At 36.8% G+C, this 144,179-nt stretch overlaps 2 long non-coding RNA genes across 2 annotated transcripts; both read right to left on the bottom strand.

Moving 5' to 3' along the window:
• Positions 1-53,633: 53,633 nt before the first annotated feature.
• Positions 53,634-68,142, bottom strand: LOC139600831 (uncharacterized). The gene is made up of 2 exons (XR_011682681.1): positions 68,084-68,142; positions 53,634-53,905 (listed from the first exon to the last, which is right to left on the bottom strand). It is a non-coding gene; the product is annotated as an uncharacterized lncRNA (long non-coding RNA).
• Positions 68,143-97,202: 29,060 nt separating this feature from the next.
• LOC139587263 (uncharacterized) lies at positions 97,203-119,751 on the bottom strand. The gene is made up of 2 exons (XR_011678355.1): positions 119,081-119,751; positions 97,203-100,891 (listed from the first exon to the last, which is right to left on the bottom strand). It is a non-coding gene; the product is annotated as an uncharacterized lncRNA (long non-coding RNA).
• Positions 119,752-144,179: the final 24,428 nt, after the last annotated feature.

Here is a 144,179-nt window from a genome sequence, read left to right as displayed (position 1 = left end):
CAGAAGAGAGTCAGGGTCACTCCAGGTCTTGTACCATTTTCTGAAACAAGCAGAGCCAGATGCCTGTGTAGGTACAGGAAAGGCATGAGTGCCCATGATGGTGAAGGCAGTGATAGAAGGTAAATGAGGAAGGACATTGTGGAATAAGCAGAGCCACAAGGTACCCCTCTACAACTGAGAATATCAGTTTTAAACCAGAAATATCCTCTACTTTGGCTATCAGAACTTGCAAGGTGTTTTTTGTGTAAGTGAATGTGCATTGTATGCAAGATACTTGTAAATTAAATATCATATTTGCAGTATGGAACACTATTTCTTTTGTGCCTCTGTCTATCTGATAACACACTCACTCAATTTTCACAGTATATAAAAATATAGAAGACACAGGGGAGATATCATTGATATCTATAAAAAAATCATGGATGCCAAGGATTTAAGACGACAGAGAAAGCCTCTTCTAAGCAGTACCCCGTAACAGGGCAAGTGGCAACAGACACAAATAGAATTATGGGAAATTCCACTTTAAGGGGGGGTTTCACTGTGATGGTGGTCAAACGCTGCAAGAAGTTTCTCAGTTCAAAAGTAGACTATCCATCCTTGGAAATATTCCATCCTTGGAAAAACCCTAGCTGGCCAACGTGCTCTAGCTGACCCTGCTCTGAACAGAGGCTGGACAAGATGATCCCCTGAGGTGCCATTCCACCTCAGTTACTCAGTGACTCCACAGTGTGTCAAACATTTACACCCTGCACTGACAACAACAGATACTACTGATTTTCATTCCTAGACCAGACATGCCTTAGCTAATTGAGCACATAAATAGATTATGAATCAGGGGAGTCCTGAATAGTTTATTACCCTTCATCTTAGATTGAATTTGCTGCAATTTTTTTTTCATGTTTTGAATTAGGCTATAGGGCTAAGAAAAAAAAAAGACAGCAGGAAATACTTCTTAATAAAAAGGGTATTTTACTGCAATCATTTAAGGCTAATGCCGAGAAATATACTAATTAGGTAACAGAGCTGATTTGGGATCCTAGGAATAGGACATCAACAGGGAGTACCAGTAATTGATCTACATGTTTGATTTTGAGTTTCAACTTAAATAAAAAATGTAAGAAAATAAAAGGACATAATATAGGATAAAACAACATATGTAATTACATCCTGAGCTCCACTGATCAGCATATGCTGTTGTAGTAAAGTGCATAGTTGGCAATCCCTCCTACCTTGTTTTAAAGAGAACAATCTGGCCTTAGAGAAAACACCAGAAGAACTGGTTTCTTACCACATGCCTGGGGAAACATGATCAAATAAGGAACAGATATGATTTTACATGATAAATATAGATTTTATAAAAATACCAAAGGTTAAAAAAGTAGCATTTTGGGGTAGCATATAAGGATTTCTAGATAAGAGCTTCTACTGATTACAGTAGCACTTTTCTAGAAATTGGATCCATTAAAGTATTGCTGCAATGAATTCTTCATTTTACTTTACTTGCTGCACTTACACCTATCCTACATCCAAGGCATAAATTTACTTCTTTTACAGATATTTCTTCTCTTTGATAGATGCCTTAAGTTAATAAAGCAAAAGGTCTGGTCTCCATCTCGAGTGTCTTCCTAATTTTGTAAATCAACACCAGGAGCCTGCAGCAATGGCCTGTTTTTTGGTCTCATAGTCCAAAAAGCCAACTGCATCCTGGGATGCAGCAAAGGAAATGTGTCCAGCAGGTCAAGGCACCTGCATTTTCTGCCCCTGCACCATTCTCATGAGACTCCACCTAGAGTACTGCATCCAGCTTTGGAGTCTTCAGTGATCCATGGAAAGATGTGGACCTGTTGATGAAGATCTAAAGGAGATCCACAAAAAAGATCAGAGGGATAAAGCACGTGTCCTATAAGGCTGAGAGAGCTGGGTTTGCTCAGCCTGGAGGAGAAGGCTCTGTGGAGACATAGCAGCATTTCAATACCTAAAGGGGGCTTTAATGGAATGATTTATTTAGTAGGGTCTGTGGCAACAGGACAAGAGGTAATGTTTTTAAAGTAGAAGAGGGTAGATTCAAACTAAATATAAAGAACACATTTTTTACAATGAGGGTGCTGAAATACTGCCACAGGTTGACCAGAGAGGTGATGGATTCCTTATTCCTGAAAACATTCAAGGTCAGGTTGCCTGAGGTTCTGGACAACCTGATCTATTGAAGATGTTCCTGCTCATTCCCAGGGTGTTGGACTAAGTGATTTTGAAAGGTCCCTTCCGACCCAAACCATTTTATGAGTGTTTGAAGAGTGACAGCAGTGGCCTTGGTCTGGGAAATCTCTCTGCTTTTCACACTGTTATTCAGCTCAGAAAACCTCTTAATTATCCATTCAATGTGAAAATACCTTGAGATATTTGATAGTGGAAACCCTATTTCTTACCACCAAGGACTAGTGAATTTGCAAGAGGCTAAGAGGATGTTCATAAACTTTAGGCATCAGACACAGTAAGCTACAAAACACATGAAAAAAGGTACTGTTTTGGGAAACAGAAGCCACTATCTTAACTACTCTGGAGATAACTTGGTTGCTGCTGGACTGGAAGTGAAAATGGTAATTATTACAGCTGAAAGAGATCACAAACAATGTTACTTATTTGCTATATGTGGGTTTTCTATACTTCCACTGATGATCTAGAAATGAGATAGAGTGCACCCTCAGAAAATTTGATACCAGATTTTAAGGAGTGGTTTTCATGCCAGGTGACAGAGCCAAGATGAGTTTGAATTAGCAGTTCTCACCTATTGCAAGATAAGTGTCAGATATTGAGTTTGACCAAAGTTTAGACAGAAGTCTGAAAGGAATTTTAAGTCTACTCTGTTTAGCATTGGTGAGGCTGAACCTGGAATGTCATGAGGTCTAATTACAGTAGCAGTCACAAAATCCAACTTGGGAGCTTTTGTACAGACATTAATGAACCTGTTTGGAGTTTGAGGTTTGGCTAGACAAAACCACTGCTAAACTGTTCTAAAGTGTGTGACAATCCTAGTTAAAATAGGAGGCGGAATAAGTGACCCACATAAGTCCTTTCCAACTCACTCTTTGATGACTCTGTAAAATACTGATTCAGAATATACCATTTTGTTCTCCTTGATTTTTCTTGGCTGAGCAACTGAACAGAGAAGACAGGAGAGCTGGATCCTATATGTAATGTAACATATTGCACATGTCTAATGTAGTAAACTGGGTGAAAAAAGAAGTAGCTGTGTACTCAGAATGTCAGAATTTTTATTTGCTTTTTCTTTTAACTTTAGTTCTCCAGTAGAAAAGAGAGTAATTACTAAGCATAATGAAACTAAGAAAAGAAAGCCGGACCAAAAGTGATCAGATATACTGCAAGATGTTTCTTAGCTGTGTTATAATAAAATGGACTGAATCAACCAATCTTTACTATTATCATTAAAAAATCCTGGCTTTAATGATCAAACAGGTAACACAAACTAAATTCTTCTGTATTAGTTTCAATTAAAAAAATATGTAGAATTTTTTTAAAGAAACCCAAAGAATGAGATTAAATAGATTAATGCTTCCTAGACATTACAAAACCTGAAAAAAGTTAATTTTCATGTCTTTGCAGACAAAAAAATGAAGAGAATTTTCAGGTAAACTTGCAAATTACATTGATTTATGTCAATATTTTAAATTACTTCTATTTAACACATCTACCAAAACTTAAAATAGAAGTTCATTTTATGACATTTAACCCAAAGAAAACACTATGCATATTTTCAATTAATATGAAATATGTTCATGTATACATTCAAATAAAATTATTTTTATTATTATCATTATCATTATTATCAATATTATTATTATCATTATCATCCTGTAGTTCATATGCTAGACAGTACAAGCCTAAGAGTCGAAGAGAGTCTTCTCTTGCTTCAGCTGTGGTCATATGAAGGAATAAAAAATGTCTGATACTTCTGATACAGCAAAATCTTCAGCATGATTGGTTCACTCAGAAATTTATATTCTTGAACCCAGCAACCCTCAGAAAAAACCAACGCTAAAGTGTGTTGCCATTGCCACAATCCATAACTCCAGCTCTATTCAATTGCAGAGTTCAGGATTATGAATATCTCCACTCCTCTGGCATATAGCTTGTCTGAGCTGTAAAATACTGCTGTACCTATTCATTATGCCTCTCACTCAAATTTTTCATCTGTGCTGATGAAATTCCATGGTATGAGTAATTTTACTCCCCTGAAATGACTGCAAAACAGGTATCAAAGTTAGGATCATTTCAGAAATAAATTTTGTAGTTAAAATGGAGAAGGGTGGTTTTTCTAAAACTATTTTTCAGTTAGAAAACAGTGACTTGTCAGAACTAAAATTGTCAGCCAAAACAAAGTAGTTAGAAGGATTTTTTATGAACAATAATATCTCTCAGGTTTGCAGTAGAACGTTTCAAAGAAAAAATGAAGAGTCATCCTAGCTCAGTCCAAAGGCTGAGACTTCACGCTGAACCTATGACCTTAGACTGCATCTCTTAACTCTCGCAGCCAGTACACTATGAGGCCAGGGTGCTTCTGTCTCTCCTCTGGCTAAAATGAATTTTTAATTATTTGTGCAAAATTTAGGTAGGTGCCACATTAGAAAAAGAGAAACCAATCTATGCCAAACCTACTGACTAGTACCTTGTGAACCCTTTTCTCAAACAAGCAGAGACATTTACCTTTTCTTACTTAACCTTCCCTTATCTATATCACAGAGGAGTTTTTCAACCCCTATTTTGTCTTCTTTTTTTCTTTTATCTTGTGGCATTCTCATCCCTTCTTTTCCATAATTTTTCAGAAGTTGTGTGTTTCTCTGAAGTTAGCAGGGAGATGAGGAATTATATCTGATTTCCTCATTGTTGGCATTACTTCTTTTTCCTCTTCAACTGATCATTGGTGGATTCACAGTTCATTGTTTCTAGCACGTGCATAGCAACTGGGCATAACTCAGTTTCTTCAAGATAGCAAATATCTGCTTTCACATTAACTGTGTGTCCTAAGGATCCTATTAGACAGTACTTGAAATGAAGTTTCTTTAAAAGGATAGTGACCACTTTAAGGTCCTGCTCACATGGAATCTGACCCAAAAATTTTGAATTTTGATTCCAGAACCCTAAAGTTCTCATGTCTTACAGAACACCTGGAATCTAAATATAACTCTTTTACAGAAGCAAGGAAATTGAGAGTTTTGAGAACTACTTCAAAACTTTGCAAAATGAATTCCATTGCAATCACTAAGTGACCCATTCTGCAATATACTGTTGGTATCTAGGCATGTACAGATGTACTTACAATAAAAGAATTAGACAACACTCTCACTGGGACAAATTTTAGTTTGGAAATAAATTTAGAAGCTGAATTACTTTGGATAGTGTCATAATTTAATCCTACCTGGCAACTAAGCAGGCCTCTTACTCACTCCCCTCACAGTGGAATGGGGGAGTGAAGAAGAGAAAAAAATGAGAAAACTCATGGGTTGAGGTAAGGACAATTTAATAAGTAAAGTGTAGATATAGAAGTAAATATATATAAATATATATTGCTCCCATGGCAAGCAGGTGTTCATCCATCCCTAGGAAAGCTGGGCTCCATCACACATCGCTGTGACCTGGGAAGACACATTCCATCACTCCAAACATCTCCCCTTTCTTCTGCCACCAGCTTTATACGCCAAACATGACACCACATGATGTGGGATATCCCTTTGGAAGTTAGGATCACCTGTCTCAGCCTCACTGAGGATGGCTGGGTATGCACAAGGAGTTGGAAGGAGACTTGGCTGGGACATCTGAACCCAAATTTCCAAAGGGATATCCTCACAGTGGTGGGGTGGTGTGAGGAGCAAAAAAGGCTCTAACTTTCTGTAGGTGCTGCTCAGCAATAACTAAAACATCTCAGTGTTATCAACAGTCTCCAGCACAAATGCAAAAGCCCCATAAAAGCTACTGTGAAGAAAATTAACTCTATCTCAACCAAAACCAGTACAGATGGATGGCGTGGGTTCGCCATTATCATTGTTGAAAAGAAGCAAAATAATGCCATTATGTGCAAAAGTACATGTAAAGCGAAAAAGAGAGAAAGTATTAATAACAATACGAACAGAAATAAAACAAAGTATTATTTCCTTCTGTCTGCATTTATCAATCTGCATTTAGAGCACTCTCTCCAGTTTGGAGCCATTGCAACACAAAGCAGACAAACAGGAGATTGCCCTATGGAGTGCCACCAGGTTGGCCAGTGTGCTGGAGCACAGGATGTAAGAGAAGACACTTAAGGTAGCTGGGTTTGTTTAGTTGTAAGAAAAGGTCAAAAATTTTACTGATGTGTTCAACTACATATTGGATACTTATGGAGACAACCCAAACTCCATTTGGAGAAGTATCATAAAATGAATTCCTACTAAATATTAAGAAGTAAAAGGCACCATGAGAGCAGCTATATATTAAGGCATATTGCCCAAAGAGATGTCAGAACCTTAGTTGATGGAGTTGTTGGAAAGGCAGCAACCTGAGCAACCTGACAAACACTGCAGTTCCTCTGCTTTGAGCCAAGGGTGGGACCAGCTGATATAAGGAATCCCTTTCAACCAAATGATTCTTTGGTTCTGTCACTCATCCCTTTACTGGGGAATGTGTCCTCCTGGTATGTCTCAATATTCTTGGTCTACAACTCGACTCCTGCCTTGAGTCTGTATTTGTGTACCCAGGAAGATCTGCATCTATATGTTTTTCTACCAGCATTCACAAACATTTGGCTCAGCTAATAAAAAGCAATATTTGCTCTCTTTGAGAAATGTATCCCTTATTTCAGTGTGACCCAGTGTAATGACTGCACAGGAAACAATAATCCACAAACAATTAGGTTGGTCATTTATCTCTCTCTAGTGTATGTTGTTGATCAATAAAAATTACCAACGATGCCATTACTTCTAATAACAATGTGCTCACTTTAATTACAAAAAAACTGATAGTGAACAGGGTTCATTTAAAGCTGACAAATTAGGATAGGCATTCACTGTATATGTTTATTCCCATACATTTTATCACAATGAAGAGTTGTCAGAGGAGATAAGTAGACACTGTGTAACTGAAAATATTGAATGATTCAGCAACCTTTGACCATAAAATCTTTTTACAGACTATAACATATTTTATAAAATCTGTAGAGACATAATATTTGAAAAAATGAAGCAGACAAAGGGCCCTGAAATTGAAATCATTACTGTAATTTCCTCACAGTAGAACAGTATTAAGTCTTTCTGTTAAAAAAAATACTCTCCTTTGGTCTGTCTGTAAGACAGCAATTTTCAAGATCACTAACTGTCATTGTTGAATCACAAGAGATTTCATGTGTGGTCACCAAATAAAAATTAGTTGCTATTACTCACTTTTTCTGAATTACACTGGCAGTACTCTGGCCAACATTAATGTTCTGCTATGACATCTTAAAAAAGCCCCAAATAAATAAGCTTTTCATAGAAATCATACATTTCCATACTTCAGTGTACATTCCATACCTGAAGATGTCCCAGAAAATATCTTTATACATTTGATTAAAATGGAATAAGAATTCTGTTGCTTCTTTGAAACATTCCCTTGAAAAGAAAATGTTTTGAATATGGCTGTGAATAATCTCGCATGCCATGAATTAGGGAAGAATAAATAAAACTAATTCAAATTTCTAGAAAATAGTCATATTTGCGGGAAAGTGCAAAAACCATATGTGAATTCTGCATATGGACTTTATTTTGATGGGCATGTATAGAGAGGGTGTTTCTCTCAAGGTGGATCTCCCCAAGAGACTGGTGAGAAACAAGAAGTTTATGGCACAGATTGAGGCTCAATAATATAGTACTTTAAAAAAAGTTACCCATTCTGCAGTCTTTATATGGCCATCTAACAAAGAGATTGACCTTATAAAATACGCCTTTGAGTACCTAGAACAATGATTTATTTACAAGTACTTTTTAGTCAATTAATGTTTAATAGGAAAGTCAGCTAGGAATAGTGCATTTAATTTTAGCTCAAAATAGTTGGCTTTTTTCTGAAACAAACTCTTTACCACACTTTGTTACCTGATTTCCTCTTTACAAACAAAATAATGATGTGATTGCAGGACTCAGCATGGCACCGGATAGATTGGAGGTTAAAAGACTGAGTCAGGAAAGCAGAGACTTTGTATGACTGATGATTAGTCAGTGATTACTCTTGCCAGACTAATTGGCTAGACTTGTGAATTTCTCACATTCCTCAGCTCAGATCCAGGACTGACTTTTGCAATGCAGGAGCCTTGACCCTGGGAAGCATTCAGTTTGTATTTGAACTGGAGCTGAAGGAAGACTTCATTACACATTCTAATTATAAATTACTATAAAAGGCCTTTTCTTTGATCTAACCAAATACTGTGGTGATCAGCATGCCACCTTTTGATGGGGAAAGGAAGGTATCTTTGTGCAGAAGGTCAATTGGAATTGAATGCTTTTACACTATTCCAAGCAAGCTCAGCTAAGAAAATTACCAGTTGGGAAACTTCATAATTTTGGAAAGCAGCTAACAGCAAGCGTGGTTCTAATTTGTCTTAGAAACAGAAACGTGGAAACAATACATAATGTATTGATCTAACAATCAAGAAAAAAAGTAATTAATGGGAAGAAAAATTTGACATAGGTTACTGCTTTTTTTCTCAGGATGTAATTGACTTTCACTTACAGAGCATCTTTACAAAAGTCAGGTATGGATAACAGGTTTGACTTTTATGTAGAAAAGTTCCAAATAACAAATGTTTTGCTCACAGAAATAATACTGGTTTACCAGAGTAAGGTAAGTAAGTAGTTCTGCAGGCTTTAAAATAAGGCTGAAATAAAGTTAGGAAATTTACTGGAAACAAGTATTCAGCTGTCTAAAATACTTATAATGGCACTAATAGTAAATAAGGTACATATGCTTGCTCCCCTGCTCCCCCTGCCCCAGACCCTCCATTAGTGTGGACTTGAGTGAACTACCCCATAAAATTCTTAGCATACCAAATAATCCATATGAATATACAGGACTGACGGGTAAATAAACACCATCCAACCTTAAATATATTTCTTATTCTACTTGCTACAGGTTCATGCCATTTGTATTGATTTTTTTCCAGACAAAGTAATAACCACAGCATAATATCACTCTCCAGTGTGCTACCTTCTTTCATTTACAAGTCTGAAATATTTTCCCTAGTGATTTAAATATTTAGACAAACTTAGTTCATTTTGACAGATGCTTAGTAACACATAATTTTGGATGCACAGGGGTGGCCATAAGGGATTTTTTTGTTCATAAAATTCTTCAAACTAGTTCAGTCAGTACTGGGTAAATATTGGGTAAAACAAACTGGTTTGGAATATCTTACAAAGACAAACTTGTTACAGATTGCAGAACTGAGTAGCCCATTCTGTATCTATTTTCTATCTTCTAAACCTAGCTAACATGTCCTCCTGAATGATCACAATTGATATGATTGGAAAAGCATCTCAACAAGAACTTTTTAAAAATCTTTAAAATAATTGGGTTTTTTAAAAGTTTGGAAAAATGTAAAAAATTTATAATATTTTAAATTAATTTTTAAATGGACAGAAATGGCCTATTTAACTTAATGGCCCATTAAAATAGTTTAAAGATTTATGTCCCTATAGGGGCCAAAATAGTTTTACATTATATCCAGCATTAATATACTGATGGTCATGGGTCTGCATACAACCATTCCTACTGCAACAAACTCAGTTGGTTAGTTACCTAAGTATCTTTTCCTGCATATTCCTCTTTTTCAATGAACATGTATTTGTATATGTAATGCAGATATATAGAGAATCTGAAGTTTCTTCCTCTACTAAATCCTCTAAAGCAACTGAGCTGTAGCAAAAGAGGTGTAAACAAATCTTCTGTGACCTCCAGCAGCCAGAGATGCTGCATATAAATATGTCTCAAAGTCCAGAAATCATAGAGAAAGGATATTGATTTCATGCTACCTTTGTAGGCATACAGACACGCAAAGATGAGATACAAGGTCTGAATTCCCCTCTCTTTCAGGGGTTTAGACTTTCATAGAAAATAGAACTGTTAATCACTTACAGCTTCAACCACTTAATGGTAGATACTCCTAAAAAATTTACATCTTTAATTTACATCTTTACATCTTTAATTCCTAATCTTGTCAGATTCTCCAATTATTTCAGTTTATGGAATTTTTCTTGTTTGTATAAAACAAGGCACAAAAGAAAATTATATGCAACTACTGAATTAAAAAATGCATTGACACCATGACACATGAATTTGTCTTGCATGGCAGGCATCACCTCAAAGATGCCTAGGAGAACTTAACTTCAGGATCTTGGTTTGTTTTTTGGGTTTTTTTAAAAGAACATCTGATTCAACATTATCTCATTAATGTCGAAAATGCCCTGAAGAGCTCAAATCCCAGTAGAAGTTCTCTGGAAGCAGACCCACCCTTGTGCCTGCATTGCTGCTGCTAAGCAACAAGAATGAAAAACACAACACAAGTCAATTCTCATTTAAAGAACTGATGCTAATTTCATTCTTGCTTTGGAAAGAGAAAGGAAATTAATACAAAGTGAACAAAAAACCCACAAGACTTTTTCATACTACCTTTCTGATAAGAAAGGTTTTTTTATTAACAACTTTCCTGAGCAAAAGGCAATAAAGATTTGCTGTTATAATTAGCCACATGGATCAGCAGTTCACATGATGATTAATACAATGAAGTGTAAATCAGTGATCAGACTGAAATATTGCTCTGTCTGCTCTCTGCAGAAAAGCAAGTGTGAACTTCCGCCAAAGAATTTACTCACTCTTTCAAGAAAATAAAAGTTGATGTAGAAGTTTAAATGCAAAGAAAAAGAAAAAACAAATTCCTAATATAAAATATAAGACTGTAAATACCACATTGCTCTTAGGCTGTTTTCTCCCATACTCCATTTACAATATAACACAATAGTTGTTTTTTTCTGAGACTCAGTCATAAACTGTCTAAGCATAAATATCCCTGCTCTAGAATAATGCCTGCTTTGCCTTACGACCTTTTTGCCCTGTGAATTTTTGAAGGCAATTGTTACAGATTAAGTGTTTGGAATTCTATTATCTGTGTGAGTTCAGTCTTAAAACATAACTTGTAAAACAAATGCGTACACTATACTGTAGCACTGGCTGGGCACACAAAGGCTGTGAAAGCTGTTTTGAAGTTAGGCTGCAGGAAAAGATATGTAACAAAATTCTACCTTCCTTGAAGATAAATGCCTGTTTCAACTCATGGTAAGTACCCCTGCAGAGCAGACAGCAAAATAACAAAGACCTGTCAATTCTTTGGGTATCAAAACTAATGGATACCCTGTGGTTTCTGATAAACTCAGATGGATTGGACTCTGGCTGGCTGCTTCTACATGAATGATGTGAAAGAAACTCTTCTGAGATAGATTATTCCAAAATATTTTGTCATGGAATTGATTTTAGACAAGGTAATTGTAGCAGTGTGGTCACTGCTCAGACACCAACTTGCATTTGAAGTCTCTTTCTGGAGAAGAATATGTAAACCACTACATTAAAGTAATCTGATCTGGGGCAAGAAAAGGCCTAAAGAAATTTACTTCCAAAACTGGAGGTAAAACCAGTGGTAAGCTACACCAGGCCCCTTTGCAACGGATGGAACCAGGTCAAATTTGTTTCTTGTCTTGCTTTCATTGTCAGGACCTAAAAGAGATGTTTAGCCACTATATTCCATTAGAGGCATTAAAGGAAATATCCTTGAAGCAACTTGCAGCAGCACTTAATGGAGAGACTCATGTGGACTATACCTTACTGGCCTAGTGACCTTTATATCCTACTTGGGTGATATCCAAAAGACCTGAAGTAGGAAAAAAGCACAAACAGTACTGAAAAGTGTCGGGGGTAGGGAAGAGGAAGTCACTGGTTTTTGTGCTAGGATGAAAAAAATTCAAGAAAACAAAAACACCAAGTAAAAATGTACCTAGCAACTTATTATTAGTTAGTCTGAATTATTTTCAGAAATGAAGGAAGAAAAGACACTTCTCACAATTTGGACAAGAGAGGAAGAGGCAAACGTTAAGCCCAAATTCCCTTTACTAATCTCTCAGTTACAGTTCTTTTTATGGAATTAATTAGACAGGCTCATATATCTTTAAATTTTACTGTTATTTAGTGAAACTAGTGATGGGTAAGTGTGTTCTTAGAAACTGAAGATGTGTTTTACTTCTGTGGTGCCCTAAAGGCACAATGTCACATGTATAATTCAGTAAGACTTCCAAATGACATTGTCAATGTATACTTGATTTTCTATAGCATGATACATCTACTTTTTCCTAGTGTAAAAGAGGACTAGGTCAATTTAAAGTGTATGCTATAATGCATGCAACCTCCAAAACAAGCATTTTATTGATTTTTAAGATCTTCTATTGTGGTCTTCCTGGTAGGAGATATTGGGTTTTTTTCAGTATAGCAAATTCATTACTTTATTTACATATATAATAGCTTCCATTACCAATTTGAAAACATCCTAAAATTTCAGTGTCACTGACTTTATCAACTCCTCTGTGTGAGAAAGCAATGTCTTCTCAACACTTAACAGATGGAAGACTGAGATTCAAATCAGTGGAGATAAAGGAAGTTTAATTCCTGTTAAAACTAGAGAAATACTGCCTTGATAGTTTGAAAATCTTCACCAGGAGTCAAGAAAGACCTGGGAGAAGAGGACAATCTGACAAGAAGACAAACAAGATTCACAAAGGTTTATATACATGATGACATTCAACATCCACAGTAAGTGTTAATTACCTGGCTAAAGAGGCACCTGGAATAATAAAGATTCCAATAGCATTTTCTCCCAGGGTTTGTTGTTTGATATTTGTGAAGTTCAGGCCAAAAAATAAAATAACCTATATGTCAAGATTTTTGTTTTTCTCCAAAGAAGTAGATATCTTAAAATCCTTTGAGTATCATTGGAATCCTTTTGTCAAACATCCTTTTGTAAAGTCACAGCGAGGGTGCTGTACTGGCAGCATATGCAGTTAGCAAGATAACTGGTCTGACAAATTCAAATTAATAAAAGGCAGACTGTCATGACATCTGAGATGACCTGAGACACTCTAAAATTTTCTATTTATAAAATTATCTTCTTTTCAATGATTTGTGATAGTGAAGGAAAATAAGTTATTATCAAAGTATTTTTTCAAACCTCAGTGGAGAAAAATCTACCTTTATAGACTTATTTGCAATTACTCCATCAGTTCTTTTCAAAAAATCTGTTTTAGATCCATGAGCTAAACAAATCCAAGGAAAATGTAAGACCCCTTTTTTATCCTTATCATCAATACTGAGAAAGAAACATAAGGTAATCTGCTCTGGGGATTTTTCCTACCTGATTTCATTGAGAACCTAAAGTACAGGTGACCTTTCAATGTTCTGAAAGGAAACAAGTATGAGTAATACAAGGAGGTGTCTCACAGGCCACAGTTTAAAAGAGCCTAATGGTCTGACCCATGTAGACTTCCTCCTGAGATACCTGCCAAATAGGCCAAGTGTGGATGAAGTAAATAGGGAAGGAACAGAAGACGAAAGAGCTGAAGAAGGCTGGTGTTGACTCAAGGGAAGACTCTGCTATGCCTAGGAGAAATGTCCTTTAGTACTTTGAGAACTACTGGGCTTCTAAAAGAGAGAGAAGGCTCATCAAAAGTCCTCATCAGGATGGAAATCTCAGTCACAAGTTCACCACCTCATAAGTTCCATTCCAAATCTCTTTGTCAAAGAGACTGCTCAGAAGTCATGCTAAAGGACTCAAAAATGGCCTGGTGATGAATCCATCCTCCCCTTGGATGTGCAACCTTTTCAGTGATAAAGAACTAGGGAATGGTTTGCCAGTTTCTTTGAAGAATAAGAAAGGTGCTGAAGAGGATTAGATATGTATGTCTTTGTTCCTTTAGATCTGATTGATTTCAGATCACAGGTTCCATAAGCCAGGTGCCTCACCAGGGTTGCTGACCAGAAAAAAGTCATAGCTGGCACTGTGAGGACAGACAGAGGCAGACACAACACTTCAAAGTTCAAGCAGCAAAAGCCACATTTTAATGTTCATAGCCCATATTTATATGGTTATCAGAAGGCACTGAGTTTGATTCCAATTGGTCAGTAACCTTTCTCCACTCAGTTCATTGGTTAGTAGCTGTTTGTGTGCATACGTGCCAAGGACTTTCCTCTTTAGAGATGTTTACATTTTTGTCCCCTGGGAAGAAGATGTTTCACACAGGCAGAATCTTTTCTCCTCACAGGTGCAAATTGTTTTCCACCAAGAATAGATTGATATGCAAGCTGATTCTCACTGTTACCATTCCTTTCTCACGGGAACTTAGCTAAAGTAACAAGGCCTGAACTATGATTTTACAAGGCCTTTCTTTTGTAAGGCTTTAACTATATGTGACAACAGCTGGTTATTAAAAAATTCCTTTCATTTTACTATTGTGTAGACAAATAAATATTCTTTTCCTACTTTGTTTCCTGCTTCTACTAGTTTTTTTCTCTGTGGACACAACTCCCACAGTGGTATACACTGAAAAATACTTTTCTAAGATTTACAAGCAGTCCTATGCCAGTAATATTAACCCTTATGGACAGACTCTGTCATGAAAGAAAATGAATGGGGACAGTAAACACTACAGAATAGTCTACCAAATGTCAGTTTCATTAAGAGCTGCAATATCAACAAAAGTTCATAATCTAAATGCATAATCAATGCATCAACTAATTGCATAATTATTTTATATTCCTATGAAACGGACACTCAGAAATATATTCCTTTCTTTTCAAACTGTGGTGACAATAGTGATGCAAAGCAAACAAATATACATCAGCCACTGCATGTGATGGACAAAGCTTTCTTTTGGTTCCATACTTCAAGCAGCAACACATGTACAGAAGAATACGATAATTTTGTGTAATCCCCCAGAACTGCTTATTTAGAGTCATGGGTAGTACACAGTGCTTTGACAATACCTTTTACGTAAGAAAGAGAAGGAAATATCTGTGCCTTTACCTTATATGAGTTTTTGTCTCAGTATCTATGTAGTATCTGGTGTTGTGGCTTGCATGTGTAATTGTATACTTGTTAAAACTATTTGTCTGCTGCATGTTGTGTTTATACACTCCTGTTTCCTGTACAGTGCAGCCCCAGTAACTGATTTAATGAAATATGCTTCACATCATTCTGAGGATTAGAAGGGTTGATTGAACTAACAGAAATGCAAAAGTATAGTATCAAAAAATATTTCCATTAATATGTCATGGCACAATGTGAGGGGATAGAATGTAAGGGAAAAAAAAAAGATAGTGCAGAAGGTAATCTCACCCCTGAGGAGTTGCAGCTGTACTGATCACCAAAGATTAGGAACAGGCCTGCACTTAACAGCTGTTTCCAATGAGGATGAGTGCTATAAAAGAGTGGGTTAGCTGAGTGAGAAGGATGTTGGTGTTTGTTGGCTGTGCTGTGAAGAAGAAAGAGTTAGTGCTGTGAGGAGGTGCCCATGGGAAATTGCTGAAAGGGTATGGGAGCTTTGCAATAAGATGACAACAGCACAATACATCTGTTTCTGTTGTATAAAAATTCTTTTACTTATATACTTGTCTTTATATTACTCTATAAGGAGAAGCTCTGGGAAGATTTAACTTTGTTTAGAAAAAATTGTGTGCCCTTAAAAGCTTTGTTTAATAGGAAAAATACATATGGAGACAGGAAAACAAACGTGTCTCCGCAGTTATACCTATCTGCCCTTTTTTCTTATTTACAGTATTTTCACAGACTGGAAACTTTGAGAAGTGGATTTAATACATTTTATGGGAAGTCCAATTTTCATTCTGAGGAATTTCAAAAAAATTTGTTATTCTTTCTTTCTGAAGCAGAAATAAGGACTTAACTGAAAATTCAGTGGAGATATTTTAAATGCCTGGAATTATTGAGAGAGCTCAATTTGGCAGTATAGGTTCAATTGATATTTTCAACATAAATCAGCAATGTGTTCCTGCAGCAAAGAACCTCAACTGTGGTTTGGGAAGACTTTGAACATCAGACCAAGGAAATTGTTCATTCCTCTCTACTTAACTCTCATGAAACCTCATTAAACACTGTGTCTGTTCTTTGGCTCCACAGTACAAGGGAGCATGGATAGATTGGAGAAAGTCTAGAAGTGGGGCATTAATATGGTTAGAGAGCTGGAACTTGTGGAATACAACTAAAAGACAGCAAGGTCTTTTCAGTCCAGTCTTAAAAACAAGAGAATCAGGGTATATTCATGCTTTTTAATGATGGAAGATATAGGTCTGAAACCAAAAACAGAGGCCAGAAATGTACTGCAGAAGTATGTGAGACAACAGGCACAGCTTGGAATATGGGAAACTGACTTCATAAGGAAACAAAGCATTCACTGTGAGCATATGACACTGGACTAGTTCAGAAAGCTGTGGAATATCCATCCTTGAAGAAAGAAAACATTTCAATGTACAGGGCCCAGAGCAACTTGCCCTACCTAGAATTTCTCTGATCAGGAGGTTGAAGTGGGTGACCTCTGTAAGTACCTTTCAAAATACTTGATTCAACTGCCCTAGGATTATATGGAATACACTGTAGAAATTGTTGTAGTAGACTATTGTTAATACTTTAACAAAGCTGGTGGTTAAACAAGCAACATCTTCCTGAAAAATAAGGCCTTTAATATTATCATTCAGGTTTCTCACCTTGTATTATCAGTATTTTGGATACCAAAATTCCTCCTCAAAACAACACAGTAGGATAGACACTTTTGAGTCATCAAAAAAACTGTGTTTTTTTTAAAGGACAGTTTTGCAATAGTCACTGGGAATGAGCTTTTGTCACGCGTCTGTAACACTGGAGGGTTGTTTTAGCTTCTGGGACATGACCTTGAACCTGGGCAGTGCAGAATCTCTCTATTCCTGGAGGAATGCCAGCTCAACCAGCCAGGTCTGCTGGCCAGCATATGGGCAAGGTCAAAGCACTGTCCCCTTTGAAGCCTCCTGGGTGCAGGAGCAGAGACAGAGCAGCTCCTCTGTAGCCTCATTGTGCAGCCAGGGACTTGCCACAGGTTTAAGCACAGCTGACCACACCATCCTTTTTGAAGAGTGAATTGCTGTTGAGGAAGGTTAATCCTCTGGCTCATCAAGGGAGGTATGGAAAAGAGAGAGGAACTACCCTAGCATTATAAAATTGTTGTTTAGTCTCTGTTTAAAAGCACAGCTTTAAAGAAAATTCTTCTAAATCATACGCTTGGATTTAGGTTCTAGAAATATGGGTTATATAATTTAGGTAAATTTGCTGCAGTTATTATAAAATTCTCTCCTGTTAAAGATAACCAAGACAGCTGTAAATTAATTTTTCCATGAATCTAACAGTAGGTAGTTTTCCCCTCCCAAATTATATTTCAATAAAGACATATATATTTTTTAGAAATGTATTTCCTGCTGCATAAGGAAAGACTCAGAGTGTGATGGAGCAAAGAAAAGTCCATGAATTTTACCACAGAAGGGTATAGTTCTGTGCTGGGACTGGTGGCAGAGAGTTCACATCTGCCTTAATTTTATATTTATTCCTGAAAAAATGTTCAAACTTACCTGAATAAAGTTTATACAGCAGAAAATTTTAGAAGTCCAGGATGAGAAGAAGCATTCTGTTGAGACACATACAATAAATTTTCAGAGCAGCAGTTCTTCCAGGTGTGACAGCTCAGCTTTGTATACTCTGTAATTTTGAACAAATTTCAAAACAAGAGTTGCACAGGCATCCATAACCAGGCTGGAACTGGGAACCAGTCCATGTTGTATGACAGCATGCCAGCATTTCCAGTCAGCCTGATGTTGGTTGGATTGGTTGTAGTGAGACAACCAAGAGTGTAAATATGTTCCTAGCTTTTTCCATTGTGTGAACTCACTAGAGAAGATTTTTTCAGGATGTTTTAGGGGAAAAAATAATTTAAATATTTAATTGCCTTTGACATTTTCACATATCTGGGTGCCTAAACTTGGCCTCTTACATTAGGGTATGATAATTCTTTCCTGTTGGTGACAAAATCTCTCTCAAGCAAGGTGCCTTTAAGGCTTAATATGTTGTTTTGTTTACATTCATTTTTTCTAAGAAATTCTCCAAATTTCTACCCTTGACAGAAGCTCACCAATGTTATTTTGTTGTTGTTTAAGTCATAACACATTTGGTGTTTTCAGAAGTATTTTAAAACTGTTTTGGTAGCCAAGCTGCTGTGCAGATAAATCAGTAGTTGCAGTGCATGGGTCATAGCACTTTTCTTGAACCGTAAAAATGGGATTTTAACCAGGAGTGCTAAACATCACAACCCATTTATTCTGTGTTCACAGCACAGTGGAAAGAAACGTGACTATGTTACCTAATAGCTAAATTACAAAGAGCAAATTTAATTCTAGAATGTTGAAAATAGAATCATGGCTTGATTATGCTGGTTTTAAAGGCCATTAAAGCACTTTTGAGGGGGCAAAAGGAAAAGGGCAATATCATAATATGTCTTAAATTTCATCATGCTAAGACAATGTCAGACAATGAAAAATAATTGCTAGATCCAGGTTTTTAAAGAGCATTTTCATTTAAAGGTATCGCAAACTTGATTTTGGGTTTGTCCTGTTTAAACAATGGTCTGCACTCAGAATTTTGACTACCTTGGGCAGACAGATGTCATATGTTCATTTTATTACTGAAGGGATGTTGCAATGATGTCTAAATTAAATGCTTACCTCTAGAGGACTTAGTAGTTTAAGGACTGTGATTACTTGCCTCTGACTGTCCAGGACACCAAGATGTGCTTTCCTTACATTGTAGGCTGCTGGTCATGAATAGCTGGATGCCTGAATACCCTATATAGTCTAATAGTGCTGTCCCAAGACCAAAATCAGGTGTACAGATCATCTGCTTTCCAGAGTGGTCCAACCTTCCTGTGTTAGAGTTTTGGAAACAGCCTGGTGACTGGTCTCTGCATCAGACAATGCAAGAAAGATGAGTTAGAGTCAAGCTGACTCTTCCCTCTGGCTTGACCTTACAGACAACAGGACAGATGTTGTCCATGTAGTGCAGTGGTGAGAGCAGGATAGCACTAAAACCCAACATCTGCTAAGGCTTACACTGAGACTGGCTGCCACTGCCACCTTGTTTAATCAGCACAGCAATTCCTGCCTCTGTCTCATCCATCTGTCTGCTCTTCAAGAGCATTAATAAAGCCTGTGGGAAGAGCCTGGCCATGACTACAGGTTCAGGCCTAGGATTAACATGGCAGTTCTGCTTCTCCCAGGGGCAGTGTGGAAATATACTCTACTACAAAGTTTTCTACTGAATTCTGTCCATATGTCAAGTTGAGCAAACACAGTAACTTCCCTAAGTTCATAAAACTGAACTATGATTTAGCCACTGTGATCCTAATAATTTGCTTGGACCTGAAGATCAGAGAATCACAGTCTGATAATGTTGGAAGGGATCACAGTGGGTCATCAGGCCTAAGCTCCCTGCCCAAGCAGGGTCATCCCAGAGCACATGGCACAGGATTGCATCCAAACAATTCTTGAGTATTCCCAATGAAGGAGACTCTACAACCTCTCTGGGCAACCTATTCCAGGCCCAGGCCCCTGCACAGTAAATAGGGGAAGGAGGAAAGATTGGTGGGCAGCTGAATAACTGCACTTGTCACACTGAACTTCAGTACTGGAAGTTTTCCTACTTCAGTATGAAAAAATAAGAAGTTGCCAATTGCAGTTATTAATGTAAAAGGATTGAAGAGGAGAAATTAATCACTTTTTATCCTTTGCAGAAAAATTTCCCCCAGTTTGTGTGTCTGAAGTGGCTGTGTTCACACACATGATTACATTGTAGACCTGTGCTGAAGTTAAAGAGCCATGAACACAGTGTGGATGCACATCATCTGTGTAAGAGGCACTCAGGTGTGGGGTTTCAAAAATGAGGGGACGTGAGTGACAGAAAAATAGGGAGCAGCTGAGGAGGAAGGGAAATTTTCGTTTCTTGGGGATGAAGATCAGTGTCAAGCCAATCTACACAATAGAGCTATCTTTGAACTCCATATGACCCTGCTTCACCCTCTTCTGTTCTCTGGCTTATGACCACTTTTTCAATTCCTTTTTGAGAATTCTTTTTCACATCCTTCATTAACCTGAAACTCTTGAAATTTTTTTTCTATACAGGTTTTTAAATGCTATGCTATAGTTGGAGGTTTTATGGGGGGCTGGGAGTGTCAGAAAAATAATTCAAAAATTATTCTCAAAATAAACATGTGTATCTGTGCAAATTTATCTGTGTTAATGATAGGCAGAGGGATGAATTCAGGGTCCTGGCACCAGATGAGGAAAAGATTTCACTTCAGAAGAATAACTCTCCTTTAGAGATCAGCCTGAAAAAATTCAGTTTTCTAAGCCCCCCCATGAATCTACATGCTCTGTTAAACAGTGGAATGGTAGATTTCTTTGGAGATCCAAACGAGTAATTGAACTATGCAAAAAAATCAAATATTGAGAAAAAGAGTTAAAAAGTTAATTATGGCTATTGATATACAACTACCCTCCCCATATAAGCAGTGATGACCCATTAATTATAAAGGAAAGTTGCAGCAATGGTCTTGGTTGAGATAAACATTGTTAGGCCAGATCATCCAGTTCACCAAAACCTTATTCTTATCCCAAGTCTTCATTTCAGCATATTTTAGGCAATTATGAATTACAGAAGAGATTCAACATATTTCAATCTTCTTTTATCTCTCTGATCTGTGTCAGTAAAGAACTTAATTTTTCTTTAATCTGCTCCTTCATCCCTTATATCCTCAAGTTAGGATAGGAGAAAATGGCCCCAAGCTGGGTGAGGGGAGGTTTAGACTGGAGGAGTTGTGAGGAAAAAATTCTTCACCAAAGGGGTTATCAAGCACTGGAACAGGCTAGCCAGAGAAGTGGTTGAATCACACCAGCCACAGAGGAATTTAGAAGACATGTAGATATGATGCTTAGGAAATGGTTTAGTGGTGGACTTGGCACTACCAGGTTAATGCTTGGTGTCTTATAGGTTTTTTCTAACTTAAATGTTTCTGTGATTTTAAGTTCTTCTCTGTGCCACAAAGTCTTTGATCTGGATTTGTATCAGTGCAACTCCATTGCAAAAGCCTGGACCTCTCTGTCTTTTAAAAAGAAGTGGAATAAGGTGCAGAATGTGGTTACATGGATATGTGCAGACTCACATCCATGTGCATATGCCTACACACACAAAACTTGAAGCACCAGCTCTCAATTGCTGAAAATTAAGCTAAATTGACTGGGTGATTAACCAATTTTTTTCTCCACAACACCTGGAAAATAATTAGTCACCTGTGGTACCACAGAAGAAGAATAAACACCAGATGTTTACACCATTGAATACCTTAGTATTGTTATGAAATGTTTAATAAAATAAGTAAGAGTGCAATTTTCCTTAAAACATTCAGTTAATTGCATTTTCCATTGTTTAGGAAAAACAGGTTTTTGTTTTCATAACTGTAGGATTGCTTGGAATTAATATGCACAGATGCACTGGCTGATTTGCATCATTAAGTCTTGAAAAGACTATTAAAATTTTATATCTTCCTATCTATTCTTATTATCTTTCTCAATAAGAAAAAATTCCTATTAATGGATGAAGTATTTCAGCAAGACTATGGAAGCAATTTTGAAACTTTAGAATAAAATTAAATTATAATAGTTAACAGAAAATCACAAAATAATTCCAGAGAGGTTGCCATATAACATATGAAAACAAATTTTACAGGTGAAAACTGTGGGGTGCATACCCTTGCAACTGTACATATGAAGACATTTAGTATAACTTCCAACTGACCAGTAAATATATAGATTGACTCACCATAATGGAGTGGTCTTTTCACAGTATTAATAAAATTAACAATTCAGTCCTGAATCCAAAGCTAGATTCAGGTTTTTTCTTGAATTCCTTGCAATGGGTCAGTGAAGAGAATCACATTCACCATACTGTGAGCATAGTCTCTCCACATCCTCCGTTACTGCATGAGGTAGGAAGAAGAAAAAAGCACCATATGCCAAGGTCAGTACTAAAATTAGTATATTCTACTGGAAATGTTTAAAAATGGTCATCATGTTTTCTCAATAATAGAATTAAGAAAATACTATTTAAAAAGAAAATGTATTTTGTGAACACCTTCACATTGTTTAGGAGATCCTCAAGTTTTAAAAAAATTTAATCATAATAAGATTTTTCCTGGTATTCATGAATATATGTCTCTGTAGATTTTCTACTACAGAGGTTGCACCCCTCCAGGTAAATTCACATGTTAGAAACAGATCCCAAAAGATGGTATGACATCTCAGGCCACAGACAAGTACTGAGGAAGCAGTAAATATGCTTCTACAGGGTTTTAATTTAAAGATCCTACTACTTTAATCTTTTGGAAGACATTGGCTTTACTTTACATTTTCTACTGTAGTGGTGGACAAATATACTCAGGGAGTAAATTTTTGATCACCTTGCTGAATAATCTCATTTTGTAAAGACTGCATTTCCCTGTTTCACAGAAAATGCTGGTTTAGAACAATATAACTGTAAATGATTCCCAAAATGCAGCATCTCAGTGTTAAGAAACTGGTTTTCATTACTACTGCAATAACATAGAAATAACTACATTATAGAAATGACTATATTATAAAAATAGAATAACACTCTACTGCTTGCTTTTGCTTTATGGACAGCAATTCAGTCACTGCATAAGTTCATTTTGTGACTGTTCAGCACAGCAGGTGAGATGAGGTATTAGCAGTTTAAAATAGACAAGTATACTTTCCATTTCAGTGCAGCCCAAAGACTTTTCCTGCCTTGCCGGCTGGCATCATTATGCAATCAAAACAACGCTCTCAACATTAACCTCCTTCTAAGTTTTGTTTTGGCTCAAGGACATGTTGAGTGGCCAAACCTTGATCCTGTGCCCAATAAAATCAAAGTTTCCTTTGCTTTCAATGGCATAGGCAGATATCTTAGTGAAACAGCAGGATCTGCCAAGTAAATTACATCAATAACAAGGAGAGACACGTTTTTGAGACTACAAATGTCTACTATGCTATACTCTGAATGTTCTGAAGGTATTCTGCTCACAAAATATAATGACCTTACACAGACAAATTGACCCACTGTTTTGTTTGAACAGTAGAAAAATGCTTTTTGAGTAGCTCTAAATATATTGATCACTCATTCAGTAGTTTGAATTCACTGCTTGTCTGTATTCAATCTACAAACAGAAGCAGTCATTTCACCTTTCATAAACATTGCCTTCCCACTGCAAATAAGAACATAATGATTAATACTAATTATCTTTTATTCTGAATGTCTTGGAGAATAAGGACTTAGAAATTTTCACAGCCATTTTGAAGAACTAAAAAGCTAAAGCTCTTGTTTTGTAGATTTTGAATATTCACAATTTGCACAGTCATAGTTAGACTGCATAATTTTTTTTTCTCTCCACTGATTAAAGAAACTCACACAGCATGAGCTCTACACTGTGCAATCAAATACCCCATTTAAAAAAAAAATTAAAATATTATAATAATTATACAGGCTTTTAAGTTTTCGATCTCTTTTCCAGGGACTATTCAGGAAAGCAAAACATGATTGTGCTAATGTTCATGGTTAAAGACAAAATAGAAAGAACATGAATACGGACAAGTAAGGAAAGAGGAAGGAAGAAGAAACATCACTTGCCTCACAAAAATTTTTTAAAAGGTGATCATTTTGGAAATTGTTCTGTTTAGTCAGAATAGTACTCATTGTTCACTCCAGGGTACCCCTTTTCCTTTCTCTTAAACTTTCAGCTCAACTGGTGCCCTGTTCTTGCTGTGCTGCTTTCACTCCCTGCAGGAGTAAAACAAGCTGGAGTTCCCTTTCTCTTCACCAGTCATCAGTTACTGTTTGCCATGGCCTGAAAAAGAGATGAGAAGTGGAAATGTGGTCTTTTCACTACAACAACAGCCCAAAATTCAGGAATCAACCAAAGAGAATGTTCACTTCACTTTTTGGAAAGCACCTGTAAATCTGTCCCTGCAAACAGTGCCCTAGAGGATGGCTCTAGCTGCTGGCAGTATCATCCTAATTCTCTGCAACCTGAACTTCACCTTCAGTTTGGTACCCAGGCTCCCTTAGGTTTCAAAAAAGCATGATTCATTTCCTCAGGCTGCTTGGTGTTCTGAAGATTGGGCCCTCAGTAAACGTAAGGTTATTGTAATTATAATAAAATGAATGCGATGTATGTTGCTATAATACAGTGTTAAGTGACAGATAATTGCTGAGTACCATAGATACACTTTTGCCTTTAATTAGAGAGAAGCAACCGTCTCATTTATTCTAGTTAAATCGGCGATGTAATCTTTGAAGTTAGCATCAAAGACCTCATGATTTAACCTTATCAAGTACACTACTAATAATAATTTTAAGTGTACTTACCTAAAGCAATAATAGTGGCTTTTCATTTTATACAGGGTAATAATTTGGTCTTAGGGTAGATTAACTAGTGAAAGGAAGGCCAAAGAAGTGAACTCCAGAGTAACACATTATTATTAACTCTCTGCTATAGCAACCATCATGGAAACTGATGCTATTGAGCAAACAAAAAGCTGTACCAGAAGAGTTTTAAAACAAATATTTTTGAGGCTTAAGAGCCTGGGCATTGAGGTCTTGGGGAAGATTTCATTAAGCAGCACTAAATCATCCTGATCCTTTGAAACAAGGCACTGCTACTGTAATCCAGAGGTACTAAAATGAATGGAATCATTTCCTGGTCAGAGCAAGTTTCTAAGCAAATAAACTAAACATTGCTTAATTCAGTTTTTCTGGGGTACAAAAAGGAGAATGTGCACTTTCCCCTTTATTAAATGGTATTTTGGAAATAATGGTATTGTTTCCTTCCTTACTTGTTAGAAAAAGCAGTGGAGATATAAAAATCTTTGTAATATTAGCTGGAATTTGCTAACATTTTGTTATAGTATAACATTGCTTCTTCTGGTAAATCTGATTGGAAACCACTGAACCAATGGAGGCTCCATTAGGTAAAACATGTCACAATGTATGAGACCTCACTCCTCTCCATTAGTAATGATGAGTATCCATTTGTTTCATACAGTATTCCTCTTTTTGGAAATACACTTATTAGCACTCTGTTGTCACAGCACACTGAAAATATTTATTTTAATTATATCAGTCTTGTTCTTGCGCCTATCTTTTCATTAAAGTAAAACTGAAGTAAAACTTTACAATTAATTATGATTGTTGCCAACGTCACTGCAGATGATTAAGAACATTAGATGTGCATTTAACAATTTTCTTCTTGAAGAGTTTCATAGCACAGTACTTGGATTCATGCTCCTTTGGGGTATTCTGATCACAAGCTTAAATGAGTCCAAAAAGAAAGTCCAAAACTTTTCCAGAAGACAGCAGTCACTTGAAAAGGATCACCAAAATTGAAATCCATTATCATTTTGTGACTTGGATGCCAAAGGTCCAAATGGCTGAAATAATGAGATCCAGAACTCCCACCCAAATTTCTGGAAGAGAATGGAAAAATTTATCATGTAATGCTTTTATTTTGATTGCTTTTCCTTCAAAGTAAATGTTTCAATCTGGTAAACATCCTTCATTCCACCTTGAAAACAGAACATTATTTTTAGGAAGTTCCATTTTTTTCTATGAACTAAAGGTGCAGTAGGAAAAAAGAACTTCCCAGTATTAGAACCCTAGGAAATAATGAACCTGTCTGGGAAAGACAGAAAGATTTCTATAGAAACTTTTATAGATTTCTTTAGATTTCTACAGAAACTCCTTTAGATTTTTTAGAAGTGCAACCTTATCTCAGCACATCTAGTTTCCAGAAGCACAGAACCAAAAAAAATGGTGCAAGACAGAGGTCAACCAAGCCTGACTCTTTTCTCCCCTGACAGAATGGAAATGGCTCATACCTCTGCTATCACAAAATCATAAAAATCATTTAGGTTGGGAAAGGCCTTTAAAATCACTGAGTCTGGCCAAAAAATCCCGAAATACAAACCTGCACAAAGACACAGCCAGCTCAGCTGAGCTGGCCACGCAGTCATGCAGAGCCCCAAGGATTGTTGCAAGGTGCTTCTTTGTAGTTGCTTATCAATAGCCTCTGCCTATCAATATTCCTTCATACACTCTGTAAAAACACTTTACCTAGTTTTAAATGCAGAGGGAGTCTTCCCATGCTTTATATTTCTTCTGAAACAGTACATAAGGAACTACATTACTTTTGTGGACTGATGCCATCTACCCTAGTGTGCAGGATTTTGAAATTCAAGCATCAGAAACCAGCAAAATACAGTTTTCATGCTATTTATATTCCTTTTAAAAGATACAATATATTGAATTCCACTCTGCAACTTTGAAGGCAGTGAGTCTATGAAGTCTGCACTGGTGAACTGGTAAATTAGAAAATCAGAACACAACTCTTTTTTTTCCTCATATTCTTACTGCATTCAATGAACATGAGGATTGAAAAGCGAAAATAGCAAGAATGGCTGAAATAATGAGATCCAGCACTGCCATACAAATTCTCAGGTGTTGAAGGACTTTGTTTTTTTATTTTAAACTATAAGCGTCATTAATTTTCTGTTTAATTTTGTAGTAAAATACAACTCACAAATATATGGAGGAAAAAGGTAGTTTTTTTATCAAAATCACAAGTTACGAGTAGAAATAGCATTTAAAATCAATAGCACTGCAACTTAAATCTTTGCATGACTCAGACAACTTTGAAACTATGCAAAATTCCCATTTGGAATGGGACAAAAGGATGAATTGCTAAGACCTAAAAGTAATGTGAAGTTTGAAGATAAAATCTGCAATGTATATTTACATATATTTCAAATACTATATATCGTTATTTCCAGTCCAGTATAGGGATTTCTATGTTTCCACTCTACAAATAATAATCTAATAATTTAATAAGCAAAATAGTGAATAAAATGGACTATGATGCTCTTTCTGTGGGCAGTGTGAGAGAGATAAATTGTTGCTACTGTGCCTCTCAAATGTTGCTAAGGAAGGATTCAGACATAATCTTCCAGGAACACAATGAAGTAAAAATTTCTTCTGGCAGAAATAAATTAACTATCTCTTGTTTAGATAACATTAACAGAGCACATCTAAGAGAGTGAGTTTATAATAGTTGTTTTCTGTTCAAATGAATACACAATTAGGTCAAAATTCATTAAGTGCAATTTAGTATAGCTATAGGTGAAATATGAAGGGTTTTTCTAAATTTGGTCTCCCTCATGTTCTCTTTGTCTCATATATTTTTTGTCTTGCCTCATAACATATCTATCACCTTCTTCTGAACACTTCTTCCTACTACATCTGAGATTTCATTTTTGTTTGTTTCTGAACACTAAGACTGGCCTAAAGTTACTTTTCTGTACCAGAAAACTATTTTTTTCAATTCAGGTGTAATTTGTACAATAAATAATTTTATCAAGGGAAAAATTTTGAAACCTACATTTAAAGAAGAAACAAATAAGTGGTGGTAACTGCTTGTATCAGTGTTTTAGCAATGGGCTGTTAACTTGGACTTGTACAAAATTCCAGCCTCACTATGAGTATATATATATATGCTTTCAGCTTTCTAGAAACTGAAAGGGTGCCAATGGAAAAAATAGCAAGTATCCCAGTTCTAGAAATGGGATAGTTTGTTGAATAGCAATTCACATGGAAAAAAAGTTCAAAGCCTCCATTTGGTACAGGACCAAAATTTGAACTTATACACTTTACTTTTTGCATGAATGTCTTGATCTCTAGCTATTTAGATGTTCTGATGCAGATCTTTCACAGTCATTGCTTGTATGTTTCCCCTTTGTATAAAAAATACTTAAATAGTCATTATCCCAGACTGCAAAAATTATTCCAGCCTGGCAGTTAGGCTGTTTGCCTTGTTGATGAATTCCAGCTAATGCACTAGCAAATATCTATCAATTTATCTGAAGTGTGACAGACTCTGTAGGAGGGACTGAAAGCACTTTCCTAGGATGTCCCCACAGCTTAAAAAACTGGTGTTTTATGTTGTGTCAGATGAAACATTTCAGGAAAAAAAATTGATTCCATTTTGCAGTGCAGAAAATAAAAATGCATTTTCATTTTTTTTGGATATATACTTAGAGCTATTTTCTGCATGCAGTTCAGACAAAGGAAGAAGGGACTTGCACAGCCATGCCCAGCACCCTGGCATCCGAGCCCCCATCCACAAGGAATATAAATAAGTGGGGAAAGGGCAGAGAGACACTCTTACTAGATAAAATGTCTGCACAGCAGAGAGTTGATTTCGCACAGAAAATTTGGAAAGTCTATACTCATTTTGTGAAAGAGGAAAAAAAACAAAAGACTAATTAAGTGCCTTGGTTGAAGATCTTAGAAACATGTAACATTTTCCTGAATTAATGTTTTAAGAGTCTGAAAAGCCAAAATTTATAAATGTTTTGTACATTATCTGCAGCAACAGCAACTTTATGCATGCATGAACTTAATGAACCAACCCAAAAAAACAAAGATTATTAATAAGACATTTGCTCAAGGCAGGCTAAATGAGTTGCTTCTGAGAACATCAGAGAGAGGTCTCTAATGATAGGCAGAGAGGCACAGCTCCTGGTTTGTTTTTGTACAAAGATAGTGGTCAGTGAATTTATTGCTGGGTGACAGAGATTTTGTAGGATTTTGGGTATAAATATTAAAATACATTCTTTATCTGCTTTTACTTGTTTTTATGCTCCTCTTTCCTTTCATTGTTCTTATGATTTTTCTAGGGTTTGGTTGCCTAAAATTAATTTTATTCACTCTATCTGAAATGTTTGAACTTTTTTCTTAACAACTACTAGTTCAATGTAATCAGAAGTGAGATTGATATTCTTCTGAAACTTAGTTATCATTTTGAGTCACTTCATTCCATTGTTGTGCTTTCTTTTTAATGTGCTTATGGAGTCATTAGATTAGTCCTCCAGATGAAGGGAAGTTACTTTCCTCAGACATAAGCAGGAAAAGACCAAAATTTAACCTTTGGGTCAAGGTATTTCACAACCACCTTCATCTTCTAAGAATCACCATTTCTTTGCAAGGGCCGATGCGTGAGTGAGCTTTTGAAGTTTGAAGCCTACCACCAGTCTTTCATGACTGGTCTCCACAAGTCTTTTGTCACTAATTAGATGTAAATGAATCATTTGTCCTCTCCCTATCAAAAACTTAGTCGTACAAAGCAGTAATCTTTCAGTTCTGTACAACCAATCTTACAATGCAGCCTAAGTAGATTAAAAATTACATATCGCCCACAAGATTTTGGAACAAAAATATTCTTTTGTTTTGGAACAAAAATATTCTTCATTACAGGTCAAAATTACTCATGTAAAGTGTAAAATTTACTAGTCTTTACTAGGTTATGCCAACCTGGAACCAGAAATACTGAAGCTTACATTTTCACTAATAAAACTTATTGAAAAAATTTCCAAGGGAAGGTTTTCTTCCTTTTTCTAGCTCAGTAGTTAATTATAAAGGTCTGGTGACCTTAAAACAGAAAATAAACTGAAACCACCATAACCACCACCTCAGCGCCCCAAAAAAAATTATCAAATCCCCTACAATCTTTGTCTGAAGTGGATATTTAGAAGGTACTATTTGCAAAGGGTCTTTATTTGGTGTTTGTGTTAGTGATATTTATTTTCAGCATCTAAAAAGATACATGTGTTAAGGGTAGACCACAAAAACCACATACTTTCTAGGAGACATATCTAAAGTGGAAAGAAAACGAAATAAACCCAAACCAAGATATTAAGATGGATATAGAAAAGATTATGTTAAGAAAAGTCATAATGGAATTCACACAAATGATATCCACAGATTCAGTAGCTGATTGGAAATACTAAATTTACTGTGGAATGTGCATTCAGAATCCTATGTCAAGATAAGCAAACAGGAGACTCATCATAAGAGTTTAGTTTCATAAAGTGGAAATCTAAGACTATTTTGCTTCGTAATAAACCTGATCTTCTGATCACAAGTAAAATGCAGAACAAATACTGCCATGAAATCAAAATCCATTACTGTTTTAAAACCAGAGAATAAAATACTTTTGTTTTCAGCTGACAGAACTAGTTGAGCTTGAAAAAAATCATAATAGCTGTATTTGTGGACTGTCACTGTAGAAATTTCCTCCAAGCATTTTTGGTCTTTAAATGGAGCTCACTGAGGAAGCTCTGCAGTCTCTCCAGTTAGGTTAAACAGGTGATTTCCTGGCTGTTATTTATGCAAGTTTCTTTAAGGTAATAGGCTTTTCTTTTTCCCCAATTCTTTATGTCTCTATTGTGTTTTTCATTATACTGATCCTGTCTAGTCAAAACAAGGTCTGGTTCTTTGCTTTACTGCTTCCTCAACCCAACAGCACTCTGTGCTACAATCCCACCTGTGATTTACATCACCAGAGCTAAAACTTAACAGTCCATGAAATTTATTGCATATTGTTTGATTCATTTGTGTTGAACCATACAGAACACAAGCTAAATTGTAAATTTATCTCATATTGTTTTCAGACTGAATGATTGGTCATAGTTCACATGCAAATCAGGAGCTGCAGTGAGAATTTTAACTGCTTCATAAAAGTTAATGTCAGAGGTTTTCTGATGACTGCACCCATCTTCTTTAATGGCCTTATTTATTTATTTTTCTACATGCTTGATGCAAGTCATTCTTTCTTGCACATTTTCTATAGCTCTAATACATAGGTTTATTTTTAGACCCCTTTCTCTTTTGCTAAGTAGCATAAGGAACTGACAATAAAACCAAAATATTTCCTTCCACTCAATAACATCAAATTTCATGCTTCATTTTTCGGTCCATTTTCCCATCTGTTGAAAAACTTATGTGACCAGGAGTGTGTTTCTTGATGCATACTTTCCTCTCCATTTCTCTTATTTGAAATTGCTGTCAGGTCCAGATAAATTTTTAACTGCTTCAGTTAAAACACTGGGATGTTCTTAGGAATGTGCATATATACCTCAGGGAGGGGTGAAGAAAAGCATAAGAACAAAAGGAGTGAAAGTGTTGGAAAGAGGGAATTTAGGGCTTGTTCATTGAAACCTTCCAAGATCAAGTGTATGGCTTCTTGCTGAAGCCATATATGTTTGATACTGAGATATTAGAGGATGGAGCTCTTGCTAACAACATGCATTCAGTAGTCAGCAAACATTAGTCTTTCCATCCCACCATAGTTGAGTTGAATTGGTTTGGTCATTCTCAGCCTTTTAGACTGATATGAAGAACAGAGAGGGGAAAGAGCCTTAAAGATATTTACATCAATGCAATCATCCCTCATGTAATTACTGCTGCATTAACCTTGGAAATATAAAGAAAGGACCTGGTCTGAGGAGAAGGAAATAGCTGAGCTTTCCCTCATCATACATTCTTCACAATATTGGAAATGTCACTTAGGGCAAGATGGTTGCCCTTATGCTACTCAGTCACCCACTGCCTTTCTTCCCTGACTTCTGCTACTGAATAGTAGAGGCTCCAAATCTCAGTAGATCTGAAAGAGTAGTGATATTCATTGAGTTATTTATAAATAATCCCTAAATAAAAAACTGTAACAATTCATATGCAGAAAGAAGAGAAGGCTCAACCCTGCTCAAAGGCCAAGTGCTATCTGTTGATTGTGCTCTCAGCATGCTGTAGGCTCCTTTACAGCACAAAAAGATGGCACTGATATTTTCATTTCAAAATCAAAGGATTACTATAATCCATCTTCTGCACAATTGATTTTGTTGAACATCCTATAAATAAGACAAAGAACCCAAAGGCTATAGAGCAGCCCTGTCGCAGACATCTTTTCACTAAAAATCCTTTCTTTAGGATTTTTCCTTCTGAGAAGCTAAGAGGCCTCAGAGACAGAATGTAAACAATGGTTATCTGCTGCTCTGGAATGCAACAGGTGGATTTTTGATTGGGCCATCTTGAATGTTTATAATTAATGGCCAATCAAAGACCGAGCTATCTCGGACAGAGTCCGAGAGAGCTGCCTTTGTTATCATTCTTCTTTTCTATTCTTAGCTTAGCTAGCTTCTGAGAAAACCTGTCCTTCTTTTTCTTTTTAGTATAGTTATAATGTAATATATATATATCATAAAATAATAAATCAAGCCTTCTGATCATGGGGTCAACATTCTCATCTCTTCCTTCACCTGAAAACCCCTGTGACCACAGTCACACAGCCCAAACAGGAATATTAAGTCTATATTATCCAGTTTTCAAAAACTGACCAAAAATCATGAACCAGGAAGAAAATCAAACAGGCTGACTCTATAACCAGTTGTAGGGATGTAGCTCTGATATTTCAGAACATAATGATTGCAAAAAGTTATTTTTCTACTGTTCTAAGTCCAAACTGGCAAGACTGCCAACTTTAAGGTTTGTCAGAATAGTGCAAGAGGTGAGCTTCAAAGTGGGCAGAGCAGATTACTGCAAATTATTGCACAGTTATAACACTTTCAGACAGGTAACATCTGGTTTGTTACTGAAAAGAATATCATATCTTCATAAAGAAAGTGCTCAAAATATATGACTCTCTATTTTAACTTATCTGCACAAGGATAGCTCTTTGACATGAGAGATGAAACTTCTTTCTAATTTGAGCAGTGGATATTACTAAATTACCTACTAGCTTCCTTTTTTTTATTGATACAAAATCGGGATAAACAAGAGATTGCAGTGTTTCATTTTGAAAATTGTGTTTTCTGATATTAATAATGTACTTCAGCAATAACAAGTGACAGTGTGACTAATTTAAAGCTTCTCAGTGCTTTTAATCCATTTATTGCAGGAGGTGGGAGTACTTTTGAGGATACTCAAAGCTATTTCTTCTCTGTGAGGTGTAGTAGAATTTTAACTAGCCTCACTACTTCTCAGCACAATCACTAAAATAAAAGTGTGATATATAATCACATATTTTAATTAATTCAGCACTTGAAATAGTACATCAGATCTCAGGAGAACAATTCACCAACCATGATAAATATGCAGAATCTTTCTAATCTTAGCCTTCTGAACACAATTTTTTTAACTTTTAATTCCTTAAACTTCACATCCACTTTCTGTGAAAGATGGGAGAGTGCTGCATCTTAAAGGTTTCATGCAGACTTGAAATTCATATAAACCTATTTATAGCTTAATTTGCTGCAGGTAGAGGCTTTGAAAAATCATTAGACTCAGTAGATATGATTTTCCTAAAGGCAAAAATTAGGTAAAAAATATATATTTTTTTAATAACTAAAAATAATAATGTAGCAGGTGAATTATTTCCCTACCAAGGGCTTCAAAAATTTACACAAGAATCCCACTAACGTTGGGGCAAGCAAAAGTATGTCTGGTACTCAGGTTCATGTCTGACCTTGTTTGCCAGCACAGATACAGCTTTGTCCTTCATTCCCAATGTTATGGCAGATCTGTAGCTTGTCATTGTCACTTTACTCAACTGCTTGATGCCATACTTTTCTAGACCGGTGATGCTGCTTTCGGTTTTGCCTTTTATTTCTTTTATATGTTTTCTATATTCTTCACACATATATTTGTAACTCTGTCACCCCTTGTATTAGTGACCTGTTTTCCCAGTACTTTTCCATGTTCTTTCCCTCGGCAGAAAGCCAAAACAAATGCCAGATCTCCAAGCCCGGGGGGTACAAGTCCCCAGTGCTATCTTGGTTCTCCCTGGGAACCAAGGCTGAGAACAACTCTTTGAGATACATTTTCATGGGCAAGGTACAGCCAGTGCTGAGGGAAGGACTCTAGAGAAGGGGCTCGACCTGGCGGAAGAATTGCATCATCATTTGTCCTCCTAATTTGTGCTTTTAATCAATTATGCTAATTTCCTAAAAACTATAAATATGTACTCACCCCTGTCGTGGGGTGGGCTTTTCTGGACATCTTTCCATAACTGCTCCTGAAGGCCTTCAAATAAAGATCCCCTTTTATTTTACCTCCTTACTAAAATTATCTTGGGTTTCCAGGTTGGGAAAAAGGCAACATTAGAGTGGCTAAGCCACGCCTATCTAGTGATTCTGTGATACCTCACAGCAGCAGGAGGTGGGTTCATCAAATGTAAGTGCTTTTGGGTCATTAGTTAAACATTATTATACGTGGAATTTTAGTGCAAACTTGGTTTGTATGTTAAAGATTATGTGGAAAAATATTTTTAAATAATCTCCATTAGAATAACTTTTATATTAAAATTAACAATCAAAAGTTTTGGAAAGGACATAAAAGTTTTGGATTGAGATTATTTTCTACCACTCAAAACCACAGTGGGTACAAGAAGTACTTTACAGGATATTTCTAAGTGTTTTTGTTCTCTTCCATGCAATTTTTTTTTCATTCCTCATTCTATGTGGGAAACAAACAGTCAGCAACTATCACAAAACAAGTTCCTTATGTATAAAGTTTCAAGGTGTTGAAGAAAATTATATTCACAAAAGTACTGAGAAAGTAAACACCCTTTTTGAGGAAAAGAGAAAAGACCAAGGCACTGTGGAAGCCTTTGACCAATACCCTCAATGTCCCCCTGCTCCAAAGTTCAGCATATCCTCTATACCCTATATGCATATCCTATGTGCACCAATTAGCTGTGCCATTCCCAGGTTCTCTCTATACAGTAGGACTTTATTCCTTATTCTCAACATCTGGAATTCATGGATATTTCTGCAACTGCTCCAGTCACTCCATGGGACATTCAGAAATCACTGGCAAGAGATTCCAGGGCTTTCTACTCCTGTTTTATCCCTATATGGAAATGATTTCCCAATAGCAAAATGTGTAGACATTTTCCTCAAGGCGGGAAGAGTGGAGAAACCTGAGCAGCCTGATGAAAGTCTGGTCCCTGAGTTACCCTGAGAACCCCCCGTGCAAAGAGTGTTCTCTCAAAAATCAAGGACAGATTTGGTATCCCACACTTTGATATTAAATTATGCATATCAAAGACACAACTTCTTCCTTAGCTTTTTCAACTATTTAAAATTATGTACAACTTATTTCCCAATTACTTCTTGCCTGCTATTATTTGAAAAACCACTTCACTTGAAATTTTTCTAGAGCCATAAAATGTATCTGATGAGCTTACCTCTTCCAATCCTTTCCATTCATCATAGACTAGAAAAACTTCACTAAGTTTATTTAGTGGTTTGATTCTAATTTGCTCATGAGTAAGATATGTTAGCATTTAACAAGGGTGAAATGTATGGGGAAAATAATGCAACTGCCCAAAATAATAATGTAATAATAATGTATGCTTTTAATTTCCTTTATAAAATCACTCATCTTCTTCAATATACCATTTCAGTCAATTCTTCATAATATTTGATTTATAACTCTAAGGAAAAAAATATTAGACACATCATTCCAGATGAATTACATTATTTTAACTTACAAATAAGAACCTTTCTAAATCACAAAAAATGGTCATCTACTGACATTCTATACATAAACCCTAGATAATCATACCATCTGTAGCAGCATGTGAAGGCCTTTTCAGTACTTTGTGAAATGTCTTTGAGTATTAGGATTTAAACAAAACTACATTTTTATAATAGAATCTTTGATTATTTGGCATTAGATATAACTACAGAGATTTAGCTATATTTTGGCATTTCATTTGGTATTAACAGAAACTAGAAGTCAGCAGGATATCAATAAGGAAAACATTTAATTTAAATTTATTGATGTCTAAGGGGATCATGTGTGTGTGTGTGTTCATGAAACAAGTGGATTGAAAAAACTAAATTCTCAAATTAATTTCTCCCACAGTTCATACACAAAATTAATTTCTTAAACAATAATGAATTGGCAACAAGTGCCTGCAGTATTATTTTGTGCAATTCACTAGTATTTTATTTCAAGTAATTAAAGCAGATAAATATATTTAAATAAACTCATTTACTTTTGTTATCATGGAAGAAAGGTTTAAGACAAAGCAGCCAATAAATCAAATAATTGCAATAGTGTACTATGTCTCATATGAAAACTGTTTTTTTATCTCTAACAGAAGGCAGAGTTGTTACAAATACCTCCTTTCACAATTTCACAGTGTTGTGTTGTTTAAGCATACAAAAAGGGATGAATGCTTATGTATAATAAGATGATTATAAATCCCTGTTTTTAAATGCATACACTTTAAAATAACTTTGCTTTTCACAAAATTAGAAATGCTGAGAAAATTCATGTACACAAACACTCATTTCAGGGATATGAAACATTCTACTGAGATTAAAAAAAAGTACTGGGGAAGCAGTACACCTGGAATGCAAGGGAGTTCAAGGAAGAAGAAATATTTGAGTAAAACTAGTAATTTGATTTAAGAATACCTACACACCTACAGTTTTGCAGGGTAATGGAAACTGAACAATGGAACCTGTGAACAAGAAGTATCTCTGTACACTAAAAAAGTTCAAAAGAAGTTTAGTGATTCCAGCTGAGGTGGAAGAAAGAATACTCTGTCTAGTATACAGAGTGGAGGAGTCAGCTCAGACCATTTTAGAGGAGAAAAGATTCCATTTTAGCTGAAGATTTATACCAGCCGAATATAAAGAGGTAACTTCAACCTTGGACTACTGCAGACAGAGTTTGCAGAAACAAATCTTTTCCTATACTGAAAACTACACAAGGGAAGATAAAAACCAATCTTCTGCTTTGTTTTGGACAAGGAAATAACTAGGCATAACTCTTCCTGAAGTACCTGTAATGAAACGATAGATATAGACAGATAGATAGATAGATAGATAGAGACAGACAGACAGACAGACAGACAGACAGACAGATGCCTGCACGCATCCAAATATACAGACAGAGAGACGCCAAAATTACCTGGTTTTAACAATATATTTGTACCACTTATCTTTATATCTGTCAGGGAGGCCTTATTTAGGCCTTTTAGTAGCTGAAGGGGGTTTATGAAAAGGAGGGAGAGGGACTTTTTATATGGTCAGATAGTGACAGGACAAGGAGCAATGGTCAGCATATTCTGGGATTATGATTAGATTAGATTAGATAAACTATGAGGGAGAAGGAGACATTCTTTACTGAGAGGATTGTGAGGGAATGGAACAGATTGTCCCGAGAAGCAGTGGACGCCCCATCCCTGGAAGTGTTCAAGGTCAGATTGGATGGGGCCCTGAACAACCTGATCATGGCCTCCCTGCCCATGGCAGGGGAACAAGAACTAGCTGATGCTAAAGGTCCCTTCCAACCCAAGCCATTCTATGATTCTATGAAATAAAAAAAAAAAAATAGTATTTTTTTAGGGCAGCATTCATGAACCTCTAAGAGTGCAGTGGTAATTTCTCTGTTTCCACAGAATTCCCAATATTTACAACCAGTAAGGTACCATTTTTTTCAGGCAGGCAGAATATAAAATTACATTCAAGTCCATCAAAGACATAAGTTTTATTTTTCTCTTTTTGTAAACATCTGTGCAGTATACACTTAATCACTAGCCATTTTAGCCATTTTTACAGAACACATTGATATTTTTGGCCAGAAGACTTCATGTTTTGACCTCCTTCAGACCTGAATCTGCCCAAGATGTTCTTCAAGCAGTGTTGTGAATCCATTCATTTTTTTAAATCAACACACACACACACATGCTCACACATGCATATTTAATGGAGATCTGCCACTGTTGCGTGCCTGCTTCTTAATAACTATTTGGAAAAAGTTTATTCATTTTTAAAAAAATATTATCTCCAGAAAAGAATTCAAATGGGATGCATCTTGAGTTTTGCACTAAGGTCAGTGGAAGTTGTGGTTTTTTTATCTAGAACAGTTGTCTTAATTTGCAACATCAGCTTCCAAAAATACTTCACTATTCATTCGAACTCTTACTCATTTTAAATACCCTTCAAGCAGCCATGACCTAATATGGCCCTAATGAATACTTGTATTTGCCAGACTGAATGTCCATTCTGTTTCATGATGCAGTTTTGCATTTTATCCCCTTTGTTATTCAAATAAAGTTCTGATAAGCGATGAATATGAGCTAGTATTTAGTTTTAATTAATTGCATAGGGTAATCCGATATGGCAAAATGACTGTGTGGTGTCTACAAAGCTTATATATAGTATCTTTTCTTTTCTGTATTTTTCAGACTTAAATATGCATAAAATGCACAGAAGATAACTCAATTCAAATATACAGCATAGTTAATAAAGATCTCAGTAATGACCTGGTACTGAAAATGAGGCAATTATTATTCTACAGACATCCACAGCTGTTGGATTTTTTTACTTCTGAAGGCATCATTCTGAAGCCAGCTTAAAAGTTAATATAGCAAATTGACATAGATCTACTCTCATTTATTACATTTCTGTAAGTGAGAACAGATCTATAGGAATTCCTCACACAGCTAATTAGATTTGCCTTTGGCAATGTCTGTGGTGTGTATCTAGAACATTAAATGAAGTGTTGCCATCAAACTTCGTTAACAGGACAGCAGTGCTTTATCTAATGCATTTTCATGTTCACATTTCAACTTCAGATTAGATTGAGTTCCTGAATAAACAAGTTCAGCTCAATTTAGCCCAGCAGAATTGTACCCAAAATAAAATCAGCTTTAAATGTGGTCTGTTGTGTCATTTGAGGTTACATACTATCTTAAAGTCTGAGTACAACTTTCAGAAAATGATCTTTTTAATGAACGCTTTGAGATTTTAATTCTTGTTTATAACAAATCCTCAACATTTGATCTAAGTAAAGTATAAAGAGACAGGATTGTTGATGGACTGCTTGAAGTTCCATGAGAGAAGAAATTAGTCTCATGGCAAGGAACAGTATGAAACAGTAATAAAAAGATTTCTCAGTACCATTGGACTATATGCTAATGGAAGTGCAAAGATCTGGAGAAAAGTGCCTTTACAACTCTGAACTATATGTGGAAATACAAAGAGACCTGATGAATGAAGGGATAATAGGAAAAGAAAATGAGGAAGCTTTAAAAGAACTGAAAAATACATAGATGTGAAATACAGTAAAATCAATTAGAAAAATGTAACCCAAGGAAGAATAAGCTTTTCAGTGATAACATTCAGAGTTTAGCTGAGATGGAAATGTCCTGAGCTGGATAGTGATAGCCTTAGATATTTCTTTTATCTTAGCTGGCTCAAAAAAGTGTGTGGAATGTTTCATTTGCCTTCAAAGTGATAAAATGTCTCAGTAGAATGGCTTATAAAAGCAGCCTTGTAATTAATGTGAGCTGCTACCAAGCTACAGGATTATAGATTTACCTATTTCTGACCTCCTTCATTCCTTCCTCTATAACACAGAAAGGCATAAATGACTCTCCACAAATACTACCTAAAGATGCCTTCCAGAACAGCAACACCCATTTAAAAGATTAGAAAATTCTTCTTTGGGTATCTGATTCTAGTTGAACTTGTATTATCATAGAATCATAGAATTGCTTGAATTGGAAGGGACCTTAAAGACCATCTAATTCCAAACCCACTGCCGTGTCCACAGGCACCTTCCACTGCACCATCTAACTTGGCTTTGAACAATTCCAGGGATGACACATCTACAGCTGCTCTGGCACCCTCTGCCAGAGCCTCACCAATCTCACAGTAAAGAATTTCTCCCTCCCATCTAATCAAAACCTACCCTCTTTCAGTTTAGATCTAATTCTAAGACAGTTTAATTTCCAGAGAAGTGTGTCCAATACAATGAGGTAGGCAGGCAGGAGAGAGGGTCTTTGCCCCATTGCTACAGCTAGCTGCTATGTTTGTACAAGAAACAGATAAAAACCTCTCCTGATTGTGATAAAAGCTAACTACAGCTGGTGGTCACTTTGGGGAGAAATGGTATCTTCTCAGTGTGGCACTTCCAACAATCCTGTGGCAACTAATATTCATCATGTATTTTCTCCAGGACTAGGTGGGATGGAAACTTTACAATTGAAAATTTATATAATGGAGGTCTCCTCAAAGTGATTTCTCAACTGATTTACTCATTCAAATAGTACATCTCATGATATGCTATTTGGAGTCCCATAACTGAGCTGGTTACCTCAGTTTCATTTTTAATGAACAAATGTGTAAATATGTCCTGGACTGCAAATATATCCTCCAGAGATTATAACACTGTCCTTCCTCCCAGCACTAAACACAGCATTAAAAGCTTTAAGCTACAGAGAAGAAATATTTTTCTCTTTTTTTCTTCCCTTTTTTTCCTTTCCTTTTTTTTCCTCTTTCTTTTCCCTTTCTCTTTTTCTTCTCTTTTTAACAATGTATCTTCTGAAGTCTACTGCTGAAAAAATCATAGGAAAGTTTGACTGGAGCTTACCTTTGATTACAACAAAGAGAATATTTTCATTTCCTAAAACTGCAAACTAGATACCAGCATTCTAATTAAACTGAAATAAAAAGAAAATATTTGAAATTGCTAATAAATTTTTATAATGGATTACATGTTTTTCATGAGGAAAAAGCATATCTGAAACTCACAGCAGCCCCTTCTCTGGATCAAGCAAGAATAAGGAATCGCTTGAAATTAAATACTTCTGTACAATTCCTAGGTAAACACATTTAAAAGACTGATGTATGTCTCAGGACATTAGTGCATGTCCTGAGAAATACATCTTCAAGGGTAAGTCATTGTGGATATTTATTTTATGTCCAGAGACTATGTTGCTTCATAACAGATTTGAATGAAAGACGGTCTTTTTTTATTTAGAGTGGTCACAATGTTTTTCTGAAGTGTATTAAGCAAACAATGGAATTCTGTTCAACTGAAAGCAATTGAAAAAACACAATTATACCTAGACTGAATTCCACAGTAGGATCTTAAATGATTGATGTTGAGTAATTTAGCTACAGAACAAGATGTTTTGTTGGGGTTAGCTGTAGCATCTTTTTTCATTTCCTTGTAAGGCAAGCCTGTTATTTAAGGAAATAAATGGACAAAGGAAGAGTGAGGTTATACACCACAATTAATAGTACCTTGTAGGTCCCTTGACTCTTTGTGTTGCATGCTTTAAGCTTGCAGAACTTTGTACTTCATAAGAAGAAAGAGAAAAAACATTTAGAATTGCAAGGCATGCTAGAGGAAAAGACAGTATTTTTTGTGATTATTGAGTGTGGTTCTCTCTTGCTATGAAAAGTCTCCTGAGACATAGCTAAAACTCCTTGTTAGCTAAAAATACTAAAAAACCCTAAAAAGTACAAAAAATATATATATTAAATTCTGCAGGCTATTGCAATATTAATAACAATTTTCAGAGAATTTGGTGTTGGAACTTGACCTCAGCTTGATCAGTACTTTGATTGCTGGAACTTATCTTGACTCCATAGTTCAGTTCTGATAATTGATTATCATCCAGATTTTTGTGCTCATGAAGCAGCCTGGAATTCCAGTATGTTTTCTCATATTTTTCTCATATATTTTCTCATGTTTCCTCTCACAGAGGAAAGCAGAATTTGACCTTAGATGTCTGCTTGTCCAGAAAATGCCCAGTCCTTAAATTCCTTCTTCTTTCTGTTAGGGTCAGAATGTCTTCCACAGTCTTCATATAACAATATAGCAGAGAATATTCAAGTGTCTACTTAACACTTTTATGAACCATTGGCTATTTATTCAATTTTATGAGAAATACTAGTCACACCCTTTTTTTCAGTAATTCCAACACACCCCCCCCACGGTAAGGGGATTTTTACACATGTAAATCAGATGAGAATTATGAAATTATGTAAATCAAATCCCTGCTGAGATCACTCCATTGAGATCATCAGAGTTGTACTGGAGAGCAGCATTAGCTAAGATTTTCAAATGCCCTAATAGATTCAAGTAACTAATATTTTGATCAATAATTCTCTGTACAAATTGGTCATATTTTCATATCAATACAGAGATAATCTATGGTCAAATGTTACAGTCTGAAGCATATGTTCACATTGCAGTAAATTATCCAGATTACAATACAACTGTCACAGGTCCATTAGCAAAGGAAACTATAAATTGTTTGTTACTTAAAAATTATCAGGTTATCTGACTAGTCCAGGCAGCTACATTTAAACTAAAAAAGAACAGTAAACTTTAGTACTCTTGCAGACAAAACAGCCCTTGGGAAAATTCTTGAAGTAACCCTGAGACTGGATCCTACAGGACTTAATCCAAGCTTAACATTAGCAACTAACTATATATACAAAAATTTCGGGTTTTCATTCAGCCAAGTAGATCTTATATTTAGAAAATATTATTTTCTGGAATTCTTTTGACTATTTTTTTTTCCATTGCTTCAGGCCTGATTCTAAAAAAAACTAATAATCTTTTTTAAATAATGAAAAAAAAAACCTGCAATCATCTGTAATAACTGTTTAAGCTCTATAAAGGTATTTGTGTACAAAATGCTCTGAAGGCAGTCCTATTGCTTACTGTCTAGTGATTTTGATATCTTTTTTGTCAGCCTTAATAATTCCTAGCATATTTTCATGGTTATACTGCTCAAGTGCTTGAAAACTGTTAGCTTATCCTGCTAAGTTGTCAGGCCAAGATATCAACATTCAGCTCCTTGAATAAACCCTTTTAAGTCAATCACTCTACCCCTCTATATTCTTTCCAGCTCCTCACCTTTATTAGGAATCTGAGAGCACAGAGTAGGGACTCAGAGGTTTGATTTTATAAACAGCTGAAAACATGTTCCAGATTTATGTAAAATCTTTATTCAGCCATGAATTTCAGACTTCACACCAAACTTGTCTTTAACTGTCAGACCACCTTATGATTCAGGTGGTAAGAAAGATTCTCAGTAACTCTGTGGTAATCAATGATTTCATGTTTTAATTGCTGTTCACCAAACTATGCAAGTGACGCTTAACAATCTGCTCATTCCCCCAAGCTGAGCTGCTAAGGAAGACACAGAATTTCAGGAAGCACAAAACCTGAGGCTTATATTTTCTTTCCAAGGGTATGATCTGCTTCAGCTACTCACTAAAAGCAAAGATTCTTTCTTTTTCTGTTTCTCTCTGTTCAAGGGTAAAAGTGATGAGCTAATGTACTAGGTGACTTCATTGGGCATATGTCAAGTTACACCAGCAAAGGATGTGTCCTTATTGCTACTGACAGACATCAAAGAAAGAGCCCTCACTATTACCAAAATGCTTTCAGAAGTGAATGACCAGTATGTGGGCCCTGCAAGAGAAAGGAAAGGTAATTTGGGTTAGACAATGAGTGTCAAGAGAGCAAGTGTCTCCATCTCCCTTCTGGTTTTGCACCATAAGGTCGTTCAAATGCATTGTAATTTAACTCTGGAAGAGACTGACTCATGGACCTTAGAATCTTTTCACTTTGGAAGAGCTAATAATGGTGATAAAAGGAGATGGATCTATCACCACCAAGGGCTTAGAGCCTTGCTCTGCCTTGCACATTTCCTTGTGAACAAAATTACCTCCTCACTAATTTTTGTAACTTACACAGCAAGCAACCTTAGGAGAGGAAGACTGGAAGCCTATAGCCAGAAAATGTGAAGTTAAATATTTGCCTTAATTTAGTTATCCAGTGTCATTTGAGCTGCCCTAGGGCAAACAACCTGGCCAGTTGTTGCCAATTCAGGAGGCACTGCTCCAATTAAGTCCTGTGACATGTGAACCAGCTTTGTTTGGTTGCCTCAGATACCATAAAGAACTTTAAATGTCACTGGATAACAATGTGGAGGCAATTGAATCAGCAGATGGATAGAAAGCAGAGCTGCAAATGGGCTTGAAGCATGTGAATATTCTTGCTGCATAGAGGAATATACATTGCATTCATTTAGGCAAACCATGCCATAAACACTCCTGTTGGAGACAATGGCAATGTTCCTATTGATTAAACCAGAGGAAAACCTCACCCTTAGCTATTCTATGAATATTTAATCAAACAAATTAGATCACAATGAACACCTATGTGCCCTGTGATCCATTCAAGAAAGATCTTTAGCCAAAGGTAACTTTCATTTTTTCTGAACTAGCAAAAGGAGGCTGTCTTCCTACCAAATCTATTTATCTTTATTGTCTTTTTCTTTCTCTTATTTCCTGCTTTTACCTTTCTATCAGTTCAGCTGGCCCTTAAGCTAAAAGTACATACTGTAGATGTTCAGACACATTTTTCTAAGTTGTCTGCCAGAAAAATGGAAAAAAGCTTTGTATCTCCCAATTTTAGCATTTTCTAATGGTTTTCATTAAGAAAAAACTAATATTTGGGAGCAGTGGCCTTGCAGACTCCCTGTTGTTTTCCACCTCTGTTGTGGTGTATCTAAGAGTAACTTAAAAATTCAGAAATAGTGGTAATTATAATAATAACAATTAGTCATAGTAGCAGTAGTAGCAGTAGTAACACTAATGAAGTTCTCTCTGCTTCTGGAAAGCTGAAAAGCAAATTGGGAGAATATTTGGAGGAAACAAAAATCGTGAACAAAGCAGAAATTATTGTCTTCCTTTCTAAAGACTGCAGTGAAACAAATTAGAAGCAATTTGGAAATACAGATATCATTTCAGTGGCTTACACTGATAAATGAGACTCAGAGTCAAACCCAATCAAAGATGACTAGCAATGTTCAAATTGGGGTTGCTCTGACCTTTTATTTTGATGTGTTATGCTCTGCTGAGCTTGTGGAGGAAGGGCGTTTCAGACAGAATTTTTAGCTGGTTCACTGATTCATATTTGTTTGCTGGGCTGATATATTACTGGCTATATAAATTGTTTAGTGCCACAAGTATTATTATCAGCAGCAGGAACAAGAGGGTGACCATACATGGATTGCCTAATCATTATTTATATTCTGGCTTAGAAAAATTAAATGCTAGATAATTTATTTCAGCTTTCACTTAGACCATCCTTATTTTGACCTATGCCTGCTGTTGTTCTGAAGACATAAAGCAGAGGGGATATTTGTTTTTCACAGAACAAAGCCACTGTTTATGCTTCAGACCAAAATGACAGCATATAGTATTATGAGCAATGACATTATGGAGACAGTCTGATGGAACTGGGAGCACTCACCATGTACTGAACATGCATCAGCTGTCAGTGCCTGACAGGGGACACTCAGAGAGTTACCTTGTTATCAATACTCAAAATTGCCTGAGCCAGTTTCCAATGTCTTGTCATTGGAATCTCATTCTGTAAATTTTTCTTAACCTTGCAAGCCTTTAAAACGTAGCAGAGAAACCTACAGTGTTGTAGTATTTTTCTTGGATTAATTTTCTCAGAATTTCCTACAACAAATTCAGAATAAGGCTCTATGCTTTAATTTGAGCTGTGTGAATTGCATGTGCTTGGAGTATAAAAGCTGTTAGAGATACTTAAAACTCTGGAAGTAAATCAAACCAAAATCTTTTTGGGTTGCAGTTTTGCTAAAGGTATCACAGAGGACAAAATTAAGGGGGATCAGAACAGGAAAAGGGATACAGACTTAGCAGAAATCTTTAATCCTTTGTGTGCAGAACCATTACTAAACAGATTTAAAGCAGAGAATTTAGATCCTTGTGGCTTGCAGCCTTTTTTTCTATTTGAGTTAAACTTTGTCAAGATATTCAATAGCTGTGATGTGAAACAAATGTTAAAGATCCTCTTTCAAGCTAGGAGACATGTATACCTGCATCAGGATTATTTGTGGTCAGCTTATAAAGAGCTATCCTCAAATGCAGTAACTCCAACCAAAGTATTTGTAGTCTGATCATGGATATCACCTCAATGAAAAACTTATGCTCAAAGAGTAAATTACACTGTGTAAATTGCTTATCCACTCTCACTCTGTAACCAGTGTTGCATGGATTTTTAAAGAGCTGGTTCAACTGTCTTAATTCTTCTATTAGCTGACATTTTTATGATAAGAAAATTACAAGAGAGAGTGCCTTCACCTTTCTATCTTTCCTCTCTTTTTTTCCTGTGTTTGTTTTTTTAGCACAAGAATGTGTTTTTTTTTTTTAAATCCTTACATGAATCCTTATTGTCCAAGAAGGCATTTTCATTTGATCAACTGTTTACATCAGCAGACTAGCTTCAGATCTGAAAGCTTATACAATCAAATCAAATGAGGGCATCTATCTCACCAGCCTGAGCTGCAAGCAGAATTCCATCCCAACCAATTCTCATTCTACATCACAAATGGAGTAATACAACAGCAGCAAGAAGTTCGCTAAAGTGGAAAAAGCTACCTTTAAAAATATTCTATTAATATTGAGCACATATATTTTCATATTGTATGCATTTTCTTATCATATATAAATTTACTTCCCTCTTTCTCTTGCAGAAGATACATAAAATTAAAAAATAGAAAATGCTTTGTCTCCCTATCTAGAAAGAAATATTAAATCTTCCTTAGAGGTAAAATTTTGGTTGAAGAAGGTAGATAGAAAAAAAAAAAAGTTTGTCATGCATCATTGACATTGTGCATATTATCTTTATCTGCTACTTAGAACACTGCAGATAAGGGACAATTGTCCTTAAAGCAAAGACTGTACAGGTCATCAGTTCTGAATTCCATTTTTCTTTCTTTTTTTCCAAAAAATCTATTTATTTTTGGAATTAGCATTAGAAAATTAAACCCAGAGTATTTTCTCCTACTCCTCACTATCTTAGTCCCCAACACAGGACATTCTTTTCATGCACAATATTAAGATGGCCCTACTTAATCTGTAGGTCAGGTTTTTAATCAGGTTTTAAAAGGCTCTTTGCTTTATTTGCATAATGCACATTGCTAAGCCATAGCTAATGTGGCAGGCTGAGCTAGACCCCAGGGTTTTTTGGATGCTAAACTTTTCCCATTTTTGCTGTCTCTACAATTTTAAAAATATACTCATTTACAACTGCTTTTTAAAAGAAAAATGAAACTTGCAAACCTGACAAAATAATGACATTCTGCTGCTTTTGCTTTTAAAGGAGGATATTTTTTTCTGTATTCCTAAGGCAATTTTGTAGATTTGGGTGTTGAAGGAATCAATTTTCTACAGAGATGGCAATACCTTTAATAAGCAACGAAACCTCTACTTCTTTCTGCTCAGCAGTTGCTTCATAGTACTTCATTTTGCACAGTTTATTGTGACAGCCACTGTGGACATCACTGTCACAAGTATGTACAATTCATAATACAACTGAGATTAGCCTCAGAGCAATATCATCATGTGGAAAACAAAGCAAACCTAAATTTTTCCTACTCATTTTCCATGAAAATTCCTGTCTCATTGTCTGCACCAGAAGAGCTGGAATGCATGAGACTTTCCTTTTCTCATTAAACGTTCTCTGTAGAGGACAGGGCAGATTGGTTAGGGGTCTGCTGCTGGACAGATGGAAGGACACCACCATAAGCAAGGACATTACACTCCCTAATTTAAGTCCAGCTCCTAATTTTAGAGGTGAAGCACTGGGGGGAATGAGAGGGAGTGAAGTTATATCCTCCCCTCCCCTTTCCCTGTTCCTACCATGCAAAAGCCAAGGAGTGGCCCCACCATGTGACACTGGTAGCTCTTAAGCAGGTGCTCAGCATTGAGCAGGTCTTCCTCCCTATCCTTGACAGTGACCTGCCTTGATGCTCAGAGTTTGAGGTCCATCCCCCAGGAGAAGTATTTCCTGTAAGTAATTGCTGTAATTGTGTCCCCATTTGGAGGAGCTGAGACCATCCCATGATGAGCACAGGGTACCTAGGCTCCTCTCTGAGGATTCTGGATTGTAGTGTAACAGTCATGTAAACTAGGGAGCAGTTCTGCAGCCCTGAAAGTATCTTCTGAGCTATATTCCATGTCCCCATTTCCTCACTTCAAAATTGAAGGCATAATTTCCAGTATGTTTGGATTATTTCCAACAGCACTTAGGAAAAGAAAGAAATGGGTCTTCTAGGTGAGCTGCTGTAATAACATGTATAAGGAAACAGTTAATTATTTTTGGAAGGTCTAGCTGTATTATATGGTAAAATTCTATAAGAAAATTTCTATAAAAAAATTAAGTGTTTAGGATGTGACCTGGGAAAATATGAAAAACAGACAACAATATTTCCAAAAAACAGTGATTACATTATGTCCTGCATTTCAGTGGCTGGTTTTGAACATGCAGAGAGTGGTTGCAAGCATGGCTCAGGGGAACTTTGGCAGTCTGCATTTTAAATGATGTAATGGTTCTCTTTAACACAGGCAATAAGAATTTAGGTCGCCCTTTTGGCTTTGAAGCATTTTATGTAGAGTCTGACTCACAGTCATACCAAGCAAGGAGCTTGGTAAGGATTTGCTGCCTCCATTTGAGCACTGATTCTTTTGTCAGATCTCACAGCTCCCATTGCAGAGCTGGCTGAATCCCTGACTTGCACATCCATAACTTGCTGTATTTATACAGACCATCAATGAGTTCAGTATAATTGCAAACATCTCTAAGACTAGCACAGGGAGGGAAAGACCTTGATTCCACAGACCACAGCTTCAACATGGAGTTAGCTGAAGTGGTTGAAGAGATTACTTCACCCCAAGATGAGGACAGGAAAAACTAAATTCCATTGCAAGTAAACTCAGTAGGGACTATGAATCCAACCTACTTCTTCATACCAGGCAGTATTTAGCCTGAAATATTTTAAAGCAGCATGTCCAAAAGGATTAAACATTTCACTGAAGTCTGGCCCCTGGAATACCAGCAATTGTTCCATCTGAAAGATTACATATTTAATTCAGTTTGGCACTGATTTACCCCAAAACTGTGAGCTAGATTAGGACTGTAACAATGGTCCAAGTGCACTGTGAGACCTATATATTTTGTTGCTTGAATTTTTACAGAAATGTAATCACACAATCACAGAATCACAGAACTGCTTAGGTTGAAAAAGACCACTAAGATCATCAAATCCAACTGTTAACCTGACACTGCCAAGTTCAGAACTAAATTATGCCACTAAGCATCAAATTTACATACATTTAAAATGCCTCTAGGGATGGTGACTCAACCACTTCCCTGGGCAGCCTGTTCCAATGCTTGATATTCAAGTGATTTCAAAATTCCATGGTGCAGAAGTGTTTGTGACCAAGCTCATCTGGTATTGAAGCAAACACATGATAACTGTGGTGCTTAGAAAAGATACTTAAAGCAGCATGCACAAATTGGCCTGCCTATGGAGCACATTCCTGTGGAACTTTAGGTGCAAGAGGCCTGTGAACTTTGCTGTGACTGTGTTCTCTGTGTTTGGAGCTATGCTCCATTAGCTGTGATAATTGCATCTGATTAATCAAAACTAACACACCGAGGTGCTTTATAGAAAAACAATTTCTATCAATTTGGTACCACTGCAAATTGCACTCCAGGGTCCACATTCAGCTGAAGTGGTTTGAAAATAGTCTAATTCAAAAGCTTCTGTTGAACCTCAGTGTACTTCACTGGATTGATCTTTCAGAGTTTCTCATCACCTTGGTTCTTATCAGTTATCCTATTCAATCTCTCCTTTTTCAACTTTTTATTAAATTCTTTTCAAGCCATCAGCAGATTCCATGGAAGATTTTGAGTGAAACCAGCCAGAAAATCATTTACTTTAGTGCCCACCTTTCCTCATTTCTAGGAGTAGGAAGGGAAAAATATCTCCCTCTGGTTATCGTGCAGTACAAGAATGCCATACTACAAAATGTGCATTGCCTTCAAGAATGTGAAGATTAGTTACTTGCTAGATTATGCACAGATCATAAGCCATTTAATTTGAATATCATCACCGAGGAGAGATAATTACTGATATTTTCTGCTATTCTAACTAACTGAAACCTATCTGAAAAGCAATAGGTATATTCCAAAAATTGTTCCTTCTCTGGCTACACCTGTAAGCATCATTCATCTCATACTTTTAGTTAGTGCCCTTTACACCATCTGAGACCTGCATTATTTTCAGCTTTGAGGCAAAATCTTGTATGGAAGTTAAAACACAGAAGGCAGTTCCATGCTTTTCATGATGGAGCTGGCTTCGCTTGGGAGAGCACCTGAGCACAGAGCAAAAGATTACCTTCATATAGCATCTAAGCTGATTCTTATTCTGTCAGTTCATATTCTTGCCCTTAATATGGACTTTAAATATAATGAGAAAATGCATCATAATAAAAGAAAACCCCTGAGTGCTTCTAGTGTCAACCATGAGCAGCTGATACCTTTTATAATATAATGTCTTTTTATACATATAAAGGAGAATCCTGCTATGTAGAACTGCTCCAGAAAAACTCAGATCAAGGTAATGGTTTAGAACATGGAATATTTGAAGTCAAATCAATTAACTCTGCCAAAATAATTTTTTTACCATGTATCATCATCCACCATGTTAGGAAAAATGGGCTCCACATTCTATGTTTTTAATAACAGTTTAGTAGGAAAACTGTTGTTTCTTTCCATCTGCATTTCTCTTCTAGTCATGTCTTGTGCATTGCTACTGTGCAAAATTCTACTTCCCTGCACACGGAATCACAAATAGTTGTGTGGTCTCATGTGAGTGAATGAGGGATCTACCTTTCTGTTACTTGAATAAGGTTCTTAAATGCATCATGCCAAAGGAGTTGGTGTCTCATCCATGTCTTCTTGACTGGAAGAAGTGAATGAGATGTGGCATCCCATCTTACAGGGTGTTGCAGATCATTAAATGTTCCTTGTTACCTTTCCTTTTTAATGTAGTGAAAAGAAGAGGGAGCTATCTATGTGTATATATGCGGGGAATGCCTGAAGCCAGCTTTAGTTTCATTGGAACCACACAGAAGCAATTGTAGTCCCTGGACTGATACCTTGAAATGTGGAGTTCATCTCCTGACTTCCCGCTCCTCCTTTGTGAGATGCACAAACCAAGTCAACAGGTCAGACAGATTTGTGAAGAAAATATATTCAATAAGCATTTCTGTAAGCTTAAAGCTTATACTAGGAAGACTGGATCCAAGGTTTGATACTGTCATATAAACGGTATTAAAAATGGTATAAAAAAATTTTAATTGCATTTTGCAGCTCTCCAAAAGATTTTAAAACCCATTGAGGGGTTCATTTTGGTAATCTGTCAAGCCTTCCAGCAAAACTTTTCATTTCTGTTGCCAAAGTAAGCAATAACACATTTCAAATATGAAGATCCACATACACAGTTTTTGGGGTGTTTTTTATTTGTTTTTTTAAAGGAAAACAAATTAAGTGTATTAAAGATTTAAAATGAGATAACAATGTTAAATTCTTGCAGATCTGCATACACTTATCCTGCTGCAGTGAGATAACCAAAATTTAATCATGTGGAAAGAGTTGAGGAACTGTTTTATGAAGCATTAATTCCTAGGAAGTTTGGGAACAGAAAAGCAGAAGCAATACCTCTAATCTGCATTCTGTTGGTTTTCTGGGGGGTGTGTAGGTTTTACAGTTGCTTTAGTTTTGAGTCAGTAACCTGTCCTTGTAGAGTCCATTTTGTTGATTATTATTCAGGGCTTGCAAAAGGATGTCCTTTCTTGTTTTCATAGTTTTAGGTGTATATTCTTGTACTGCATACCCTCTACACTGTCATTGATGCTGAGCTGATTTACCTGCTCAGGTTAAATTTGTGCATAATGTTTGAGATGCCAAATTTTAATTACATCCCCGCTCAGATGCTTCTTTTTATGAAGCAGCAGAATCTATAAAACACTTATTTTTCCAGTGTGGTTCTGACAGCAAAAAAGCCTTGCTAATGATATGCTGTGATATCTATTTCAGAGTATCAGAAACCATTCCAGAGCTGGGCTGACACTTTTAAGTCAAGCCCACTGCAGGTTCTGTTCCAGGAAACAGGCACAATGCAAACCCCATCCCAAGATGCAGGTCTGAGACAGTGACTCTCATGCTCAGTTCAAGATTTCTTTTGCTTTTCCTCCATTTGTTGAAAGCAGGCAGTATTTGTTTTCATCAGGTAGGTTTTGTTCAATTGGGTTTTGCTTAAGTAGTGGGATTAAACATTTTTCTTATGTAATAAATAGATGAAGTATTTTTTATGTAATCCAAGTGGTTTATGTAGTGGAATGAAGGAGGGAAGGGATTTTTCTCATTCTCACATTCCTCTGCTTATAGGTTAAGAGGCATTCAGCTTCTGAGTCACTGTGAAATCCAAAAAGCCCTTATGAAGCTATGTCGTCTTTTCATTTCCTAGCTCGTTTGGTTCTTGCTCAGCTCTCAATTTCACTTTTTTGTTTGTTTGTTTTTGTGATTTAAGAGCACTTCTCATCTTCATTTACCTGACATAAATTTTCTTTGTGGCAGGGACTACCCTGCCATTCTGGGGTTTAGTTCAGAAAAGTTGGCCAAGTCAGTAAGTATCTAATCAGTATATAATTTTTTTTATGGGAAACAACTCAATATTTTTACTGATAATATTTTCAAAGTTAGAATTATTCAGAATTTATTTCATTAATTTACCCATGTCTGTAATTTTGAATACCACAAAATAAGAGAATATTCTTAGTTGGAAGAGACCCACTAAGATCACCAAAGTCCAAATACTAGTCCTGCACAGGACACCTCAAGGGTCACACCATGTGCCTGAGATCATTGTCCAAACACTTCTTGAATTCTGTCAGCCTTGGGGCTGTGACCACTTCCCTGGGGAGCCCATTCCAGTGCCCAAACACCCTCTGGGGGAAGAACCTTTTTCTACTATCCAACCTAAACCCCTCCTGGCACAACTTCAGGCCATTCCCTCAGGGAATGAGGGCCTCACAATGAAAACCATTTGAAAAAAACTAAACCAAAAACTACTAAGCAACATAATTTTAATATTTAACAAAACCCAAAAGCTGAGCTTTCTTTTGTTTTATAAAGAATTTAGATTTCTCTTCTGATTGATAAACAACACACACAAAGTCAGAAGTATTGTGGGGGAAATGAAATGCTTTTCATAGGTATATATCATTCATTTTTGACAACATATTTTCTGATGCTGACAAAAATCAGCAAGAATTAATGAGAAGGAGGTGCCCATCTGTAAAGGTTTTGTCAGGAACTAAACATATGTAATGCTTCCCAAACTAAATGAGAAATTCCATTTTCTGATCAGACAGATATCTGGAAAGAGTTATAATGACGTTGCTTCCCAAAGTCCAAAATGGGTGCCAGAATTTCTTATTTTTTTAAATTCAGCTTAGCAAGCCTTCCTCCTAGACTTCACATATTACTTCTAAGCATTCACAGAATTAATTTTTGTTCCCATATTGTAAAATCCACATTGTCTAGCACACAGCTTGCCTATAGCTTCTGTGGATTGCTAGCAGTATATCATATTTCTCCAAATAGACTTAATATGTCCGAAAGTCTGCATAATAATATGCCCTTCACTGCTCCTTTAAATGCCTGCATCTTAGAAATAAGCAGCCTCTGAACAGACTTTGTCCTGCCTCTCCGTATTTTGTGATATGCAGCACCCAACCAAGGACTGTGGCATGCATTGTTAATAAATTCAGCAACAAACTGTAAATTTTTCTCCAGTATCATCAGCTACAGAATCATTCTGAAGCATGTTGCTTTAATGGAAAATGTATAATTCAACCAGCAAACACGCGTAGGAGCTAACCTATGCCATGAGAAAGTATTAAACAGCATCGTTTTCACAAAGTTTTCACATCCTTCTCGTTGCAAAAGATTTTCACCTGCTTCATGTGGCGTACAAAAGGATTATTTTTTTCCTTAGCTTCCAGGCAGAGCAGTAGGGTATGCAGAAAGTCTTCTTTGTCGACTCACTCCTGGCATCTGAAATGAAAATTATAGGTTTTTTTACAACCCATTTACCAAAGAAGGAGTAAAACCAAAAAAAAAAAAAAAAAAAGAAACATCAATGCTCACCTCACATCAGGAAAAAATGAAAAAATATGTTATTGCCAGAGCAGAAACATAGAAACTAAAGAAAAATCAGATTTATAAGGTCATAGCAAAGCAGTAACAATTGGGCAATGCTTCTGGGGGAAATTATAATACAGGGAGGAAGGAAAAATATACAAAGGAAACAACCTGAAAAGCTAATGGTTGTAAAAAAAGGTTTTTACATGTCTAAACATATAAAATAATTAATATTTTCCAATTTTCCTTAAATGTGTCTGCAGTAATAAACTCAGAAATGACAGCAAGGGAAAACATAAAAAATGTCCTGGATACATGGGGAGATATACCAGTGAGAGTTTGCAGTTTAGGGAGTTTTTGGTAACCTGTGACACTCAGATCAAAAATTATTTGAAAAAACCTTAATCCTTTCTTTATATCTTCCCCTTTAAGGGCTGTTCCAAATCTTCTGCCCTATTGCCATGGTTTTGCTGCAATGTCATTTTCCCACCACCTGTAGAACCTAAGGATGTCTAGTTGTTGCCTCACAGCACTAGATTTAAGATTCCCAATCTCATTACCAACTTCTTCAGGAACTCCCTCTCTCTTCCTGTTCCCAGAAATTAGAGCTGCATGGCAAGAGCATTGCTATGAAACAGCTGGCATTGGAAGAGGAGTGCTGTCTTCCCACCATCACTAATGCCCACATCCCCAGATCTTCAATCTTTTCTAACTCCACTGAAATTTATATCCAAACCACCTCATCTTTTCAGCTTAGCTCTTCTTTATTTGTTTCTTTATGAACCATGCCACTCTGCCTTCCAATATGATATGTAAACTGCAAAACAAAACCTAAGTGAAGTCATCTCTGCTTCAGGTGAGGCCAGGTAAGATTCTGTGCACCTCATCAGCTGCAATCTGTGTGCTGCTCTGCCAGAGCTGCAGCTGGGCAAAGCTCAAATTGCCTGATGTCACCCACCTTTACTCTCTAACACTTGACAAACTGGCAGTGCTTAGCAAGGACACTGTGCAGGAGGGTAGTAACACTGGAATGGGAAGAAGTTCTTTAGGATGTGTCCTATGTGCACCAAGTAGAGCTGAATTGCTGCATTCCCTGATATATATCAACATCCTTGCAGTTTCAGTCAACTCTCAGGTCCAGCTCTGGCATAAGCAACTATGAAACAGACTAGATTTTTTCAGGAATTTTGCATGTTTTAATTGTATCTCATCTGCAGAACAATTCCTTGACTTCAGGAATTTCAAATGAAGAAATTAGTGAACTATCATTGTTATATATTTGTCTTCCTTTCAAGGTGTGACCTCAGTTCCAGTGAAATACTTAGAAACTGTTAGATTTGCTTTCATATGTAGAGAGCTTTTTGGATAATTGGTTAGCTGAGAAAGGACATTTTGATGTGATACCGATGGATAAGGATAGGGGAAACAAGCTGGGGATTAAGTAACCAGTGTCCAATCACTGACAAAGGCCATAGTGACCTTCGCTGAAACGGGAAGACGGGGGAGAAAATCGCTTGCCAGAAAATGTAGATATCCTAGGTAGAGAAGCTAGAAGAATGCAAACATAGAAACAAAATAATCATTAGAAGATAGAAGTAGGTGTGGTTGATCTAAGTGTGCTTTAACCAATAATGAGCTCAGCTTTTGCAATATGTATAAGCTTCATTAACACCAATATAAATATGTGTGAGTTTTCAATAAACTTGGGGATTTGCCATCCACGCATATTGTGTGCTGTAATTCCTCCGCCGTTCACGACATTCATATATTTCCATTCCTGTTGAAAGTATCTGCCTTAGGTAAAAAACATGTAATCATTCCTAGGCTATTCTGCAGCAACCAAAACATCTACCATATATAGATAGCTTTTCACTACTATTGGTATCAAATTCAGGTGTAGTCCCATATTTCTAGTTTTCTATCTCTCTCCCTTAAATCAGGGACAACGATTCATTTTGCCAAATTTTGAATTAGTCAAGGTTGTAGCATTTAACCTGTGTCCACCCATGTCCCACTTTTTAGCCAAACATACCAAAAAGGAGACTCATGGGCAAACTTCAGAGCCTTGTATAGAACCATTAGAAATTTCCCATGACATTTCTAAACAGTATGACCCAATAACATCGTTCAAATAATAATGGAAAATTGGAGTCAGATTTCTGCTTGTACTTACTCTCTGAGGGAATATTTCGTGGAACAACATACAGAAGAGTCAAGCAATAGATTATGTGAGGCATTTGCTATCTCTCAGCATAAATTCAAAGGATCCCTGAGATGAGGCAGAAGTTACATTCATTCAGTCTCAAGTCAGTCCCAGACACCTTCACCAGGAGATGCATGTGTGTCAAACAGGGTCTTTGGCCACAGTGGAATACTTTGCCTACAGAAAATGTAATTAGCTGAAATTGTTGTTAAGTGTAAGTCTATGGCTAATGTACCTTAGAAGATGATATGTAATTGTCATAAGCAGCCTATCTGCTACCCTTTCAAGTTCAAGGATTCTTCTCAGAATAGTGATTTCCAGAGATAGAGACACTCTCAACAATGGGAAAGGAAACGTGAATTACTTTTGCACTTACTGTTTTACATTAACAATAGCAGTTTAGGAAATGATGGACTCAGTTTCTAGCCCACTAGAGATTTCCATTTAATAGAAAATCACATTTCAAAAAGATGAGTTCTTGGGCAAATGGAGTAGAACAAAAAACATTGCAGGCAAAGTCACAGTACCAGTAGGTATTTCAGAGTTGCAGTACCTGAAATACCTTGCTCTTATACTGTTCAAATAGATGAAATAATGTGAAATAAGACTGGACTTAGAGAGGAATGATAGTAATTAGCACAAAAATATGCAAACAACTTCTTTGAAGAAGGATTGAAAAGACTGGGACTTCTTTTTCTCTGAAAGTAAAAGAAGCAATGAATAAAAACATCTAGAATAGAAAAAACATGCTGCAAGATATCTCTCTTTCTAATTCTTTTCCCCATAACAAAAATAGAGTAAATATTATCTAAACTATTTTTCTGCAGTTTCAGAACAAGAAATAGAGCACGACTAAAAGCTTGGAAATCTTCACATATACGCCTTCCAAAAGAGATTATGGATTCAGCAGAAAACATTCATGACGAAGTTTTGATAACCTTTAAAGTAGCCCATTGATACTGAAGGTTAGCATATATCTGAGTGACATAATAATCAGGACCAGGGATGATACATGCATTTCTATCCACATCATCTACTTGCATTGCTGTTAATGCAGCCAGATGCCCCAATCACCTTGTTGCAGATTATCCTCAGCCAGTGAAGTGATTGTCCTTCAGAATTACACTCATATGCCACATTAGTTCCAAAGGATTTCACAATTATTGATGTTGTTATCGTGGGAATCAGGAAAAAGCTGTTGTCAGTAGAGTCTGGCACGCATACAGAGGTTGTACCAGCATTATTTCTGTTAGAAATGCATTTTTCTACTGAAATATTTATGCTACTGCCTTTTTCAGTGTGAGCACAACTCTAATATATCTGTGAGTGTGTATGTACTGGAGAACAGCACAGTTTCTTTCCCTGTGGGGAAATAGATACACTAAGATAAGACCTTTATCCTTTTGTATCTACATCCTCGCAAGAATGTAATTAAGCAATGCAATCTTTTTGCAATGAATTGTACATCAATATCTGAACTTATTAACTACTGTAGAACTGGAAAAGTGTTGCTATTACCCAAAACATGCTCATAGACACAAATATATTCAACTAGAAAATTATTCAATAGTATGTCACTCTGATGTGTAAGAGCTTAGTACAAGAACTAGTGAGAATGTGTTACCTAGTGGCACTGATTAAATCATTTAGAAATATCATTCAGCTCTGAGGAGCTAAATAAAAAGGATTTGCAAACAACATGCATTTTCAATGTCCAACATAGAAAAACAAAAGTACATATTTGAATTAACTTGTTTATATACTAACATGTATATAAATGTTTTCCCTTGCTGCTGTCAGCAATAGGCAAATATATTGCTCAGTATTTTAGTTTGCACCACTTGTTTTGTTCATGGTGCCCTGGCACTGCTGCCCCACATCTTATTTTAATACTTGCACTTATTTTGTAAAGAGTATTTACATCAAGTACAGATGCCCTTAATTAATAATTAGCAGTGCAATTTGGTAAAGACATGGAAGGAAAAAAAAAAAAGAACAAGTAGCTATCAAAATTTCAATTCATAAGTAAAGATTGAGCAAAGATAAAATGGTCTTGTCTGGCCACACTGAGGTTCGAGACATTGGAGATCCGTTTTCAAGTTTGTTTCATTTGTTTTGCATGACCTTCAGAAAACATCAGTTTTGTGGGTTAGTGGTGAACCTTAGTACTATTTCCCCATTACTTACATGGTTCAGTCATCTACCACACTCATAGATTTAAAATAACTTGAGCTGGAAGAGACCAACAAGGATCATCATGCTAAACCCCTTGACACAGGGATTAATCAGAGCTGAGGCTGGTCCGAGGAAGAAACTCAATCCTCAAACCCTGAAACAGCTATTACCTCTTCTATCTGGAGGATGTGATGGTCATTGTCTATTGTTTTAACCCCTCTCCTACAAGGTAAAAGTACTTTTTTTCTCCTAACATATGTTTGCCTTCATTAGGCCCTGTTTAGAGGTTCAGAAGTTAATGTGCTGGTATGAGAGTCAACCTAAGTTAATGGTAGTTAAAAATGTCTGAAGGCTTTGTCTGTATATCACATTGCTTTTTTTTTGTTATTATTTTTTTTTTATTTTCACATCGTTTTCTGTGTAAGGTAATCATTAAATGGTTGTGTGAGTTAATATATTTGGTAAAATGCACAGTGCCCACCTGTGAAGGGATTTCAAGCTCTGGATTCTCTGTACAACAGAGCTCCTCTCTTCCAGAATCCATTTATCTTTTTGCTATTTTCAGAAATTAGGCAAAAAATCAAAAGTATAATGCTTGAATCATTCTAAATTAGGGAAAGAATTTGATTCTCCTCAGCTCTGACTATTCAGCTTCCATCCTCCAGCCAACTACACTCCCTGCTGACTGGTGTCTGGTTAAGCTGATCCCACCCATTGCTGACTGGTTAAGTCAGGACTTGGCTGTTTTCTTACAGAAATAAGTACTATAACTACTTTTTCATCTGGTTGTGCAGGACTGACCACTCACTTGTTCTCAATCTGCTTAAGCTTACAGGTGGAAGTACAGACTTTGACATGTGAGGCTTTCCAAAGAAAGTAACACAACAATATCCATATAGCAGCCCAGTTCCCTCAAATGCTTGGATTTAAGATAATAACCAAGAACAAGTGACATTTTGGTAGAATCTGAACTATTTGAAGCAGAATGGTGGGAAAAGAAATTTCCATTTTTTCAATCAGCTTTCATTTTCCAGACAACTTTCACTTCATAGAATACACACACACACAAAAGAAATCAACTCCTATATATTCTGCAGACTTTCATTTACCCAAAAAAAAACCAACAAAAAAACCAAAAAAAACCCAAAAAAAAAAAACCAAAAAAAAAAAAAAAAAAACCCAACCAAAACAAAGACAAAGTCTTTCTGGAAAGCTTCCTGAAACCCAGATCTCCTGGCTGCTATTAGCATGAGAGTATTACATTTATCACTGCTGACCTGTAGCAATGTATTGCTCAGTGCAGGAGTGCTGCCCCCCACATCATCCCAAAATCTGCAGGTTCCAGCACTGTGGCACAGACCTGCAAGCTGCCTGATCCAAGACAGATCTGCCCCTCACAGGAGCTAAGGCTCTCTGGATTATGAATCCCCCTATCCTGTATCAGTGAACAGTATTTTATTGTGTACCTTTATGTTTCTTTGATGTTACTTTTTGTACTTAAGGGCAGTCAGTAATTCCTTATATATAAATAAAAAATCAGTTATCAGACACTACCTTGAAAACACATATTAATCTAATAGAAATATAATTGTGTGAAGAAAAAATATTAATTGATTGTTGTAGTGAAAGGATTACCATAATGATAAGGATCAAGGTCTAAGATAGCAATTAGAAGTCTGGCTACATTAACTAAATTTTCCAGCTGGTCATAATATCATAAATCCAAAGTTATGGTTGCTGCTTCACCACAGAAAATGTCTTTGACTTATGTATTTTCAATATAGACAGTAAAACAAAAAATTGTCTGAAGATTTTTCACATCACATTGCTTAGTGACTCCAACTTCTCATGGCTTATAACATAAGGTAAACATTAAACAGCCTCACTTTGTATCTGAATCTGAGATTACTCTGTAGCTAAGGATGGAAATCTATTTGGCATGTTTGTCAAGGAATTATACAGTTGCATATAGTCTTCAATAAATATTCCCTAAATTTTAATGGTTATTTGAAATCCTCAAAAAAATCAGGCATTTTATTAGTTGCACTGCAAATGAACACCTAAGTCCTGAGATATTTCACATATGACTGGACAAACTGATAATGAATGTGGAATTTCTCATCCTACAGTTACCAGCAGTTATATACAAACAGTCCAGTTTTTCTGTACAGAATTTTGTGTGCAAGAACTAAAAATATATTCTCTTGTTGTCTGGCAGAGACTTTGCTGTCATTGCTGGCTAGTTAGTAAAGCCATTGATGATTTGCAATACTAGCAGAACACTTAAAATTCCCTGAGTTACAGAAGTAGGAGAAATGAAAAACAGAACAGACAGAATAATAAAGTAAAATAAAAGTCTGGCTTCTATCTCATTTAGAGTATGATTTCTGAAATTTTATTTGTAATTTAAAAGCAAACAAACAAACAAAACACCAGAAAGTCTGTCCAGAAGAGCAAACTTAATAATTGTTAGGAACATTTTAAATCAGTAGGATATACCCATAGCAAAATTATAATAAATGAGGAGGTTGTTCTTTGTAAACTCAAGTGACCAGTCAAAAGAAAAATGGGAATTAGTCAATAGTGCTAGACAGAAAATATTAGATACTTGTTTAAAAAAAATATTGAGAAACCAGTTCAACCATCTGTTATAGAAGAACGAAAAAGATGAATGTCTGAAAAAAGGTCCTGACCGACCCTGCAATAGTTACACACAGCCCAGGTTCAACCATGACAACAATCAGCTGGCTGAAATGTCAATAAGTGCCTAAGTATTGGACCAAAATGGCAAAAAAAATTAATGAGGGACTGCATACATAACTAAAACACATGTAAAGAACTAATAAAAGGGATGAAAGAAATCAGCTTTAAAAAAGGGAAGTATTTCATGCATGAGGATTTAACTGTCAAAAAAACTCTCCTTTTTTTCTGCACTGTTCCCTTACTTTCTTTCCTGGTGTATCCTGGATTCAGTCTGCAGCTGGTAACTTGTCTTCTCCCTTGCAAGGCAGCAAATGTAATTTAGGCTGCTATGTAAAAAATAACAGCTGAAGGATTACCCAGCAGAAAAAAAGATAAATAATTTGATGGTAGCTGCATCAGATTCACAGGCAAATGAAGCTATTTCAAACAGCAACAGCTTCAGTACTGAACTGCTTATTGAAGACTGCTATTATGATTAAAATTAGTAAATGGTTCTCCTTCACTTTTTTGTTGCTTTTGTTCCACCATATTTACATAATAATTTTTGTTCTTAAAAAAAAAAAAAAAAGGGCAAAAAATCTCTAGTCTCTTACCTGGATAGCACATCCACCTCAATCTCTCAGAGAGGGCACACACACAGCTTTAGGAGGGTGTGTGATAATTCATTTACAGAAAGTACCACAGTCACTGCACTTAAATGCCATTTCAAGGAGGGACAAAGTTCACATCACAGTTACAGTGTCTCTCTTTCCTGGCCTTCCTTTCAAGCCTCTGACTTAGCTTCTCACATGTCTCTTGGTCTTTATATCACTCCTTCTGCTATCACAGGATATTCTGAATAGATGAGATTGAACTATTTTTAGATAGTAAGCAAATCTGGCAAGAACTCAGTTATTTCATGTTACAGGGATTCATGCAGACTTTTGGTTTTTCATTTATTTGATATCACACACTCTGAGTTTTGCTTTGAAATTCAAGTTCAGACAAATTCAAAAATTCAAAGCAAAATTCATCTCAAAGTGTCAACAGCCTCTTTACCATTGCACACAGTCTGCATAAAAGAGGTAGGTGTAACCAATTTCAGTATTTGAACAGAAAAGCATAGTCCAGAGCTGGGTCACTATAAAATTTCACAAAGTGTTACCTTAATCTAAACCAAATTTTGAGCTCCAGGACATATTGACCATTGGATTCCAATCACAATGTGTAATATTTTTTGCTTACTTCAAAGCCTACTGAATTTTGTGATGAAGATCCTACAACTTTTAAATTTTCAAATGAAGCAAAACAGAGCAAGATTTGCGTATTTGAAAGATAAGCAGACACTAAACAGCACACTGGGTCTTGAACCACAACCTGTTCTTGAACATTTCCTGGGATGGGACATCCAAAATTTTTTTAGGCTTGTTCCAGTAGCTCCCCACCGTGACAATAACAAATTCCTTCCTAATACCTAACCTATGTCTCTCCTCTTTCATTTTATAGCCATTACTCCATGAAAATGTCATCCTTGTGGAACCCTGAAGATTTCCTTTGTGATCTGTTTGAAAACCTTCCCTTTCCTCTTGTTGCTTTCTCCTTATTTTTTGAGATCTACTGTTGTACCTCATGTCTGTAAGCTCTTGAGGAAGGTACCAGCCTTTTGATAGTTTATCTGTTGAACATAAAGGGATTGATGTGAAAGCAGCTTTTAGCTTTGGTACCATAACACAAATAACACAAATACATGGTAGAACTGGATCTGCTGAATATGCCACATTTTAAAGGAATGTATTTAAACCTGAAAAGAATCCTGCATTTCCCTGTGGGGTTTTGCACTTGACTAAGATGTAGGAGAACCTGTCTCTCTCTCTTCTGGCATTTCCAGCTGTTGTTTCTTGTGGAGGGATAGAATGTAAGAGAATACTGCAGAAGGTAGTCTCACACCTGAGGAGTTGCAGCTGTACTGATCACCAAAGATTAGGAACAGGCCTGCCCTTAATAGGCCACAGCTGTGTCCAATAAGGAGACGAGTGCTACAAAAGAGTGGGTTAGCTGGGTGAGAGGAGAGTTGGAGTTTGTTGGTTGTGCTGTGGAAAGGGCTGAAGTTTGTTGTCTGTACTGAGAAGAAGGAGTCAGTGCTGTGAGGAGGTGCCTGTGAGAAATTACTGAGAAGGTATGGGACTTTCACAATAAGATGACAACAGTTCCTGGAGCTTCATTGCATTCAAACTCTGTCCCTCACTATTCAGCTCCAAGAAATACCCTGAAGCAGTAAAATTACTCCCCATGATTTCTTTAATCTGGGCTTTTTTAACTTAATGCCACATTTCCCTTCCAGGCACCACAACCACTCTTTGTGGCCTCATGCAAAGTGCTTGTGGATTTTTCCATGCATGACTGCAAGTGGGTCAGCTCCAGTGCCTTTCCACGTCTGTTCCAGCTCTGCAGCTCCTGCTTGGCTCTTCCCCAGCTGCATGCTGCCTCCTCAGAGCTGCAGAGATTCAATGCAGGCTGTATTGCCAGCTACTTTGAATGCTGACAAGTACACATGCTCACCATTCTTCTCCACGAAATGCACTGCCAGACTCAGGCCAAGGGTCTCAAATACTTCTGGAATTGACTTTTGACTCTGGTGACGTTTCCAACGTGTCTCACTTGTTTGGTGTAGAGTATGGTGAATAACAGTAACAGTTATTAAGTACAGTTTTCAGAGTAACCTCCATTTACCAGGTCAGGGCTACAGCAAATGAATGAAAATAACAGATATGGAGTAAATGGTTTTGTTTGAAAGGTTGAGCTAAAGCTCACCCCAGCTTTTTTCTTTACAGTAGATATTGTCATTTAAGAGCATAATCCAATTTTACTCTGGAAGGATGTTATTTCTCATTTCTGTTCCTGACAAGAAATGTTCTTAAGCTGCTGTATGGAAAACATATAATGTCTACAGCATGATACCTGGTGACTCTTAATAAAAATATCCAGCCCACTCAAGCCTGTACAAATTTTCTGGAAATTAGAAATAAAATTCTTTGCATTTAGGACGTTAAAACTATAAGGCAATGCATGTAAGCACTCAGTTTCCAGAAAGAAAAAACATAATCACACTCATTCCTCAGAACTGGAGTAATTTATTTCAACCTGTAAAATGCACTGGTCATCTGCTAAATTTATTCTGCTGTAAATTCTTTCTGCTCAACACTGCCATATGGAGACCTATAGAAATGTAGAAAATTCTAGGCTAACATCAATGCTGTGAACTTCCAATATTTTCTAAAAATTTTGAAACAGCATGCTAGTTTCTCTGAAGGTAAAATTTTAAAGAAGGTAACCAAGTTTTTGAAAATATGCATGCTTACAGATAACATGTCACTTTAACTTCACACTTAGAGAAATTAGTGTGAGCCTTTAAGCTTCTACTTCTTGCATAGGGAAAACTCTCATAGAAAAAGAAATCTGTTTCTCTTACAAATGACTTAACAGTCCTCTTGGCTTGTAAAGAATTTGAGAGAAAAACTTCAACAAAGTCTAAATCTCATATACCTGGTAGTAAAAAATACTAATATATCTATCATATGCTGTGTTTATGTATTCTGGAGATTTTCTGGTTTTTGATTGCCAGGGGTCCAAGTAAAAAACCCATCTGCTGAAGCCTCTGTATTCTGCATCTAACTGGAGATAACCATGGTTACAATGCCAAGTGCTAAGCATGAAATTGCAGGCTTCAGATGTAGCAAAAATTATATATTGGTGCTCTGGCATACACAGACACGTCTGCACCAGATCCCGTATTTGTGTACTGAGAACAGACTGTTTACAAGATAAGGTGACTGACATTCTTAATTACAGATGCATACCTCTAGATAAAAGAAGATTATTATTTGCATAACCTGATTGCTTACTCGACTATTACACAGTGCTAGAGATAATAAAAAGGCTTTAATAACTTTGAGACCAAGTGGTAATTTTTTTTGTTTATGTATATATATATATATATATATATATTTTTTTTTTTTTTTTTTTTTTTTTTTTTTTTTTTTTTTTTTGTGGAAGGCACAGGACATATTTTCTTGCAAAGGAGATCTCTTCCAGCATTCCCATACATATATGATTTTAAATTAAGTGGGTAAACATATTCATACATACCTACAATCTGCAAAAGAAGACTGTGCAAGACATATTTGGGTACAGGACTTGAAGCAGAAAGGATTCTCTTAATTTTTCTCATTACTTGACAGAGATTTTCATGCCATAATTTAATACAAACTTGTTATCCTATCACTTATAAATTAATTATTTAGATATGACAGTTCTAGAAGAAAAAAAAAAGGACTAGGATTGCTTTAGGTTCTTTTCCCTAATTCTTTCCTGCAGTGTTTTGTTAATGAGATACACAGTAAAATTACATCACTTGTGAATTATTTAACAACAGGCCCTCTGGAATTTCTACAGCTTGAGTTTAGATGACTCATGAGCTTGAAATCAGGGCAGCTCTAGGCTTTTAGATTTCAGAACATACAGAAACCATGTACATGTTTTTCTACATCCATTATTTTTCAATAACTAGATTAATATTTTAACTTCAACTAGCTAGGAAATTAACATGTCTTTGGAATGACAGCTGCAGAAAAGTGATCTAAACATGATGGCTAATCTTCCACTAAGATGTGGTGTCAGGTAAATTTCTGAAAGCGAGGTGCAGAAATCCTCACACTGAAAAAGTATCACTCTGGTGTAATGAAAGTGTGGCAATTTATGACAAGATTTTCCAACTAGACTAGAATAGTCTTGATTATGTATGTAGTTGTGTTTATAGAATCAGAAGTTCCCTTACTAACTCCCATCCTCTCAAATTGTAGACATGTATCAACATTAACTTACTAGCAGCTAAACATTCAAGAAGCAGTGAGTTTGCTATCAGCAGCAGACTCTAGGATGTTTCTTCCTGTTAGATGTGCTCTCCAGGGCAAGCCTGGGTGCTTTATCAGCTAAACTACGAGGGACACAATGGAAGTAAATGGCAAATTGAGATTCCCCAGCTGGCAGTCTTTAACTTTGGAATCTAACAAAACTGATGGAGAAATGCAACAAAAAATTCAGAGAGGGCTCTACCTCATAACTACACCTCAGATGATTCACCTGAAGCAGGAGAGCAGCTTGATAAAGATTAGTGACACTTGAAGAAAAAAAAAAAAAACAAACCAAAAAAAAAAACCTTTAAAAGTAAAGCATTGCAGGTTTTCCCGTTCTCAGTGCTGTTCCAGAGCAGATTTTAGGGTCATCCTTTCCATCCACAAAGTGGCCTGAAAAAGGTGGCTGATCCACTATGAGGAAATTTCCTAAATTGCAGGTCTGGTCTTTGGGAAATACACCTCAAAAACCATCCAAATGCAGGCTGCCACTAACTGCCAAGGGCAAAGACCCTTGTACAAGCAGGGCCAGTTTCTGCAGGACACAGCTTCTTGTGGCTGTCTGCTCTGAGTGTGCAATGGGCAGGACCAGGGCAGTGATTGTCCCCCCACAGTGATTGTGGCACTGGTGAGGCCACAGCTCAAATCCTGTGCTCAGTCTTAAGCCCCTCACTGCAAGAAGGATGTTGAGGTGCTGGAGTGAGTCCAAAGAAGGGCAATGGAGCTGGGGAAGCTGAAATGCAAGTTTTATGAGGAGTGACTGAGGGAGCTGCAGCTGTTTAGCCTGGAGAAAAGGAGACTCAGGGAAGACCTTATTGCTGTCTACAGCTGCCTGATGGGGGTGTTAAAAAGTGGGTGTCAGTTTCTTTTTGGAAGTAGCAAGTAATAATCAAGATTAAATAGCCTCTAGTGTTGACAGGGGAGGTTTAGACTGAATATTAGGAAAAGAAATTTGCTGTAAGAGCAAAGAACTGGAATAAACTTAGGGACATGATTTAATGTTGGACTTGACAGTGCTGGGGTAACAGTTGAACTTGATGATTTTAGAGGTCTTTTCCAGCCTAAATGATTCTATGATTCAATTACCTCTGTAGCCTGATTCCCTGCACTAGCTGCTCTTCATGTTCAGTGGGAGCTGCAGAGAGCAACAACAAAAATTGCCATGAACCAGCTCGACAGTTTGTTCATCCTCCTGCTCAGCTGAGGCTGCATCCTTTGGCTGTGCCCTGAGGCGAGGCAGTATAATCCACATCCACTCCCATTTCTCTACTGGGGAGCACAGGCACAATCTTATCCACACAGCAGCACCATTGGTGCCATCAGAATCTGAGCACAGCCTGTAGCTCTCAGGCACTCTGATGTGATGTGGAATACACCCAATCATCAGAAGAAGCCACTTGCATAGGTGAAGATCAGGTGCATGATCAGATGGTTTCAAGAGGGTTCAAGTCAGAGATTGCTCCCTTGGCAGGCTACCTCAACAGCTCAGATTGCACAGGGGAGAAAAGGTGTCTTCTCACATAACTAAGATCTAAACCAGAAAGATGTCTCCTCCTTTATGACAAAACTGAAATGAAAGGGAAAGCAGAGAAGCCACAGAGCAGCTGATATAGTGTGTTTCTTGTGCTCTAAATCCCAGCTGTCAGAGGCAGCTGTGAGGTGCACATTCGATTTTGGAGTCATCTTCAAAGTCATGGAACACAGCAATGATGCAACTTGGAAGGCACCAAAGTACACATGCAGAATTTCAACTGAGATATTTTCATTCCTGAAGGGAAAAAGAAATTAGTCCTCTCCAGTGACCTCATGTTTACTTACTAAAAGAAAGGTATCTAACATAATCAAAGGGGTTAAAATGCCGAGGTTGGCTTGACTGGGGCAGCAGGAAGACTTTGACAAGGGCAAGACACTGTGACAAAGCCAATCACTTGTAGTTCTGTTTTCCTTTAATGAGGTAAAGTTAAAATCTAGCTTATTTCCTCTCCTAAAATTCATTAAAATCCTTATCTTCTGAACCTCTCACTACTTCACTACACCAGCACTGATTTATTCTTTATTATAATAAAACCAATGGTACTTTGTCCTGCAATTTGTTTGTGTGGGATAGTTCATCCTATTTACCTGTTTTGACTGTTGTTTTTCTGGCAGACTGTTCTTTCAGGGTTTATCCATCCAGCTGGACATTTGTACAGGGTCCAGCTCTCTGACTGAGTTGCCATTGCCACGAGGCATTGCTGCAATGTAAACAATACACAATCATTCATCCTCCTCAAGGCCAACGGGTGGCTGAAAATACAAAATCAATATGACAAACAAGGAGTGAGCAGTGGAGAGTAAAGCTGCAAAGATCTAGGTAAATGATTGCCAGGCTCTCATCTCAATGAGATGCTTTTTTATGAGGCACTGAAGTTGTGTGTATATAGGATGACAGAAGGTTGTAGACTCCAGAGTAAGAGAACCCCCAGAGTATGGCAGATCAACAAGAAGTAATTAGAGAGAAATATGCAAGTTAAATGAAAAAAAAATTAATATTACTCCAAGCTGTGCTTATAGAGAGAAATAAATATGCTTTCTGAATTTTAAATAGGCATATGAAAAGATGAGTTTTCATATACTAAATTGGAAAACATTGAAGCAGTTTCTTCCTCATGCTTCTGGACTCTTTGACAGCCAGTGGCAGACTAGTGACACGAGTGAAAGGGTTCTAGCCCAGCCTCTACACTAAGTATTCGCCAGGATTCATGCTGTAGCCTTTCCCAAAGGCTACAGCAGCACAGCGAGATCAGAGAGCAGAATAGATGAGCTTTTCATGTAATTGTCACTAAGGAAAGCAAATTTCTGACAGAACCAGAAGCATCACAGCCAGTTCTGCAGCTGCTGTCAGGGAGCACTGCCTTAGGCATGTCAGATGCAAGCTGCAGGCAGGACCACATTCAAGAATTGACATTCTTTCATTTCTTTTCTTGCGGTCCTTTTCCTGCAGCCACAGTTTCTGTTCTGGTGACTCACTGATGTATTTCTCAACTTCTGAAGCCATTTTACAATGACATAATAGTTAGTCAGACTCTTACTAACAGAACAGAAAGTATTTTTCCTAAGGATATTCATAGATTTTCCATTAAAACCAAAGAAAGCACTTTTATTATTCAGCATTACGCATATACATACAAGTAGAAGTTGGCTTCAAATTTTTCATTTGCTGAATACCTCCTTATTTGAGCTCCATCACTGGCTGCTCTCATCATCCCATGATCTCCATCCATCACTGCCTGCTCTCATCATCCCATGATCTCCATCCATCACTGCCTGCTCTCATCATCCCATGATCTCCATCCATCACTGACAAGGGCCCAGGAACACAAGCAGAGGAATTTGCATATTCTGAGCCACTTTGCAAGGAAAGCCACACACATGGATTATCTGTGGATTGCTTCTTAGATGTGGTATTTTAAAGGGGCATATATAATACAAGGGTCACAGAGGTAATTTGCTGCCTATCAACCCTGTGGTACCAAAATATCTTTTCTTCAGTGCAATTTAACTGAGTTAAACACAGAGTCCTCTGGATCACAACACTGTCATCCTTTTGCTCTTACAATGACTACCTTACTTTGTTACCTCTACATCCTCTGTCTCTTCTTCTGAATAACTTCACTCTGAGTAGCCCAAAAATTTATCTCTGTTGCACTCTTCTGTCTTCTTTTCTTTCTCCCTCTTTTTTCTTCTTCTACTCCATCCTTAAAACCCATTGGTATGTAGGGGTGGGGTGTATTTTTTTATTTTCCTTTTCAACAAATACCAGACATAGTACAAAACAATGCTGGGCAAACACACAACAAAAGCCTATCTTCTTCTGCAAGTTTTGCAAGTTTTACAAGTTTTAAAGAAAAAAACCAAGAGACACCAAAAAGGCAAGACACTTGATGTCAACACTGTGAGCAACAGTCCCAACACAGAAGCAGACACACTTTTTTTACAATGTTTTCTAGGACATGTCTGCCAGCAAACATTTTAAGAGACATTTAAAAGAGAACTCCCTTACCTAGATTTGTAAGGAATTCTTTCAAAAGACAAGTGAAATACGAGAGAACTGAAAAATGCTTGTCTGAAATCATAACCAGTCAATGACATAGGTGATATCCTAGGTCAGGGAAAGGTAGGTGCTGACCTCCCAGTGCTGCCCAGGAAATGATAGTTTGTACCTATGGATAGGCCATGAAAGCTTTTTGAGGACTCATGTCACATGCATCAACTGATATTAAAGCATCTTCTCTCTCAGCTCTGCCCACATACTTGTTCACTTGCAGTGCTGTGTCTGTTTACATGTTTGTAAAACTTTATGGACACCTTCGATATAAGTTAAATAGTTGATAATAGTTGATAAGTTGAAGATATCGATATAAGATATAAATGCTTATAAAATACCAAGCTGTTTAATTTTTTATCACTGTAAGTGCTTCCTTCAGGACATATTAGGAGTACCCCCATTCTGTACTGTTTATTCACAATGGTATAAGAAATCAATAAATAAAAATATTACTTGGAATAATTTTCAGCTGAGGAAGTTACCAACATGATTAAAAGCAGTAAGTTGAAATTTTCTGGTTTTCAAGGTACTGCGATGTGCTTCCTAAAAATGGACATATTTTTCCAATAGAAAAAAATGTTTAAGGATCAAAACACTTCCAAATTCTTTTCCTTATTCCACATAAATATGCATTTCTTTAAATAACTAATTGGAAAAGTAACCATTCTTCATTGAACGAGTGGACTCTTACGCTTGTTTTTACTATTTCCATGGTTTAAGGAATATCTCCTGTCACTGACTTTTCAACAAACTTCAGGATACATTTTAATGGATTTTGTTTGGGCAGTGGTAGCAATGGCCAAGAGACAGATACAGACTCTGCCAGGAAGCAGCTGAACCAATTTATTCCTTGCTCATGATCAGCTCTGTACTGTGGAAATTCTCAGCCTCTACTGTTAAACCCAGTTCATCCTGGAAGAAAGATTTCTCCTTCTTCAGTAAATGAGCAGGTATTATTTGGAGTAAATGGCTACATCAAGGTTACTTTTCCTGCCCTCTCCTTAAAGGTGAGATTTCATTTGCATGCTCACACTCTGCCCCTCACCATGTATATATTTCCATCTTCCCCAGGAAAGAATTCATCATGCCCAAATGAGTATAGATCCTTTTTCCATAGTTCAAGGAGTTAGAGATACACTGGAAAATACTTTGGTTTACATGTATAATCTTGCATCACATACTTTTTTAAGGATTTATTTTAAGGAAAATGAAAATGATGTCTGAGGATGTAAGTTGTTTGCCCTTAAAAATAAAACAACAAAGGAAGCCCTCGACAACAGTTAGCAGAGAAAAATCTGCTAAAAATCTGGTTAAGCAGAGAAAAATCAGGAAGTCTAGCTGGCCAAATTTCCATTTGATGTGCAAAATAGGGAGGGAAATAAAAGAAAAGAAAATGTTTGGTCCAAGAGTTTGTTTCCCATCCCAAGTAACTGCTTGTTCATCATAAAATATTGTTCTGAATTCAGCTAGAGTTGAGACTTCTTTACCCTAAAATAGTAGTGAGCTTTTTTCTCTCTTTTCTTCTCTCAGTGTGCCCTAGTGGGGCCTATAGCTAAATTATATCAACATGGATTATAAACAACTGAAAAGACTTGCAGTTTTTATGGGAAAATATTTGCTAACTAATCAATATATGCTTTCCAATTTATGAGTCTGCTTTACACAGTAATAGAATCTTTATGTTTGAGTTAGGTAATTTCCTCTGTTCGTTCTCCATATTGTACATTAAAGTAGACTAAGAGGACAGATTTTTAAAAAAATACATAGTAAAAAGGCTCATGATTTTGTTTTCTTTCATCTTCTCTGATTTGAAGACTTGTGCAAATAGCCTTCAATCAAGAGATTGAATAAAACATGTTAACATTATACAAGAAGCATGTGTTATTCAAGTTGGTATGTGGCTAAACACAAATTGGCTAAACACAAATAGTTATAGCATAAAAAACCATAGAATTTCAGTAATTAATTTCAAAGCAACTCTATCTACTGGGAAAGTTTTTTTAAATTTCTTTTGTCAATAACCTAAGATTATTACACACATACAACCTGGAGAATTCTATACAGCATGCCTAAATATTTTGAACAGTAACATGAATGCACTTCAATACTTAGTAACCTGCTGTGTAGTTTTCATCTCACAATTAGTAAATCAATATAAAATCAAGTATTAAGTGTAGTCAAAATGAAATTGCATGTAAATGGTACATTTTGTGCTATTTATTTCCAAGATCCACTTCTCTCTCAGCAGGCAGACAAGACTGATACACCCTATAATGCTAGCAGACATTTATCTATGCTGTTTCAACACTGGTCACTCTCTTTTTGGTGAAAGAAAACAGGGATTGAATATGTTCAGTAGACCTCAAGAAATTTTATTTATAATTTTTGGTGGCACCTACCACCAGGTAGGAAGGAACCCCCAAAATGAAGACCTCAATGCAAATGAACTTTTTTTGTGGGGCTAAAGGAAAGAATGGTGTGAATCAGGAGAGCTTGCAGAGGACAGGTTGGCAATTGCCTTTATACCTGTGCAGGAAAGTAATTCCTTAAGCTGGAGAACATCAGCATGAAACAGGACTCCAGGAAGCAAGGGAAAGAGCTATGGAGAAAGGCTAAAGACAGATCAGAAATTATCTGAAGGTGAGCAGTGAGTACTGCAGTAAGTTGAAAGAACAGATAAACTGTAAAGTTTGTGTATTTATCATTCAGTTTTGGGAAATCAACTCCTACCAAGCACTCTGAGCATGACTTTTATTCAAGCCTTCCTGTTATAAATACACCTTCCCAGAACCACAGCTGACATAAATCAGCTTGACTTCAATGGCACAATACCAAATTACAGCAAGTGAGGATCTGGCCCCATAGAAATACTGTATGTCCCTTTTGTGGCATTCTGCTAGTTCTGAAATCAATACTTCATTTATCTTCTGTCCCTTATGCAACACCACTGCTGCCCTTATTGTGTTGCTTTGAGTCTGCTGGACGTAGCAGTATTATGCAACTGAGGTATACTTTCATTTGCCAGAAAGCACTCCTTTTTCAAAACAGTTCTCCAAAAGCTTTTATTTGTTCTAAGAGCCACTTAATATTCCTCAAGTTTCTTCCCACAAGCAAGTTGGTCCCATTAAAGGTAGCAGAGGTCTGAGACCTGACCATGCTCTGTTCTCTGGCTGACACATCTCCATTTCCACAGAGGGTCTAATTTCAAACAGCTGTTCATCCATTCCTGTCTCCTACCCTGTGTCACTGTTTCAACAGGCAAAGTCAAATGCTGTCACTTATCTTTGCCATTTATTCTGTACTAATCAGAAGGGGGATAAACATGGGATTCAGACTGCCATTAAATAAAAAGCAAAAAAAGTCACATACAAAAGTAATGAATAACACTTGAAGTCAGAAGTACATTTACCAGCTACCCTGGTATCACTGATGATGATACAGAGCAGAGAATACAGTGAAGAGAACTAGGAAGATAAAAGACCTGAGTAAATATCAGTACTGATAGTAGTGTAGGAATAAATTAATTCTAACAAAGGAAGTGACAGTGTGTATCAATGGATAAACTGATAAAGTATCATTCATTGCAGGAAAAATGTCCCCACAATCCACTTTTGAAGACTTTCTATCACTGAGTAAAGAATAACTGCTAAAACCTCACTTACAAGCTCTGACTCACCTTCTGCAGCATCTCTCTCCACCAATCATTTTTAAGGGATTTTGGGATTTCACCTTTTTCTCAGAACTGCACATAAGCTTAGGTGCTATGTGAATATCTCATTGTAATGCTGGATTTTTAGCCATTGAGGCTTTGTACATTCTTGTTCCTCATTCAATTTTTTTTAGTTATTCTTCTTACTATGGGTGTGAGGCTAGGGGATTGACATAAAGTAGAAAGTAAAGCCAAAAAGGACAATTAATTAAGCAAATGAGGAAAGAATAAGAGCTTGTCCATCTGTATACCTGGCATTAAAATAAGTCTTGTATAAATATATGAAATAAAATATAACCACTAAACACAGACTTTCTAAATACTGGTTATACAAAAACTCTCTCACAGATACAATTAAATTAGCCAGAAAGGTATCTCAATGTCCAATTAACAGCTACAGCTGTGACCCATTTTGTGCAAATGTCTGCAACTGTGGAGACACAGAATTACAGGCTAATAAATTCAAAGTATTTGAGCACTTTTCATGAGCTACAATACTGTTAACAAAAGCTTGGGAAGTGTCCCCTGTTCCAGGAAACAGCTACAGGGAGTTCCTCTTAGTGCTTTGCAAGCAGTGTTATCAAGCCTAAGATATCCCAGTCCTCAGAAACCTCCCCATGGGATGGGACATGTTTGCTTACATGCCATCCCAGAATATTCATTGATGTACACTGCCTTTCAAAAAGGAATCCAAATCACTTCAGCTGAGTCATGCTCAGAATAAGAAGGGAATTTCATTGTTCTATTTTTTCATTTCATACTGAATAACTTCCTTTTCTCATCCTTTGGAGATTCATGTCCTGTCTGGGACAAGATGACACAGCCTGGTGTGGTCCATCCAAGATTTAGCTGGACAGGGCCCTGAGCAACCTCATCTCCCATTGAAATTGGCCTTGTTTTGAGAAGGTGCTCACTAGGAGAAATCTATGCACAAAAGATCCCTTCCAAACTTAGTTTTTTTCGACCTGTTTACTTTTTATATCACTGAAAAATAAATATATACCAGTATATCAGTTTGTGAGTCACCAGTGGTAATGAACATACTCTGTACAAAATAGCTTTTTGGAGGAATTTGTTCACTTTATGCAAGCATGTTCATTCTCTCCATATCTCATAGAATCATTAAGGTTGGAGGATCACCAATTAATTCAGGCTGAATTTTAGACTTAATTATCTTAGCATCCAATACCTTATATTTTTGCCATAATGGCTTTCATCATTGTTTAATTTTTCAGTTAATAATTTCAAATCTATACTTGTTGCAGACAACATCCTCTGTACACTCCAGTACACGAGTGGCTGTACTGATGCTAGGAGAGGGTACCTAGCACAGAGGCTAGACAGAGTTAGAGAACAAAGTGGGTATTTAATAAAGGCCTTTAACAGATCCACCTTGGGCAGTGCAAAAGCCTGGCAGAGGTTACTCCCAAGATGGACAACAGTCAGGAGTTTTCTCAGACTGATAGGATTTTCATCTGTTTGCATATCAGAGGTTACTTGTCCAATTATTGCTTCAGGTAATGAAGTCACATTATCCCCGTTTGCTGCTCTTCCCAATTCATTTTTTGTTTATACTTTCTGGGGCCTGAGGCAAATGGTGTGACCTTGGTTCCCAGGCCCAGAAGAATTGTTTAGTCTGACCAAAATGTGATGAGAGCTTACTAGCCCTCTATATGAAGTTCAGAGCTATATATATTCATCCAGTACAGGATGTGAAAAATATAAAAGCTAAAACTTAAGGCACCAATATTAGTCTGATTTTTCTATTCCTCAGCATTTCTGTTAGATCAAGCCTTTGTTTAACAATAGATATGGCAGGCAGTATTGAACTTTTTTCTTAGATAAGACAGACAATTTTTTTGATTCTGCAGATGCTAGGAATTTGCACATTTTACTAGCCAATATAAACATCCTTTATTGTTACTAAATAACTTGGGTATTCCATCCTAAAAAAAAAAAAAAATTTGCAGAGATCACTTACAAAATGTACTGTTTCCTGTTTGATCTGAATTCCTACAGTCCCTATGACAACAACTATTGCAAAATATTTTTCTTCTCTGTTATTCCTATGTTAGTGTATGCCTACATCCTTCCAAAGCCAGGCACCATTAATTCATTTGAAAGTTGTTGATTCTGTCCTAGCTTAGGAACTTTGACACATGCTAGAGTATGCTTAAAGCTGAAATATGCTTTAGCATGTGTATGGATTGAATATACATTGCTTACCTTTTCAGAACCTGTAGGTTTTACTGGTTATTTTTTAAATTTTCCTGATACAAGCAGTGTTTTAAATATTCCCTCTTTGCCTATGCACAAGATATTCAAAAGCAGAGCTGTTTAAATTGTACTCTGAAGAAAAAGAATGCAGAAGAAATAGTTTTGGAGCAATAAAATTGTTGTTGATTTTACTTGGTTAATAGTCTCAGGCAGAAAATAGAGGGATTAGAAGTTGAAAAAACAAAATATCTCATTTCAGTTTTGTCAAACAGAAATATTGTAAGTGCATTGTAAAAAAAAAGCAGGGATTGAATATGTTCAGTAGACCTCAAGAAATTTTATTTATATACATTTCATATGAACCAAAATATCTATTATTTGCACAAGTCTGCTCATGAATACTAAGTGCTAAACTTTCCTTTTTTTTTTACTCTTTTTCCTTCACATGTTTGAAATAAGATATCTCCTTGGGTATGTCTGTCAGTCTTTCTATATCAGAATATTTCTTCCTACATTCAAGTACCTAGTGTTTTTCTGGTTACTATACACTGAGGATTTCATAAACAGGGCTTTCATCAGGCACTGCTGCTCTATACAAAGAGATGTCATGGACATCACATATCTTCATCTCTATTGTGCAGCTAAGTGATCTTTGGAGATTTTCAACATCCCATAGCCTTTTTGAAACTCGGAACAAATACATTTTGAAACCAGATTTGATAGGCTTTGTTGTCCATGTGAGCTGTAAGTCAAACCGGTGGTATTCAAAAAGGCTACATAAACATTGATCATACTGAAATACCTAAAGGCAGATGCTTAAGGCTCACTAGGTGGTAAAATGTTGCTCTCCCTTTGTATTCACCAGTTTTGTAGCTTCCTCATCTCAGTTATGTTCAGTAATTCAGAAAGAGGTAGCCACACACTACTTTAGATTCCACTGAGCTATACACATGTTTGAGGACAATTCCAGGCAATCCCTTGAGGGACTCCATTGCCCAGAAAAAGTGCAAAATTCAACTATGCAGCATTGATGATTTTTTCTTTTCATTACAGAAATAAATTGTCAAAAAATCCCTCAATTCTCTTAACATCTCATTAAAGTATTCATTTGTTAGAAGCTAACTTCTATAAAGCGTCATACAGAAACAATGCCTTATTTTACTTTTTGACATTTAAAAGTCCTTTGCAAGAGTCTACTGAGCAGTAATGTCATATTTGGTACATACATATGGCTTTTTGGTGTGGCTAGAACCAAAATGTTCAAAGGAATCTCCAATATTAAGATGTTACCTGCATATATCCAAGCAATTATCTAATTATCCTTCAAACACTGGATTGCTAATATTCTCCTGGTTTGGAAAAAAAAAATACCAAAAGTGACATATGCCTACCTTTTTGTGTGTTCTGTTGCAATGACAAGTTTTATTTCTTCAAATTTTACTTATCAGTGACTCCTTAGATTTTTGCCTTCATGTACCTGATGATGCCAAACTTGAAAGTGTTGTTGACCCTCTTGAGGGACTGGAAACAATAGAGATGGGTCTAGATAAGCTGGAGTTGGGTCATGAACTGTGGGATGAAATTAAACAAGGCAAATTGCTGGATCCTGTGCCTAGGGCAGAGTAATGCTGGGCACAGATACAAATTGGTAGAGAAGTGGCTGGAGGGATCTGGGGGTGCTGGCTGTCAGCAGCCTCGGTAGGAGTCAGCAGTGTGAGTCCAGGCAGCCCAGAGGGCAAATGCCAGCCTGGGGTGCGCCAAACTCAGCATCCCCAGCCAGTGAGAAGAGGAGATGATCCCGCTGTGTTCAGTGTTGATGCAGCCTCACTTTGAGTGCTCTGAGCACTTCTGGGCCCCACAGTTTAAGGATGTGAGGGTCCTTGAACATGTCCAGAGGAAGTCAACAAAACTGCTGACAAGGCTGAAAGGAATGCCCTATAAAGAGCAGCTAAGAACATTGGGTTTGTCTAGTTTGGAGAAAGGGAGGCCAAGGGGTAACCTTATTGTTCTCTACAACCTCCTGAGGAGGGGACGTACAGAGGGACATGCTGAGCTCTTCTCCCACATATTCATTGACAGGACCCATGGAAATGGTTCAAAGCTATGCCAAGGAGGCAGAGTTTGAACTTTGAACAGCATTTTTTTACCAAGGAGGTGGTCAAGTTCTGGAATGGGCTTCCTAGAGAGGGTCTATGCCCTAAGTCTGACAGTGTTTAAGAGCTGTTTCAACAGTGACCTTAAAAACATGCTTTAACATTTGGTCAGCCTGAATTAATCTCTCAGTTGGATGAGATGATCATTGTGGGTCCCTTCCAACAGAAATAGTCTACTCTAGTCTATTATACTAAGTGAAAAGCTACCAATTCATAAAACATTATGTTAGAACCCATTTTTTCAGTTTACATTTTTTTCTTGCTTGCATACTGAGTAGAAATAACGCTCTTAGTATTCGCAGTAAATCCATCACAGTCAAGCAAAAAGCATGGAATTCAAACACCAAGTATCAAGCACTTCAAGTGTTCCATTCCATGCACAGAATAACACATATACAGCAAATATCTGTTTGGAGGAAATCCAAACAACTTATGGTTAGCTCCCTGACAGCTGGCAGGGAGGCAAGCTCCCTCATATTTACCAGGTTTGTCTGTTTGTTTCAGTCCAATGAGTCAGAGTGAAATCTGAGACCTATTACCTAAGAATAAAAATAAAAAGATTTCTGGGCTGCCTAATGAAGGTTGCCTGCACTTTGAGTGATTTCCATCTCCCCAGTGAATATGAATTTTCTCAACTCTCCTTCAGGAGAGAACTTACTATTCAGAAGAGCTTTGCTGTGTGTTATAGAAATCTTCACAATTCTGTGTCAGAACTTCAGGGTAAAATTTGTTAAAGGATGTTAGGCTAAGCAGATCCTTCAAATTACTTGCTCATAAAGAAAATCTCAAGTGAAGCAAAGGTTCAATCAGAAATGCATATGAGCACAGTGAAATGGAAATGGAAACCAGAATCCTTTTAAATTGCCAGTTAATCAGTCAAGTCAAAAGAATTATCCTAGTATTCTTTAAAGAACATCTGCTGTCCCTGGCTAGTTTAGGTATGCCAGAATAACAATGTGTTCTCACTGCACTCAATCACATTCCAGGTGGCATTTGTGGACTGTTTACAACAGAAAAAAAGTAACTGCCTAGCAAGGCCTGGACATCTGGAAGTTTTGAGACTTAAAGTACAGGAGTGGAGTGGTCTTTTGACTTGGAGGTACCAAATACAAAGCAGGGAAGGTAAAGAAAATACTACAAGACCCTTCCATTCATTTTTATTTACACTAGCTGAGGCATTCAGAGATGATATTTTGCTGAAAGAAGCTGAAAATGGGAGTCTCATTCCTTATGGTTAATTCTAGTTCTGGACATCCCATTCCTTATGGCTACTTCTAGTCCTGAGCAATCTCAAATATAGCTAAATATAGCTTGTGCAGTCTGGTTTAGGACTGAGGCAAAATTGCACTGTGTACAGCAGAGAAACCAGCATGCACAGGCCATATATGAACCTGTCCACTCTCTACAATATTAGGAAAGAGAACTAAGCAAAGTGAACAGTTTTATCATCTGCATCCTCTTCAGACACCTGGGGATTATTGTAAGGGTATATATGGAATTGTGATTGGATGCAGGTAAGAAATTTTGATGAACAATTCCAGCTGAGGTACAGGAGACTGTCCATTCCATTTCTACAGCCTGACACCTGTACCTGGTGGGACTTGGGAACAGGTTAGCAGAACACTAAGGAGACTGTCATATTTAATGTAAGTCCTGTGTCTTTCCCCAGAGCATAACAGAGTCTGAAAGGGATCTTTTAAGGTTGCAACAGACAGTGTGATGTGTGAGACGATTGACAAAAGTAAAATGTGGGGATTAACAGGCCACTAAACTTGCTGGCAGCTGCAGTGAGCCTGTACCAGTGGGTGTGGACAGGGATGGGGCTGAAGATAAGCCCCTCTAAAAAGGTCATAAAGATTGAAAATGGCATGATAACCTATACTGCACAAATTACTGCCAGATAACTCCCAGATGAATGAAGTTAATAAAGTTTTGGGCTAATTAAACCATATCCCATGTGCTTTGTCATTCTTTCTGCAGGTCAAGCACAATGAATAATAAAATGAGACTGCAAAATAGAGCTATTTAACTAGTCTTTTGATTCCTTTCTCAAATTAGTAGCACCCAGAGCTTTTTTGTTTCTCTATTTCCCTTCTAGCATTATTTAAAGCACATTTGTGTTACCGAGGTAGGTCGAAATTGATAGCAAAATGGGACTGCCATTTCAGCTACTATAGTACTAGGGCGTCTTCCTCATAGGCCATCCTTTGATATGTGTAGGTAGCAGGAAAGTCATTAGGAACCATATCTGAATGAATGCTGTTCCACTATATATATATATACACACACATATATATATATATATATATATATATATATATATAGCTATATTTATCATGTTCATCCTTTATTCTATGTAGAATTCCCGACATTCGTTTTGCATGCTTCAGTTCTAAATGGGAAAACTAAATGAATATAACATGCATTACATGAACATTAAAGTAGTCCAAACGTCGTTTGAAAATAAAGATATTAAAGCAGTTTGAATGTCCAGGAGGAAGAGCTCTCCATAAAAATTTCCTTTTATCTCCAGAACCTGCGCAATGCAGATACCTGCAGTGAAAACCTCATGTCTGCAGAGAGCTGAGTCAGAAAGTTCAGTTTCTAAAGTTGCTTTTCACCTGCAGCCCAGAGACCTCTGCAAGACTGACAACAATTTTTAATGCATCCATGAAGGAGTAAGCAGAGGCAAGAAAGTTTTTATTTTCAAAAGGCTTTGTTTCAGTCCACATACCCGTAATCTTGCTGGAAATTTTTGGAGTATCTGCAAATCCACAAAATAAAATATCTGCTGTGGACCAATTGAATGTGTCTCTTGCCTGCCCAGCTTTATCAAGGAAGGTGATGCTGGTGAATACTGTCATTGAAATAAGGACATACCCTCTGAGGAAGAGACGGAGCCCACTGATCCATCTCACCTGCTGCAGAAAATTACAATTGGCTCTGAATAATCATTGTCTTCGTTACCAGCCATTACCAGGATGAATGAATCTGAGCTAGAGGAAATAATATTAGCTTCATTCCTACAAGGTATTTGCATTCTGGTCCTACAGAGGACCAGAATGCAAATTGTGAAAGAGCAATTCAAAGCAATTTAATATTATATAGGATGTTTAATGTTCAAACTGCATTTTACATCACTTTCAATTGCACTGGAGACACTCAGCCCTTGTGCAGATCAACTCTTGGGATATAGAGTCAAACATTCAGCAACCAAAGACTAAGGACTACACAGTAAATGAAAAGGAGGTTTTTTGTCTCTTGATTAATTGAAAGGGTCAATTGGCAAAGATAGGGACAAAACCCCCAATTTTTAGAGCACCATTCAATGGATTTAAGCTACTGCTATTCATTCTCTCCTTGTGTTTCTTTGAAGGACTAAATGGGCCTAAATGGTCAAATGTGTCAAATGACCATATGATAGGACAACATTAGATTGTTGAACAATGCTCAAGTAATGAATACAGAGGCTTTACAGTACTCATTTACACCAAGGGTTTTCTTCTCAATAGTATTTCTTATTCCTTTATTTTTATTGTACAGAGCATTTAGAAAGAAAATTTCCTGATTGATCAATTTACAAAAATATTATTCTTTATTATTCTTTATTATTTTTTCACACAGTCTTATCAGCCCCTTCAAGACCTGGCAGATGCCAGAGTCAGGTTCTTTAAGTCAGTGCTGTTAGCTGCCCTTCTGGTCATGGGTCACAGTATTGTTACAAAATATGAACTCTCAGCTAGTTAAACCAGTCTCTGTATTTAAATAAGAGGCAAAAGAATAAAACAGGAAAACATCCCTAAGAAGGCAAAGGAAGGAAAAGAAAATTGTCAGGAGAAAAAAAAAAAAAACAAAACTCTTGTTTATTCCTGTTTATAATGAATTTCAATTAGAATTTTACAATTGTTTTAGTTGATTTCTAGCACTGCTTTCATTTTGAACACCAGTTCCAAAGCCACCTCAGGCTCTGGATGACATTAAAAGGCAGAGGCTGTTTTCACTGTTTGTTTCATTAACTTGTTTTTACTGCAGAAAATTTGGATTGCAAGGTTCTGCACAATTTGTGTGGCATTTTTGACTATTTCCAGCTTATGAAATTAAATGCATAATTAAAATAAAGAGAATAACATCCTGCAAACAAGACTCTCCTTTACTGAACAGAATGTAGAATAGCATGGAGAGATGCCTCCTGCACAATGAATGACACTGCAGTGCTCTGGGAAAGTAGTCAGTTATCATGCAGTGAAATCCCACACGAAAATATTTTTGTTAAATCCCAGCTGCCATGTTCCCAGCACCAGGCTGAGTATCCCAGGACTCCAGGGGCTGTTTCTATCTCAGTATCCTTGCCTAAGCACCCTGTGCCCCAGGATGCCTGGCTCCAAATGCTACCTTGGACAACAGGTCTGTCTGTTCTGGGTCCCTCCCTGATCTGTCATTATGCCCCTACTGATTCCTGGGTCCAACTTCACATAAACACTCCTTGAACACTTTCCTGATTGCCCAATATACCTTCCCAGGATTCCATCTTCTAAAATCTGGGTCTCTCTGCTAAACTTTTGGTCCAGTAGCTTTTTTGGAAAGAAAAAACCACATTTCTCGTATTTTGCAGTCTTTCTGCTTCTTCCTCATCTCTTTCTTTTCCTCCAAACAAAAGATATTTTAGTATTTCAAAGCAAAGCTACTGAATCATATGAACAAAACAACCTATTTTCCCCTAGCATCATTCTCAGGAAAGCTTGCAACATTTTGATGCAAAGATTCAGCTGGAGGCAGAAATTGGCATGGAAAAATTCATCACAAACAGCTAGAGTCTGGCTGAGTTATAAGTAACTGAAAAAAGGTATGTATCAAGGAGATTGCTTGGCAACCTCAGGAACAGGCAATGCTATTTAGATTTGCCTGAAATATGAATGCTCTTGACAAAAAAAGGAAAAAGATATGTAAAAGATAAATAAGAAATTCTAAAGGTGTCATACAAATATAGAGAGGAAGCTGCTGTACATTAATATGCAAGTGTCACTCTTACCGTATTAGATGTACAAAAGAGAAAAAACCCATGTGTGGGGATTGCAGAGAATGTGTATCTAATGCAGATAGACAGGGGCCTGCAGACCACGGGTGCCAAGTGTGACACCCAGAATCCATCTCTAGCTCACACCCCCTAAACTGTCCCCAGTTTCCATAAAAGGTTCTATCACCACGAAATTCCAAGGGCAGCTGGCAGAAGGAAGATAAGACCTGCCACCCACTGACAACTCAGAGGTTTGTGTGGCAATCTTCCTTTTTCCTGGGTGTTCATTTCTCTGTCATCCAACACCTCTTCTGTGCAGCCTAGGCTCTGACCTCTGAGGAGACTGCTAAGTTGTGAGGAAGAGCTGTGGAGCTGCCCTCCTCTTCACTGGGATGGTGAGAGCCACTGGCCCTCCTAGCCCCATGATAAGCCCAAGGGACCAAGGGGTAAAAAAGAGATGTGAATATGCAAAAAATTCTAAAGCAACAATCAGAGAATTGTAGATGTCAACTCAGCCCAGATATGTCAGGGAGCAGTAGGCATGCTCTGCACCTGTCTGATGACCAGCAAAAACTCATCATGCCCCTTTTGCAGGTGATGATGATCAGCCTAACAACTCACTAACTTCAGCTCTCCGTTATGTGTTTTAGCTGCAATATCTGCTCTGGTCTTAAAAAATGCACAGAATTTCTTGTACATGACAAAAAGTTCCTAGATAAAACAATCCAAGGAGGAAAGGTGATAGCACAGGTATGAAAGCAGTCATATTAACATAGAATTATTTGATTATGGTGTGAAAACTTATAATATTCGTGTAAATAGTTAAATAACCAGAATTACTCTTTTCCTGCCCTCTTTTGCTTAATAACTTAGTCCTCAAGAAAAGTCTTCCCAAGGAAACCTTGACAAAACTGTATTGTAGTATTTGAGCTGATAGAAACAGAGAGAAGACAGTGCAGTATATAAGTCCAGAAAATTGCAGAGCTAATCAATTCAGTCACATAATTTTTCCAGGCTAAATAAAATCAACAGTCAGTTCACAGCACAGAAAACAGTAGCAAGATCCAATGCTGTATAATCATTCCAGGTCTGCTTGTGCATTCTCTGCACACTCACTTGTTCAGAAGTCATTAGACATTTTGGTGCATAAAGAAATTGGGATTAGGTCTTCTACAAACTCCATAGGAGCAAGAGTAATTAAAATTTATGACTTTACAGTCTGGCCATCCAGCCAGCTGATCCAAAGATTTGTATTTCAAGCAGAAACCTTTTGTTCAATCTCTGAACCAATTAACCTTGCCAATTCCTCTGTATTTCTGCAACAGCAATGGTATATTTAGGGAATCAAAAAATGTAATTGGATCCTCTGCATGTATTCAATTCCCTATTCAATTTATGTTCCCTTCACATATCCTCCAAAACTTCTCATCTGCCTATTAGTACTTGTCCATAAGCTCTAAAGGTACACAATGTAACACTCAAAGTCACAAAAACACCTTCTACATAAAGTCTCTTTTGCCGAGGGAAAAAAACCTAAGGGTTTCTAAACCTCTTTCTGACCCTCTCTTCATCTTGATCTGCATTAAGCTCTGTATAAATTATTTCTATCACTTTATCTAAGGCCAGATTAATAGCAAGATAATCAAGAATATGTTTTTCATTGGCAGACCAGTTGTAACACCTTCTATTCTAACTTGTGGCCAAACATTGTGGAGCTATATTCAAGCATCAGCTGAGATAAGATGCCCCTGGATGCCTCACTTGCTCCCTTACTAAACATGTCAGCATGTCTGAATAAATCTGCACACTTCATCCAAAAATGACCAGGACTGTTACGAAATTTAAAGCATACTCATGGAGACTGACCTCATTGCAGGATTTCTTATGTTAAATACTTTTAGATAATACAATTTTTTTTATTCAGCCTCAAATGCTTAATTTTTCAGTATTGGTCCAGAAGAACTTACACAAAGGCTACATGAAGCCTAAGAATGAAACTAAAACCTCTCTCAACTACAACTTCACATTCTACAAAGGAAACCCTTTCAAATGCCATTGTAAATAAAAGGCATTTCACAGCAGTTGGAGGTTCAGTTATTTTCATTTTTCTTTTTATTTTTTTTTTATGGATTAAAGTATCTTCCATCATTTAAATAATTACTGATCCTCTTGTTTTATTTATGCAGTATCCACACAACAATTTGTCTGCATTTGTAGCATCTCCAAATTACCTACAGTTTCTCCATATATCTTGCCACAAAACTTGCCTTCAGAATTCCCTGCTTTTGTGAATTAAAAGCAAGTCTCTGATTCAGGAATACTGCTCCCTGAATGGCAAACTTGCATTTTACTCCTTTTATTGACACCCTGCACTCTGACTGGTGCTATATAGCAGACATCTTCATTCACAAGAGAATATCAATGACAGATCACAATACAAATAGAAGAGAGCAAAGGAAATCTAAGATTCTGCCTCACATGAGGGAAAACATTAAAAAAAAGCAGCATCTTAGAGGTAATACCATAGAAATGCTTATGGGGTATTTATAGTTTTTGAAATCAGCCTCTTTACAATAGAGAAGAAATATTTCACGTGCAGTGCATTTGTCAGCACATAACAATGCAGGTGTATATTCATATATCACAGACATCTCAAGATACATCACTACACACATGTAAATGAGATACAAGATAAAGTTATCAAAGTGAAAACATTGTCAACATCTATAATAACAACAGTGACTTTGCTTTTGAAAAATTCCTTTGCTTTCACTGATAAAAACTGCAAAGGACTAAAAAAAATAAAACTGAAAAAATAGCTAGAATACCATAAAACAAGAAAGTATGATAAATATTATCAAGATTCTGAAAGAATTGCAATGTAATATATACAGTTTTTCACCAAACCTCCAATTAATTTTCTGTGGTAGGTTGCAAACAGTCTATTCCAGTTTCCACTGGAGCAAAATTAATTGTCAGTACTTTGTGACTTGGTTCCAAGGAGAATTTTTGATAAATACCATCACCACTGTCAGGTTTTTAGTATTTTTTTTTCAAAATTTTTCACCAGTTCATTGTATTTCCACTATCCTGGTGCTAAGATCATGTCAATCCATCAGATTTGTCTTCATCACTTCTGTTTTCTCCCTGCTTTTTTAAGATCAGATGCAGTTTGAAGATCCTTAATGTCCCAGACTTGCTGGGAAAATCATAATATTAATAGGATGCAATAGAAGGAAATCAGATGCCAAAAAAAGACAGCTCCAATAAAGAATGACAGAATCAGAAAACAGGGAGAAAAAAAAGTAGAGAGCAAAAGAAATCTGTAAAGATGAAGACGATAGGTGGCAGATAAAATTTGGAACCTGAATCTGTGAAGTATTAAGCTTAATTCTCTGGGTTTCAGGAGTGAAAACCTGACAGGATTTTCAGCACTGCCAAAAGAGAAGCACCTAGTTCTGGAAATGGGGAAGGACAATGGGGGAGATGCTATAAGGCCAACAAGGGCTGGAGTCTTTAGTTTGGGAAGTATGGGGTCCAGAACCAAGTCTGAGCAAATATGGAAGGGAGGAAGAGTTATGCCCAAGGACATTCCTGGGAGTAACTCATAAAGTGCATCATTCCCAAAAGATGTCCATGTTACAACACCTTCTGGTGGAAACTTTTAATGATCAAAGATGTGGCTGCAAAGCAAATGATAAATTTGCTCAAATGGCTGCACCAAGGAATGATGGAGAACAGATCAGAGACAGAAGAAAAAGAAATATCTGGTATCTTTGAGAAAGAAATGGCAAGAAATTAGAAGTAACTTAAAATGTGAGGGAAAAAAAATCACCTTGGAGGAGTTTATCTGATCTCACAATCTTTTTGTATATCATCGTATTGAAGAAATCTGTCTTTTACCTATTCCTTGACACTGACCAATGCTATTTATTGAAAATGCTAACTGAATATTAATTTGATTATTGCTGAATGGGTGAACATACATTTTTCTCCATATGTCTTAATTACAGCTTTATTAACGGGCTGTTGTAGGCATTCTGCCTATTTAAGTAGTCACCATTTACAGATGAACTTTCCAATTTACTGTGGAACCTTTATATCCCATTTAAGACTGAGGTCTGAAATGCTACCATTAGTTTTACCATTTAATCTATTTGATAAATTTCCATTTGGCTTTGGGCCAGACTACAGCAAAACTGCCTGGGGAAACTACTCCAACATACTTAATGTGTCTTGTCCTTGAAATTAGTACTTGTAGACATATCTAGAGGTACAAACATCTTAGATTTAAAAATGAAACAAAGCCATTGTTTTTGCCAAAAGTCCTTATTTATGCAATCCTATTTCTTGGTAGAATTTATTTTCTAATAATATGGAATTAAAAGGTACCCTTCAAAGCCTAAGAAATTTAATATGTAATTTTTTTGCAGGCTTAACAGCCTGCATAAACCAGTACTTTACTTTTAAAATATTTACTTAAAACAAAAATGTAATAAATAGCAATGTTCTATAAAATTGTATTTCATGACAATCCCAAACGAAAATAAGTACAATATAATTGTTTCACTTGCACAGTTCCAAAGGGTTTTTTTTCTTTTTTTAATGGAAAATGTTCAGGCATCATACAATTAGATGTGACCATGGGATGTAACCTAGTCCAACAGCCCCTCTTGTAGCCAAAACCTCACTGCTGCTGTTTTCTTTCCTTAGCTTAAGCCTGTCTTCACTGTTGAACCACACTGCCAGTCCCTACCTGTCCCTTCGAGTCACCATGGTCTCTGTGCTCCCTCTCTCCCAGGCATTACAGCAGGATAACTTAAATGTTTAAGAATCACTTAAAAGCCCAACCAGACAAAGCAGTATCTACTGAAATTTGGCCTGGCAAAAATCACACAGATTTTCAACCTGTGTTCTACTTCCTAACCTACATGTCATTTTGGGAAGCAAATTGTTATTTTATAATTATTCCCCCACATAAACACCAGAGGGATATCTATACAGCTTGGCTTTTGAAACCTTAAATGGCAGAAGATTCCACAATCATCCTAGTCAATTTATTTTAACATTTAGTTGTTGTTTTAATTTTTTTAGTTGATAACCTACATTTTTTTTTCTTCAAAATTACTAATATATGTCCAACAACATACAGCATAAGGAAAGTACTATTTTGCACTTTCATGTATTCTGTGGCAACATTTGGAAATTGGTTACTCTGCCTTCCTGACACATTCTCTGAAATGAACAATCTCATTTCTTCTAATATTTCTTTACACACAATCTTTAGACTTCTGACCATTTTTTGCGACTTGCCTAAATGGCCCATGCCTTGTGGAAAAATATGCTAAAGCTGGATGTAGCCATACTTTTACTAGGGCTGTCAAAAGGGGAAGAATTGCTGTTGGAGTTTTACATACACATGCCTACTCTTGTGCCCCCATGTGAAGCAGATGATTGATGTGTTGCACTTGCCAATGACACTAGGATGGTTTTTCATGTGAACTGCAGGAGCAATGCAAACTTAACCTTAAACCCACACACTCATTCATGCCTTGAAGCTCTGGAGCCTTGACACACATAAATTTTTACCAAATCAAGGTGCCAGTGCTGCATGGTTTCAGAGGAGTTTTGAATAAATGTGCACTGAGGCTTTGATTCTGTACAATAGAGGTGGAAATTCTGAGAGGTAAATGTGTAGTTACATGCATTGCTAGACAAGGTATGTTGTATTTAACATAACAATGACTGCAGCAGGGCTCCCCTGTTTTTAAAAGGAAAAAAGTCTTGACAGACACTGATGTTGCCAGTGATCAGCTGCTGAATGTATGTAAAGAGGGATTTTTTTCATTTAATCTCAGCAATATTTGGTGACACATGGAAAAAAAGCACTTACAAAACCTTGTTACTGTGACTCCTCTCAACAGATGCTGCACATCTTAACTACCATGAAAAATCCCAATTCTGAGCATCGCTTTCATGTCCTTCATTACTACAGCTGCAGTGCCAATGCTACTCAAAACTGTTACAGTCAGAGCCACCAAGGCCTGGATAATCTTTGTCACTGGTGAGTATAATTTAGTAGTCTCAGTAAAAATCCTGAGGTGCTGGTTTCATTTGTGTTCAATTCAAATCCTCAGAATTATTACGATAAGAGTTTCCCATCTCCTCCATTTAAAACTGGGATATCATGCTTATCTTTGAGCTCTAATTTAAAGCAAATTTTATTCTGTCTGTAGTCTAATTTTCTTGTATAAAGGTCTCAGGCAAGCTACCTATAAATAATGTTCTGGTCTGTGATTACTTTTCTGGATAAATTTAATCTCCATGGGGTTATTATGTACATCTCATTTTCTGAATTTCTGCCTACACTGTAGATTTTCATCATGGTGGGAAATGGATGTAAGAAACAAGATAACTTTGTGTGAGTCTAAATACTGTGGCCAGCACAAACTATTTGCATCATCATGACAGATAATTGTAATAACATTTTCTGTGGTTTACAGAAATTATGATTTTCTCTTTGCTGAGCATAAGGGAAACCATTCCAGAATTCCATTTCTATTTCTGTTTTTCTTTATTCACAATATCTATTATTCTGTGCTTTAAACACTGGCACAGGCCTCACACGATCTCAAGAAAATATCAGCTTTTGCTTAAAAGCTGATTATCTTAAGCCAACTGATTTCTGTCAGTTATGTCACCTTAGGGTTGGCTGTTGTTGAACATTGAGTCCAGCCTCAGATGTCTGTGCTGTTTAGGAGGTGTCTTTCCTCAGATGTCCAAGGCAGTGGTTCCAGAGACCCTAAATAAAATGGGCAAAACTAAGCACATACTAATTGGAGACACTGAGAAATATCTATATGAAATGCTGGCTTTCAGCCTTAAATTCACAGCTTCTTTTAATATGCATTTTCTCCCTGAACACTGCAGAGTACATGAGGAAGATGATGAGGGCAGAACACAGCCCTGTCCTATCTGGAGGGATGGTAGTTGGCCTCTTTTTCCACAGGTTCCTTGAGGCTTCAGAAACCAAAGGCTTTCCATCTAGTCAGTGACCTACTATTCATTAAGAATGTGGAAGTACAGTTTGCCAAAAAAAAAAAAGAAATAAAAAAAAAATTGTAAGCACAATATGTAATAGATGCTTTTGCTTTTAAGACTGAAGTTCAAAAAGTTATCTTGGTGTGTTTCTCATTCCTCAGCAGCTCTAAAAAAAGCTGTGGTCACCACCTTTTTCCTCTGAGTACTGAATTATGTATGTCTCTGTAGGACTAGAAATTGTATTACAAAACTTACTTTTCTCCAATACTTCTGAAAAAGATCAGAGTGATCTGGTGAGTTCTGTATGTCTCCAGAGGGTAAGGATGAAAACCTCTCAATCACAGCCCCAATCTATTCACCATTCTTTAAAAGGTAACCTCAGGCTGGCCAGAATTTTGGGGGAAAAAAAAAGGTGAAATATGAGATCTGTTGCTTTTATTTAAAAATTCTTTGATATCCCATGAAGTGTGAAGAAAAATCTTTAAAAGTGTTTTAAAAAATAAACAAAGATTTCTTATGTAGCATCAAAATAAATACAGTGAGGTATAAGAAGCCAGATAAAAGGTGTTGTATATCACAAAGTAAATGAATGTAGTATGCATTTTAAATTTTATGTAATGAACAGTTCCAGAGGCCCAAACAAAGAGGAAGCAAAATTAAAAAAATAAATGAACATAAAATTAAAAAGAAAATAAAACAGAAACACTAGAGCTAATTGGTCTACCAAAAATGCTCTAGATATTTGAGAAAAAAACCCCATGTTTTAATAAATATTTTATATATATATATATATATATATATATATATATATATATATATATATATATAATACAGGTAATATTACATAAGGCTTTGAACAATGATAAAGTTTTCAGTATCATTAATGTAAATATAACAGAAAGAGAAAAGGCTAAGATGGAATATTATCTATGAGCTTCTATAAGCTAAATAGCAGAGAAATAAGATCTCTACTAAAAGTAGAAAAAATGCAAAAATCCAGTCTAGTTGTGTTTATTGTCTTTAATTATCTGGAGTACATACTGCTATCTGCCCATCATCCAGGCTGACTCCCTGGTGCAGTTAAGTATCTTCACCATGTATTGGTCAATAGGGTGATATGTTCTCACTTTCCACATCAACAGAAAGGATTTATCTCTCAATTCAGTCAGAAAAATTGATATGGGAAATCTTTTTGATGAGGGAAGTTTTATTTTATACTTAATGGTGGATATTTACAGCCAATAGCACCCAAACTGGTATGCTATAACTATTCAGGGAAGAGTTCACTACAAGATAGTGAGGAAGAATTAATGTACGGTCATGATAAGACACGTTTAAATTTAATAAATTAACTAAAGCTATCATTCCATGCAACTTTTAAATTACTAAATATAACAGATTATAGCACTGATCCTGAGGGCATTCTAATTTTCCTTTCAACATGTGTGCTGCCATGTTCCCAGGTTTTATCCTTTCCTCTTAGCTTATCAATCTTTATGTATAACTGAGCTGCAGAGTTCTCAAAGTGATACATACCAGAGAAAACATGACAGCAGCAGAATCAGAATGTAGGATAAGACTGATCAAGAGCTAATACAGTGATATGGATGCTGTCACATTGCAATGCATTAATAACATTATGTTTCCCAATTTGATAAACTAATAATTGGGGGAAAAAATAAAAGAAAAATAATCAACATAGCCTTTGTATAAAAAAATTACAAAAATAAAGAGCATTTTGAAACAAAAATTCCTGGTAAACCAAAATCTTTGGATTTAGATATTTTTGTGAGCAGCAGCTGAAACCTTGAGCTGCTGTTTCATTTTGAACACAATTAATGCAGCTTCATCCACTGATGGTTATTGGATCAGATCTTCTTGTATACCAGCACAAAATAGTGTCCTTATAGAAAATTATTGACCAAAATGAATTTCTTTGGTATTGAGACTGTCAGTGTTCTTTTTGTCTATTAAATTCACTTTGAAAAACGCTGTTTGTTTGGCATTTCTTTTGAGAGGTACATTCCATACTACAAAGCTCTTTGAAAAGGCAGAGCAGATCTAGTAAATTCATCATCAGAAAAATAGTTGGATTTCTTTTTTTCTTGGGAGACCTACAGAGGAAATTGAGAAAGAGCGGAAAGTACAACATCAAAGAAAAATATCCTGATATTCACTTTAGAAAGGAGCAGAAGGAAAAGCTCAGAAAGTAAAACAGTGAATTGATTGATTTTAAAAATCAATGACAATATAAGAAGGTGAAAAAGCAGTTGGAAATATATATATAACTTCTCTATGCTATATCTAATACCAAACAGCCAGATAAGAATCTTGTATCACAAGATATGAGTAACATGGTATGTGAAGATGGAAATGCAAGTAATCTCACTCAGAGTAATTCTTCAACAATTTACAAGACACTTGGTGGTAGCAACACCATCTGTCTCTCTGGCAAGAATGTTCCTGGGAATCTGATCTTGAGAACTTACATAGATCAAACAGTCCCTTGCTCTATTTCCTGGTCCTTCTTTGGTGTTATAGCTGAAAAAAACTGCTCAATACTGCTCTATTGAGTGGCAAAGTGGGGCACTAGCAAAGGCTGAGAGAAGTGGGATGAGTGGAGAGAGAGAAAAATTTCTGGGGAACAAGATGGGGAGATGTCATGGTTTAGAAATTGTATTCTCCAATACAGTACTCCCTCTAAAACCATGCACCACTTCCTCTTCTCCCTCCAACTGGAGGCACCAAAGACCGTGAATTGAGATAGGAACAATTTACTGGAAACAGCAATGAGATAAGAAAACAGAGAGAAACAGCTACAATATTAATAACAAAAGGTATAAGAAAATAAATTATTCACACAAAAAAACTCCCTGATAACTGAAAACACTGGACAGCTCCCTCGACCATGTTTTCTTGACCAGCAGGAACCTCTCCTCCCCAGAATGTCCTGTCCCTGCCCCCAGCAATGGCATGAGGTGGCACAGAATAACCTCCTTGTCCTAGCTATGCACCTTCTGAGCTACTGCAAAAAATTACCCCTATCTTGTCTGGAACCAGGACATGAAAGTAAGATCATTAGCCGACACAAAGCAGAATCTGATTATCCATTATAAATTATGGGGTCCTTAGAAATCCTTGAGATTTGGCACATTGGTCAGGGACAGAGAGCTTTGCCTCTGCCCAAGAGCTGGGGTAAGCTAATAAATATTTCTTAAGATACAAAAAAGTATTTTAACCCTTTGATTCCAGTTCATCACATCCCAGTTTTACAAGGCACAAATGTGCTGCTATGGCTGAGGTGTTTCAGCCTTGGCAGCACAGCATCCACAGCCATCTGCAGAGCTAACAAGAGGTATAGTGAATCCTTTGCAAGCCAGTCATCTTCCATGGCTTGTCTGCTATCAGAGGTGAGGACTGCAGTCAGAGAGTGTCAGGAAGAGAGGATAAAATCCAAGATAAGAGTACATCACCACGGTACTATGTCACACGTGTAAACTCTATTTCTGGAAATAATAAGGCTACCATATTTTTCAAACATAGTCTCACACAAAATGTTTCTGTGTTCCCAGTAAACTAAAAGAGATAAATATTTTAAAATTATTGGAATAGGATCCCAATATTACCGGGTGGAACATGCCTGGGCTCTTCTGGTCCTTGCTGCTTGACCAGAGGTGGCAACTGTGGTGTTTTCACCTCAGAGACACCCCTGGCTGGCTGGATGTTGCAGCTGGCACTTGGAACAAGTCCAGGCAAGCAGGAATTCAGTTTTTACCTCTAACGGAAGGGCTTTAGGCGAGGTGAAGAGGAAAAGGAGACGGATTCTGCCGGAGGGTTAATCCAGAGTTTTATTCCATGGTCACAGATCTCCGAATCTTGGTAACAGCTCCAACAGAAATCAAGACCCCATCGTCCCTGTGTCTTTTCAAGCCCGGGGAAAGGGGAGGGGAAGGGGTAGGTGAGCCACCAACGAGGTGGAAAGGGGGCAGTCTCAGAGGACAATGACACCTGGACTGGCCAATGACCCCAGGGCTGAGGGGCATCTTCTGAACTTGACCAACCAGACAATGCCCTTGCTGGGATGTTGAGATTGACGGACAGCACTTAGCAAGGGGGCAAGGGGGAGGGGAAGGGGGAGGTTGGCACACCTGGGGGACTGGGAAAGGTGAAACAGGATATTGCTTCACACTGCAACATAAAATCATTCAAAATTAATACATTTAGTTCCATGAGTCCACTAGGAAAATGTTAGAGTATCTCTAGATCTTTGCCTACTCTGTAGTTATCAAAAAGGCTGATCAATTCTACCTTGCATTCATTTTGGCCATGGGGCATTGCTACAGCACTAACCAAAGCAGAGCACTTTCCCACATAGCCAGAATTTCTGTACAGTTTATTTGAAACTTTTGAAAAGAATAAGAATTGAAACTCAAAGTATGCTTATTGAATTATAATTTATGAGCAACACATTACCCAGGTGTTTTGGACAAGATAGTGAAAGGGTAAATCAGGAAATATGACACACTGCTTTCCATTAACCCCCTGGCACTTGCAATTTGAAGCTCCCATTACTAAAGGCTAATCCATTTTGCTGTAGTGCTTAGCATTTTGAAATCTCTGCTCCTCATGTCAAAATATTTATACGCATTTAGATATTAGAAAGGCAGGTAGCAATTCTGATCCCTTACTGTTTTGCACATTGTCACGCCAAATCAAAACAAGCAGCAATGCAAAGCATTCCTACTGAAAATACAGCTCCATAGTATATAAGAATGAACTATTTCAACCTTTATTTTCAGACAAATGCATTTGTCCAATCTCTAAAATTCCATAACAGATCATAGATACAGCAAAGCTGAAGTTTAATACATCAAGGTTCTAGCAAATACTAACAGTGATGTTACTTGTGAAAATGGCTTGTCATTGTTGGTTAGAAACTACATATGCTTATAGCAGAAGCAGCCTATCTATTCCTTGGTGCTGAAACTGGGATAGGAAACATTTTGCCTGTGTCATCTTGAATATTTTCAAAGTATGGCATTCTTTTCCTGGATTAAACCTAAGTGCTTCAAGAAATGAATTATTATGTTAAAATTTCTGTGAACTCAGTCAGATCAATTCACATCCAAAACAGATTATTATGTGAGGAATGAAGAAATATAAGAGTTTGAGTATCATTTGGATTGTTGTTTCCATTTACTCCCCAATGAGCAGAATAAGGGAACCCTACTGTCATTATGATTAGGAAAATAAAGACTATAAAAAATATCCTCCATAATTTAGATTAAATTGCCCATGCTTCCAAAATACCATCACTCTTTCCCATACAAGCAAGAAGCAGATAATCATGCAGAGTTGATGTAAGTTTTCTCTAGAGTGATTAGTCCAGCAGTCTATACCACGATGATATGCATTTGTTTCCCCTGATTTGAAAGACTTCACATCTCTCATTTAAATTTTAGAAAATCTCAGATCACTGAAAAATCTCCAATTAATTTGGATGACTATCACCTGCTTAAGATGGAGGTGATTCTTATGATGAATTTATACTGGATCCTATGGAAATGACATTAATTATTAGAAAATTAGGTGTCTTTTTAGTCACTGATATGGAGAGCAGATTCTGCCTTCAAGTGACTGCACTTGTGCATGGAGCTGAAACAGAACTTACTGGTGCTTGTCTCTTTCCTCTTGAAAGAGCCTTTCATGCTTAATGCTGCAGAATTCCCTACTGTCAATTAACAGCTGTATGACTTCCAGGTAGAGTAGAGGGAAATGGGAGCTTCTGTGATTATATCTGTGCAAAGCATATAACTTCCAAGCTCACTTTTGCCAGGAGGAATGCTGGATTGGTATTAACACCAAGTAAACTGCACATGGAACATGTCTACATGCCTGTTAATTTTATAGTGCTGTCAGTACTCCTGTGTCTAATTAACACAGTCATTTTCCTATGTAATCTAATTAATGCTTTCTGAGAAGCATTAAAAAGTCAGCATGTTTAATGTATGTCAGCTTTCCCGAACTCAAAACAATTCAAATTTCGTTTAAGTTTATACTAAACACACCCACTCACTTGTATTTTGGGCTGGTTTTCACATCATGTTCTCAGATACCACTGGCACTACTGGAAAGCAGCAGAAACACTGGAAAGCAACTGACATCTTCAAGGTGCATTCAGAGGATCTCACTTTAACCTGGTCTTTGTCAACAAATTTACACAACCACCTACACTGAATGAAAAACATAATATAGCCAAGTGTCAGACTTTATGAAACCTCTCTGTTAAAAGGACGCGGTGAGAACAGTTGATGTTTATATCTTCAGTTTTCTTTTTGAGAAGACTGTTAAAATCTTGAAGTTGACAGATCAAAAATAAGTGGCAAAACTATTGTCTGAGAAAATAGCTGGGAAGACTCCCAGCACATCAGGAACCCCATAACAAGATTTGCAACACCTTTTCTGTGACACAAACTGCAGGTCTAATTCTCTTTAACATCTTGTGAGCATAGCAAGGTATAAACTTTTCATAGTGTACTCTCTATTGCATTTCCAAAAAAAAACAAACTAATTCAGTGAGGAATGAGAGGATAACTGGAAGCATATCAAAGAAGCAAACTATGAGGGGCATGTGATAAAAGAGGTCTCTCAAAACTATATGACAGATCAGAATAAAACCAGAAATATATGCACAGATAGCATATGCATTTATTATTATACCTAAATATACAAGCCAATCAGATCATGGCTGAAACAATTGTTGCATGGTTGCAAATAAAACCCAAAAGTAAAAACCAATATATATTGTATGGCTGTGTTAAAAATATGCTACTTCTGTGGATATATGTTTGGTTTCTTTTTACATTGTGTGGCTTCATACATTACATTAAGACAGTTGGGAGAGAATAATACACTTACTAAATTCCAAGGGAAATAAATATAGGCCAACAGTAATTACTTAAGCTAGAATATGCTTTTTTTTTTTTGCTTTACATAAACAAAATAGTAAAATTGCATAATTAGGAAATACTATTTATTCACTGAGTAAGAAGCAGTTCCTCAACACATTTAAATTCAAGAAGCATCAGAAAATTGGTTAACAGAATATTAAGAAGATATTTCAGAGCAGAAGAAAATTTCACAATTGGACACAGCTTTCACATCAATCTAGATATGGGATAATTTACATTTGATCCCTGATTTGTCTCATCCTATGATTCAAACATTAAAAAAAATAATACATTTGTTTGTATGCAGTCTTGGGCTTTTAAAACACTTTAAAACTCTATATGGTTTTAGGCCTTTTCTTTTTTCACTCTTTCCTTAATATTTTAATAGGAATGTAAAGGCAAAGAGGGAGTGTAACAAGAGATCCTGAGACAGAAAGGGAGAAGGATTTGTGGATGTCAATGCAACAGCAAAATTTTCAGAAAGACCCTTTAGGTCATGGAATATTTTTCCAAGATAAACAGTTTACATTCTATCAGTGGAAACCGTCAAAATTACATTTGGAAAAACCCTTGTAACTGCCAGCTTAAAAATATAATCTTGCTTTCACAAAGAGATAGAATAGATCACTCAAAGGCATTTTTGTTCTTTGATGTCTATATTTTATAATTATGCAGAGACTGAATATTTCGCTCCATGTTCAAAATGTTAATCAGAAACTCAGTCAGGGATTCTGGCCCTTAATCAGCTTCTGAACCTTAGTTTTAAAATCACATCTAGAATTCAAGAGCTCTCTGCAGTGAGCAACATTATTAGCTAAAGCTTTTTCTGCCTCTCAGCTTCACTGAGAAATAGTTGGCTACATTTTCTCAGGGAAAATAAACCCACTTACATTATCTTAGAAGATGTTTTTTAAAAGTGTTTTACAAATCAGATTTTTGATATTTTTTCAAAGGAATTTAGTTCATATCATTTAAGTAAAGTGGCCCATCATTTTCTCTTGGCTGCATTTTCAGTTTTTAATCATTCATGCATCTGTGGATTTATGCATAGGTATACATATGTCAATTAAATATAAATCAATCCTGTAAAAGTTACTTAAACTAGGAAGGTTCATTTGCAATCATTTAACTGTAGATGGTTTAAATCCTTATGATCCAATCCTGTTTTCCCCAAGTACTTTGCAAAATTAGCTATTGTCAGACAAAGCAATTGCAAGCCTGATCTAATCCTCTCACCATTTTATTTCAGTGCTTTTACCCACATTAAGTATGTGTTTTATTCCTTGCTGCATATGACATCCCATTAATATAAATCCCTTAGAATAAGTTGTCTAGTACCAGCACATATAAGGAGGCCTCATGTAAATAATGTCCTAGCTCTTCTCTGACTCTTACTATTAATCTACCATTAATTCCAGCAGAAAACTACTTCTTTTTCCCAAACAAATAAACAAACAAATCCCCTAGTTTATATTCTATTTAAACAGAATGTTGGGGAAGATATGGGATGTGGTAAAGACATGATAGGCCTCATTTAAAAAAGCTATTCAATCCCCAATTTCCTTCAAAAAATTTAGTTTTTTAAAAGGCAGAGATATCTGATGGGAAATTTTAATAATATTTTTTAACATTAATTCAAAAACAGATGCCTAGGCAATAAAATCCTTGGAGATAAGTTTATAGATCGATTTTTTTTTTCAATTAGGAAATCAAGTATTTCTTACTAATCACCTTTTTACATATGGTGTTTCATAAGAAAGGGAAACTTACTCTTCCCTTCAAGTAAAAATCCTACAGAATTTGTTAGAAATCCTTAGCCTCTCTGTAACTTTGTAATGCAATAGAAATGTTAGTCTGATTGAATTTAAAAATATTTGAATGCCTCACACTTAATTAAAAATTATTTCATTTAAAAGTAATTAAAAAGTTCCTTAGAAATGGGTTGTCCTGTTCCAGGGCTGTCATAAATCAGTGTAGCTTTACAATTTAGGCATAAAATATTCACTTTGGTAAAACTAGAAGCAGACTGGCCAGACCTGAGTGGTTTTCTTTATAGGCTTTCCTTTCACTGATTTCTTGTTGATGTATGTGACTGAGAAATGATCTGCCTTATTCAGCTCTGGGAACAAATACGTATTGAAGAGAGTCATCAAAATATGTGCTTGAAACAGCAAAGTACTTTGCCAAGGACACTAGCCAGAGTAGTGCAGGATGACAGCTTTCCCTAGATCAGAAACTTGGTCTTCTAATAGCTCTGCAGCTCTCAAAGCAGGGGAGAGCAGATGGGAGGAACAGGCAGGATCACAAAGAGTTGGGAAAGCATAAACAGGTTTGCAGAGAGGCAAGTCAGGCCAGGATTTTGAAATTTGAGTTGACAGAGACAGAGAACAAACCATGTATGTTGCTTAGCTTTCCAGAAAAGAAGAGACAAGCGCTGTTCCCATGAGTTTACTACCTCTGTAACTAAGACATTAAAACAAGTAGGAAGAGCAGCAGAGGAAAAACACACTCAAGATCACAAAGACAAAAAATAGCAGGATTAATCACAGACCTTGGGTTTTGCAAGTACTTATTCAATGCCCAGCTTACCAAACAGACCGTATCTCCCATGAGAAAGTGAGCAAGAATCACCACTTGATGCACTGTTGTCTTGCAGTGAGCTTGTTATTTTTTTAACATAATGATGAGTAATACTTTTGCCAGGTTGATCATAGAATTCAAAACAGATTCTTCCTCTCCTAAGGAAAGTAATACCCAGTTTTGATAGCGTTCTGTTTAGCTCAAGCTTGCTATGTACTATATCAAATCTGCTCCATTACATTTTAATTTTAGACTTTGTTGCATTTTTTTTTTCTTTGAGGATATCAGTTTTTCTCCCTCACATTCCGTTAATTTTTAGTTAATCCATCTTTTGGAAACAATGGAAAAGAGATCATTCCCCCAATGTTGCCTAATTTAGTAGCTTCAAAGGCAAGCCAAAGAAAAATCAGAAGAGGACTTCTAGTAGTATAAGACGTATTAAGACAAGTTACCACAGACCCAAGACATCCCATGGCTTCTTTAAAATGGAAGGAGAGGGGTCTTTGTACCTAATTGCCATTGGATTCCACTTGGTTACAGCTTCAAATATTTGAGATATTCAATACAAAAGAGATATGAAGCAATTTGAAGAATCTCCTTTCTGCTGCAAATACAACGTGGAATTTCCCCCATTAATATTTTCCTAAATACAACAGCAGCATACTTTAGGTCTGCAGTGCAGCTCCATGTGGATTTATCCAGGTTGACTCTAAAAGCTTTATTCTAGCACAGCTAATCCACCTGGCTATAGTGTAAAGCTCATGTGACTGGACCATATCTAGAACCAAGTTATGCTGTTCAAGGAGTGCAAACTCTTAACATTAAACTCTCTTTCAGATCCCCTTCTGTGTCTTAAATATTCAAATTCTATGAGACCCCCAGCTCAGGTAACAGAACCTTAAAATATTCCTTTAAAAATATACCTTTGCTCTTACTATTATATCATGTTCTGAAGGTGTGTATGTACATAAGGAAGGTTATTTTTTCCTCTCTTCACAATCTGATACCACTTATGGGCATACATAGTCTGTCTGAATAATCACTCCCTTTAGCATGTATCTGATGTTTAGTACTTCACTTGTTTCATGCATTCTCCATGGACTGGAAACAAGTAATCAAAGTCCTTCAGTCCACTACCATAGGTGTTCCAGTTCTGATTGGCAGTTTAGGTATCCTCACTGTAAAAAAAAAAAACAAAAAACAATAAAAACACAGTGTAAGGCTTTACAGTTGTGTTGATTACAGTTGTTTTAATGTCACATTTTCTTTGAAAAAAGAAAATACAATGTGAATTTCTGAAGGGAATATTTGGAAGTGAATTTACGTTCTTGCCATCAAAAACTTAGCATAAGTTTTTATGTTAAGTGTTTATTCAGAACTTTAAAACACAGCCACTTAGAGAAGGACCAGAGATTAACACAAAAGCAAAGTGTGGCAGCAGACAGAGTAATTCAAATGGAACACAAATTCAAACATTTTAATTCAAAACACATTAAGAATAGAGGGAAGACATAAAATTCAAAACATGGTCTGTATTTTACCTGACAGGGTCCTTTAATCTAGAAGAATGACACAGTATTTTAAATAGCAAAGTGAATTCCACAGCATGAAATCCCCATGACAGTTTCTCTGAGAAATAACCATCTGACAACTCAGAGTAACAACTTCCCCCATGCTTAAACACTGACTAAGGATATATGCCTGTGCTGCACACTGTCATGCAGCATGTACATCCTCAGGCCAGCCATAAATACAGGAGCAGAAGTGCCAAAAGCTGCCAAGCAGCCTGAAAGCAGGATAAATTAATTCACATAGGGCTCAATTCTACTGCAGCTAGACTCCTATGGGAGTGCAAACAAATTCACTTACAGTTAGCCTCATCTGCCTCATCATGGGCAGAATAGGTACATGCTATTGTCATACATATATATGTATTTCTAATACATACTTGCATGAGCCAAAGGTTGTTCATTTCATCTGTTTGTGGATGTTAAACATGTATAGCTTTTTCCAAAACAATCAAGGGACACATTGGGAATTTCAGTACTTGAAGTTAAACAGAAGATGGGCATGAGAAGTCCATCATTGTCATTTCATATCAACATTTTGACATAAATATTGGTTTTAATTTGCTTTATTTTTAGACAAAATCAAGCAAAGCTCCATGCAAGACTAGATGAAGACTGCCATTTAATTTCCAAGTGCCAGTCCAAAACCTAATTATTTTTTTACATTTCTTAAATTTTCCCTGGGTTTGTCATATCCCTGCAAGGCTTTTAGTTTCAGCAGAATATTACTCTTCAGCACACAAAGCCAACCAAACAGTTTTATTAACACCAGTGAGACCACTTCTACTCTGAGGAATCACTAATGTGATGCATTACTAAATGGCACCAAAGCTTAATTAGGCGATATCAATAGTTAAGGTCATTATAAACCCTTTATACTTCCATTAATTAGTCAGCCAAAGTTATATACAGAAAAATGTATAAAACACATTCTGCTCATAATTTCATCTGATGGTTTCTTTCCTTTATGATTTTGTGCCACATTGATTCTACCTCGTGTAATGTATGGGTTAACATTTAACATGAATGTTGGGAACTACAGTCTAAATGTGTTTGCAAATATCATTGCATTGAAATAACATTTTACTAGAGAATGTAATGATGACTAATAGGTATGAAAGAGAAATCTTGCTGCTTCATTTTCTAACTACAAAATATGTAGGAAAATTAGGAATGTAGCTGATATATTAACATTCAGAAAACCATTTAGGGATATAATTGGTACTTACTAAAGCAATTAGTATAAAGTAATCAAGTGTCAGTGAACATAGATGATTCTATGAATCTACAATATATAATCTACTATTGCTACTTAAAATGGCCAATTTTTTTTTTTTATTCTCAGTAAATGAGTATAAACAATTGAAAGCAAACATTAATATTTAGGACAGAGTTTTCTTGGAAGGGTTTATTATTTGATGAAGATCTGTCTGTAAAAAGTCTGTCAGATGCACACAAACAAATCCCATATTGAGTCTCAAACTGGCTTAGCTTTTAACCTACATTTTCCTTTCCTTTTTTTTTGTTAGCAGTCACATATACACCCTTCAAGCAGATGCTTATTTTTGGTTTGAATGTGGGCTTTCTAGCACAGCCAGCTGTGAAGTTTAAAGGAGAAGCTGTTCCCCTCAGGTTTGAAATTGCCCTCTTTCCAAGGAGCACATTGAGATCTATGAATGCAGAACACCACAGGAGGCTTGGGCACCTGTACATAACAGAGCCCAAGAAAACCTTCTGCTGATCTCCTGAAAAAAAGTGGATTTTACTTGACATGATACAAACTTCTCTGGAATTCTAGACCTTCAACAAGTGGACATAAGACATTTTTCTCACAGAAATGCTGTGCATGACATATTGGTTCAATTTCAGGACTCTTTCAATTAGGCAAAGGAGGATAAATGCTTCAAAAATCATTCAGATGGAAAATACCAATCCCTTATCTGCATATTACAGAAAAAAATTGTCTGTGGGTTTAGTGATCTGAAAGGAAGCAAAACTATTATTATTGTTAATAATTTTTTGAAACCTCATATATTTTTGCTTAGAAGTCACGTGATTAAAGAGGTCTTATATGAATGGAGACACTGATTTTGTTCCTTCCTCAGCCACACAAAGTTCAAAACCTGTAATGAGAGATATTTTGCTATACAACAAGCTGGGTAACCCACCACATAGGGGTAGCAAGCAATTGATCTCTCTTGCTCAGAAAGTAAAGATACCTATTGCTTCTGTGGAAGGTTTTCTGGTCTGGTCTGCTAGAAGAATGTAAAACACAGATTTTGAAAATAGATCAAAACTCAGAATTCTCTTTTTCTGGAAAGCAGCACAACAGCACACTAATCTCCATGACTCACTGATGATTTCCTCCTTGTGCTCATTCTTTTGAGTCCCATTTGATTTGTTGAAACTCCCACAGCCCAAGGTTGTGGCTACAGAGCATCAGGAAGGGACACAGCCCCACAGAGACAGTACTTAATGATCTCATGGAGTCTGAAGGAGACTCCAGAATCTGTTCCAGGCGTAGAGATTTGACGTGTTGGTGGCTTTTTTAACTTCTTCAGTGTTGAAGAAATAACTCAGAAAGCATAGGTTTAACCTATGCATTCACTTCTCTCTTGAAAGACTCTTAGCCACAAATATTTAATTCCCTCCCTTTTACTGGACTCTGGGCATCTGTGAAGTGTGGGAACTGTTCTAAGTCATCATGATGCTAAGCTTCACAAGATCCAGTGGTTTGAGGTAGTTCCAGACTCTGGAGAGCTACAAATACTGACATCTTTGATTAAGTCTTTTGAGACATTTCTTTTCAAGCAGGACTTACAGAAGAAGAGCCTGGCTTGTTACTTTCACCTAGTACTGAAATTTTCCCTGCCAAAGTGGCACATCTTTCCTTATATGCCATCTTAGTTTTCATGCCCACTCTCTCAGGCAACCCTAGAGAACTACAAAGGTTGGACAAAAGCAATAGAATCAGTGCTTTCAAATTGTTCCTACCTTAAAAAAGTAAGGATAGTCCACATTTAAGGAAAACACAGAATCCTTTAGAAGTATATTATATTTAGTCTGAAATTGTTTGTCTACCACAGGCATTCTGGGCAATTGAATGTCTGCCTTTTCGGATCACTGCCAAAAGAAGAGATTCAATTAAATTAATTGCAATGACTCCTAACAATAGCTAAATGGCCCACCTAATCCATTTAAATAGTGCATCTGGTCTTGCCTGCTCACCTATTCATGGTTCACTACTACAGAATTTGCTAACACAAACAGCTTGTAGTTCATTCTTTTTTTTTTTATAGGTTTATTGTTGAATTCTAGCCACTGAATTACTAGACGTGGGCTGGGGACTCTACCTTTATCATTTACTTTTAAGCTGTTTGGGGAAAAACATGAAAGAATCAAAAAATACGCTATCTTTAAAAAATGAATCCAATCATTTCTAGAAACACAAGCAATGTCAGAACTGAATTAATTGTCTCTAAGGTGAAGGAGAATCTTTCATCACATTATCTGAATGAAGTGGCAGCAACCAATTAAGAAAATGTGCTGAGTATAGCGTGTTTATTCAATTTCCCCCAACTGAAATAGAAATGTAAGAAAAATATCAAAAATCAAAAGTAAAAATATTGTAAAAAAAATCAATTTGAGAATTCCCTACCACCAGCCTTGAATGATGAAACCGAAAAGACAGCCTGTAACTACTCAAAGTAAACAAGCTAAATATATATATGAGGAGGGGGGGGAATAAAGTAAAGTATAATCATTCCAAAAGAAGCATTAAACTTCTTGTGGACTGTTGATTTAAGAGAGTTTTTCAAAATCTACTTCTTTTTCTAGTTGAACCAGCCATGAAAAATGAAGTCACAGAAAAACATCTCCTAAATAAGCAAACAGAAAAATCTATTTCTAAGACTACAACTACTGACAATAAATGAACTTTTGTCTTCTATATGTGAGTGCTTGGGTGAAAGTATATTTCATACATTAGAATTTATGGAATATGCCTATAATTTGTCCTTATTTGCAGCCAGAACATGCTTATATATGGTCTTGAAAACACCCTGTGCCTCCAGGGCTGTACTGAGAGCCTCGAGACGTTTTGGCAACACAAATCATTCAGAATATTCACTACCAAAATTACCTGAATAGAACAGGCTTATAGAAAGGCTCTCCTGGGACCAGTTAACAAGAGCAGAGAGGTGTCTGGTGTCCTCTCACACCAAAGGCCCTGCCCCTGGATGGTACCCAGGAAAATGCCTGCCTGCCCACTGGACTGGTTCTGGCTCTGCTCTTATGCTGTGTTTTTGCATTGAAAAAAATTACAGTGGCCCCTGAGTAACTTGTAAAAATTGATATAATTAGCTGGAGCACATATGGGAATTTGCACAGAGGAACAAGGAAAAAGATTGTGAAAAACCTCAAAGCTTCTGAGTCATATAATAGGTACCAGCCTCTCTCAATCACTTCTTCTTTGTCAGAAGAAACTGAAGTTCAAAATTATAAATTACTAAAATACTTACCCTTATAATTCACAATGTGTTACCTTTGTGGAAATGCCCTCCCATTTTATTTATATAATTTTCCTTCTAGCATATATTGGTTTATGTGAACTGCTTGTTAGTAAGTACATTCTGGGTAAAAGTAGCATTAAAATTTTCATCAAAGGTACAATCAGACAACTGATATTCAAAATTACTGCATAAAAATCTCATAGATACAATCACGAACAATTAACATACAATTACAACATGAAAACCTACCAAGTACAGATAAAATCACAAAGACAAGTACAGCTGATGGCAAATCTAGAAGCAATTACATAAAGCCTTTGAAGAATTGCACACATTTATCTAAACTCAATAAATGTATATGTCTTAGCAGTAACATAATTGAGTAGGATTAACATAGCCAGTGACAGGGGGCAATTTCATTTGCATAAGTAGTTTTGCAAATTTCTGATATTTAAAATTTGATTTAAAAATGAAGTTGCAGTTATTAGTATTCAGATTATTCACTTTTCTATTAATTATTTTAGAGTCAACAGGAACTTGAAAAATACTTCACATGCATGAGAAACTATAATCTTTCCACAAAAGCTCTTGATATGTAATCTTGCCACAAATTGCAAGCAAGATGCAAAAAGGCAGGCAGTAACAAGACACAAAGTTGTTGTTACTGTTGGATTCTTGAATCAGCACACTTACACCATGATCCAAAATCTGCAAGTCAAAAGACACATTGCAGTAACTTGCAGGGATGTTGGATCAAGTCTTTTTCTAAGGAATGGGTTTTTATTTTGCTGGTCATAGTCACCATTCAAAAAATGAGTGTTATTTTGTGTGCTTGGCATAGAAATAAATCTGAGATTTATTTGAACGACAAGAGAATAATCATGATGTTTATTCCTCAGTGAGCTACTAAAATAAATAAATCAAAGTTTGCTCAGAGTGATACTCAGAAATTTCATCAAAATAGTTGGCAGCTCATCTTGAAATATATAATTACCAATAAGACATCTTTGAAATCATAATGATAAGCATTTTAATTTGCCATAAACATAAGCACATACACAGAAGAAAGGTAAACCAAGATAATGATATGCCAGAATTGGCAAATAGGCTCACTGAAACACATGATTTTACTTTTACTTGACAGTCTTTGTGATAAATATCAGAACAAAGATTGTCTCTGGCATCAAAATTAAATCAAAGACTCATGGATAATTTTAGCCTGCCGACTCCAAACTATACTTGACATACTCTCTCATGGATGCTGCTCCTGTATCAAGGACATTGCTCTGTACAATCCCTGCAACATTTTTCAAAACAAAAGACTCAGCCTCCAAAATTGTTAAGTGGCTAAATATTAAATTGCCTAAAATAAAAGCCAAGCATGAGAAACTATCCCTTAACCATGTGTACTACACAGCAGCAGCTCTGCTGCCACATCTTGCTTTTGATTAAATCAAGGACAGTAGCATTTTTTTACTCTATAACAAAAGGTATTAAAATACATTTAACAATGTTACTGGTGAACTACAAATATGAGGTCACACACTTTCATGTCTTCACTGCAATTCATGCTCTAAGAATCCTTTTTTCATGCCAGGTTCGATATCTAAAAGATGTGTGCAGCTTTACTTTTGAAACATCAAAAGTTTTTTATTCTATTCTAAATATCTACCTTAAACATTTCTTTTCTGTGCACTGCCTTGTACATTCAGTTTTTAAATAAGAGACGTATGAATGGTTCCATTCCTTTACACTCAACCAAATCTAAGTTTCTAAGATGGACCTGTTTGGTCTGATTCTTATCTAGTATTTGTAAAACTTTGTACATAACTTAATGCTGATTGATGAAATCAAGCTTTAAACATGTTTCATCCCTGCTTCTGCTGAGAAATAAAACAAGGGGTGTGGCAAATTGTTCAGTTGGAGGAATATTTGCCTTTTGGGGATTGTCTTTGACTACTTGCCTCTAAGAATAAAATTTTGAGCCTTAATTTAGCCAAAATCCAATTGACAAATGCAAATATTTCCTGGGAAATATTTGATTATACATCAATACATTTTGATCCACAGAGATATATTGCTACTCATACTGTAAGATATTAGTACTTTAATCATGTAACTAAAAACCTTGTTGAGTCATTTGGTCTTATCTCAGTCTTTTCATTATGGATTACCTGCATCTGCAAGATTGAATTCTGATAATTTATTCTCTAATTGCTACAGAAGATGACCTTAACTTTATGGAATTAGTAAATATCAGGATTCCTTGGTGTGTAATTGTAGCTCTTCCACTCTCAGTACAGATTGCAAAATAAACAACATAATGAAACAAAGCAGAAAACTCAACAGTTGGTAAATCTACATAATGCTCTCTACTTGGTATGCACACTACAGCAGGAGCATGAACAGAGAAGGAACTGAAACCAAATTGCTTGACCTATTTTAATATTTGATGAGGAAATACTAAGCCTAGAAATACCATGTCTTCAGGGACCTTGTAGTTGATATTATTAAAAAACATTTTAAAAAGAGGCTGCTATAGTCTATCATAATAAGCTTTGGGTAATACTTTAAGAGTCCATTAACTTATGCTCAAGTAATCTTGAATGACAATGGAAATCCTTTGAAAGCTTGTCTGATAGTTGCACAAATACCACATAAATTCCCTCCCATCCTTTTGTGAGTGTTTTCTTTCCCCTAGATACACTATAGTTTTTAGCCCCTTTGTGTAATTGTCCAGAATTTGATATTTTAACATTAATGGAGGGAAGTCAGATCAGTTCTAACCTTAAAAGAAATCACTCTATGTACTTTTCAGGAACCCAAATCAAAACTCTTTTTGAAGCAAATCTAAGGAATATTTTTAAGTTATTTATCTGTAACTTTGACACTACAGTAGAGTAAAAATCAAGGGGTTTTGGTATGGGTAGTATAATAGTAATATTTACTTTCCCAACTAATATTTTTTTTGTGATTTAAATTAGCTGAGTTATCAATACAACTCAATTTTTTTGAGAGAATCTAAATATAATTTTCCTCAAAATAACATCTTTTGTTAAAGTCTAAATATTTGTAGTGGCATCTTGGTATTGACAATGTCCAGTCATCTCAAATGAAAGACAGACTTGAGATGCTGGATGGTTTAAAGATTTCAAAATTAATACTTCAAAATAATTCCCCCTGTAGATGTCCTCAAATATATTTGAATGCAAACTAATGCTGAAATCATGGTCATTACAAGACAGAAATTGTTCTTCATGGCTGCACTCCAGCCCCTCTGTTTTTGTTACTACAGAGATTTTAAGTTTTTTGAAGGGAGAAATTCCTACTATGGGTTAGTTCCCTACCAAGGGCTGAGCTTAACCCATGGCCTTTGGGTCCCATATAACACAGTAATATAAATATTTGTGCCTTGTTCCTTCACACGGGAAGCTTGCAGTGTTTTGCCCAGTTACTCAGCACAGATACTGGATCTGGAGTAAATCCAAAATCAAAAATGGAGATCCACATCAGCCTGGTGCTGTGACCTCCCAAAACACCCTGCACAGGATCTTGGACAGAGCAACTGGATGTATTGGAGATGTCCCTGGGTGGCCAGGACCCAGTCCAGACACGGGCATCACCAGGGACCAGCCCGGGCACACCAACACTTTCCCCAGTAAGCACATTCATTCATACTCTTACTGCCATCACTACTTTAAAAATTTACTGTTTCATCCTACATTTCAGTGTTCAAGAACTCCATCATCACTTATGTTTGGGAGAATAAACTGCTGCATTCACACCAAGGAACAGATATCATCACACTCACTCATCAGCATGTAATTTACAGCCAGCACTGAACAGTCTGAGCTACCTGGCAGGCCAGAACCTTGACTTAGCTGTGTGGTAAAAGGTCATGATGACATTGTTAATTTGAAAATAAATAGCTTCTTGTAATGTTATAGAATTGCTGTAGCAATCAGTCACATAAAGATAAAAGCTCATATAGATAAAAGCATATTAATTAGCTCATAAAGCCTTATTAATCAGCCTTGTAATAGTAGCAGTTTAAAACCCTAAAAGAAATGTGCAAGATATTTGTCTGCAAGCTTAAAAAAAAGATAAAAGAATGAAAACCCACCCTCATAGCATGATATGATATTAGCACCCTGCTACTGGGAAAAGGAATTTACAGTCTAAAAATAGCATCTTCTTTACAGTATGTGAGAGATTTAATACATTTGCTCTAGTCTAGCTGAGGTATGATAGCAAAAAGTTCTTTGGATTTACTTTAATTCTTTGCTGTCCTGGTTTTGGCTGGGATAGAGTTAATTTTCTCCCTAGGATCTGGTACAGTACTGTCTTTTGGATTTAGGATGAGAAGAGTGTTGATAACACACTGATGTTTCAGCTGTTGCTGAGCAGAGCTTTCTCTAAGTCAAGGATTTTTCAGTTTCCCATGCTCTGCCAGTGAGTAGGGGCACAGGAAGCTGGGAGGGAGCACAGCCAGGCAGCTGAGCTGAACTGGCCAAAGGGGTATTCCATACAATAGAATGTCCCATTCAGTGTATAAACTGTGGGGACTTGGCTGGGAGGCACCAATCGCTGTTTGAGGATGGGCTGGCTTTCAGTCTGTGGGTGGTGAGAAACTGTGATGGGCATCAGTTGTGTTTCTTGGGATTTAGTCCTCTATATCTCCTCATTAGTTTATTAATTATAATTCATAATTATTATTGCTATTATTAATGATAACATATTTCATTTGTTTCAGCTATTAATCTGTTCATACTTCAACCCATGCCTTTCTTCCATATTTTCTCCCCACCAGAGGGGCCAAGGCAGAGGGAAGTGAGCAAGTGGCTTCTTTGTACTTCATTGCCAGATAGGGTTAAACCACAACAACTGCTCATGGAAGTGTGACCCTGACTGAGTGGGATCCTGTGGGATCCCCTTGTAAAGAAGAAATTCTATCCAAACTGAAGTCAGTGGCTACTGATTTCAAAGCAGAGAATGCCAGTGTGTTTCTTGATCACTATGTCCTTGACCTCCTTGAAGCGAAATTTCCTATTCAGATTTAGTTCAAATGAAATTCAAGGATTCAAGAAAAATGGAAAATGTCCCTTTTTTCATGGAAATACTCTATTTCTATATTTATTTCATGTTTGATACTTCCCAGCAGAAGGCAGCCACTCTCATTCATTAAATTGACAACAAAAAACTAAAGATTAGAGACATTTTAAAAATTGTACACTCCTTTGTTTATTTCCCTGTCACACCCCAGTTGCCCTACAAACTTCTGATGAATCTGCTTTGTTCCAAGGAAGACTTATTGCACATAGTGCATCCTATTTTATTGTAAAGAACTGAGGCAATTACAGCCATTAATGAATCTGAAAAATACCCCTCCTAATCACTAAATCTCCACTAACTTTATAAATAATTTCATACAGTAGAACAGTTTGCTCTGCAAGATCTATAAAAGAAGAAAAATATGATTTTTCCCTCCCTTCTTTTTGCTCCCAATTTTGTAACAAATGCATAGCAACTTTACTTGGGAAAAGTAAGTTCCACTCCTCTCAGGCAGCCATGAGCAGCAGCCGCAGTGCATGGGCCTTGACACTTACTCACCTCCTCCTCACACACACCACCATTTCTTCTGACTTGCTAAGCCAGTATTTATCCAGGACATATCCTGACAGAACCCCATCAGGGCAATGAAGGCTCTCATTCCATTTTAGTGCTTCCAAAGAAATGCATTTTGGGACATCAGAGAAGTTGACAGGGTTTGGGGCTTTTTCCCTTTTCACCAAATATTAAACTGAAGAAAGCATTATTTTACATATTCAGTTGTTCATACCTTACACTGAATTAATGGTAAATCTCAAATTGCCAGTATGATCAGCCTTGTACTTTCTAAAAAACATAAGATGGTAATGATTATACCATTTTCATTTGTTGCTTTGTCAAATAACATTGTTTATATTATTGCAAAACAACAGTGACATCCAGAGGCACAAAAGCCTAATCAAAATTGTTCATTATCAATGATGAAGTGTTCAAAATGAGTTACTTAGGATTTCAGTAATTTCGATTCTTTGAAACTCTACAAATTTTAGAACCAGCATGTGTAAACTTTTTTTTAAATCTTCTCCAACACAGCCTTACACTTCACTGGAAAATGGTTGACTGAGACAATATTAGGATACTGGCACAGAGAACCATTATGTCTTGTCATTGATAGCTGTCATTGATAAGGCTCTGTGTGAAACCCTTTGGCCCCAGATAATTTTCTGCACTCTTTTTGTTGAAAAGAGGCAAGATGAAAAGAAAATCAAGTACTTCCAACTGAGATACAGCAATACTTTAAAATTGCATACAGTTAGACACCTTCCTGGAGCACCAAAGCTGCTAATGTACAGCAGGTTGCTAAAAGCACACCTACCAGGTCTGTGAGCTTTAGGGTATTACCCAAACTGCAATGCACTTCTGAGTCATGAAAGTGAAATTGGGCAGAGTCCAGCCCACAAGCAGCAGTGACCAGCTTCAGCATGCATTTACATGCACAGTAAATGGCTCCTTTCAGCACAGAGTGTGTGTTTGTAATGAGGCTGAAAGCTCACCCAGGTCTGAGTGCTGAGACTTTTGCCTTAAGAAGGGACTGACAAATTAGAAGCTTTAAGATTTTTTTTTCCTAATTTTTTTATTAGATGCCAGGTGGGTTGCAGAAGAAATAAATATATATGTAGCCTTGAAGAAAAAATGAAGTATCCACAGCACTTACAATTACTGCAATCTTAGAAAAGTTCAAGTCTCAAAGCAAAGCACTTATTGACCAGCTCCTCTGCTGGCCTGAATCATTATAGCTCCACTTACTTCAGTGGAGCTCTGTCAGGTTACATCAGCCGAGGACTGGGTCCTATCTGTCTCCTTCTCAACATTCCTGTCATTTCCAAGTGGATATAAGTGCTGTATCATTTTTGAGCTTTTTAGCTCCTCACACATGCTGAACCCGTGCTTGCAATATGAAGATAATTGCATATATTTACCATTTCTGTCCACTACATTGGAGGAAAATACGGGTCTATTTAACACTACACACTCATTTCTTTACCAAGGAAGAGTATTTTACAAGATGTCTTTTAAACAAACCTTGTCTACACTGAATGAAATGTCTGTTGTAATAACCACAATATCATTTGGGCTTTCAATAGAAATTTTCTCCTAGAGTAGCTTCTGGTTGTAAATAATTCCTGTGAGTAGTTTATTTTAGGGGGTTATATTTCTTGCCTACTAATACAGGTCTCATACAACACTCTTTCCCAGAATTTCATTTAAGGGAGTAAAGTTTTTGAGGAAAATGGTTTTCATTTCCCTCAATGTCAGACTGGCAGTTGGCATACAGTTCTCGAAATTGTTCTCGAAAACGCAATACTGCTTCCTGCATCCAGCTGAGACATTCCTGTGGCTGGTAATTTATTGGTTCTTCTTGCTATGAAAAAATATGTACCTAATCCCTTCATTGCATTCATTTTTGTATAAAATACAAAATAATTACAATTCTCTTATTTGTGATCAGAGAACTGCCCCTTCTAGTCATATATTCTAAAAACAATTTACTGATAAGCATGTGTGAAATGCTACTGTATAAATAACACTCTTTCCTTTTGGCCACTAAATGATGATCAGTTGCCCTAAATTAATCTTCTTTTTAATTATTTATGACAATAAGGGTTTATTCTGAATTCAGAAATTTTGTATTTCAGGAACTAGCAGAAAATAATTTATAAAAACTAAAAAAAAATGAACTTACATGGTTTGAAAGGAAAAAAGAACTAGAGTAGAAAAATCCTTGAATACATTTAGCAGGGATGAAGAAAGTATTTTTATGGATAAGTATTTTCTACCTCAGGAGAAAATGTTCAATTAGCACAAATCGCCAATTGTGGAGGAATGGCTACGTGACAAGGGCCGTGTTCTGGACCAAGAACTGGGAGGATTCAGCTAATCTGGGTCCCTGCACCTGCAAAACACTGTGTCCTTGAGCAATAACAAATAGTGAGAGAGACATGAGAAAAGAAAGATGTAACCCCTAAGGTATGAGGAAGAGCTGATATTGTAGTATAGCCAATAGATTGCTTAGCTTGCAGAATATGTATGAGCTTATTAATTGTTGTGCATAAAAGTCTGATGCTCTCTTCAATAAATGAAGCTTGCTAAACACTCATATTGAGCGTCCAAGTTTCCCTCACGCGACAACCAGTGGCACATCCGTTATTATCCTGATGTAAGAATCTAGCCCATATGTTCTATTATGACATAAAAGTGGCTTTCATCCTCATACAAGAAAGAAATCAGATCTGAACTCATTTTACAAATTGAAATCATGGTGGGGCATGGTGGGGAGAGTATTAAATAATTTGGCCAAGGTTCCACAACAAATATGTATCTAGGCCAAGGCTGTCTGCTGTTTGCTTGTCTCTATAACATTACAATGCTTGCCAAAGTCATTGTACTCAAAATTTCAAAGTAGGATGACTTTGAGCTAGGCACCAAGGATTAATGTCTTAGTGCAACTAGTAAGTACATCCCACTAATTATTTCCCATCCACAGAAAGAGAAAATGAAAGAAATCCATCTTACTATATATGAATCAGAGAATCATAAAATGTTTTGTGTTAGAAAGAACCTTAAAGATCACCTAGTTCCAATGTCCCTACCATGAGCAGGGACACCTTCAGCCAGAGCAGGTTTCTCAAAGCCCCATTCAAGTTGGCCTTGAACATTTCCAGGAATGGGGCATCCACAACTTCTCTGGGCAACCTGTTCTAGTGCCTCAGCACCCTCACAATAAAGAATTTCTTCCTAATATTTCACCAAACCCTACCATTTTTCAGTTGGAATCCAATCCCATTGTCCTATCACTACATGCCCTTGGGAAAAGTCCCTCTCCAGATTTCTTGTTGGCCCCCTTAGGTACCAGAAAGCTGCTAAAAGGTCACCCTGAGCCCTTCTCTTCTCCAGGCTGAACAATCCCAAGTCTCATCACATTTCCTCAAAGGAGATGTGCTCAAGCCCTCTGCTCATCTTTGTGGCCTCCTCTGGACTATCTCCAGCAGTTTCCTTGAAAAATATTAAGTTGAACTTAGTAGCCTGTGATTACCATGATGTCACAGATGAGCAGAGAGGGCACAAAGAAATGAAGCATTTTTTTCAAAATTATACAACAGATCATTTATCATCATGGTTACTTCTGGTTACAGATCTCTATCCCAATGAATCCATGACAGAGATAATATTTTAAAGAACAATCCACACATACAGTGTGGATTGCAGTCTATTCTTGTACTAGTAATCATCAGCTGTCTTCTGTCTCTGTTAATCATAAAATAAAGGAACTCAGTTCCTTTCAAATGCACTTTTTTTTCCGTCCCTAAACAGATTTCAGAAGAGGTATCAGGAAGGCACAAGTCACCACTAAGGACTGTGTGTTCTTGGCAAGGGCATGATCATGCAGTCCCAGACAGGGCAAGAGCATCAGAGTTTCAGGCCACCTTGGCCTCAGCAGCTGGATGCACAGTACATCCCACTTCAGACATGGCCCCCAAAATCCTGCAAGATCTTCTAGATCCTACTGTGCAAGTCATCTTTGGAAACCCATTTTAAACTCCTCCAGCATGCACAGATGTGTATGTAACAAAACCCCTAACTTTTTAAATGGTTCTGTGGATCTCAGCAGCAGAGAAGTCACAGCTTCTTTGGTTTATCTTCCCAATTCTGAATGATCCACACTAAGATTAATATGGAATTAAAACTGAAGATACGTGAAGGCATTACACCATATTCCTCATGTGCACTGAAGTCAGTTGTAATCTCCTAATCTCCAATTTGCATGTGATTAAGCTTCAAGAGTGTTCCCTGTCTGCCTATGGTGTATATCCTGCTTCAGTGCCTATTGCCAGGCATTTTTCAGAACAGATAGTGGCTTATCACTATCAAAAGGCAGCTCAAAGTCCTTAGGAAAATCTTCAGCTTAGCAACCATCCTTTTAAAATTGTAAATGGTACCTGTTTTCCTTCATCTTTATAGCTATTAATAGGCATACTTTTCACGACAACGGGATTGTTTGTGGGATTGTGAGATATCATCTGCTCCTTCTCTTTCATCCTCTCTCAAGCTATAATTCTCTGTCATATCATAGTGGGTTATCCTGGAAATAGTTTGTCACAAAAATGAATTAGTTGTTGCTACTGAAAGAACAGAAATAGCTGTAAAACTACAAAAGTTAGATTTCAGCCAAATGTTCTTTAAACAAATGAAGAGGAGAAAAAGGAAACCCTAAACAGTGTTCACTTAGGATGTCTTTTCTCTCCAGTCAGCCTTTGCAAAGTCTGGGAAGATAAGTAGAGTCCTACAGGTGGTTGTACCTTCAAATAGATCATGTGGGTGGATAAACATAGGGAAGCACAGTAGGGATGGAAATAGAATTGGCTTGGGTTTGTATTTAGAAAGAAAACAATTTTATTTACTAGCAGAAAGCGATAAATAAATAGAATGGCTCATCATTACCTGCTTTAAGCTTGATTAGGCTAAATATACTTCCAGCAATCAAAAAAAAAAATTTAAGTTTTTTTTTTTTCTTTTCTCTGAGAAGGCTCTCCTGCCTTCAGTTGGTGTCAGGCAAGAGGACAGGAGGGCCCAGAGGCCAGCTACCACTCTGACATTGTCTGTCTTTGGTCTTGTTTTGGGGGGAGAAATGTGATAGCTATTTCCACAAGTGCCCGAGGGTTATTCTGACACCAGATCCTGCCTTTTTTTTTTTTTTTTTTTTTGGTGCCTGTAGGAGGAGCAGGCAGACCCCCAGCCCACCAGCTCTGAGTTAGTGTGTGTATGGCAGGTTCCCATGTGACAGGGATGTCCCCAAAACAGCAGTGACAGCCAGACCCGCCTTCTGTAGGTGAGCAGAGCACTGGGCTGAAACTACAGCTTGGCATATACAGCACACAGACACTAAGTCTGCTCAGATTTTTGCAACTGAGAAGCCCAGGGAACAAACCAGCCCATTTCTCTCAGTTACCCAAAACCTGCATAATTACAGCCAGTGAAATTAAAGCACAGCTAAATTCTTCTAGCAGAAAGACAATTGAAGCCCACAAATACTCCCAAGAAGGTGCCCTTTTAATCAATATATTGAGTTGGCAGTATGTGGTTTGCTAATAGCATTTACTTAACTTTACCTAGGAAAGTAAACTCAATCAACATTAAAAAAATAAATAAATTTAAAAAATTTATTGCAACTGCAACCTTCAAGGCCAGGCTGGATGGAGCTCTGGGCAACCTGGCCTAGTGAAAGGTTCCCTGCCCATAAAAGGGGGGTTGGAACTGCATGATGTCTAAAGGCCCTTCTAACCCAAAGATTATTCTGTGATGTTTCAGCTATAGTTAGTGTGCACAAACAGAAGTAAGTTTCTTCTACTGCATCTAGACCTAAAACATGGTCTTATTCATTAACTTCAGTAAGAGATTATATTTTGAAGTCTTCTGAATAATTATCATAATTGTGGCTACGGTGATAATTTCTGGTAGTCCCACTCATGAAAGCCATTGTTATGTGCGGCATATATATGCTAAAATATTCTACCAGATGATGAGAAGAAAATTATTATAATTTTGATTTACTTGTTCAAAAGTAAACATCTGTAAACTAATTACAAGATACACCTATTTTACAGATTCTGTGAATGAAAAAGACTCACTGATTGCCAGTTTTGTCTCCAGTTCTATTTGATGAATCACATTTAATTACAACATAATTAGGTAGCACCTCTGGAAAAATATGCCATGCGATGGTTATAAAGAATGAAAAGAAATGATCATACTGTAATTTTGAAATACATGATAGCAATTCCTTTCATTAAATTTCTGTGCAAAGGATGTCTCTTATCTTATTTGTCAGTGTCAATACTGTAGTTCTAGTATTATAGTTTCCAAAAAACTAATTTCAATCCTGAGGTAAGGTCTGTGTTTACTTAAGAAATCATCCCAGACCAATTTGACTTCAAATACTCAAGGAATCCCATTAGACTACTAAATATAAGAAAATAAAAAACTCTGTGCTTTCTACAAACCTTAGACAAAATTGGAGTCCTCTATCATAATTCTGATTTTAAACAATATGAGTCTACAGATATCTTTTAGTCTCTAGTGAATAGAAATACTGCTAAAAACATCTGCATTTACATTATTGCAGCTTTCAGTGACTGGAGGCAAAATTAGGGCCCCATATGATTGAAAAGTATCAGCATTTAAAGAAAAGTAAAAAAAAAAAAAAAAAAAAAGAGTCCTTGCTGGATTTATGTAGAAAGGAAACAAACAAGAAAAGAGGATTTATGAAGCAGAAATCTCTACACAGCTTTTCTTCTTGGCCTGATGACTACATAGTGTAGGGGGTAACAATACTTGTTGCTGGACCAGCCTTCTCTGGAACAGCTAGGCCCACCCCTAGCTGTAAGATATCTTTGCTATTGGCAGAGCATGTGTTACTCTGACAAGTGAGCTGCATTTCCATTTGGGATGCATTTGGCAGTCCAGCCACCCTCTGCCCGGTGCCCTCTGATGCTGAAATGTGCTGCAGGACCCACACACCCACAGGTGTTCTGGGGTGCAGCAATCAGTCCTGAGAGTCTAGAAAGGGTCCTGGGTCATTCCTTCACTACGCAGACTTTACCAGATTTATTTGACAAAAATTTATTAGGAACTAAGGCTCTCTCTAGGCTTTTTGTGTCCTGCTGTATCTTTCAGCAACACCCAGGATGCTGGCTCAGGCTGAGGAAGTCATAGAGAAAACATTCTCTGTGAGCACAACAGACTTTGTAAACCCCTATATTACATACTGTTGTAGTAGTCCTGTAATTTGAATACCATCCAACAGTGATCTTTCAGAGAGAAATAATGAATTCTAAAAATTTCATTGATTGGCTGAGTAACCTCTGGGTCTAAAGACTACATATTGAGCCCCAGTTAATTTGTGCACTGGATTATTAACCTATGGAACTGACATCTTTGCATGTTTATCTACCTCAAAAGGCTAAACAGATGCAAAGTTTTGTTGTCCTTCTTTTTTCTTTTCTTTTTCCCTCCAATTTCAAGGTTCTTTAGTAGAAATTTGATTTCTTCCATGTCCCAGGATACCATAAGATACATTTCCAGGTAAAAATGGCAGATATTTTAAAGTGCAGTAGAAGGCATGAAGGTTACCAGTGTTACAGAGTAAACAGCAAGGAAGAAAAGCAAGATGGCTAAACCTTACCTGGCATGAAATATTTCAACAGGGAGGAGCTGGAGCACTAAAGGCTGTGCCATGTTGTTCCCAGTGCAGCTATGGGACAGCCTAGACCCTCCCAGGCAGTTCCTGGGAAAAACTCCTCTGTAGAAGCCTGCTGTCTTCTCTACCCATTTACATTGCTCGAGAAGAAAGACTCAAAAGCAAAGATTTTTGAACTAAGATGTGCTTTCAGTTTTCTGGGGTACTTTGGTTTGCTGCAGTGAAGGCAATTTTTAAGCCCAAAGGGGTTTCAGAGGAGCAGGCAACTATGCACTTGCACCAAGCCTGCAACATAATTCCTCAAGGAAATAGACCCAAGGCCAGATAAATGCAAAGTTTCTCTTCACACTGTAACCCAAAGGAAAACTAACTTAAGAAACCAATGATTTTTTTTTCTTTTCTTTTCTTGCCAGGCAACTCACAGCATGACCCAGTGCCAGGCGGTTGCCCAGTGCCATGGAGCACAACAGCCCTCTGCAAACCCAGCTATGCATCTCTCACAAGGGCTGGCATACAGCAGCATTTTCCATAAGCTCACAAGTGCTGAAAAAGGGCCTAGATATTGCCTACATGTCACAAGGAGCATAAAGTAAATAAATGTTTTTATGGCCTATTGTATAGTTTTAAACGGATTAAAATTGCAAAGGTTCTCTGACATAAAAACAGTAAGAAGAAAATCAGGCATGTGTAATGCTAAATTTTTTATTGCACTACAAGAAACTCAGTAGTAGGTTAGCTTTAAGTATCTTGGGCTTAAGTGAACATAAATGTGTGGTTTATCTTTTGCAATTGCCTGGTTTTACTACTGTTTTGTTTAAAACATCTTATTGTTAAATTCCTCTCTTAGAAATGCTTATAAAGTATTTTAAAGCTAGGTATAATAGCAAACTGAGACCATAATAGAGTCAGCTATCAATGCAAAATTGTATTTTTCAAATGTTTCACATAGATAAATAATGTCAAGAGGGACTAAAAACATAGAATTGTTTAAAAATAATATAAAAATATATTTTCTTTCTTTCTCATGTTTGAAAGGAATGGAAATTTTCTGATGTGATTACAGAAATACTGGTGGAAAGAAATTACTGAGAATTTTATTCTGAAGGATAACACCAAGATAAAATGCTGAGATCTATATAGCGTGGAATATAATTATGGTAGAGGAAGGAAATTATCACAGCCATGAAAAAGAAATATAAGCTGCTTTGGAGAATTAAGTAACTTCATCGCCAGTAAGTTCAGTACATTTCTCATCAGCATTAACAGGAGTTATGCTCATAATACAAATAAATTTAAACAAGTTAATTTTATACCTCTCAATCCAGGAAGATGATTTTAGGATGAAAAATGAAGATTGCCAAAGTCTCTCTCTTAGGATAAAGGTGGCTACCTTGTCCTTGTGCAAAGAAAAGCAGTGCCAGTGTTTTGTCTTTGTGGCTGTGTTCTTCAAAAGCCTTCTTTTCTGAAATGTTAGCTCTTTGTAGGTCATATTATGCCCTGCTGCAACTTCTGGTAAGATACAAAGGAAAGTCTTCCTTACATCAAGCAAAAATCACACACAATCAGATAAATATTCTGCAGATGTAAAATATACAATATGACACATATCACTGGCAATATTTATAGAAGAGTATGAATTCCCAGAGTAAGAATTTAAAATAAAGATACCCCGGGTTAAGTTCTGATAAGTAGCAACTATGCCAGGAAATAAAATTACCAGATAGTGCTTAGCAGCATGTACTCTCAAGAGCTGTTTAAAACAGAAAGAAATGAAATTTTGATGAGGTAGAGCTTAATTTGGAAATATACCTTTTCTTTCTAACCTTCCAAATTTAATTAAATATCACAAAGCCAGAAAAGACTTGGTATGCTTTGCTGAAGCAACACTAGTCTGATTAAAATTAATCATTCTTGAGCTCAGTTCTGGTTTCACTTTCCTGAAGTAACTCTTCTGTATCCAGTTGTCTCTCACTACCAATGAAATCTATTTCTTTTCCTGAAAGCTCCCAGAGTTGTCATCCAACCAGTTTTTCCATGAAAGGAGCTGAGTCTGCTCCAAGCTGGGAGTTCAAACCTGTCTATTTGTACCTGGATTTCAAATGGAACAGGGATAGTCTTTGCAGTGTTCCTTGGGTCCTAAGACAGAAGAAATAACAACGGTATTTTTCACCAGCAAAGCTTCAATGTTCCTAATCTCCATAAGATGAGGGAAATCAAAGAACTAGGAGATAAATATTTTTTTCCATTTTTCTTTGTAGTTTAATAATGTCACACTGAAGATGATTTGGAGAATTTAGAGATTTCAATCTGTTTGGTTTAAACTATCACATTTAAGTGCATAATACCAAAACATCCAAATAAGTTGGATTAAAAGTCACATCAAAATTTTAAGTAAATCAAAATATTAATTCCCTAAAGAGTGAAGAGAAAACATTACAACACTGCATGTATATTTGTTTGTTAGGATTTTCCCAAGCCAAGAGTCTGGTATTCTAGTGTCTTCCACAGAGCTTTTTAACTTGCCAGAGGGTTTTTTTCCACAAATAAGTTTCCATCAAGGAATTTACTGCCCATCTTTTGTATCATTTTGGAGAGAAATCATATTTTTTCTATTACTGGATAAAACATGTCAGAATTTGGACTTGCATCTAGCATTAATCTTGAAAATATCTCTGTATATATTTTACAGCCACACTCCCATTTCTATCTCTCCTTTTCAGAGCCCTGGAGAAGAAGTAACTTACACTAACCATTTACACCAGGACAGAGCAATGTCCCTATTGCTGTCATCATGTGAAGTTAGAGGAAGGACTAAGCCAAAGGTCCACTCCAATCCTGAGTACATTTTAAGTTCTTCTTGTCTTCCAGATTGTGAGAGAAACTGTGCAGCAGAAACTACCAACATGGGCACTATAGATAACTATCACATGTAGCCTATATCTTGTATTTCTCTTCTCTGTTCCTCTGCATGTGAATGAGAGTCACACTGATCTCCAAAGCTGAGGAGAAGAAATTGAAGGAGCACCAGCTTAGCACTAGGTACAGAAAACCTTGATATCTACAGAAAAGTAAATTTAAGATGGCAGCACCACTCTGTGATACTGCAACTGAATGTCATGGACCAGTCCATGTCCATACAACTAAATTCCTTTCACCTCCCAAAGAGGATACCTGTATCAAGATTGCTTGTTAGGACCAGTCCCTCCTTTTTGCTAAAACCTGAACAAGACCCTAGTATGGGCTGAGAGATGGCTGACAAGGGCAAAACCACCCCATGGACCACTGCGACATGGCACCAGTGTAGCTGGTCTGCTTCCAGGCTCTGGGAACATTCCCTGTCACCATTTGATTTGCACATAGGTGTACAGTGATGGTAGCATCCAACAAGGCAGGGAGAATTTCAAACAGGCAAGAAGGCAGACAGGCACATGTCGATAAAATGTTCAGCAAAATGCAATAGCAAGCAAGCTCTGGGACCATTAGGCTGTTGCAGATGCACAGCCTAGTCATGGCACAAAACAAATTTGTCACAAGTTGTCCACAAAAGGAAGTTTAGCTGAATTCATCCATTGGTTTTACCCATGTTCAGTACATATTACATAGTTATACATGCATCCTTTAAATTATTCAGAAACTACTTTTTTATTTTAGAAAGATATCATTATACTTAGCTGCTGTCTCATTTCAGTAAGCTTCTCACCAGTAAAAAACTGTAGAGAATTTTTAAAAAAGAAAACATTTCCAGTGCAAAGAATTTTGTGGTACGTGAGATCCTTTTTCTCTGCCATGCCATCACTATTCACGATTTTAACCATTCACCTAATGAGATTGAGATTCACCTCAGTAATTCTCCTCACAGCTGGCAAGCACTCCTTGCTCCTTTTCCTTATGCTCATCTGAATTCTCCAAACAGCCCCATTCCTGCAGTGCAGCTCCCTCCTGACTTGCTGACTCTCTGACTGACAGGCAGCGCACACATGCCGAGCAGAATGTCAAAGAACACGACACGATAAAACCAAACACGGCTTAATACAGTTATGATAATGCCAAACTACTTAAAATTCTCTGTACTTTTGACAGACTAGCCATGTACTGTATGCCTTCCAAAGCTGTGCATCTGACTAGAAAAAGGTAGTTTCTCTGGTCCTTGAAGGAGATAAACACCATTTGCATTTTAGACCAGGTTTAAACTAAAGCTAAATAGACTGATTTTTGTTGATGAGAGTAAGATGTTTATTGTGAACTTTCAGACTTACAAGTTTGTATCTATGTATTGCCTGTGTCTATGTTGTGGAATCTATCTGACTTAAATAGCAGGTTTTTTAGAGCTTGTTAAATGGTAATGACCTGACATATATATTTACATTTGAAATCTGAGAGATAAGGTTATCTGTGGTTATATTTGAGGACAATAACTGGGGAAAAAATCATCTGCTAGAGGATTATTCTTCAAAATTCAAAATACTTGTACTTGATTGTACAAATATTTATTCCAGATTTTCTTCTCTTTCAAGCAAAAAGAAGGCAAGTAAAACATTACTTTGGCAGGGAACACAAAACACTGAAAAAGAATAGTTAACCCAACACTGTTGGGCATGGTGTCTTCTGTCTTCTGAGGCATACCCAAAAAACATCTCAGAAAGGGCCAGCCATCACAAAACAAACTTTTAGGCGTGCGTGCATGGGGCATAACCAGTCTGCATGGTAGGCAGACCATGGCTTGAATTAATATCCCATCTCTCTTATTTAGCAACACAGAAAGAGGCTGAGAATTCAAAAGTTCACTGGTCTTTGCAGAAAAAGTGAGGACAAAGCCACCTTCTGTTAATTAATAGCAGCAGGAGCAACCTACAACCTGCACTTTGACAAGGCTTGAAATTTAACTGCTTTATCCTTTTAAAATAGTCCATCAGAGTCCTTCATTGTTGTCAACACCTACTTTTATGCCAAAATTCCAGTTGCTTTTGCATCCTCTCTCTCTTTCTCTTTGAAGATCCGAGAAAGCATTGGTGTGCCCAAAGCTTTTTAAATCTTACTGGCTATGTGAGCTGAAATAAACTAAATTATCTCTATCTATTCTGGCTCTGGCTTTTGTCCATGGACTGTAACAGCTAGAGGAAATTATCAAGTCCAGCTAAGATTATGCCTTTGCTTATGAACTCTCTTGCATTTTTAATAAATGTTGTATTTTGAGCTGTTGACAGTAGGAAAACAGCACCTCTGAAACATTTTTTCTTAAAAAAAAGCCAGACACTTCATAGCCTACTACTTGAGGATTAATTTTTTGCCCAAAATCAGATTTTTTCCCTTTGCAAGCTGAATACAATAGTTTTCAATCAAGCCAAACTGAACTTCCTTATATCATTTAGCTAAATATACACTTTCAGTTATAAGAGAGTTCACAGTTCCCCTACTTTTTCTATGATGTCTCAGGAAATCTCCAAAGTTCCCTGTCATCCAAGCTGCCTGGCAGAAAAGCCGTGTTTATATGGGAGCACATCCCTAATCTTCACTGTCTTCTCACAAAATCTTATTCAGTGTGAAATCTGACCTAGTCTTTCCCCAAAAACCAACTGAGTAAGAGACTGTGCAAGTTTCAGTAAACCATTAGGGGACTATTTGAATATTGAGGCAAGCCAAAAGGAGATCATCTACTTGGGAATTTAAAAATACAATTTTCTTGAAAATCAGAAAACATTTTTCATTTTAGATGTTTCTGGATTACATACATCTGATAAAAGCAATCACATCCATTTTCTAACTTGATGGGATTTCTTAGCAAGTTTTACTAAGTATGAAATTACTAAGTATGACTTTTAGCCTGAAAAAATCTACTGAATGAAAAGACAACAAGTGTTTGTTGCTCACATTATATGAAAAATTGGTCACCCCAATACACAGAGCTCTGCAGTTATGCTTAGATACAATCCATCTCCCTATCCCTGAGTCTATGGTAGTTTTTTCTTTCCTCCCATTACACTTGCTGATTACTGCTGCTTTTACCTTAGAAACATTTAGGATTCGTCTTTACTCTTTACCATGCTGAGAGAGTTGCTCAGAACTCAGCAGTTTCCAGAGCTATTCCTTAATTACGCTTATTGCTAAAATAATGGCTTGATTTGATAAATACCTTTAATTTGAAATTTTCATGTCTCAATATCTGCAGCACAAGTAAAATGCTGAAATCCCACTGACAACCATGAAAGGAATACATCTAACAATATGCCTCTGCAATGAGGAGATTTTTTTTCCTTGTTCATTACTATGTCTTAATTTCTCCTTTGGGTTCTGTTAATTCTGGGATAAAAGAAAACAAAATAATGCAGAGAGGTGAAATACCCAGGCATGGTATGAAGTCACTGACTGTGGTTGCTATATAATAACTGGAAATTTTCAGGATTAAGTGAAACGATGGGAACAATGGGAGCATTCCTTGCAGATTCATTGTAGAAATTGCAACCAACTGAAGACCAAGTTCAGCATGAGGGAACTGCTGCCTAAGAGACCTAGAAAATATTAAAGCTGACCAGCTAATACTAGCTGGAACAGGTGTATTTTGACTTTAGCTGGGTTATTCTTGACTTGTGTCTTTAATGGGTAATGTTCTTATTTGTTCTTTCTTGCAATCTGAGTTACAAGAATTGCTATGCAAGCAAAAGATAATGTTTTCAAATAGGCTCATTGGCACATTAATCTATAGCATTATAATCAGCCTGAAGATCAGATTTTAACTTTTTTCATTAAACAGTGAATTTCAGCTGCTTTGGGCACACAAGGTGTCATCAAGTTTATGCCAGCTTTGCTGACTCATATAAATATCTACACTTGTAAGCATTCATTTTCTTAGAGCTACAGCACATTATGTACTAAAGCAGATCAGAAGTAAGCAAAATCATCTGGAAAATATAGTCTAAATTTATATTGCTTCTGCTGAGAGGATTAATTTTACTGTCTGGAGATAGAATATATATTAAGCCATTAATGTTTATAACTCTAGGGACAAAAAATAACTCATTTTACACCACCTATCATTACCACACTTCTTTTGTTTGTATGTTCTCAAAATGTTCTTTTACCTGAGTGCTGAGAGTGCCCTGAAATTATTAGGTACCTTTATGTTCAAGGGCAAAAGCATTTTGTGGTTTGAACTTTTGGAACCTTTGAGAAAATTGGATGCTTTATTTTTCAGTCGAACAGCACACACTTACTGAAAACAAACAGGGGTTTCGTTTTCTAAGGATGTGTGCTCTTACCTGCTTTGATGGCAGGGTATATAGATAATATTATCTGAACTTAAGCTACCCCTTCTAGGTCTCAGCTGCTGAGGCATTATTTCATAAAATCTTCATGACTCCCTCATTTACTGAACAATGCCCAAGGGCACCACAGGAGGACAATACGCCTTTTGCTGCAGTATAACACTGGGGCAGAGAGTGTGGGTGTTTTTGGCAGCCCCTCTCTTCTTCCCAAGTCACGTGGGAAGCAAAGAAACATGGAAAGAAACAGAAAAACTGCACCATAGTGGAAGGATTGGGAAAAAAAAAAAACTGAATTCTTGCAGAGAGCTTTAAAATATTGAAATAGAATATTTATTTATAAAGAGAGTTATCCCTTGGCAGATAATTATTCTATTTCTTTGTCTTTGGAAATGGACAGACAAAATCTACCTCCCTGTGGGAGAGAGGATAGCCTGAATTCCATGTAAATTGGTGGATCGCTGGGTTCAGCATGTATGTGTAGATTTATTGATGTGGTTTTATGATGTTTTCACTGCTTCGTAAGTCAATTTTCACTGTCTTGAAAGTAAAGATTTTGAATTACATACTGTCTCCTTCTGCAAAAGCTGAACAATGGTTCCAGCTAGTTAAGTACTGAAGACAAGGAGCTATTCAGCTCATCCTGTCAGGACACAGAATAGGTCCTGATTTTATTTATCATTTTTATTGCACTGTCTTCATTCACACCTATCATTTTAAAATATTTTAGAAAAACTTAAAACCTTTGCATTTAGGTGTTTCAGGGAAATAAATTATAGTGGAATATTGAAGCGTCTCTTTTTAAGGTCATCAGAACAAAATTGGTAATGAGTGAGCCTTTACTCCTCACAGCTACACAAATTAAGCTGACGTCCTCCATCTTTTATAAGTGGACTTCATTCTGTGAGCATCAGTAATGAACAGAAACATCTGGTAACCATGAACATTGTTTCACCTGAATTCCAGCTTTTATGGTGTTATTTCAATAGTTCTTGATTTGATAGTTAGTTGTATTTTTTATATTTTCACATTTCAGCTTTATCATCGAAATAGAATAAAAAAATCTAGATTCTTACTGCCAAGAAGGTTTAAGCTGATGTTAATGCTTATTCTTTGCATACTTCTAATCATAAATTGACTGGGAGAGCAAACCAGTGCATGCATGCTTTCATAAAAAACAGCTATTTTAGCAGAAAACAAATATCTATTAAACTGGTTAAATTCACTTTAAAGGCTTTCTGAAGAAGCGCTCTTAATACACAAGTTCAGTAAACTGTCATAAAGTATGAAAAGAGCATTTTAAATTTTAAGCAATAATTTCACTGCATCTGTATACCTGGCAAATAAAAATGAAACTATTTGTATCATGAAAGTTTTCTGATGGTCACTGAAGAAATAATTTTGCAGTTTTCTCATTTGAACTGCAGCTTTAAGAATTTTTTTCAGTATTAATCTATTCTAGTGTTTATAAAACTATACAACAAGGAAGATATTAGAACATCAGAATCCCAGTGTTTGCTCCAAAAGAAATCAATCAGCCCAGCCTTGGCAACTTTCCATCAGGAATTTGACAAAACACAATGCTGAATTCAGTGAATAACAGAAGCTGCTCATCTTGAAATGGAGGTGTTATGACCACGCCGTTACAAATAACACATTTGCTGGCCTAAATGAAGTGACACCTTTTTTGCTGGTCCTAAAGTTACCAGCCAGGCACAATTAGGGTGATAAAAAGGGGTTACCTTTTTAAGGATGCTTAGGTGCACAATTCTCCAGGTGGAAAACGCAGAAGATGCACACGCAGCATAATGCGTATACAATTTTTATAGGTTTTGCAAATTTGCATATTTGACAAGAATAACCAATTAGAATTATAATTGGTGAGGTAATTCCCCCCTGGTTCAAGCCCCTTCTAAATCTTCCCACCTTAGATGAGAACTAATCTTTATTTATAGGAATATATCTCAAAGAGCTGGTCTCAACTTTGGTTGCCAGGAAAAACCAAAGGTAGGAGCCTCGGACCCCCAGCTTGGAACATTTTGGAATGTGTTATGTCTTTCTGCCTATTGGATAGGGTAAGGAGACGTACTGGATCTAACTAGAATACAACAATAGAGTTACAAATACAGGTGTAAAGAATACAGAGACTACATAAAAGAAAAAAAAAGGCAAAAAATCAATTTGGCATCATAAACTGGGACCAAAGGGAAATCTGAGTCAAAAAGCAGAACTTAAACTGCCTTGTCTTCCAGTCTCAGATGCACGAGTAAGTAAGGGTGAATGATGTCTTGAGGCCTAATACTACCCTACTGCTGTCTTATGACCTAAGTGAATCTTTTAAGTCAGATGAGGTGCACTCAGTGTAAATTTTTGTGACCACATTAAAAATTTCCTGCTTAAGACAAGACACACATAGGAACCTAAGTGCCACAAACTCAGCTTCATAATATTCTCATGAGTTGCTTTGACATGTTACAGACCCATGTAGGGCACCTGAGCAGCCTGTTCAACACAGAAGCCTACAAGATGAGGAGAAAAAGGCTGATGCCCACAATTTATGAATATTTTCATCCAGGGATGTGACAGAGGACAATGTTAGTCTTGAGTGTTAGGCACAATGCTGTAATGAGTGTCAGGCAGTAACTGACCAAGGCCTTTAAAGGTCCAGCTGTGAGACTACAATGACCATTGTAGCATTCAAATGTTAAATCTCTGTTTATCCCTCATTAGATCTGTCATTGGTGGTGGGCCAAGTAGGAAGTTTATGGACTGCAAATCCTAAAAAACTGTAATGTTGGCTACCTGCATGAACAAGTTTGAAAATAATCTTTCAGTCACAAGATAATGCAGCATAGATGTGCCTATTTTTGCTTCAGACACTAATTTCATTGAGGAATATTATCCAATTTACAACAAAGTCTGCAAGTTAGAGACCATATCAGAGTAAAAGGGACTAAATCAATCTGAGCTAACCTTCAGGATAAACTTTTGTTCTCTCTCATTTACAACAGTACCCTCAAAAGATGGCTAGATTTCCATAATATCTGTGTTAATCTCAAACACACATTATCTGTAGGCAGTAAAAGTATATAAGTGATTTTGATGGAAATGAGAAGATTTCTCTAGGAAGTTTTCTGATGGTCAGTGATTTTTTTCTGTAAGGATTAAACTGTCTTGCCTTGGACTTTGACAGGAAGGAATCATTTTAAGGAAAAAAATAGTTTTCTGATGGGACAAATGTGTATAATGGGCAGGAGCTGATGACATGGGATTAAAAACAGAATTTTCCCCTTATTGAAGCCTTCATACTGTTGGCAAGATATGTTATGTCTGTTCTTTCACTTCTGCTGCAGCATTAGACAAAGTGATTGCTAGTAGTAGAATAAGAGACCTGAAGGACCAAAAACCCAATCTGGTGAAGCAGATTGTGTTTTTGTATTCAGAGCTATTTAACAAACCACATTGTGAATGAAGTCTGCAAAATCAGTACCTCGATAAGCTTTAAACAGGATTTTATATTGGCCAGACGGAACATGGCAGAGACTAGTCAAGACTGGGGTCTCATTTGGCTAGGTAATCAAAAAAAAAAACATGAGAAATTAGGGCTTGGAAGGAAAACAAACATGACAATTAGAGCACGCTATTAAATAAAGTGCAGAAGCACCTGAACAAGCAGAGAGAAATTATCCCTGCAGCTGGAACCAGAGCAGCCACCTCTGCTGCCTAATGAGCAGCTTTGCCTCCAGAGCTCAGTCTCTAAGGGCCCTCAGTGGGCTCTCAGTCCACAATTACAACAGACTAAAATGCCTTGGGACACAAGAGACCAACAAAGCTTACATACCTGCTTAGCTGGCTGTTGAGGACCTGTAGAAAAAACATTTCTTACTGCTTTCATACTCTTGCATCCTTCTTCATCAGGCATCTAAGTCTGCTGTTCCAAGGCTTTTCTAGAGCAGGTTCCTGGAGCAGCCGGACAGGTGCTCTGTTAGCCCTGGCCAATGACTTGCAGCTCCATTTGTAACTTGCTTGATCTCCATTCCTCCAAATGAGACATTACTACACTCCCTGCCTTGTTGCTTGTTATGGCAAACCCATCTCAACAAAAAATATTAAGTAGAGTATCAGAAGGATTTGCCATTGCACACATAAAAAAATCATCATCACAGTAATAAAATATGAATAGCATCTTGAAACAGAGTTGGAGGAAGAAACTTCAGCAATAAAAATTAACAATGTATCAGTTTACTGCCTTACGGTCCATTGATTATTGAGTTAGCTCAGTTTCCTCTCCGATGGAATCATAAAGGCTTCAAGTGGAAAAACAATTTGAAAGACGTATTTGTTTATGGTCTTTCACTACCAAGAGAGAGATCAAACCTGCAGTTCTGAAACCATCTTTCAGAGAGAAGTGCTGTGCAGAAGACAAGCTGCCTTCCCTCAGCAGGCTGTGCTGAGTACACGAGTGCTGAGAAGAAACTCCTCAGAACAGGCACTTTCTCAAGGTGAAAGAAAATCCTTGTCAAATCCTGGCAGTGAAAGAAAATAAGAAAGTATGATTAATAGTGTCATTAAAAGCAACAAAATAAACCATGAAAACTAAACAATCTAATGTTGTGCAGGGAGCCTATGAATATGAAGAATCCATTTAATTTATGTATGTTTGAGTGGTTTGCTACATTTCTAAATTCTAAAGGGTATGCAAATGTATTACCCTTTTGACTGAGAAAAGTTTCCAACACTGGACCATGCAAATATCTGCTATCTCTCTGTATATTCCCACTGGTACAAATAACCCATTCCATGGCTATTTAAGAGCTGTCAGTCCCTTCTCCTTTTTTTTCAGTGTAGGACTGGCCAATCATTGGAATAAGTTGCACAGAGAAGTGGAGGAGTCAATGTCTCCAGAACTGTTCAAGAGGTGTCTGGATGTGGCACTTGGGGATGTGATTTGAGTGATTATGGTGGAACTAGGTTGACTGTTGGACAAGATGACCTCAAAAATCTCTTCTTTGTTTAAATCAAACCAGCTGTTTCTTCTACTGTTTTATTTTAGAAATAACAACACATGTATTTAAAAGAAAATAAAAATAAAGCCCTTAAGTAATTGGTTTGTCCCCTGATCCAAATAATTGATAAAACCCCCTAAGAATGTGACCTTTTCTTGCTTGAACTTTGAACAAAACCCTCTTTTTATTATTAAATATTCATTTTGTATGGAGGAATCTGCTTGAATTGCAACTTATTGAATAAGATACAGTGAATCCTCTCTGGTACTTCTGCATTACATTGATCTACTAAGTTGGACAAGGTGTCATAAAGGATGCTTAGCGTATTCTTTTATCACACAAAAAATATAAATCTCTGTGAACTTATTAATTCCAAGACTATTCCAGGGAGCTACGTAACTTTCAGATCAGTGCAACTTTGTTCTGCAACTACAACCAATATTTCCAAATTTCTAGCCAATAAATTATATATCTATAATTATACTCCTGCAAACACACATTCTTCTAGCTCTAACTCAGGTCCATTTTCCCATCCTATCATTCTTATTTTAAATTTCTTTTGATTTACACAGAGTAGGAAGGGACACAAAGTGTTGTTTTATAAGTTACCTGTGTCCAGGAAGAACATTTTCTAGTTCCAGAGAATGGAGAAAGAGGTAGGCCCAGGCAATCAAATCAGCCAAATTAGGATCCTGTTCTGTGATCGTGGTCACAGGGGTTTTCAGGTGAAGGAAGAGACGAGAATGTTGACTCCATGATCAGAAAGCTTGATTTATTATTTATGATATATATATATATATTACATTATAACTATACTAAAAAGAAAAGGAAGGGAAAGGTTTTCTCAGAAGCTAGCTAAGCTAAGAATAGAAAAGAAAATAAAAGAATGAAAGCAAAAGGCAGCTCTCTCGGACTCTGAGATAGCTCGGTCTTGATTGGCCATTGATTATAAACATTCAAGATGGCCCAATCAAAAATCCACCTGTTGCATTCCACAGCAGCAGATAACCATTGCTTGCATTCTTTTTCTGAGGCCTCAGCTCCTCAGAAGGGAAAATCCTAAAGAAAGGATTTTTAGTGAAAAAGATGTCCGCGACACTGTTCTTCCCTTAAAATTCATTTCCTGACACACAAATCCCTGCCAGTTATTACTCTCAATTACCCAGGCACTGCTATGGAGGGAATACTTGACAAAACATTGGCTGTACTACATGATGGATCTTCTGACTCAGAGAAGAGCAGACATCCCATCACCTCTCATTTAAATTTCACATATCTTTTCATTTCCTGATTCTGGTAATATCACAGATTTTTCTTACCACTAACTCATAAGTCACTTTTTTCTGCCATTGCGCTGTCATGACCAATCTCACTTTACCTAAAACCTGTGTGCGTTACTTTCTCTCCCCACCACCCAGTCCTTTTCATCTTTATTTTCTGCTGTTTTCTCCACTAATTCCCTGGAATTTATTGCTTCCTTTCAGCACCCTTTCTTCTTACTTCTCAAATTACTGAAGTTACTAGAATTCATAAATATATATTTCACAATTCATGATAAAATAGAAAAAAAAACCTACCAAAAACAAACCCCAAATTTTAGAAAAGCAATCTCACAGTTATTGTTATAGAATACAAAAGTTTAATTTCTATGATAGTGGGGTTTTTTTAATCTCTGAGGTTGATTGCATTTTTGATATCTACATGGTGGCTTATTGAAGATGATCAGGTCACATTTCACACTAGGTCAGCAGATCGGGTAACAGGAAGACCAGAACAATGAAATCATACTTTTAGCAACAAAACTGGACACTTTAATACTTTAAAGTAATGTCATAATGAAACTTATTAGTTAGGTCTTGATGTAAATTAGCAATGACTGACTGATATGACTTAGAGCATTAAATAAACAAAAAAAACCAAACATATCTTGTCCCACCTAAAGGTTGATCTGATTGCCAGAATTAGGTAGGGACATGATTTCCTTGGGGTTTTGTTGTTGCTTTTATCTTTTTGCTATAAGCACTTTGGAAGAAAATAGATCTTCTAACCATATAACCTTGGCTTGTGCTGCATCTCAAAAGAATTGTGGTTACAAAGGCTGGCAATATTTTCAGTCTACAAACTATCCTCACACCCCTTAGGTTAACCAGCTACAGTGTTTCTCTCATGAACCATGTTGTCTGTTCCTCTCTAAATTTTTGAAAGTACACAATTTTATTGACAAATCCATCTTAAACATGCCTTGCAAAAGCTGGTAGCAAACTGCTGATAGGGAGTTCAGTTATCCCAGGCATTTTCGTACACCCTGTACTCCTGTAAAGGTCAGTTTCCTCTTGGTTTGAAAGCTTAAACATTCCTAGAGGGCACAGTATATAGAATCATAGAATCATGGAATGGTTATGGTTGGAGGGAATATATAAACTGAATGTGAATGAGACACAGAGCATTGTATTCTGGCACAGAAGATTTATATCATTTTTCTCTTAGTACAAGCTTAATTGGCTATTTTAAGACCCCAAGATGAAAATTAATAGTTCATGCTTTTCCTTATCAAATCCATCCTATGAGACTTCACAAGATAATTAAGACATACAAGAGGATGTCAGAAAAAAATAAAAGAATTTATGTCAGGGCTGGCAGGCTTAAAAATGAAGCATACCTGCTTGACTGTTGTAAGCAATTGTGCTTCCTTGCCCCACTGGTCTGCCTACTAGCAATATTCTTTTTAAATCAGTGAAGTGCAGAAACATTGTGAATATTTTGTCAGTGTCTCTCTGCCTTTAAAATTCATAAAAGGTTGCTGTAATTATAAATCCTTATAGTATTAATTTTGTTAGGGTATTATTTAGATAACTGACTCCTTATACATAACTTGAAAATCAAGCTTTTAATTTAAGTCTTGTGAATCGGTCTTTTGTGACAGGTTAGGTACACAGGCTGTCTCTTGTGGGGTTTTCCACAGCTTGGCTCCAGGACACATCAACTCAACTTCTCCTGAATTTAACAGGAACTTATTTGTGAAACTCCCATGACACTGAGTTTAACTATATGAGAATCAACACATATGTGTAACCAGGGTGACCACCAAACCACGGCTGAAATGCAAAGAGTAGATTTATTCCATTGCCTCACTAACAGTGCCAGGCAGCAGAGACACACGGGGACACAGGTTCTGTTAGGTTTAGTTAATCCTAGCAAACAGCTAAAGCAAAAAGCTAAAGCAAAAATTGGATACAAATGAGCACTACATTTGAATATACAGTCAGGAAAGTGAGCCCCATAGCAAGCACAGAACCCTGCTCATTACTAGTTAACCACTAACAGATCAATATTCAATCTAGCATATCCCAGTCAAACCTGTCATTGTCTCAAACCCTACACAACCCACACTGGCCACCAAAAAGGACTGCTGTGGTTTAACCCTGGCCAGTAACACATATAGCCACTCACCCACTCCCCCACAGCAGGACCAGGGAGAGAATCAGAAAGGTAAAAGCTAAAATACTCGTGGGTTGAGATAAAGACAGTTTGATAGAGAAAGTGAAAGCCATGCACACAGGCAAAGCAAAGCAAGAGCTTAATTCACTGCTTCCCATAGGCAGGCAGCAGTTCTGCCATGTCCAGGACAGCAGGGCCCCATCCTGTGGAGCAGTCACCCAGTAAGACAAATGTCATCACTGCAAAGGTTTCCCCTTCCTCCTTCTTCCCTCCACTTTATATATTGAGCGTGATGTCATGTGGTCTGGAATATCCCTTTGGTCATTTTGGGTCACCTGTCCCAGATGTGTCTCCTCCCAATTTCCCAAGCACCCCTAACATTGTTGCCAGCATGGCAGCATGAGCAGCGTGCTCATGTAAAGGCCTTGGTTCTGTGTACGCCTCTTGGTTTCCCTGGGTCTGCATTAAAGGCACTTGAGACAGTAGCTCATGTTCAGACTCAAGTGTTTATTATTTCTTATCAGTAAAACAGTCTCACTACTGTGAGTTCAGCAGCTTTTCATTAGCAAAGCACAAAATGGCTAACAATCTCCTGTTACAAGGGCTTTTAAGACTAAACTATCCAATTAAGAAAAGACATCTAGATTATTTTCCCTTTAAACCCAATAACTGATCCCAAGGAGCCTGCAATGCTTTTCTGTCCAATTACAAAACATCACCCAAACCCATGAAGAAGAAGGAAGAAGAAGCATGAAGAAGAAACTCAGGATGACACCCTGTGCCCTCTATCTTGCTTCCATCCACAACATACTAAAAATCCCAAAAACCTAAATTTCTCACCTAAGTGATACACCTACACTACTCTCTATAATTGATTTCACACTTTTGTGGATTCTAGTTCTATCTTGAAGTCTAGGAAACTTTCTCCATGAATGAGGGTCAAAGTCAGTGTTCCCCTGGGGGTCAGGACACCCCAGAGCAGACAGAGAAATATTCCCAGTGCCCTGGGTTTCCACATCAGCCCTGCTCAGCAATAACAAAAACATCTCTATGTTATCAGCCCTGTGTTCCTCACAAATCCAAAGCACAGCTTGAAACTGGTCTTTGTGAAGAAAAATAGCTCCACCCCAGTTGAAACCAGCACAAGCTAGCAGTCCATGAACACCATAAATATACTGCTTTGGCTTCTGAAACTAAAAGGCTATTAATAGTTCTCCTGAAGATGTTGTTAATGTTTTGAAACAAATATTTAGACAGCTTCAGCCTGCTCCCTCACAGAATATATACACCACTAATGCCACATCCTGGTGGTGGGAAGTATTGCACTGGCTGAATGAAAGCAATAGATTCTTTGCCAAACCATCCCAAAGCAAATTAATTTACCAGTCCTCTGCCCAAACTTGCAGAAAGGGGCTGATGCAGTGTTTGCCAGGCAGAGACCTGTCTGCTGATCTTACTTCAGAACTAGTGTCTTAATTGTCATGATCTCATTCTTCTGAGTAATACCTGAACTGTCCTGGTTTAGCCATCCCAACCAGACTTCCTGATCAGGCAGCACAGCTAGCTCTGCTCTGGAACAGGAGAAATGGGTTTCTGAAGTCCTCTTCCCTAGGCCCAGCATGAGCAGCTCACATCCCACAGGATATACAGCACTCAGGACACGCAGGAGCAGCTCCATCATGCCTCATCTAACCCCTGAGAAGAAGACACACAACAGATGCAGGGCACTGAATGAATTTGCATATTGATCTGACTCCAAAATAAAAGATAGATAAAAGAAATTAGTCTGTACATAATACTACTGAGAGAGACAAACTTCTCCCTTCATGTTAGGTGATCTGCTTCCTTCTGTAAAGAAACTGGTTTTAAACCAAACCACAAGGCTTTGTTTTAAACTACTACAAAGTCTCTCTTGATTTCACTAAGATAACATCCCATTTGTATTCAATCAGATGTTCCCACACCCTACACTTACCCCTCACTCTTAAGTGCCAATGCACAGAGATTTGGCTTTCATACTTAGACTCTTGTAATGGTCCATTTATAGAAGGCACAAACAGTTTATCAGCATGACACTGCCTATTAAAGAAAGTTTGAGTTCTGAACACATGTATGTTTGCCAGAAAATGCTAAATGCCACTTTCAACTGCAAAAGATGTCTATACCAGCCACTGGTATAAACTTATCAGGTGCTGGCTAAAGGAAATCAACAATTAAAACTGTCAGAAAAATACATTTGAAATCCATAAAATCCTAAATTCACCATCAGATAATAGGCAAATACATAACTGAAGAACACATCCCATTGCCTGTAAAGACATTGATGACTTCCAAATGGAGGATAGAAATTTGTGTCACTTTTAAGGCACAGAGTGTTATTGTGCTAACAGCCCATTAAATCACATCATCATCATTTGTACTACTACAGCAAGAAACATTAATGCACCTTAAATATAAAAGCTGTTTTGTGAAACTAGTGTTTGACAAGCTATAAGTCTTCTTTTTTGTAGTTCTTTCTTCATTGTTAGGTGAATTACAGAGGTTTGGTTGGAAAAAGTTTGCATTAGCCACATGATCATAAGAGGTTTCCATATGAGGTTTTTAGAGCACTCTCAAATCTCTGTGCAATTGAAACACAACAGCTCTGCCACTATTAAATGAAAGGCAAAGACTTCTAATGCACATTAAATTTGGCTCCCTTCTATACAGATTGGAGGATCCATCCAACAGCGCCAAAAATCAACTAAAAACACTTTCTGTTTGGCCAGCACCACAATTTCTGGCCTTTACCACTTTTGGTTTACACTGCTAGGTGAAAGCTGTTAATCTATGGCTTTCCCCAGTGCTATGGGAAATTTGTAAGAGGAGGTTAAAGGAGCATTTTTCAGAATAAATCAGCGTGCTGACTGAGCTTCAGCATGTGCACTATGTAGGCGACTTCTCCAATCCCCTTCTGGGGCTATTTTCTGTAACCAGCAATTGTTTCAGGCTGTTACCTTACAGATTCAGTTTGGTGCTGCCACAAGCTCTTCACATCATCCCATGGTCTTTTAATGCCACAGCTTTTGTAGTGGAAACAAAATCTATTGCATAACATGGTGACAAAAAATTGACGCAGCTGAAACCTTCAAAACCATGAAGAAATCTTGGAATATTGGGTTCCAAAGAATGCTTTCCATCATGGCCGTGCTATAGGTGAGATTTTGCTGCATTGGTGTGTATGTAGCTAATGGAAAGAGTGGGAAACACATCAGTTTTAAAATAATAACATCAAAGCATTGAAGTACATCTGAAAAAGCTGCTCAATAATTTCTTGATCAGGAGGAATCAGCCAAATCTTGCCCTGATTCAAAGAGATATAGCAAGACCTAACTTTACAGACTGTATCAAAGCTGATTTCACAGTGTTAGCCTGGGCTGTACTTCAGATGCAATGCTGATATCCCTCTGGGCAGATTATTTATCACAATATATTACAGCTGATTCATGAGTACTGAATGCTAAGGATGCTGCAAAGCTAATAATGATCGCTATGACTCCTAGTTTACCATCACTGCTCTGCAAGCATTTAATTCATTTCAGGAAGGTAAGAAAGCTATTAAAAAGTAGCATAATGTGACTCATTCTGTCAGGCAGTATAAATAGTGTAGGAGAATCAGAGTTTGGCAGCATCTCCTCTGGCTTTGCATGTCTCTGAAGAGTAGTTCTCTTCCCCTCCACACTGGGTGGGTATCCTGCTCCTGTTCTTTAGTTACCTAGAAGAGAGAATTTGATTCCCTATAAGAGAAAATATCTGTTATTTTATTAATGATAGAAAGTTTTGGTTCTTTTAACCAGTATTTTACTATTTCATGGCAAAGAGACCAAAATGGAAAGCTGTTTCACTACTGAAAAACCCCACACCTAACTTGCCTGCTGAGGGTTTAGTCACAGGAGCAGCAAAGAGGACTAAATCCTTCATATAATACCAGGAATTAATGATTTATCCAACTTCAGGTGTATGTGCAAGTTTTCATGTGCCATTTGCTCTGAAACTGCAATCTATTCAGATTACAATGAAAAGGTAGAAAAGCTGCCTTTGTAAAGCATGCAAAAGTGTTGTATAGATCTCCTGCTGGTGTTTACAAGATCTGCTGATTGTGCTCAACAGTCCCAAACTGTCTGAACTTCCCTTCCTATCCTTTGTCATGCACTTGTGGCCCATACTGTACTTCTCACTGAGAAGCATCCCTCAAAATACTTTTCCCTTCTGGATTGGTCTGCATTTCTGGGAAAATTAGAAAACCATGACTAACCCAACTCTGAACACAGTAACAAATAATAATTTCAATTTCCTTTAGAGAAAACATTTTGAGCCTGCAAGAAGGCAAAAAAAATATTGAATATGTGAGTCAAGGGTAATAAATACCTATGTGATCCTGCCTGAAACAATATTTTTCATGTGAACCCTGAAGTCCAGTGTTGTTTCAAGGAGTAACAAGGACATATGGAAGGGTGAATCCCTGTAGGAGCCTCTTTTGCATTAAACCTGGGCAAAGGCCAATGTTGCCCCATTCCCATGCAGTCTTCTAAATTCTGAGTACTTAATTCCTTCTAAATTGGTCAAAATCTTGCAAATAGATCACAGGAAAAGTAAAAAAATCAGTACCTGTCAGCTTCCATTGTGTCCCATACTCCTTAGCTGCAAATAAGCTCCATTCAGAGATCATAGAAAGATAAATTTCTCTTCCCATTTTAAATAGGCTTTGTCATTTCTTAGAGAATGCAAATAGTAGTCAAACAGAAGAAGAAATGATGGAAGATGATAACATTCTGTCATAAAACGTGTGAAATTAAATTTAAATTAATTTTAGTATATTCATTTCAGTTAAGAAATAATTATTTCCAGCAGTTAAAAAATTCTTCAACATTTCAGACACAATGTTATTAAATCTTTTCATAAATTACCAGCAGACTTTTAAAGCTGTAATATTAGGGGCCTTTACCTTAGAAAGTATATTCAGTCTCAAATAGAACCTGTAAATGGATTTTTCTTATCATCCTTGAAGAAGTGTAAACTTAGTCTAGTTGCTGGTTCTTTATCTCAATTCCTTTTTAATTGACATTCTGCTTAAACTAATGAAAAACCACCCTCTCTAAAGTCACTGCAGTTATTACCTTATTCTGGCCTTGTCAGGAATGACTGACAGAAAGGTGAAGCTTAAACACTGATAGTTTGAAATCTTCCTGTTAATCCAAAGTCACTAAAATCTTAGAACCCTTCAGACCGAATATATAGCTACTATTCTTTGTAACTAACTTCAAGAGGATTTGAAATGCTAGATAACATGATTCAATAAGACCCTGGTATACTCTTAAAACTCCACTTTAAAAGACTCATTGGCTTATTAGATATTGTGATTTATTCCAGAAAATGCTTTCAAAGAAGGATCAGGGGAAAAAAAAAACACACAAAAAAAATTTCTATTTTTGAAACATAATCTCTCCTACCTTCCTGTAATTCAAGCTGCCATTTTCTCCTGAATAAAGCTGTTAGTCAGAGCCCAGACCCAGCAGATGAAGCTCTGAGTGAGAGGAAGTGAGGCTGAGTCAAGCAAGCCCAACCTACAGTAGGTATCTCTCTCAATTCCCATAACCTATGGAAAATGTTCTTTTCCTGGACAGAGATGCAACTTGGTGACACAGGGCATTACATCTGGCAGGAGCACATCATTCAGTCTATGTACCACATTATTGCTGCACCAAGAGCATTGGGTTGGAGGAATATTTTCCAATGCCACAGGCTGGGGTAGATAGAAGATTGATCCCTTCTAATGGTAGCCAAGAGGTTTCTTGGAGGAAATACTTTTGTTTTCAAAATCTGGGGGCAAAAAGTAAGTTAAAAACCTTGGTTTAAATTTCTATACTAAGCTTTTAATTTGGGAAAAAAGTACTTTTTGTGTTGTAATGTAGCCATTCTTTAATCAACCCTATTCATCTTTAACTCAATATGTTCAACATTATTAATAAATTAAATACTAGTTGAGCAGATTAACATTTTTATTTTCTTTAAAGTTCTTAGAGTGTTTCCATGCATTTATGCTTTATATATGAATGTTTTGCTTTTCAAGCCATTCTGGGCTTTGTTTTCTTTTTAACTAATTCTTTGAGCTACAACTATCAATGTACTTCTTGGAAAACAGGGCTGTAATTCATTCTTGTCAGAAACAGATGGCTGAGAAAATGAAAGCAAAAACAGCAGTGACAGACAAGGCCACCTGGGTCCATCAAGCTGATGAGAAAAGCCTGTGAACCTAATGCCAGTGGTACCTGGAGCTAACACAAGCTGGCTTTCAAACCAGGAGCTAGGAGTCAGTCAGTAATAAAGAGGCAAAAATAATAATAAGAAAAAAATCCCTAAGAAGTTGTTGGAGAAGCAGTAAATCAGTCCTGGGAATTTTAGGCTGCCCACAAGACCACATGGATTCACTGGGAAATTGGCTGATCAGGACTTGTTATGGGTTCTATTTCTGCTTACAGATCTGACACGTAGCATGATGCTGAGGGGAATATATGCAGAGCAACCCTGTGCTGCTCTTAGCAAAACTCACAAGGATGCCCATATTTCACATGCAAACAATAACTCTGAGAGACTTAAAGATACAGTAAGGTATCTTTTGAAAGATGTGGAGGTTCAATCATAAAGCACAACATTAATTATGGTGAAACAAATGCCTTGTTCAAACAGCAGTGCTAGTCACGGGTTGCAGTAGCAGTTATCTTCAACCACAGCCACTTTGAGCTTTTGGGTTTTATTTAAAAAGCTTAATTGGAATTTTTATTACTCCCAATTAAGCTTTTTAATTAAAAAGAAAGTTAAAAGAGGCTGGAGGCAAGTATTGCTGAAACTCATATCTGCATAGACTCTGAAGGGGAAAAAAGGAGTTTTGTAAAATTGCAACTGTCAGCCAGCTGCAGCTTTCAGTCTCAGCTTACTGCTGATCCCATTTACCTTGCCAGTGGCATGCTGCAAATGCAGATGCACACGTCTGCTTGCAAAAACAGGCTTTCAGCTTTAAATAGCACTATAAGACTATAAATCCTGTTTTGTTCCTGCAAAGGACACATCACATGAGTAAAAAATACTACCTACTCCTCCATTTCCACTTTTTTTTATTCCATTAGCTATTTGACTCTGGTAGATATTTTCCTTTTCTGAGACCAGGGTAGATTCATCACAAAATTAATTTAATGACATTCCAGCAGGCATGGGACTACCCTCAAACTTCTCTCCAGACTTCTACACATACAGACAGAACTGAGAACATGTTCACAGAAGAGGGGCCCACCTGACCCTTCCCTGTAGAATCAAACCAGTATTTTCTATCCCAAATTTTCCTTCAAACTCAGTTTTTCCACGTGGCCTTTAACATTTTATATGGTTTAAAGAAGTAGTGAAAACTATTATGGAGACATCTGCAATATTCAGCTGTCAAAGCAGAGACTGAGAAACATTCCCGTATCTCAAAAATAATTTAGATAATTAATATCTTGGACCAAATATATAACAAAAATTAGTATCATTCATTCTTGTACATTAAACTCTCCAGGTTTTGGAACTAAAGGTACTTCATATTTAGTTCTATTTCAGGTTTGTTCAGAGAGTAAGGTAGTGTTCTATCATGCTGGATATAGCCCTTGAAATTCATTCTATTGTTGCCAGAGAATATCTGATAAAAATATTTTCCAAATATAGCCAGTGACATTTATTTTTACTTTAATATACATATATTATTTAAGTGAGGTAGTTAGACAGTAGGTTGTCAGTGAACTAATTCTTAAAGTTTAAGTTTAGATACGTTTTTTCCCAGATATGAATCTTGACAGAGCTGGTTCTTACCCCACATTTGCTTTAAGTAATAATCTTACTGTAAATTACTCTTAGAGAATAGATGTGTTTTACATAGGGCTTAGAGGACAAAGTCATAGAAGGGAATGAAGATTAGTGTTGTATGCTTCTTTTTTTTTTAACACAGTTAAAAAATGAAAAGTGAAGAGATTACCCAACCCACAAGCTGAAACGTTTCTCTCAAGAGGCATTTAATTCCATGGGAAATTAGGGATCCAAGAAAGATTGATTTCCTCTTTTTTATTGTAGCTAAAGCTGTGCTTTGAGCAAAACTAGAGGGTGAAGTGTGTAGGTAAACATGAACTCTTTTTCTTAGAATGACACAAAAAAAAGATTGAGGGATATTCACTGACTTGGATACATCCAGACAGTTTTGATATTTTTAATAGAAATTATAAATCATGCTGGATAACTCTTGAAACAGATAATAGAACCATCTAAGTACATCAGCCTAAGAACTTTGATGTTTTCTGAATTCTTTATTTTCCCATCTCTTTAATATTTAATTCAGAATATTTGTGTTTGTCTGTACACCATGACCATTACCAAACAGTTTACTAAGGGAATACCCTTCACAGTATTAGTAGTCTGAGGACCAGAGATTAAATTATAATGCGCAGTTTTAAAAATATGAGGAAAAATCTTATTCACTTTAGAGCCCAAAGATTAACGCTATATGACACAGATATAAAAAGCTTTGTACTGAAATTTACTACTTTTTTGGTTTTTCTCTTTGACTTGTTAAGCCAAAATGTCTCTGGACTGTCAACACAAAGGGTTTCTTCTAGAAACAAAGGCACAACCTGTACATCCCACACTATGAATTACAGATGAGATGAATTTTGCAGGATTCTTCCCCCAAGGTCCCTGTGGAAGCCACCACCTCCAAGCATGGTGCTCCTCTCTCTGTTGCTCACACACAAAATGCCCAAAGGAAAGAAAAAATTTGGCCCCATCTCTCAAGCATAAATTAATATAGATTATGTGTAGAATGAGAGGAAAAGAGCTCTGCTGCTGATGTGCACCAGGGCAAGTCATCTAAACTGTGTTTGAGAGAGGAGCTGTACAGCTGTAATACTGATTATGAGCAGGAGACACTATGATATTGCAATTCGCATTAAATGATCTAACTGTGATTCCAAACTATGTAAAAATGTCAGTCATTTTATAGATTCTAATCTTTTCAAAAAGAGGTTAACACATAGCATTGTTTCTCCATTATTCACAGCTTCATTAAAAAGATTTTTAAAAAAAACAAACCTGCTGGCAATATTGCAAATACATTTACTCAGATTCACTGTTGAGCCCTGGGACATTTTTTCACATTTATGAATATATCTTTATGTATTTTCTCATTAATATGTGTCTTAGATATAGACTGCTAAATGTAAATATTAATTATTAAATAATTTTTAGAAAGGATTAGAATGAGTGTTTCCACATATAGATGAGGTTATGGTGGGGTTTGGGCTTTTTTTTGCAAAATGTTACTATTAA

Source organism: Agelaius tricolor, unplaced genomic scaffold (assembly GCF_023055355.1).
Source record: "Agelaius tricolor isolate 1412-34295 unplaced genomic scaffold, bAgeTri1.0.p SCAF_2, whole genome shotgun sequence".
NCBI lineage: Eukaryota > Metazoa > Chordata > Aves > Passeriformes > Icteridae > Agelaius > Agelaius tricolor.
Note: the sequence above shows the minus strand (reverse complement) of the source record. Positions and strands in the feature narration are given on the sequence as shown.